At 35.6% G+C, this 142,129-nt stretch overlaps 12 protein-coding genes, 2 long non-coding RNA genes and 1 other non-coding gene across 17 annotated transcripts; 3 read left to right on the top strand and 12 right to left on the bottom strand.

Moving 5' to 3' along the window:
- Positions 1-4,674: 4,674 nt before the first annotated feature.
- LOC116139938 (indole-3-acetic acid-amido synthetase GH3.6) lies at positions 4,675-6,990 on the bottom strand. The gene is made up of 3 exons (XM_031425582.1): positions 6,565-6,990; positions 5,554-6,482; positions 4,675-5,463 (listed from the first exon to the last, which is right to left on the bottom strand). Exons 1-3 carry the CDS (start codon positions 6,873-6,875, stop codon positions 4,838-4,840), a joined length of 1,866 nt encoding a protein of 621 aa, XP_031281442.1. The 5' UTR covers positions 6,876-6,990; the 3' UTR covers positions 4,675-4,837.
- An 11,798-nt stretch (positions 6,991-18,788) lies between these two features.
- Positions 18,789-24,492, bottom strand: LOC116139830 (WD repeat-containing protein 25). Its single transcript, XM_031425480.1, has 4 exons — positions 24,158-24,492; positions 22,465-22,629; positions 21,118-21,602; positions 18,789-19,273 (listed from the first exon to the last, which is right to left on the bottom strand). Exons 1-4 carry the CDS (start codon positions 24,465-24,467, stop codon positions 18,902-18,904), a joined length of 1,332 nt encoding a protein of 443 aa, XP_031281340.1. The 5' UTR covers positions 24,468-24,492; the 3' UTR covers positions 18,789-18,901.
- A 346-nt stretch (positions 24,493-24,838) lies between these two features.
- LOC116139947 lies at positions 24,839-30,692 on the bottom strand. Its single transcript, XR_004129532.1, has 3 exons — positions 30,587-30,692; positions 28,265-28,951; positions 24,839-25,365 (listed from the first exon to the last, which is right to left on the bottom strand). It is a non-coding gene; the product is annotated as an uncharacterized LOC116139947 (long non-coding RNA).
- Positions 30,693-30,945: 253 nt separating this feature from the next.
- On the top strand, positions 30,946-32,823 carry LOC116139950 (multiple organellar RNA editing factor 9, chloroplastic-like). The gene is made up of 5 exons (XM_031425595.1): positions 30,946-31,345; positions 31,897-31,994; positions 32,121-32,186; positions 32,307-32,483; positions 32,572-32,823. The coding sequence occupies exons 1-4, from the start codon at positions 31,014-31,016 to the stop codon at positions 32,480-32,482; spliced, it is 672 nt and encodes a 223-aa protein (XP_031281455.1). The 5' UTR covers positions 30,946-31,013; the 3' UTR covers position 32,483; positions 32,572-32,823.
- Positions 32,824-59,575: 26,752 nt separating this feature from the next.
- LOC116139940 (growth-regulating factor 1-like) lies at positions 59,576-63,729 on the top strand. Its single transcript, XM_031425584.1, has 4 exons — positions 59,576-60,248; positions 61,004-61,231; positions 61,721-62,090; positions 62,580-63,729. Exons 1-4 carry the CDS (start codon positions 59,861-59,863, stop codon positions 63,388-63,390), a joined length of 1,797 nt encoding a protein of 598 aa, XP_031281444.1. The 5' UTR covers positions 59,576-59,860; the 3' UTR covers positions 63,391-63,729.
- A 5,966-nt stretch (positions 63,730-69,695) lies between these two features.
- Positions 69,696-71,124, bottom strand: LOC116139916. The gene is made up of 2 exons (XR_004129530.1): positions 70,951-71,124; positions 69,696-69,915 (listed from the first exon to the last, which is right to left on the bottom strand). It is a non-coding gene; the product is annotated as an uncharacterized LOC116139916 (long non-coding RNA).
- Positions 70,783-70,874, bottom strand: LOC116139980. Its single transcript, XR_004129537.1, has one exon. It is a non-coding gene; the product is annotated as a small nucleolar RNA snoR8a (small nucleolar RNA).
- An 8,003-nt stretch (positions 71,125-79,127) lies between the features above and the next one.
- LOC116139891 (pre-mRNA-processing protein 40A) lies at positions 79,128-90,949 on the top strand. Its single transcript, XM_031425523.1, has 27 exons — positions 79,128-79,292; positions 79,905-79,970; positions 80,521-80,859; positions 80,938-81,114; positions 81,466-81,539; positions 81,627-81,696; positions 83,453-83,505; positions 83,644-83,701; positions 83,793-84,160; positions 84,259-84,331; positions 84,524-84,622; positions 84,753-84,821; positions 84,907-84,984; positions 85,194-85,280; positions 85,375-85,409; positions 85,495-85,600; positions 85,760-85,840; positions 85,943-86,089; positions 86,165-86,281; positions 86,442-86,540; positions 87,665-87,712; positions 87,785-87,877; positions 88,942-89,049; positions 89,382-89,446; positions 89,578-89,680; positions 90,198-90,503; positions 90,577-90,949. The coding sequence occupies exons 2-27, from the start codon at positions 79,938-79,940 to the stop codon at positions 90,709-90,711; spliced, it is 3,021 nt and encodes a 1,006-aa protein (XP_031281383.1). The 5' UTR covers positions 79,128-79,292; positions 79,905-79,937; the 3' UTR covers positions 90,712-90,949.
- Positions 90,950-91,884: 935 nt separating this feature from the next.
- LOC116139923 lies at positions 91,885-93,524 on the bottom strand. Its single transcript, XM_031425565.1, has 3 exons — positions 92,804-93,524; positions 92,574-92,679; positions 91,885-92,499 (listed from the first exon to the last, which is right to left on the bottom strand). Exons 1-3 carry the CDS (start codon positions 93,311-93,313, stop codon positions 91,946-91,948), a joined length of 1,170 nt encoding a protein of 389 aa, XP_031281425.1. The 5' UTR covers positions 93,314-93,524; the 3' UTR covers positions 91,885-91,945.
- A 392-nt stretch (positions 93,525-93,916) lies between these two features.
- LOC116139917 lies at positions 93,917-95,670 on the bottom strand. The gene is made up of 3 exons (XM_031425558.1): positions 94,836-95,670; positions 94,606-94,711; positions 93,917-94,531 (listed from the first exon to the last, which is right to left on the bottom strand). Exons 1-3 carry the CDS (start codon positions 95,343-95,345, stop codon positions 93,978-93,980), a joined length of 1,170 nt encoding a protein of 389 aa, XP_031281418.1. The 5' UTR covers positions 95,346-95,670; the 3' UTR covers positions 93,917-93,977.
- A 1,589-nt stretch (positions 95,671-97,259) lies between these two features.
- Positions 97,260-103,432, bottom strand: LOC116139882 (kinesin-like protein KIN-7N). Its single transcript, XM_031425516.1, has 18 exons — positions 103,288-103,432; positions 103,118-103,207; positions 102,567-102,685; positions 102,347-102,460; positions 102,185-102,266; positions 102,012-102,079; positions 101,841-101,918; positions 101,555-101,697; positions 101,378-101,480; positions 101,155-101,235; positions 100,641-100,709; positions 100,507-100,566; positions 100,258-100,407; positions 99,695-99,982; positions 99,193-99,279; positions 98,710-98,868; positions 98,353-98,622; positions 97,260-97,958 (listed from the first exon to the last, which is right to left on the bottom strand). The coding sequence occupies exons 1-18, from the start codon at positions 103,430-103,432 to the stop codon at positions 97,542-97,544; spliced, it is 2,523 nt and encodes an 840-aa protein (XP_031281376.1). The 3' UTR covers positions 97,260-97,541.
- LOC116139880 (kinesin-like protein KIN-7N) lies at positions 97,260-113,402 on the bottom strand. 3 transcript variants are annotated; one of them, XM_031425511.1, is made up of 20 exons: positions 113,244-113,402; positions 113,074-113,163; positions 112,523-112,641; positions 112,303-112,416; positions 112,141-112,222; positions 111,968-112,035; positions 111,797-111,874; positions 111,511-111,653; positions 111,334-111,436; positions 111,111-111,191; positions 110,597-110,665; positions 110,463-110,522; positions 110,214-110,363; positions 110,069-110,071; positions 109,651-109,938; positions 109,149-109,235; positions 108,666-108,824; positions 108,309-108,578; positions 107,441-107,914; positions 97,260-97,484 (listed from the first exon to the last, which is right to left on the bottom strand). In XM_031425511.1, exons 1-19 carry the CDS (start codon positions 113,386-113,388, stop codon positions 107,498-107,500), a joined length of 2,526 nt encoding a protein of 841 aa, XP_031281371.1. In that variant the 5' UTR covers positions 113,389-113,402; the 3' UTR covers positions 97,260-97,484; positions 107,441-107,497. The 3 variants fall into 3 exon arrangements, with proteins under 3 accessions (XP_031281371.1, XP_031281373.1, XP_031281374.1); XM_031425513.1 differs by lacking the exon at positions 110,069-110,071; XM_031425514.1 differs by lacking the exon at positions 110,069-110,071 and having other exon boundaries at positions 109,651-109,932.
- Positions 113,403-116,529: 3,127 nt separating this feature from the next.
- On the bottom strand, positions 116,530-117,487 carry LOC116139881 (basic leucine zipper 4). The gene has a single exon (XM_031425515.1). The coding sequence runs from the start codon at positions 117,420-117,422 to the stop codon at positions 116,997-116,999; it is 426 nt and encodes a 141-aa protein (XP_031281375.1). The 5' UTR covers positions 117,423-117,487; the 3' UTR covers positions 116,530-116,996.
- Positions 117,488-119,366: 1,879 nt separating this feature from the next.
- Positions 119,367-124,843, bottom strand: LOC116139966 (uncharacterized protein KIAA0930 homolog). Its single transcript, XM_031425610.1, has 12 exons — positions 124,580-124,843; positions 124,113-124,302; positions 123,959-124,033; positions 123,632-123,738; positions 122,801-122,861; positions 122,166-122,225; positions 122,010-122,084; positions 121,296-121,448; positions 121,148-121,202; positions 120,577-120,699; positions 119,985-120,211; positions 119,367-119,754 (listed from the first exon to the last, which is right to left on the bottom strand). The coding sequence occupies exons 1-12, from the start codon at positions 124,609-124,611 to the stop codon at positions 119,731-119,733; spliced, it is 1,182 nt and encodes a 393-aa protein (XP_031281470.1). The 5' UTR covers positions 124,612-124,843; the 3' UTR covers positions 119,367-119,730.
- An 8,960-nt stretch (positions 124,844-133,803) lies between these two features.
- Positions 133,804-135,036, bottom strand: LOC116139837. Its single transcript, XM_031425484.1, has 3 exons — positions 134,878-135,036; positions 134,083-134,580; positions 133,804-133,923 (listed from the first exon to the last, which is right to left on the bottom strand). The coding sequence occupies exons 1-3, from the start codon at positions 135,034-135,036 to the stop codon at positions 133,804-133,806; spliced, it is 777 nt and encodes a 258-aa protein (XP_031281344.1).
- Positions 135,037-142,129: the final 7,093 nt, after the last annotated feature.

The raw sequence follows: 142,129 nt of genomic DNA, 5'->3' as shown, positions 1-142,129 counted from the left end.
TAAATATTAATTTAGGTTTGGTTGAATTCTAGTTACAAAAAGCACTCTCACTTAGAAAGAGTTTCTAAACCCAAAAAAAAAAAAAAAAAAAAAAAAAAAGGTTTCCAAACAGGGATTTAGATGGTGCGGTCGGGTCGGGTATGATTCAGCAAAAGTTGGATCCTACGAAGTAGACAGCCTCACGTTGATCGCTGTGCTCTGATTGGTCTAACTCAAAGAGGACCCACACATAAGAGAAGAGATAGGGACTTTGTTAAACACTTACGTATGGTCAACGCTTATTGTACGCCACGTGGCGTGAATCTGGACATGGTCCCCCTCCCCCACTGGAGAAGCCCCCATCCGAATATAATTTTTTCCCGGATTCTACGCTTCTGGGGAACCTTGATTTGCATGGGGGATGGGGTGTGGACCCCAAAGACACACGGATCGTTAGATACGTGGATTTGTCTCTTTCTCCTACAACTAATCCTCGCCCATTTTTTCATTATTTGCAAAATTATTATTACTATCGTTGATTTTTAATGTCTAAGAGCATCCTCCCCTAAACTTTTTATCGTAAAAAATTAAACCATAAAAAAAGTGTTTAATTCTTTATATAGATTAAAGAGTAAATTTGACTCTCTATATTATAGAATAGATAATCAAGTTTTCTTATCTATCATAATTTTAATAAATAAACTATAAATTTTTATACATTTTATTTATTAATTTTCTCTCCTATTAAGTTTATTTCTTGAAAATAAAAAAGACCGTCATTAAATTTCTAAGAGTCTATTAAATTTAAATAAAAAATTTATTTTTTATATTTAAAAATTCATAAAAATACACTTTATTTATATGAAAAACTCTCTCTACAATAAATAGCACCATTCGAGATCCTCTAGTTATTGCTAGATCTCCCGTTATTGCTCATTAATTAGTATTATGTATAAAATTAGTTAACTTAGGATGTATTGAAGCTGTACAAAATTGGATATTTTGACGTAAAACCCACTAAAATACAAAAAGTTAGACAAATTATCACTAATTGTATAGTGATGTTACATCATGAAATTATTTGGTAATAACATTACACCTTACATTTATTTATTATTTTTTTTTTTTATTATCACATAGATGTTCAAATCACATTGTGTGTACCTCAACTAATCTTCTAAGATCTTGAAATTACCAACTGGATAAAAGTTTCAGTAGACACCCCTATTAGTGGTGTGGTATATACATTACATTTTTTTTTTTTAGTCATAAGAGATGTTTGGATCAGCTGACATACACTTCAATTAATTCTTTAGGGTCTTAAAGCTGTCAAACTAGGTAAGAATCATAATGGACACCCGTATTAGTGGTATGGTATATACATTACACTTTTTGAGACTCTAGAACTGCCAACTGGGTAAAAGTTTCAGTGACCATCCCTATCAAGGCCTTGGGAGACTCAACTTAAAAGCTCATGAAACTTTTTTTTTTTTTTTACTCTTTTACCATTATATCATCTAATGGTGGTTATATACATTACACTTTATGTGATCATAAAGAGTTATTATAATGAGCTTTTATTTTTTTTCTATTATAATTATCTAATGAAATAAAAATGTTAAATTAGTGTAAGAGGTCTCAAATTTAAATGTCAAATGGGATTGATTAGCTGGATTCAATATGTTTGTAAGTTTGAATTTTAGTTGTATCAAATTGCACTAGGCAAGAAAAAATTAAATATTTATTGAGTTGAATCACTATTATTTACTTTATTCATTTTCTTAAGAAGAGACTTAGATTTTGGCTACCATGAAAGCGAGGTGTATAATAGTTAAATTTATCTCTTATTAGTTTACCCCATTTAATGTAGAGTGGAAGAATATTAAAGAACCCCCTCCATTTACACTAGTTTAGAGTTCAAATTTATAGTATGTTGAAGTTTGAATGGAATTAGTAAAAGAAAGGTCATAGGTAATATGTAACATCTTTAAAATATAGTTTAATCTTTCTTATGAACAAAAGGGCCCACAATGGCTGATTTTGTATGTTTAAATATGAATTATTTTTTTGATGTCAAAAGTTGATTTATATAAAATTAAAACAAACCCACATATTAAATTAATTATACTTGAGAGGTATGGATAATTTTTTAAAAATGAATGATTATGTTTCCAAGTTTCCTAACAGAGTAAGTATAGTTGTTGCTATTTGTTTGGCACTTAATGGATCTAAGATCACTCCAACTCCAATTTAAGTAGCATAATTATTTATAGCAGAGAAAACCACTTTTCCCACCCACGGTTTGCCTGAATGACACTTTCCTGCCCAAAGATTTGCAAAATCCATTTACTACCCCAATTTATATTTCGACCAACTGTTGTGGTCGATTCTATGCATTGTTACGACCCCAACACTACCACTTTCTCTTCTCGATTATCACTCATCAAAACCTTCAAACGTGTTCGTTGACCTTGCCAATCACGGAAAATCGAGCAATTTGTGAAACACATAGTCGCCCCTCATAAGTAAATTCGCACTCTCGACCATTAAAATCCAACCTGTCACAACCAAAAGACTACGACATCCCCTCTTCCAAAAGCCCCAATGTCTTGATCAATTTTGCTCTCCGTTCATGCCGAATCAGAAAGTATATTTTGGGTAATAACAAAATAAAATTATGGTAGTAAATTGGTATTTTGAGCTTTTTGGGTGGGACAGTGGTATAAGGCAAACCTTGGGTGGGAAAAGGTGTTTACTCTTATAGCGACTACCCATTCCATTTCTTTCATGTCCAAGTAGTAGCTTTCAGATGGCGTTAGCCATTTTTACATTATGATTGCAAGGAGCACACTGATTGAGATGATGCATAAAGCAAAGTTTTTCATAAAAGTGATGAATAGATTAAGTGGTGACAAATTAAAGTTGATAGTTGAATGGATAAGTGATATTGAGAATCACATGATATTGGTTGGGAGAAATATCGAATTGGAATCCACCTTCTAATATATGTTTCTCATCATTTGATACAACAACAAAGAATTTTTAAGTCAAATACTTTATCTTTTCTTATGGTACAAGCTAAAATTCAATTTAGATTTTGGGGCAACCATAATGATGTGTACCCATCATTTCTAACCACTAAATTTTTAGTGCTTTTTATTTCTCAATCGAAATTAATATATTATATATATATATATATAATTAATCCCAAGGGATTAGCTCGCCGATCAAAAAAGTTGCTTAATTCTTTGATTCTTGTGTTTGAATCTTGAGGTCACCTATTATACTATTGTGGTTACTTGGTCCTTTGGACTTGTAGGGTATTCATGGATCTCAAGATTAATTGAAATATGTGTAATTGACCCAAACCCTCGGTATGAAAGGAAAAAAAAAATGTTGATCTATTTTTTCAAACAAAGTAGCTCAAAACATAGTTTTTTGCTCGCTTATTGCAATTAACACTATTATAAGTAAATTAAAGTGCTTTGGAGACTAAAGCACTTCCCACTGGTATTTAAGTGTTCCTAAAGTATAAATCACATATTAATGTAGTTTAAATTTATAAAACTAATTGAATATGAAAAGCAATTTGTAAGAAGCAGAAATGAAGTGAGAAGCGAGTTAATGTAGAAAAAAATGGGCAAAAATGATGGAAGTAGACAAACTGCAAAAGAAACTGAAGCACTACGAAACAAAAAACAAAAAGAGAGACCTTATCTCCACCCCCCATCGGTTGTTTTTTTTTTGAAAATAAAATGAAGAAACTGAAAAACGTCTCTGGAAAATTGCCTCCTTTTTTCTGGGGTGTGTCTGAGAGTGCCATAATTGTTTTGACTGACCTCCCTGAAAAAACTGTTTTCTAAAAAAAGTGTTTTGTTTGTTTTCAGAGACAGGGGCAAAGAGAGGGAACATTTCTGATTCTTCCTTATCTGTCCTGCTACTCCACAACAAATTGTTTTGGCCTTTGAACAGTTTTTGTCTTCTGGGTTTTTAATTCGTGCAGAATTCCCGCTATTTTTATGGCTGCAACGCAGATTGGGTCCAACTGACACATACACTGACAATATTAACAATGGATTGTATTTGCTTTTTTGTCTTTGCATCATACGTTACAAACCCAACACCATTTTCATCATCTTCATTCTTCAAACAAGTAATAATATACAATAATCAACCATCTTGCTTATGCTTTCTGCAATATCTATGTGTAACTCCTGTTGCATAAGGAAAAAAAGATATATTTTATCTCCATGCATTTCTTATAAGCCCAACCAAAGGGTCTTTCTTTTATTAATTAGCTGGTTTTCTGTGAAGTTTGTTGCTCAAATGAGACCCATAAGAGTGAGATATATTGGTTACTTCAGACTTTCTTGAGGGTTACTCTGAATTATATTAATTTGTATATTAGAAGAGTTAACTGTTTTAACTTATAGAAAAGAAAAATTTGGTATGCTTTTTTGAGAAAAAATAGAAAAAGATAAAGATAGGATTTGATAAGTGGTGGCTTTCTTTTTGCCGTTTTGGTATAGTCATGATTCATGAAACGATATAAGTGGGCAGGATTCCTGCTGGAATTAAGATCAAATTCCATTGAAAGTGATGATTATGGCATAGAAAAAAGAAGAGACTAATAAAAGAGCCCAATCAATTAGAAGTGGAAATTTAAAAGCTTTCCTTGAAACAGGAACTGTTTTTGTACAAGACTATAGTCCCTATGCATCATAAACAACAGTTAAAAAAAAGAAAAAAGAAAAACATTAAAGACATGGGGTTAACCTAAAAAGGATGCTTAACATTTTCCTAAGATGATCACGAAAACAGTTCTTGTGAACCTCCATGAAAAGCTAATACTAAAGATTCAAAGAGTAGTCTTGCCATTGATTTCTTCAATTCTTGTAGCTGCTCTGTTGTTCCATTGCTTGAGACCAGGAACCCACTTGGGACATTTGGGACTGAAGTAGCTTGAAACAACCCTTGAGTTCAAAAGCTCAACAATGGGTGCAAATTTCACACACCTTGGGGTCTTGTACTGGTTTATTGATGCACCTAAACTAATGGCATAGTCCATGAGCTTATCAAAAGTCCCTAGCTCAACAATCTTTATCTCAAGAGGTCCAATTGACTTATCTGACACACGGCCTTGGCGGTATACACTGTTGAGTGACTCTTCAATTGTTAAGCAACAATCCTCAAAGACTGAGGGAGGAATTGGGGTTGTCCCATTGAGGGTAATTTCCCAATATAACACATAATGACCAGGGATTGTTGTGGTATCTGCATAGCTTGTGTACTCAGCAAGAGTTGCATCAAAGGGCATCAAATGGTTCACTGCATTCTTGACAGCGTTTTGCAGCTCAACCTCATCAGTTTTATCTGAATCAATGCTCAGCACCACATTTTTCCTGCATATGAAGTTGAATTGTGGTGCGTTGTTCTTAAATCCAGCCACTCTCAGCACATCACCAACTCTATAGCGATAAAGTCCTGAAAAAAGTGAAATTAAACAATTGAGTATAAGCATGTAACATTAGTAACAATAAGTTGCAAAATATATTATGAAACAATTTAAGTTACCTGCATAAGTGGTGACTACAAGCTCGTATTCTTGGCCAAGCTTGACATCAACAAGCTCCACCAAGTCTTTTTGCTCCTTCTCATTGAGTGATTTGGGCATGGAAATAGAGTTAGTGACACCATTGTTTCTATGAACCGGCAAGAACTCAAAATAGGCCATTGTTGGTATAAGGGTGTAGGAAACTTCACTTGGTTTACAAAGAGGGTTAAGGTTGAGACCAAAATAGCACTCGGAGGAGGCATACATGGTGCAAACAAGAGGGAGACCATTGCTATAGTAATCAAGAGTTGGGATGTACTGTGACATGGTCCCAGTCACAATAACATCCACATACTTAGTGTTGGGCCATAACCTTGTTATGATCCCTTGCCAGGAAACCTTACTGCACTCATTTTCAATAAAATCAGCAAGTTTTGGGTCTGGTTTAAGGATCTTCGTGACTGCTTCACGGACAGATGGGTCAGTGATCTGGGGGTCAATGGTGCCAGTTCTAATATCATTAGCCAAAAGAGGCCAATGTTTTTCAAGAAATCTGATCGCCCTAATGAACCCAGAGGCAAAAACAGCACCAACTCTAAGGACTTCTTTGTTCTGGCAAAGGCCACAAAGCAGTTGAGAGTACATACTTTGGTAGGAATCTGGGCACAAAATGGTTTCATTTGGGCTAGTGTAGTTTGTCGAAGGGTCAAAAGGCCTGTTTATGAAATGAGAGCTTTTGTAGTAGCTCGTTAAAACTGGGCGAGCCACAAGGCCACCGGGAGTCTTGGCCTCAGATTTTATAAACAAAAAGTACATTCCTTTGCCTTCGTCTAAACCAGGAACATACTGGCTCATTACAGGCATCAATAAGCTATAAAGTAGAGACCTCCTCTCTAGCTCTTCTTCAATTGTTGGCATCAACTTTCTCTCCCCTCCTGATGTCCCAGAGCTACAAAAAGAACCCATCAAACCAAAACTCCCAAAAAGGAGAAAAATTTGAAGTTAAAAGATGTAAAAGCTCAGTGATTTACCTTGTCAAAAACTCAGAAATGGGCTTAGAACAGAGAATTGGAGAGGTATCTCCATTGGCAATACGATTGATATCATTCTGGATATCTTCATAAGTGATGACTGGCATGACTTTCTTAAAAGTGTCTCTATCAGTGTGACCATTAAGGCCATGTCTATGCAAATACTCAACATGGGCATTGCGAAAGAGGATCTCTCCAAGAACCTTCTTCTGAACCTCATCAGCGTTTGTTGTAACATTTTCAATGAACTCAAGGCTCTTCTTGTTCTTCTCTACAAGATTGTAATCTGAGTTCTTTGGTGCCTCAGGCATGGTGTGTTCAGACCAAAGAAAGAGATTGTTTAGAGAAGAAAACTGGAGAAATGTGTGTGGTTTTAACACTTGAGAAAGAGGATTGATTGATTGATTGTTTTGATTTTGGCTTTGGTCTTGGTGTGAGGTAAAATGAAAGAGAATTGGCCTGCTATATATAGAGGGAAAATTGAAGGTGGCTATTACAGCTCTAGAGGACATTTTTGTACTTTCCTTATTACCATTTCTTTCTTTTTTATTTTTCTTTTGGAACACCTCTTTAGCATGAAAATTTCAAGCTTTTATTCTCAAATATCTTGTTCACTGAAAAAGCCCCCCCGCCCCCAAAAAAAATAATAATTTATATTTACTTTTTTTTAAAATATATTATTTTTAATCAATTGTTAAAAGGCATTAAAAAATTTGTTATTGTGAGATTATCTAGACATTTGTGACCGGCAGTCCACGGTAGACCCGCAGTAATTTCACCGATTGCAAGGGTGCTTGTACTGCGGGTGTTTCACAAAAAAACGGCGTTAAAATTTACGATATTGTTAAAGTCAATATCTCACGAAAGTGTACGGTAAATAATTGGAGAGGAGAGGAGACGATTTCTTGTTGAAGTATCCAAGTGGGACCAGCCAGCTGGCTGCCAAACTTGATAGGTTGACACGTGTACAAATGGGAGTTTAGTGCCTTCACGTAGTTATTTTCGTATAGCTCCACAAATTCGTGCCTTTCCTCGCCAAAAACTCGGCCGTGTCCATAGTTCCATACCTTAGATATTTTATCAAAGCGCTCCCTTCGCCATTCCTCATCAATTTTAATTTATTAGGGTTTGAACATAAAATATTTATGCTTTCAATTTACAGTATTTCCAATTCATTAATTTTTTTTTTTAAAATTTTATACATATTTCGTATATGTACATTGTGGGTATATATATATATATATATATAAAAGAAAATGAAGGTTAAAAGCGATGGAGGAAAAAAAAATTGAAGTGGGTGAGGTATTTTGGTAGATGTGTGAACAAAGAAAGAGTGAAGGGTTGAATAATGGGGATATGGTTAACCTAACAATGGCTGCAAAGGGAAGAATGAATAGACCCATAACTAAAATGGCACTAATGTTTGTTAGGAACTTTCTTACGTATAAAGAAGGTATTATTTGGGAAAGGAAATTCATGCAAGTCATATGAATGAGGAATGATAATAATAAATAAATAAATCTATATATATTGAATTAAAGCTACTACTCAAAAGAAGTAGTGGGGTTTCAATGAGGAGCAGACATCAAAGACTTTCACATACATTGTGTATTTGGTATGACTATTTTCAAAAGCTTGTGTCTGTGGCATTTGAAGAATCAGCACAAAGTATAGTTGATGAATTTGTTAAACTTAAACATCATGTTTTGGTTTTTACCCAAAGCAACAGTGAAGTTTTCACACATGGATGTGGCCATGTCTTTCTCTTTTCCTCTCCCTTTTTTCTTGTCAGCAGTGTATAGTTTGATCAGTCTTAGTCGTATTCGGGTATATTGCAACTATTTATGTTAGGGTTTATATCATTGACATTCATTTCCTTCACCTTTTGTATTGAAAAATACATGGATTGGGACTTTTCATATCGGAAATTATTATTCCTCATTGATGATAACGTTTTTTATTTTGTAACGCAATAAATGAACTCATTTATGAACTACATTAGTTTCATTTTAGGTCTTAGGATAAAGAAGAGAATAGTTTACGGTATAAGGAAAGCATTTTTTGAAACTATTTTATAGGGATTTTAGAGATGATTTGAAAACATTCATGAAATGAGTAGATCGAACATTGTAAAACTCAAAGTAGTGTGAGAGAATCATTCAATCCCTATTAAAAAACCCAAGTAAATTTACTAACATTATTCTTATTAATAACAAAATCTTCATTGACCTTTCATGAAAAGTAAGAACATATATGTTAGTTTCATACGTTTTTCCAAGAAATGGGTTTGATAATTATGTTGTAGCATATATTAAATAAAAAAAGACTCAAGAACATGCACCAAGATAAGTAGCTAGAAGAAGCCATATATGTACTTGCATTTGGTACCTAACACATCCTCAATTTTACTTTGTTTCTTGAGGTCAAAACCCGATTTCTATGCAATACACGCAATGCCCAAAATGTCAAAACGCATGTCGTATTCTACTTAACTTATTTTACATCTCCATTGATTAATTAAGATAGATTAATATTTGTTAATGAGACCTAATCATCATAATTAATTGAACTTGTCAACATGTTAATGGATAATTTTCTTTGTCACATTAAAGAGAAATTTAAAAAGGTAAAAAAACAAAAGGCAATGCCATTTATCAATTATCATATGAATCCACTTTAGAACTCTTTATCTTTAGGCTTTTGCTTCTAGTAAAACATGATGATGAATCATGTCTCTCCATTTTTTAAATCATACTATGCAAAATCTATTTTAGAGTTCGATCCACATTTTAATCTTGAGGGATTCTTTAAAAATTTACTTTTGGGTATTTATTCATCCAAAGTGTTTAATTAAATACATTTTTCCAAATCTAAAAAGCACTTGAAAAAACATCTTGGATCATATATAGCATTACAAATTTCAAGTGATTTTTGGTGGCAAGAAAAGTTTTGCATAACTATCACTAGACGATCGAACGGCCAACTAAAACTCTTGGATATATTGTTTAAGAAGTCTTAAGTTTGATTTACCTCGATTATTAATAGAGATAGCCACTGAAAATTTATTCGATTGTTAACTTTAGGACCTCGAAGGCCGAACACCCTCGATCATAAAACAAAAAAGAAAAAAAAAAAACTTTGCACATTTGACTAATAACTGAAAAGCACTTCTGATAAACACTAGAATTAGAAAAGGGGAGAAGAACAAAATTAGTTAAAAGATCACATAAATAAATAAATAATAAAGTCAAAGAGTCGACGATCCCAGAAGCAAGAAATCGCCACGTCAACGAAAAAATCACCGAAAGTTCACACCATATCCCTATCCTCCCAAAGAAAATTGCATTACCTTCCCCTCCCTCCCTTCAACCCAGAATTCAAGAGAAGTTGTTGGGTAAAGTCGTCTCAATCTTACATCACTGCCACGTCATCACATTGCCCTCCACCAAGGATGTCTCCACTTTTGCCACGTGTACCCGCCCCGCCCCTGTCGCCACTTGTTCGCCTTCTTTTTGCCACATAGACCCCACCCAAAGATAACACTCACGTGTCTCTTACCCACCCGCCTCTTAACCCGGTCAAACCCATCCCACCGAAGTATTGTCATCCGACGGCTAGGAACCCTACAACTCCCCCGTTTTTTTTTTTATGTTTAAATCGGACTAGTGGGACCTACTTGCTTGGTGCAGAGTAGGGATTGAGAGCGGGCGGGTGCACCGAGGCAGGTAGGACTGCACCCAAGTGGGGCGCATAGTGCTTGGCGTAGTGAGGGTTTTTGGAGAATGTTATGTTAATGGAGACAGAGACAGTAATGCAAATCTTTGACCGTTGACTTTTTATTCTTTGATATTAATTTAATTTAATTTAATTTTTTTTTAAGTTTTAACATCTCGAGAAATATGGTAAGAAAATGGGAATGTATAAATTAAAATAAAACTAAAAATCCTTGCTTTTGTATATTGTCTCCCATCATTCTAGCTTTCTTACTGTTGCTCCTGAGCTGTTGGATTAATTAGATTAAAAAAATGGGTTAATGGGTAGTGATGTTGTATTTTTAATTATTTTTTTGGGATATTTAAAATAAATATTATGTACTTTCAATACTGGATCAAGACATAGACGTAGCTTAATAAGAAATGTTAGTCCAGGGTGTAAAGAGTCAAAATTGAGAATTTTCTATGTTTTCTTTGATCACAATCATAACCTTTCCAACAAGTTTGGTGCCTCGAGGAATTATATTGCTAGTAGAGACCATACAAAACCCTAAATCTGCCTCAATTCATTATAAAAATATGCATAATATAACTGGCAAATTAAGGAAGGGATTAAAGCCAAGAATGTTTAGTCTACCCATAACATATAACACTATACATATGTATGTGTATATATATATATATAAAGAGTAAACGACTTTTTTTTCATCAAAATAATGGTTTAATGACATTTTCTACCTAGACTTTGAAATACCACTTTATTACTCAAATTTATATTCCATTTTCAATTCCGACATCATTGTGACCCCACACTACCAACATTCGATTATCACTCACCAAAACCCTCAAACCCTACTCTCGTCGACCTCGCTAATGGCCTGCAATCGAGCAATTAGGGTTTGCACAATTACTCCTCCCAAATCAAATTCCTATTAATCCCAATCACCAAAAGAATCATCGGCTTCCCTTCTTCAAAAACTCTAACAGCTTGGACTGAGTTTGCTCTTTGTTTACCGCTGGAATATAAATTTGGGTAATAAAGTGATATTTTAAATGTCTGTGGGGGATAAAATGTCATTAAGCCATTATTTGGGTGGGAAAAAGTCGTTAACTCAAAAATAAAATCATCAATTTGATACTTGATATTGTGAGATAATTAAGGATGCTTTTGAATTAGGTAATTAAATAATATATTAAAGTTAGGTCAATGTACCTATATAAGTTGGCCTGTGGGAGATATAAAATTGTTATAGAGTTGTTAATACAAGAGCAAAATGATGAATGTAGGGTCATTAAGAACCCTTTCATGCATACAATTATCAACGTAAGGCATAATATTACACAAACACAGCCACGTGAAATATATATTACAAATTTCTAATTTAATTTATATATTAAAAGCTATTAGAGAATTTTGAGAGTTCACATTGGTGTTTGGATTTTGATCAATCATAGTATCACAACGTGTAGGGTAACAATTTAATGTTCAGAGTGATAATCCAAGATCTTCTTCCCACGAGCAGCTCATAGTTTATGCCCTAATTACAGCCCACAGCATCTTAATTATATTTATACTTTAATTAAACTCGATTTCTGTGTGTTATCATCCTTCTAACACATAATTAACTTAATAATCCTTTATACTATAATGTGGTCCCAAATCTGGTTTATTTTTTATTTTTTTTGTTTTTTCATTTGGTTATATATATATATATGTCATGGGAGATAATGCCACTGAAGAAATTTTTATATAAAGGTAATATCAGTCTGCATCGTTAAGGCAGGATCCTGCATGTCATAAGGTGAACATTTGGATGAGTTAATTAATTATAACTAAGCATGATTTTAATATAAAGTACGTGGACATAACTCCATGTTAATTGCCTGTAAATCACATGCAAAACTGATCTTTATACTCTAGGTTAAAGGTGAAGTTGCCTTTATTAAATTTGACACTTCAAAAGGGCTTTGGAGGTTGTGTTAATACTGTAAGTTGTTGAATTTTTCTCATCTTTTCATATAATTAGAATGATATTACCCACAGAACATTAAAAATAAAATAAAATAATAATAATAGAAATAAAAGCTCATCTTGCAATTCATGTAATGATGAACTCAACTCAAGTAAGTAGTGAAATAAGGAGAAATTTTATGGTGCATTAGATGTACCATAAGAATCATCAAATGATACTACATCAGAATGCTGACGAGCATTTTTCCACACCCGAATTTCTCGGTGAAGAAGACGAAGAACCTTTAGCTTTTTATCAAATTGGCAATATCGTCATCCAGCCTTGGTGCCCTACCTTGTTGAATTATTGTGATGGAGGGGGGAGTGGCCTTTTTATCTTGTTCATCAGGTGAAAAAGAAAGGGAAAATATATATATATATAGCGTCAAGTCACAAAATCATGAAACGATTGAAACATGTGCTGAAAGTAGAGAGAAATGTGGCAATTTTTCATGGAGTCTTAAGATGTTTCATCGCAAACTCCTTATAATTATCTTTATGTCTCTCAAATTCTATCTTTTACATCCATCAATGACCCCATCTCACTTTGTGATCGAGCCTGAAACCACTAACGGTGGGCCATTCATCCATTTGTTGAAGTTGAGAGACGACTTATTTTCATGTAGTAATTTCAAGTGGGTAACAAATTAAAAAAGTAATAGTAAGATAGATCTTCGAATATACTCATTGAATGACTTGAAGACTCATTTGGATGCTCGGTTTCTTGCTTTAAACATGTTTTTCATGAAATTTTACAAGAAAAAATTCATCTTGCCGACACAGAAATGGCCGACATGGATAGCATTATGCACTATCATAAACTGGTAGAAAGATAGATTTGAAATGACATGGTAACACAACGCAAAATGTTGGTACTTTGGGATGTACCATATTCCGGACATGTCCTTACAATATTCTCAAATGTAGAGAAAGTTAAATGAATTAAGGTTAAGTTTGATGCCCATGTGTTCTCCATTTTCATGCTCTTTAACTCTAAATATAGATAAGATAACCCTTTCTAAGCTAAAACTACAAAAAGGTTTAAAAATAATTTCTCTCCAACAAAACTATCAATAACCCACTACCGCAAAAGCTACACATGTTTTACTTCTCTTTTTACTCAAAAGCTCAATCAAATATATCATGCACCCTCATGGATCCAAGTCTCCATCCATTAATGTGACACTTTATTTATTATTATAACTTTATTATTGTTTATTTCTTTCACTTTCAGTGAAAGTGAGTTTTACCCAATCGAGGAATTGGTGTGTTTGTTGTTAACTCTTATTCATTTCATTTCACCTGAATGTTTTAATATATATATATATATATATGCGTGCTTTATTAATACTTGTTCATCATGGAGCTCTCTGCTACAGCTTATCCACTTACTGTGCCTCCATTCTTGTCGGTAAAGTGACCCAAAATTTATGCAAAACTGTTCCTCTCTNAAATCATCAATTTGATACTTGATATTGTGAGATAATTAAGGATGCTTTTGAATTAGGTAATTAAATAATATATTAAAGTTAGGTCAATGTACCTATATAAGTTGGCCTTTGGGAGATATAAAATTGTTATAGAGTTGTTAATACAAGAGCAAAATGATGAATGTAGGGTCATTAAGAACCCTTTCATGCATACAATTATCAACGTAAGGCATAATATTACACAAACACAGCCACGTGAAATATATATTACAAATTTCTAATTTAATTTATATATTACAAGCTATTAGAGAATTTTGAGAGTTCACATTGGTGTTTGGATTTTGATCAATCATAGTATCACAACGTGTAGGGTAACAATTTAGAGTAATACTAGCCTTACAAAGAGCTATACAAACAGTCAAATCCAGTCCTTGAAAGAAGAGAAAAAGTGAGAGAGAAAGAGGCAATCATGAATTTCAAGGGCTGAATTTGATTCTTTGTATGCCTCTTTGTAAGACTAGTATTACTCAACAATTTAATGTTCAGAGTGATAATCCAAGATCTTCTTCCCACGAGCAGCTCATAGTTTATGCCCTAATTCCAGCCCACAGCATCTTAATTATATTTATACTTTAATTAAACTCGATTTCTGTGTGTTATCATCCTTCTAACACATAATTAACTTAATAATCCTTTATACTATAATGTGGTCCCAAATCTGGTTTATTTTTTATTTATTTTTTTGTTTTTTCATTTGGTTTTATATATCTATATATATATATATATATATATATATATATGTCATGGGAGATAATGGCATTGAAGAAATTTTTATATAAAGGAAATATCAGTCCGCATCGTTAAGGCAGGATCCTGCATGTCATAAGGTGAACATTTGGATGAGTTAATTAATTATAATTAATTAAGCATGATTTTAATATAAAGTACGTGGACATAGCTCCATGTTAGTTGCCTGTAAATCACATGCAAAACTGATCTTTATACTCTAGGTTAAAGGTGAAGTTGCCTTTATTAAATTTGACACTTCAAAAGGGCTTTGGAGGTTGTGTTAATACTGTAAGTTGTTGAATTTTTCTCATCTTTTCATATAATTAGAATGATATTACCCACAGAACATTAAAAAAAAAATAAAATAATAATAATAATAGAAATAAAAGCTCATCTTGCAATTCATGTAATGATGAACTCAACTCAAGAAGTAGTGAAACAAGGAGAAATTTTATGGTGCATTAGATGTACCATAAGAATCATCAAATGATATTACATCAGAATGCTGACAAGCATTTTTCCACACCCGAATTTCTCGGTGAAGAAGACGAAGAACCTTTAGCTTTTTATCAAATTGGCAATTTCGTCATCCAGCCTTAGTGCCCTACCTTGTTGAATTATTGTGATGGAGGGGGGAGTGGCCTTTTTATCTTGTTCATCAGGTGAAAGAGAAAGGGAAAAAAATAAAAAAAATTATATATATATATATAGAGTCAAGTCACAAAATCATGAAACGATTGAAACATGTGCTGAAAGTAGAGAGAAATGTGGCAATTTTTCATGGAGTCTTAAGATGTTTCATCGCAAACTCCTTATAATTATCTTTATGTCTCTCAAATTCTATCTTTTACATCCATCAATGACCCCATCTCACTTTGTGATCGAGCCTCAAACCACTAACGGTGGGCCATTCATCCTTTTGTTGAAGTTGAGAGACGACTTATTTTCATATAGTAATTTCAAGTGGGTAACAAATTAAAAAAGTAATAGTAAGATAGGTCTTCGAATATGCTCATTGAATGACTTGAAGACTCATTTGGATGCTCAGTTTCTTGCTTTTAACATGTTTTTCATGAAATTTTACAAGAAAAAATTCATCTTGCCGACACAGAAATGGCCGACATGGATAGCATTATGCACTATCATAAACTGGTAGAAAGATAGATTTGAAATGACATGGTAACACAACACAAAATGTTGGTACTTTGGGATGTACCATATTCCGGACATGTCCTTACAATATTCTCAAATGTAGAGAAAGTTAAATGAATTCAGGTTAAGTTTGATGCCCATGTGTTCTCCATTTTCATGCTCTTTAACTCTAAATATAGATAAGATAACCCCTTCTAAGCTAAAACTACAAAAAGGTTTAAAAATAATTTCTCTCCAACAAAACTATCAATAACCCACTACCGCAAAAGCTACACATGTTTTACTTCTCTTTTTACTCAAAAGCTCAATCAAATATATCATGCACCCTCATGGATCCAAGTCTCCATCCATTAATGTGACACTTTATTTATTATTATAACTTTATTATTGTTTATTTCTTTCACTTTCAGTGAAAGTGAGTTTTACCCAATCGAGGAATTGGTGTGTTTGTTGTTAACTCTTATTCATTTCATTTCACCTGAATGTTTTAATATATATATATATATATATGCGTGCTTTATTAATACTTGTTCATCATGGAGCTCTCTGCTACAGCTTATCCACTTACTGTGCCTCCATTCTTGTCGGTAAAGTGACCCAAAATTTATGCAAAACTGTTCCTCTCTCGACAGTAAGTCAATTTCAATACTCATCCAAGAATTTAGAATCATTGTTGTCTATCTCCAAGCGTCTTACAATTTTGTATATTAAAAACTAAATGAGATTGCGAATAATATAACAAAAAGAGAAGAGGGTATATATTTTTGTTTAGAAAAAACAAGAATTATTGAGATATTCATGGAACATAAAATGGTAAAGCTAACAGGAGAATGGCAAAGTGTGGTTGACTAGAAGTTGAATGTGCCATGCATCACAGAATTAATATATATATATATATATATATATATATATAAGTTTACTATGATGGAGAAGACTGTGTTTTGTGTTGAATTGAAGAAAGAAAAGTAATCAAAAAGCTGAAATCAAATCTTTCTTTTAAATTAAAAGCAAACAACATGACATACAGAATCTAAAGAGCTAGAGCTAGCTGGACTCAGCTTCTTCTGGTGTCCATTGAAAACTTGGTGGTGAGAACTGGTGACAAAGATATTAAAAAATAATAATATAGCTTTTTACAAAATCATTACCATGAGAAATTCTAGTTAAGTGTGAGGCTTAGATTATAATCATGATATAAAAATAATATATAAATATATATAAAGTATGGTAGCACTGATGAATGACTACATGGCCTAATAAGGCATATTTCCCAAATTGGGAAAAAATGGACATTTTTTTTTTTTATAAAAAAATTTGAAGCATTTGAAGAAGAAAATAAATAAAAAAAAGCAAATGGGTGAACTGGGTATGCCCACAAATCACATGGTAATAGCAATAAAATGAGTTTGTCGGCTCACTTTTTAGGGCTGAGATTGGAATAGTAAGTGATATGTTACACCTTTGTGTGTTGATGCAGAAACATTTTGATTATGCTCTACCATGTAGGAGAGGATAAACATTAATCCTTCTAAAGAAAAAAGAATGAATGAATGCTTAGCAAAAGAAGATGAAGATGTAGATGGCTTTTAAAAGTAGCAGTAGTAGTAGTAGCAGCTAGCAGTGTTTTTATGATTCCAAAGCAACAATTCTCCATCGTTAAGCATTGGTTTAAGATTCCTCTTTTTGATTAATTGTTGGTTTTTGGTTTGCTAATCAAAAAAGCAAACTGTGATTTAGACTCCTTGAGTTTATGTCCAATCCAAGTGATCAATATGCTTAGGTAAAACCTTTCAGCCCATCTTTTCATGTCCCCAGTTACGGTAGCCAGTGGGTCCTTAATGGTGCCAACACTCTCTTACACCACAAATACCCAAGAAAAAAATATTTTTATCTCTGGTTTAGATTATCATTGCACTCATTTGTTGTACTAGTAGTAGTAGCAGCTAAAGTCTTTTAGTTGTAGGGGCACATTAAATTTATTTACTTTGCCATTCTTTTTTGAACTAAATGGGATGACAATACAAACAACATAGATTTTAGAATTTAGTGTGAGATTCAGACCTAGTAAAGTGGGGAACATATTCATATGGAAATTGAAAACAAAACTAAATATGTATAATTTGGAGATAGATTACATAAATGTGTTCCTCACTTATTTATTATCCAATATAAACATTTTTCAATTAGGCTTTGTGGACCATTCATGTTTTCAACATTTGCTGCTTTGTCTAGATAGTGCTATGGAAAATTGAGATATAAGCATATTGCTTTCTTAAAATTTGTATTTTCTGGGTATTTGTTTATGAGGTTTGTGTTAAAATAAGGGGTTTTGGAAGAAGTGTTGGCCCTGTTTGTAAACGCTACTAGAAAGAGAGGTGGTGTGTCATGTCTGCCTAAAAATTGACCCCCATGAAGAATGGAAAAAGAAAATTGCATAATTATGTTTTGTTTTAAGTACGAATTTGGGATTGGCCCCCCCCTCTCTTCCTCTCTTCTGTAATGAAAAGGAAGTGGTGGATGAACATAAAACACAGCTTTTGAGTATGCCCCCACATCACCTTCTCTCTTTAAATGAATTATACCTGTTTTGTTTTTGTTTTTGTTGTATGATGGTAGGTATGGGTTAGGGGTATCTAGACATCCACGTTTCACATCTTCAACACATTTTCTATTCATTTTTCTTCAACATACTCAAAAATATTCCCCCGAATCCTCAATTCATTGGCACTTCAAGATTCAATATGTTATTAATCCGACAAAGAGATCAGTAAGGTTATGGTTCAGAGTTGTTATTTCAAAAGGGTATTAATCAAAATGCCATCAGCTTGAGCAGATGAACTTTAAAATAGAATAGTGACAGCATTATTGCCCATAATTGACTATGTCACACTTAAACTGGTTCACATTTGCCGTGATGTCCACCTCTTGATTGACATTTTCCTCTATAATTATGAGGTATAAGAACATTGTATCGGAACAAACTGAAGACTTCTGGAATCTGTACTGATGTATGATAGGCTGTGTTTCAACAAAAGAAGCAAAAAAAGAGCTCAGTTTCATTTGCATATTTACATTACAAACATTTGACGGATACAAGCATTAGAACAATCAATATATATATATATATATATATATATCACAGTACAGTGAAGTTGCAAGAGTCACTGTCGCATGGTTGCCAAAGGAAGTTACCAAAAGGTCCAGAAACAAAATTTGTTGCATTAGATGTTGGATAAGCTGTCTCATTCAAATACTGAAATATCTCCATGCCAATTGCACGAAGCAATTATGTCAGGCAGGATGGGATGGATAGCAACGTCTATGCAAGACTGCTCATACGCCTTGATTTTTCTATCAAGCTTTGTGGATCTACAGTTATATATGTAAATAGAACCATCTGAGGAGCCTGACACAAGCTTCTCTCCATCCAAGCTGAAATTGCACTTGATTGGGAACCCAGATACCACATGGTTTTCATATCTCCGGTACTTGTCAAGCCTGAAAGGAGGACTTGAAGAAAAAATTGCTATATAATTTCCGTTTGACTGTGCAACAAAATAGGGATCAAACGGGTGGTGCCTAATACAGGGACACGTATAGGCTTCCACATAAACCTGATACAGAAGGAAGAAAACATTACAAACAGAAAAGGAACTGAACCAAAGAAATTGTTGGTAGTCAGTCTTGTTAACAATCAGTCTAAAATGGTAATTCACATTTGATATAACATCACCCCACCAGAATGCATTTTTAATCAGCAATATGGAAAACTAACACATTGTGCTAGGATCTACTTAATCCAAAACCACATTCTAAAAGTAGACAGCTTTAAGACAAGCATGGTAGCACTAACAAACAATAGAATTGTCAAGGGATATAAATTTTGACATGATGGAATACTAGTCATTCAGTCTTCTGTTTTCAACACCATACTTGAAAAGCCAAAAGTTGCGTAATTACACACGATAATGCCAAATTCAAAGGCTTCTTTATGGGAGAATCAGAACATTTCCCGAGTCATGTAATCAATTATTAATTAACGTTAAGTGGACAGAAACTTTAGGAAAAGATGGACATGGGTGAGGTGATGCTCTAAAAAAAATTCCATTATTGGATTGCCAACTTGGACAGTCAAGTTGGTACTTCCCCATAAAAACGATGGTGCATGTATCAGAACTCACAAGAGCAATGATTTTGAGGTTGTGACAAGGTGCTTCCCAGCAGTGACTTTACTGTCAGGATAGATTAAGCATACATATAGAAATTATATATCTTGTAAATTTATTTGAAAAAGATTTTCTAATTTCTCATATAGCCAATTAGTGGAGAAGCATCTAGGTGCACTATCAGCACTGCGTTTTCTTTTGGCAAAAAAAAAAAAAAAAAAAAGAGAAAAAGAAAAAAAAAGGCTACTTGATGTAAATATGTAATTTCAGAAACCAGTAATTGTGCTGCAAGACCTAATCTTCATTCCTTATTTGTCTTAATAATTTCATTTCAACTCTCTACACACATGTTTCCGCATTTACTAACATATTCTCTGTATGTAAATCAGAACTTCAATCCTAACAATTACAATAAGCAAAGTTACATATATCTGGTCCATCCAAAATATAATTATTGTTTGATATGGGATCATAATCAATCCATTCAAATGGAAGTATCCAATTAAAATCCAGTAACTAATTAGAGCAATTATTATGTAGTCTGACTAGTTAAGAGGCCAGATCTGTACAAAGGGAAGTGATTCTTTGAGTTTGTATCCTTGACAATAAGCAGAACATGATTTCCAATTTACAATTTGATCCAATAACCATCCACATCTGAAACTAATGCAAAAACCTGAGCAGAGTAAAGATCACAATTAAAGAGAACAATGAATTTCTCAGAGAATCTTTAGTCTAGGAATCTGGAATCTGTGGAAGAGTGATCTGGCTTCAGATTGTAGGATAAATCCACAGGATACCTAACATCTAAATAAGAAGTACTCTATTCCCTCCCATCTCTAAAGGCTATCAACATTCAAACATTAGTAAAAACCATGTGAAAAGGAAACCAATTGTGTTTTGCGTAGCTAAAGAATTACTCTTGTCTATTTGTCTAGGAGAATGTTAAAGTAAGGTGGAATCAACTTTAATAACCAGATGTGAACAAAAGGAGTCTTGCTACAGGCCAGAGATACAAAGAGGACACCATAGTGATTGCATGGGAATTCTGTACTCTGGAAGAGCTACTAAACATATTCTGTATCCCAATTCTTTGCTTATGCTAGCTCATTAGTGTATTGTTCTTCACACTTAAGCAGAAACTTTATAAATGTAAAATGATTTTAGAAAGCATAAAAGAATCCTTCATCCAGACTAAGGGAGATGACCCCCACATGAAGAGGGCATATCCAGGGACATAATTAACATGGAACTCTAAAGAAAAATAGAATTTATTCAGAGGAGTCTATTACCTGATTAGACAATGGAACCTCTCGCGAGATATCCCAAACAATAACAGAATTCTCACTCATATTGACTCCCGATACATCACTGGAAGAGATAAATTGCTTCCCATTGATGGTAAATTCAACATCAAGAATTGGACCCAAACCTCGAATGTATTCATGTACCACCTTGCCCCTTCTAATATCCCACAATCTGATAGAGCCCTTTGATCCCCCAGAAAGGAAGAGGTTGGGGTTGTCGGGATGGAACTTTATAACTCTAATAACTTGTTCTTCCTTGAAGTTCTGTGTCTCTATCCCCTTTTCAACATCAATTAACCTCAATGAGCTATCATAGCCACAAGAAAGCACAAAAAGTCCCTGTGGAGACCACTTTACATCATTCACTGCTGCATTATGGAAGCTAAAAGCACGTGCTAACTTCTGATGTCTGCTCCACACATTCCATATGCAGATTGAGTGATCCATCCCAGCAGAAGCAAGAAGATGAGCTGCAGACTAACTCTANATCACTGGAAGAGATAAATTGCTTCCCATTGATGGTAAATTCAACATCAAGAATTGGACCCAAACCTCGAATGTATTCATGTACCACCTTGCCCCTTCTAATATCCCACAATCTGATAGAGCCCTTTGATCCCCCAGAAAGGAAGAGGTTGGGGTTGTCGGGATGGAACTTTATAACTCTAATAACTTGTTCCTCCTTGAAGTTCTGTGTCTCTATCCCCTTTTCAACATCAATTAACCTCAATGAGCTATCATAGCCACAAGAAAGCACAAAAAGTCCCTGTGGAGACCACTTTACATCATTCACTGCTGCATTATGGAAGCTAAAAGCACGTGCTAACTTCTGATGTCTGCTCCACACATTCCATATGCAGATTGAGTGATCCATCCCAGCAGAAGCAAGAAGATGAGCTGCAGACTAACTTTAATGAACAGATCAATAAGGCCAGAAATATAATGAATAAGCATAATATATTTTGACTTAAAACTTCAACTTAAATAATTAGAAATTTTGTCCTTGAAACACTGAAATGAAGGATCACTGAAAGAACATATTAGGACCCATTGTTGCCTTGAGTTATGGAGTTAAAGGCAATTAAATGATAAAAAAAAAAAAAATAGCTTAACACTTCAACTTAAATAATTAGAAATTATGTCCTTGAAGCACTAAAATGAAGGATCACTGAAGGAACATATTAGGACCCATTGTTGCCTTCAGTTATGGAGTCACAAGGCAATTAAATGATAAAAAAAAAAAAAAAAAAAATTAATAACAACTGAAATAAATGGAGAAATGCTGCAGGAGGAGATATTATTTAAACTATTTTTCCAATAGCAAGAGCATACGATGAGTTGGTGACCATTGTATTGTATTCACAGCTTTTGTATGACAACAAAGAGCTGCAAACAGCCTTCCAGATAATCTGCTTTGTTGTACACGGCGCTTTGGTCGATACCTCAATGATGACAGAATATCATGTGGTATATCTGATTCTGAAATGCTTCCCAGGACTGCAAACAAGATGAACTATAGAAGTGAAGAAACAAATCTCTATCAGGCAAATAAGAGTCAATCTAAACATAATTGAATATTGTATCAGTGAGGACAAGTTCTACATAAGCAATGATCTCATGCATATCCCACCAAAGTAGGGTGCTACAAGAGATAATCCAAATGCAGTCCTAACTTCATTAGGCATATGTGGGCTTTGCAGCCTCAAATTTTTATCATTCCACCAACCATTGGATCCAAATAGTTCGAATATGCATTTAATTGCACCAAACATTGGATCTACTTCACATATGTATTTAATGAGAAAATATTTAGTAATACTGTCTTTTTTTATGTGAACCTAATATTGTGAACCTAATATTCTTTTAAATCAAGATACATGTCTATTTTGGCAACAATGCCAATTAGCTTCAAATAAGTCTGACTCTAACTCCATTTCCTTTACCTCTACTGCAGTTGAATAGATGATAGATCTACTAAATAATTTGACCATCTCAAGCAATTATAGTGAAAGTAATCCAGCTCTAATTCATTACACCTACAGTAAACCACAAACTGCAGCAGCTTGTTCATCATATTTCCTAACCTAGAAAACTGTTGCATACAATCGTAAGAGATGTGGAATTGATATAGGAATTATATCTGTCGTGGTTTTAAACAACCCTTAGTGTCAAAACACAAAAGTACGTGTCAAATTATTCATGATAGCGTAGAACATAGAACACTAATCTCTAAGCATACAAAACTTCTTATGCAAAACTTTTAAACGAATCTCTGATGCAGCTAAATGTTTGACAATCTTCCTCTCCGCCTTCTTTCATCCTACGATGCATTTGTGTTACCAAAATTACATACATAGAGACATGAGATCATCCATTCATCCATCCATTTTAATTGTTCAAGTAAATACCAACATATAATATAAAAAATGAATCCCAAGTCAAAAATGCTTTAAACTCTTTCAAATAGATGAGTGTACAAAAAAACGCTTTTAAATTCAAAATCCCTCCTACATCTATTTTGTAATGTTTGATTGCAACAGGAAAATGCACATTAAAAAGGCAAATTATGGGCAATACTATACAAAGCAGTACTTGGTCAAAATTCGGAAAAAAAAAAAAAAAAAAATCAAAGAAACATGAGCTATGCTACACCTACAAACTAATTTATACATACTCAAACTACTTGCATAAACTAATTCACATACATTGATGCAGTTGCAGCTGTAATGCATATGATTATACCACATCAGTTTGTACTAAATTAGTTTTTTCTTTTTTCTTGGGAAGTTTGTATGTGTGGTAACACTCCAAAAACTTAATAAATACCTTCTCAAGAACAGTTCAAAAAGCCCTACCACCCAAAACTAAAAATAAAAATCCACAGAAACACTTCCAAACCCTACTGTAGAAACATGATTTCAACATTCACCACAGATATTGCATTCACAGTAAAGCTACTCTAATAGTACATCATTCATTAACCAAAAACTGGAGAATAATAATAAGAACATAATAAAGCTAATACCTGGTTTAGTGACAGTTGGGTTCTGGCTCGGGCCGGGTTCAGGAACTGTCGGGACAATGGAACCGGAAAGCGCTCGCTCTCTCTTTGATATGTATCTGCCAGCAACCGGAGTTTCGTTGTGAAGACTTGAGTAGAGTTGGTTCGGGAGAGGCACGGAACGAGGCTCTGTCAGGGGATACGAGAATTCGGGTCTGGGTCTGGGTCTTTTTGACGGAGGAAAAAGGGGATTTCTGGATATGGGTTTTGATTTGGGTTCGGATTCGGGTTCGTCGTCTGAATTGGTCGAGTATGCGTTGCAGAGAAGATCCATTGCGCGAAGTCTGAAAAAGAGTTTTACTTTGGCTGCATAAATATAATGTAGCGGAATTTGAGTTGTTTTTTGTAAATAATAAATATTGAAATTTTTTCATTTTATTATATAATTTAAAAAATAAAATTGGAATTTCTTTATTAAAAAGGAACAATTAGAAAGTATTTTACGATTTAATAAATAAATCTTGAAAACGGAGAAAAAATAATAATAATAATAATCAAATGCCTTTCTCCATTGGTAGAAATTTGTTTCTCAAAATAGAGTGCTTATGAACCAAACGTATACCAATTACATGGCCCAAGTAACTCGTAATCGAAACTGAAGGCCTCTACAAAACCTTCTAATACTAAGAAGCATGATTTCTTACAGAATTTAACCCAGATTTTGTGGAAACAAACCAAGTAAACTACACTAGATATATACATCCTGAACGTGTCAGGCTACTATGAATTAAATCTATAACCCAAACTCAAACTGTAACATTCTCCAAAATCTTTCCTGTCAAGCTGAGAGATGCAACAGGGACGATTTGTCCTTTACAACAATGAATTTCTATTTCTATAGCTAGCCAATGATTTCAAGGACATTTTCAAGTGAAAGGAATAAAATTATCAGAAGTGTGCTTGGTGGTGTAAACATTGTGTCCTAGTTACCGGGTTTAAACAAAGCTCAGTTTCCTATACCTATATAGTTTGCTAGAGTGGATATTTCCATTGCGAAAATAATGTCTCTTTCAATTCCGAAGATAGGAGTTCCATGGTGCACAGCGCAGTTGATAGGTCGATAACTCAGTCAAAGCTATAATGGTTCATTCCTGGGATCAGTACTATCGTAACATACATGAAATAAATTTTGCAGAACAATGTCGATATGTATCTGGAACTCCAAGGTCATCCTGAGACAGCCATCAGTTGTTATCATAAATAAACTCTATAAATCAAATTCAAAAAGGTTATAAGATTAAAATAGGGAGACATTCAAGCGGTGAAATGTAAAGATAAATCTACCGGAATCTTAAAAGTAACCAGTATATTATATGTATAAAAATACATTAATTCAAGGTTGTTGAGCATATTTCCAAAAATTAGTCCGCTAAGGCTATTTACACACCCTCATTTGAGCTCAGACAAGCAGCGACAAATGCTGTAGACAACAGGATTGACCAATTCATCCAGCAACTATAAAGTCGAGCATTTGCATGATCAGACAGATGCATTATCATTATGAACCTTTCAGTTCCATCTTCTAATCCACACCCTTCAAATTCTTGTACAGTGTCAGTCAGGTAGAGCATGCTTCGATTGCAATGGCTGACGAGCTTGAAGCTCTAAGCCCTCAAACCAGTCTCTGAGGCTCAACTAATCACCTAACATGTTTAACTATTGAAAACAAAGTCGAGGATTTTGACATTAAGCCCAATCCCAATTAGAAAAGCATTCAAGCCCCAAATTTAGCAGCCAAATGTCAACTTTTTATACCACTTTATCTCTCTATGCATACCGAAGTGGGGAATTGTCTATGAAAATACTAAAAAATAAAAATAACTACCTCAGAAATATAATATGCTTAACTATAAATTTTAGACATAATGTAGAAGACACCAAAGCAATGAGAGCGAAAAGAAGAAAACATCCGGGATAAGAACATCCTTGTTGTATGTTATCCTAGCTCTTCAAGCACAGTGAAATACTCAACCATATCTAAACACTAGGGGTTAGGTTGAATCATTAAGACCCTTGGTTCAAACCAAAAGGTTAGCGATTCAAATCGTGGAGGCCCACCCACTTGGGATATTATAATTCTATAAGTTCTTGACTGCCATGTCATAGAGTCCGACAGCAGTCCACAATTTCAAACTCGGTTAACTCAATAAGATAGGTAAGGGATTTCTTTTTGTATCAGAAAAAGAAAAATATGGTACCATATCTAATATTCGTGTCATTTCCTAGCATCTAAGCTTTAAAGCAGGTGGTTTCACAAGACATTGGTCATTTTTTGGCAAATAATCAAAGATTTATTTCAATTTGCTAAAACGAGCAATACGACAAATGCGAATTAAATGCATTAAAAGCAGCATTGATACCATCTCTATTTGTATAAATAACAAAGGATCCAAGAGAACCCCACCACTCTCAAATCTCAATCTTCAGTTGTATTTTCTTTAGCTTCTCTTCTTCTTTTCAACTTTTAACAATCAGGTTTTTCCTCTCCTTGAATCACATAATCCCACAAGTCATATCCCTCATCAACGTGGAGCTAATTTTATCATTTTCATCGTGCAGCAGACATTAGAAGCAGAGGTAAGTATGCATTACACTATCTCATGCCTTTTTGTTCTTCAGTTAAAAGAATCTGTATGTCACTCAAATAACTTTCTACTGTTGATCACTAACTATGAAATTAAAATTCAGGGAAAATTTGGAAAAAGAAAATTCGAGACTATTTGAATCTTGCTTTTTAAAGTAAAATATTAAAGATTACTAACTTCTTTCTATCCTATAAAAATTGATGGTTAAGGCTTTGTAAATATTGTAAATTAATTTCATGCATATTTAGAACTAGGTATTCATTGTGTTCAATTTTAAACTAAAAGCAAACCAGTTTTCCCCCAAAGCAACCCATAGATCATCAAGACAAGACCAAATAAACCCATTTAATGCTCCATTTGGTTTGGGTATTCATAAGGAATATTATCAGGGACCCCCTGAGAAAACTAAAGTGTCACACATGAGAAAATTTGTCAAAATAAGTAAAATCTTTTTTAAGTTAGAATCATCAAATAATTAAACCTTCACAACTTAAGACAACACAAATCTAAATACCATACAACTAGATCGCTTTCAAAGAAAGAGATGTATTGTTGGCCTTCTAGTTCAATTTAAAGGACATCTTAACATAGACCCGTCCACATTGTTTCAGTTTTAATAGGACCAATTCCCCCATAGGGTCAGGTTAGGTCTCTTCCTAGAACAGACCAACCTTATGTAACTGACAACAAACTTTATTTGTTCTTTTCTGTTTGCTAAGAAATCAAAAAATTACTAAGAAGAGGAATTTTAATGTTCTTGGATCTTTGCTTAAAACAGCTTTTATTAAAAAAGCACCCTGTTATACAAAGCAATGATCAATCTTCTGATGGACCCTTAGTGTTTCAACGATACAAAAGAAAGGGGTAAAAAGGGGAATTACTAAGAGTAACAGGTGGCAGAGTTGGTTAAGAAGAATCTGAGTGTGTCAAGAATAAAATGAGGGACGTGAGTGTGTAGAGGGTATTCTGGATTTTGGGTGTGTATTGTCTGAAGGTGCTGGCCCTCGAAGACCAGCTGTTCTTCTTGCCTTTGAGTCTACTGTGATTTGCTTATTTTGCTTATTGAACTACTGTTACATTGAACATCAATATTATCTATAATTTTCATCGAGTTATTCCATCTTTTATTCTTGTTTATTGCTTGGTTGTTGGTTTAATGGCTTATTGTGCGTGTTGAGTTGCTGTGTGTGAGTGAAGGAGGTGAGCTTGGGTTAATTTCAAAAGGCAGTATCCATCACCTTCAAAGTATCAACAGTTTTTTCTGTTTGCAAAGACATCAAAAATTACTTGGTACTCATAGGATCTACATCAAATATTCAAAATTAGCATTTTCTTTTTGGCAGCTTTCAATCTTAGTCAACAATCAACCTTCAAAGTATCAAGAGTATGGAAAGCAACAGCAGAAGCTATGACAAGGACAAAAATTTAGTGAAACGAAGAACAAAACAGCACAAATCTTACACCATCGATTACATGAATTACATACCTGAAGCAATTTTATTCCACATCCTTTCGTTCCTTCCACACAGAGAGTTGATTGTAATGAGTCTCTTATCAAAACGATGGAAAGGCATTGTTGCAAGTTTCTTTTCGGTGATTCCACAAAACCTGAATTTCAATGAAGTAGAGATGACAAGGAGTATCCTCAGAAAAGATATACAACTTCTGCAGCTTCCACTAACTGGCAATTTTGCAAGTACCCGTAATTATCTGCAATCCCTATATCAATTGATACATGCTGCACGAGAGAAATCCATACAGTTTGTGGATCAATCCTTTCTGCTCCATTCTGGTTGCACTATCAATAACTTACTGTTATCATTCCAATTTGAAGCACATGAGGTATTTGGATACACTAGGAAGATCAATAGCTGGGTTAAATTTGCTTTTGAAAATGAAATCAGAGAGCTTTTTTTGGACTTCTCTGCTGGACAATTTTATGAAGCCACTGACCTTACTGAATTATATGAATTACCTCATGGCAGTTTTGCACCCAAAGTATTGGAAACTTTAATCCTGAACTTTTGCAATTTTAGATCATCTAGCTTTCAAGTTTTTGAATCTCTTCAGAGGCTATCTCTAGTACAGGTAGAAATCTTTGACTCCTCACTAGCTGAGCTAGCATCCAAAAGCCCTCTTCTACAAGATGTGAACCTGGAAAACTGCATCATTCCTGAAAATTTTTTGGTGAGTGATGAAGACATAACGATCAAAAAACTGTCAGTGGTCAACTGTGAAACACATGTGTGGCCAACATACTCTATAGATCTATCAACTCCATGCCTGCTGATGCTGACAATACTTGGAAGTTACCTCATGACAACCCATGTTCGGAATGCGACTCAACTTCTAGATGTATTTGTTGGCATCTCTGAGGTACATGCAGATCATGTACAAGGAGAAGCTCTAGGCTCACTTATGACTGGTTCAATGCATTGCCAATCTCTAATGCTAACAACTTGGAGCATTCAGGTACCAAAGTTTTCATTTGATCTATTATCACTTAATTTAAGTTCATTGCTGCCTTAAACTTCTGATTTTGTTTCCATTGAAGGTTCTACCTACAAGGAACAATTCGCTAGAACGATTGCCGAATGCCTTTAATAATCTTAAGCACTTATGTTTGGCCGTGGGCCTAGCAAAACAAGAATTTCCTGGCATATCTTGCTTGTTAAGGAGTTCCCCAAATTTAGAGACTCTAACCCTGCATATGCATGAACCTGAAATTGTCGATTGGGTGGGCATTCCTAAGTTCTGCACTGGATTATGTAATGTTGTAATAAAATGCCAGTAACTTTTTAACATCTTTATCTTATTGGTCCATTGACAGGAAGAGTTGCAGGAGGATGTTCTAGACATTTTTGACTTTGAAGAGCAGACCTATTGGGAGACACAGAATTGGATATTCAATTGTCTGCATAATTCTCTTAAAGAAGTCGTGATACATGGGTTTCTTGGAAGTATCAATGAGATGCGACTTCTTCAGTTTTTACTGGAAAAAGCTAGAGTTCTTGAAAGGATTAGTATAATCTCTAATTTAGCAAAACTGATCCTAGCAGGCGACCCACAACAACAAATAGAACACATGCAGTTTCAGTGCCAAATGTTCCAGATGTTGCTAAACTTCCCAAAAGCATCTACACAAGCTCGTATAACCCTTTACAGAAGCTAATTGAGGATATAATGTTTTTTTTTTTTTTTAAATTTCTGTTCAGTGTTGCTTTGTTGAATGCAATATACTATAAGGCTTTATTATCTAGGTGTAGAATATGGTGCTGGTGCCCTTCTTCTGGAGAGTGAAAATCTTCATGGAAAGCACCTAACGCTATGGTTCCGAATTGAACTTTTCAGTTTTCATAGTAAGAATTTTCTGTTACATCAATGGAAGTTTGTTTGAGGTCATTTAGCCTATTCTAGTTTAAATTTATCCAGAATCTAACAAAATGACCACAAGACAAAGATGCTAAGATTCATCATTCAATAGTAAGTTTTACAAGGCTTCAAATTGTCTTATTTTATAATCTGCCAACAAGTTAGTATCTTAAATTCCAGATAAAGCTCAACCAGCTCAAAGGCCATGAATTAAGTCTAAATCAAAAAGATTACACCCAACACATAAATCAAAATCCAAATAAACTCATAAACACTTCAAAATACACCATCTTCAATCCCATCAACATCACACAAAGCTCAAAACACAGAAAACAGAAGAACCCAGAGAAGAGATATAAAGTGAAGCACTTGAATAATTAGCAAACAGTAATGGTTATAGAACAATTTTAATGCTAATAAAATCTGTTTCTTTTACCTGTTGACTGTGAATGATCATCTTTCCATCCCGAAATTGACCAGGACATTTTTGTATTGTTGCAGAAGCTGGCGAACAAAGCGCCCATAAATTTCTGACCAAAAAAAAAAAAAAAAAAAAAAATCTGAAAAATATCAAAATTTAATCATAAATTAAAATAATATAGATCGTATTCGTATCTTTCATGTTGCAAATAAACCTGTAATATAAAATGATCACTTATTAAAAAAATTTACTGAAAACTTTTCCTTACTTAAACCTTTATTTAGAATTTACTATTTAATATTTAAACCGGAGGCCCGAAGCCCAGCCCAAATTAATCCCAAAACAATGAAAATATCGGCTCCTTAATACAAAAATCTCATCTTACCCTCTCATCATCTCTTCACAAAAACTCTCGCTGTCTCTCCGTTTCTCTCAATCAACGATGGCGACTTTGTACACCCCATCTCCTCTCACGCTAAAATCTCTCCTTTCACCTCGCCCTCAAGTCACGCTCGGACTCCGACCCAACTCACTGAGTCTCAACCTCCCAACTCGCTTTCGCTCTCGCTCAATTTTGACCGTCAAAGCTGGACCAACAGACAGCGACTACTCCTCAAAGAGAAGCAGCAGCAATGAACCAAGGGAGACGATAATGTTACCGGGATGTGACTACAACCACTGGCTCATTGTTATGGAGTTCCCCAAAGACCCAGCTCCCACTAGAGAGCAAATGATTGAGACTTATCTCAACACTCTTGCTACTGTTCTTGGCAGGTGATTGTTTGTTGTTTTGATAGATTATGAGAAAGGGTTTCATGGGTATTTTGTTTTGTGTGAAAATTTTCCTTGGTTCTGCTTTCAGTGTGTTTACTACGTAGTTTTTTGTGTTGTGACTTTTACTTGTTTGTTGGGATGAGAAAGTGTTTGTTTGTTGAGGAAGTAGTTCTTAGATTTTGTATCTTTTTGTTAAAAAGTGGTTCTTGCAAAGAGAGACTTTCAAACTTCAGTGAAAGTTCTTATTTTTATTTTGTTTATTGTGTGTGTAAGTGTGTTACCGGAGATATTATTCAAATTGTTTAAACCTTGTTTTAACTAGAAATTAATAATTCAACTCTCATTATTGTTTCCAATTTAGCTTAGTAACTGGCAGTAAACCATATGATGAATGAACATAAGTATAGATGGCATATTGTGATGCATATTTGAAGTAGTGAGCATCGCAAGAATCTCTTTTAAGTTATTAGGCCCAAGTCTTGGGTAATTTTCCTCATTAATCTTCAATAATGGAGAAAGCTCATATTAATTTTATTTTATTGTGGCTACAGCATGGAAGAAGCAAAGAAGAATATGTATGCTTTCAGCACCACCACTTACACTGGATTCCAGTGCACTGTATCCGAAGAAACCTCCGAAAAATTCAAGGGTATGCAGATAACTGACATTTGATTGTTTAAGCTATTTTACTTATTTATTGATTTGTGAGTGTCTAACATGTATTGTTCATTGTAGTATTGATTTGTGAGTGTCTAACATGTATTGTTCATTGTAGGACTGCCGGGTGTGCTCTGGGTGTTGCCGGACTCTTACATAGATGTCAAAAATAAAGATTATGGAGGTTAGTTTCTCCACTTCACTGTTCATTTGAATAAATAGTTTGTAGCGTCAGAATAACCAAACCGCGGCAGTAGTCTAATGGTCATATAATGTCCTTTCATATTATCTTGTCTATTTGTAGGTGATAAATATGTAAATGGGGAGATAATTCCATGCACGTATCCTACTTATCAACCAAAGCAACGAAAGGAATCGAAATATGTTAGCAAAAGATATGAGAGACGACGAGATGGCCCTCCACCTGAACAAAGAAGACCCAGACAAGCAGCAGCTCAGTCAGAATCAACTTCTGGATGAGGTACCTAAATTTCCATTATACTTTGGTTACTGAATTGTGGTTTCATAAATTTGGTTTGTATAATATTTATTCTATCATTTTTTGACAGTTTGCGACTACAAAGGCAAATTGAACTATGCTGCTATGGATATCAGTTGTATAATGAAGACCCTTGTTATATGGGGTACTCATCTGTTTTAATTTTTTCCCTGCTAGGGTGAAAGTTTCTCTTAGCTAGAGTTTTGGAGAAAACTATTGTGCTACATGGGCTTTTTTAGTTTATTATTATGTGAGTTAAATGTCTAGTGGTACTTTTGTATCAGATTTTGTCACTTAGTTTTAATCTATATGGTTATTCTTAGATGGAATTTGGATGATGTTTGATTTGGTTATTAAAATTTTTCTTTTTTTCTTGATCTTTGTGCCTTTGGAAAGAAGAATGACAAGGGAACTGTGTAATGACATCAATTGATTAACAGGGTAAGATAATTTGAAATCTCCGAAAAGATATATCATAAACAATAATATTGTCCTTATAAAGATTTTCATACAAAGTGGGTGGCAAAAAATGAATAAAAAAGTAAAATAAAAGGTCATATTCATTATATTCACTTTTTTTATTTATTTTTTGTCACACTACTTTGTATGAAGATTTTTATAAGATTTTTTTTTGTAAATGTAACATACTCTATGATGAAATTCTTCTCAAGCCTATGAAATTATGAAACAACTTGTTTTGCTGGAGAGACAACATGAATAAGCATATGAATCTTGGTTATACGAAGTAGGGTTGTATCAGAACCTGGACATGGGAGCTGACTTCTGATTTCATTTGTGAATTAATTGATTAGCTTTCTTGGCATAATGAAAGCAGAAAATGGAATTATAAAGATGGAACTTTTTGTATATGATGTTTTAGAGATCATAGGTTTTTGATTCTGATAACAGATGGAGCATGCTTGAACCCTCCATGTAATGACACCTTATTGTACTAGTATAACAATTCAAGATCTTCCTTTCTTCTGGCATCCTTCCACAAATAAGTGGGAGAGAGGGGTTAAACATATACATTCTGCTGACCTGCATATATAAAATCATGTTTTGCTTCCAAATTTATGTGTTTATCTGTATACATTTCTGCCCCTCATATTGTCCAGACTCCTAATTCACATATTGCTAATGAGTGACTTAAAACATGTCACAATGGCATCAAACCTCTGAATTCTGACATAGCCCACTCTACCTGAAATCTTGTTGAGGACTTTAAGGAACAAAACCCTAACAAAATGATGCCATTGCTACCTCAAAGCTAATGGTCATGAAATTCAAGTTCCTCGCACCTCACCGCCCTATTTATAGTATTTGCTTTTGATACTCAAAAATAATAATTGAAGTCCCCTTTTGTGCTACAATGATTTTGCAATTGGCAAACTGATGTTGGATTTATGCATCTTTGAAGTACTTATGCCATTTCTTTAAGATTTGGACGGGATCTGCACACTGTCCATGAAATCCTAATTTGTTTATTGTCAAGAGCCAATGATTAAATCTAGGGCAAGAAGTTTCAAATGTTCATCAAATCCTGAAACTGAAAGAAGCATGTTCATCAAATACTGAAACTAAAAACTAAATATGGCTGGCCAGAAAGATACACATGCCTCCATGCAAGATCGAACTACAGACCTTCAATTTACTACTTTACATGACTCACGCTCTACCACTGAGCTATAAAGGCATGCACATTGCATTTCTTTGCAAGTTGAAAAATTACTGTTTCAACTAGGTGTGTGTTGTATGTGATTTTTCCACCAAGCTCGGAGTATCACTAGGTTATAGCCCAATCCAAAACCAGCTCAACTCTACTGATTGTTCAACTCAGCATATGCTCGTTGAGTTATAGCTCGACCTAGCATAAGCTAGTTGCGACCAATCCTTACAGTCGTTCAACCAATTCACGGATAAGTTTAGATTCCGGATATCTCATGAAGGATCAGATCGACAACAATCTTTGTGCAATCACAGCACCCAATCGCGAGAATATCGGAGTTGCGTTTCGAACTTAATTGTAATCCCATTATTTTTGCTCTTTCCTTTGTACAAACTCTGTATATAAACCCCCTTCAACGATAAGAAAGGGGTTAGAAAACATTTCTAGGATTGTCATTGTAAGCTCTCACAACAAATGTAAAAACAGTGGACGTAGCTCAAGTGTTCATCTTGTCGAACCACTTTAAAAATCTCTTTGCCATTTACTTTACTGCATTTTATTATTTACTCACAGCTGGTTACCTGTAATCACGCACACATCAGTTCCGATCTCGTCAAGGTCGATTGGATCACTCTAGTTGGTGCAAAATCTTGTATCAACATTTTGGCGCTAGAAGGAGGGGCTTGAACCTCCGCCAAAATCTCATAAATTTCGACAAATAACCTCAGTGATTTAATCAGTCTAGGCCCACAGTGGTACGTACAAGATCGAAAACCACCACCAAAAACCACAACAATGTGGAGATAACCCACTAGGAGGTACAACCATTGTTTTAAAAACCGGACCGGAGGGCAACCCATTTTGATCGCTGGGTCACAGTTCAACCGGTCCAACCGGTTAGATCGTCGGTTGAACTGATGGTTTGATAGGTTTAAAATCTAACAAAAACACCCCTGATAAATACCATCAGACCCTATAGGTTTGAAATCTAGCAAACACAACCCTGGCCAAATGCAAATCGACGATTGATTGGGAGAGCAGCGGCGACACACCAGGATGGGTAGATCGGATGATGGGGAGGGCAAATCAACAGTTAGTAAGTAGAGGCATCGCCAGAAAATGGTAGATCGGTGGTGGAAGTCAATGGTCACGGTGGCTTTTATTAGTGAGATGACTGGATCTTTGTGAACGACGGCAAAGGAGCTTGGGAGAAGGTAGATCGATGGCTGAGGAAGTCTGTCGATGCCGGGACATGGAAGAAAAATCACACGGCGAAGGTGGACGACGAAACATCACGCCGTAGCTAGAGATGAAGCATGACAGTGCCGGAGAAAGTCAGAACTCAGAGGGTGGTTTCTGACAGTAAGGGAAGGTGAAAGGTCGCAGGAAAAGGGGAGGTCATTTCCAATTTGCATTTGGTCAAAGGGTGTGTTTGCTAGATTTGAAACCTTCAGGGACTGATTCATATAAATCAGGGGTGTGTTTGTTATATTTTAAACTTGAAACAGTTAAAAAGAGTGACTCGACTCGGAGAAGGCCCTGGGTCCCGGTCCAACCGATTGGACGAACCGGTTCGGTCTAGTTTTTAAAACAGTGGGTACAACAGGACGTCGTTAGGCGTCGACCACTAGTGTCACCTACTCAACAGATCGCGAATAACCAGGAAGCAATGACGTCAAACCCCGAGAACGGCCAACTGGTGGAAATGATCAGGAAATGACCAAAACAATGGTTGCACATGCGGTGCAACAGAATGTGGCTGAGCTAAGAAATCAGTAACCAACCACACAAAACCTTGACCAGCCACGCTTCACCGATATCACCCTGACAGGTCGAAATTCGGCAGGTGACCAGTTTGGCTCATCGGTACCAAGAGGCGACCGACACCCCCGACATCACAAAGTACATTCCGCTCACGAGCATGAGTCCCACGGGTAAACTAACCCCGGGAGGTGACCAGGAAAACAACCAATGGGGGAGAACGAAGGTAATGGTCGCCCACGAGACGCTCAACCTACTTAGCGATATTCCTAGCGTCAGCGTGCCGGTCTTAACCCACACCCAAGAAAAGCTCGATCCTCTCAAGCTCGCGAGATAAGTCATGTGCGTCAATCTAGCAATGATCGATGTTCTGGTTATAACCGACGTCATGAGCAACGCACTGATGAGCATGATAACACCTATCAACCTAGCCATCATGACTCAACTTCGCGCATTAATGTGCATAATGGAGGGGGCTCACAAGCAACATATTTATGAACTTACTTGCTTGAGGTAAGGCTGAACAGAGCCAGCCAAGGCAATCACAACGAAGACTTAGATCGGGTGTAGAAAATGCTCGATGACCTAAGAGCCCGCCAGAACAATATGGCGGAAGAAATAGTGAGCTCTCCCTTCACAAAGGAAGTTCGACAGGCCCTGCTCCCACAACGGTTCAAGGCGCCAGAAAGTAAGTTCGACGAGAAATGAGATCCTACAGACCACCTCGACACTTTCAATGACTTGATGGAGCTGCACCAAGTCTGTGACTTGGGAAAGTGTCATTGCTTCGCGGTCACATTGGTAGGGGATGCCAAGAGGTGGTACAAGAGACTCAAGGCAAATGTCAACAGTTTTTAGTAATAATTCTCCTCACTGTACTTGCAGCAATTCTAAGCGAGGAGACAGTTCGCAATGCCGCTCAGCTACTTGAGCAATATTCGTCAGGAAAAAGATAAAACACTGACCTCTTATTTAAGGAGGTTTTAGAACGAGCAAGCAAAGGTCACGGAAGCGCTCGAAAAGTCAATCCGAACTTTGCTAATTGTAGACATCAGGCTTCTTCAAGGTTGGGAGCTGGCACATCTTTTGGAGCCTCGCCCGAAGGAAGATCAGCAACAATGGGGGGAAGTGTAGCCAAGGGAGCCGGATCCTCGACCTCTTTCTTGAGCCCAGTCTCTTGCTCGCCTTCCTTGACTTTTTCTTGGCCCTCACCATCAGGCTCGGAATCATCAGAATACACATAGGCCATTTCCTAAGCCCGATTGGTGATGACTTCATTCAGTCCCTAGATTTGAAGCCTAAGCCACTCAGTCTCAGCCTCGGCATTTCGTCAACCTTCTGCTTCTTGGGCAAGGTCGAGCGAGGCTTGTTTGAACATTGCCTCCTAATTTAAGACAATTTTTTGAATCGAGGAGAGCTTAGAGTTTAGCTTATTATTGGCACGCCGCTGCTATGCCAAACTCTTCTCAGACTCGGTCGCCTTGGCTTCAGCCTTTGCCTGCGCGGCCTCGTTCGCCTTAATTTTGTCAAGGAACAAAGGTTGTCATCTCTTCCCTAAGCCGCTCAAGCTCGGCCTGTTTCGCTTCTTTCTCCTTCTCCGCAACCTAGACCATAGCCAAGGCATCCTCCTTCACCATTTCTACTAGATGCAATCCTACCTTTACCGCATAACTACACACCAAAGCCAGCATCTAGGTGGGAGATGAATCCCTAACACCCACGAAAGTTCACGGGGTGACGCCATCTTTGGCCGCTGCAGCCCCGATGCTAATATGATCAGGGAGTTGATCGATTAATACATCGAACGCTACTCGAGCCGCCTCATCCATCTTTTTTCCTTTTTGCCAAGACGAGCTGGATTTACTTTCCAAGGTAGCGGCAACTTCGCTCGTGGGAACAGACTTCTTCTTGGTCAAGTCCCCGGACACAAACTTCTTTGGGCCGCCAGCCTGCTTGACGACCTCCTTACCTGAGCCGACCTACTGCTCGGCCATCTTTTGCTTCCCCAAGCCCCCTTAAGGCTTGGTCGATTTCTTCTTGCCCAAGCCATCATATTGCTCTGGTGCTTTCTGTTTCCTTGAGCCTCTAGTTGGCTTGGATGCTTTCTTTGCCAGCCCCTTTTAAGGCTTAGGGTACCTTTCCCATCAACTGCCTTTGAGGCAGTCGCGGGCTTCTTCGCACTTGAGCCTTCCCCAAGTTCGCCCTCACTTCTCTTCGCGCCAACAACATCAGTAGGTAGCTTCATCGCCGGAACTACTGGTGGTTTCTTGGTAGCCTCAGAAGTTGCTGCCTTTTTCTTAAGACCCTTTAGTTTCTCGGCCCACATTTTTGCAAAAAGAGAAGCAAGCTACACAAAAGGAAGAAGCGCGAGCAAGTGACCACTTTACCTTTCTTGAGAATGGTAAAGAATTTGACGTTATCCTCGCAAAAGTTGTATGCCCTCAAGCGAGGAAGCGAGAAAATCTCGTTAACATTGCGCTCTCTGTCGGAAAGGTCGTTGAAGATTTGAAGCCTCTGTAAGCTTACACCAGGGAGAAAATTCTGTTCGACGTTAATTGTAGAGCAAAGAAGTTCAATTATTTCAACCATCGAGCTTAAAAACAATCTTTGCACACACTGTGGGTTGAAGTCTTACTAGCTTCCAAAGTAAAAACGTCGGTCTCCCCGACCTCATAAAAGAAAAACTGAGAGTCCTAATGTAGGACCTGCTTTGGAACGTTGACCATGCCATTGAAATGTACCTTACTCACCTTGGAGAGTTAATACGTCTGGTCTTGACCTTTCTTTAATCTATACAAATGGACGAGCTTCTCAACAGATTGCTTGCCCAGCTCGACAATCATGTACGCTATGTACAAACCTATGATTATGACATATGAGTTTGCAGACAGTTGAGAGGAACGATGTCGAATCGCCTCAAAATGTTGTTGATGAAATGGTGAGGGGGAATAGACACCCCACATCTCAAAAGGCTCTTAGAGATCGCCACCCATCCTGTGGGGGGATTCTTCTGGGAAAAGTTTCCCAAAACCCTTAAGTTGAGTTGAGGCGCATAAGTCTCTTTTATGCGCGTAAGATATTCGATGTCAATCGAGGATTACGGTTCCCTTTGCAGCCTATGAATTGGAGACCTCCTTGACTGAGCCAACTCTACAAAAGCATAATCGGACGAGCCCGTCGCATCAAGATCCAAGTTTCATGTGACGACCTCCTCAAAGACCTCAAGGATTATGTCCCCGAGGACAGTCGAGACCGCAAGGGAATCGAACATGCAATCAATTGTGTGGCTGCTAGATGAAGACATGACTATAACTCGTATCTAGGCACCTCAAACAGAAGCAAACTTGTGTCAGAGCTCAAAAAACTTGGCGACCTATCCACACTTCGCTTTTAGTTTAAACACCCGAGATAGCTCACGCCAGACAACAGATGCACGCGACCTACTAAAGATTCTGACGGCTGTCATGATAAACCCTCCTTAAACCCAGGACCGCCTAAGACACACTTAAAAACCCTAATAAAGCTCTCAAAAGACTCAATGTGGCCACGACAATGGCCACCCTCAGCCACAAAAATCAAGAAAACAATTAAAGGAAGGGAAAAGAAACCTTATTGGAACAAGAGAATAGGATGAACTTGCTGAAAAAAGCACTATGAAGACGAAAAAGCAGCGACGAAATGAGCAAGAATGTCGGAGAGTTTTTGCAAGATGAGTAAGCTTTCTGACAAGTTCGCCTGCTTTTATAGTGGTTTGCATGGGAGACGAAAGGGCGGGGCTCGATCGTAGCTGTCAATCTACAGTGAATCTTGACCTTCCATTCGTTGAGCAATCTCAGCCCTTGGACGTGGCCACGTGTCAACCATCTACGAGGGGTGATGAATCGTCAAACTGCCATAATCATAATTGTCGCCGCACGTCGCCTCAATTCCACACATGGACAACTATAGTTGCCCACGCGCGACAAAAAGTAACTGTCAAAGGCTGCTACATTTAATGCGACATGACCGCGCAGAATTTACACAACTATCCTTTCTTTTCAAATTCCGAGTTTGTCAAGAGTGTCGCAGAAGAGAAAAGGTCCAAGTGTGGAGTACATCAACTGGGCATGAGTCCGACTCTCGAAGCTCGACTGAATCTTCACCCAATGCCCTACCAATAATGTCGAGCTTGATATCAAATCGAGCAATAGTCTTTGAAGCTCAAAACGAGCATCGAACACTAGGGGATAGATGTTGTGTGTGATTTTTCCACCAAGCTCGGAGTATTACGAGGTTATAGCCCAATCCAGAACCAGCTCGACTCCACCAATTGTCCGACCCAACATAAGCTTGTTGAGTTATAGCTCGACCTAGCACAAGCTAGTCGTGACCAATCCTTGCAGTCGTTCAACCAATTCATAGATAAGTTCAAATCCCAAATATCTCGTGAAAGATCAGATCGATAACAATTTTTGCGCAATCACAACGCCCAATTGTGAGAATATCAGAGTTGCATTTCAAACTTAATTGTAATCCCGTTATTTTCGCTCTTTCTTTTGTACAAACTCTGTATATAAACCCCCTCTAACGATTAGAAAGGAGTTAGAAAACATTTCTTGGATTGTTATTGTAAGCTCTCATAGCAAATGTAAAAACAGTCGATGTCGGCTTAGAGTTCATCTCGCCGAACCACTTTAAAAATCTCTTTGCCATTTACTTTACTGCATTTTATTATTTACTCACTGTTGGTTACCCGTAATCACGCGCACATCAGTTCCGATCTCATCAAAGCCGATTAGATCACTCTAGTTGGTGCAAAATCTTATATCAACAGTATGAATAAGAACTTTAATAGTGAATTGTTTGTAACAGTGTCAAGCTATCAAAAATTCATCAATTGGGTTGCCAATGTCACGAGTCTAGAGTTTCAACACGAGGAAATGGTCATGCGACACCCCCAACATCACACTTGAGAGGAAGTAAGTCTATATGTACACTCTTCGTCGACTTAAGGTCTATTAGTTTCGTCCTATCATGGACTCATCAGGGAAGCGGCTCTAGCTCCCAACCAGTTATCGTAGACTTGAAGAACAATTCTTAACGGCTCCTGCACTCCCTTTTCATGGAGCACCTCCTTTCTAAAGGCTTTTATGAAGCATTGCTAATGTACTGGAAGGAAACACACCTGACGTCTCAATTGTCATACCCAATGTGAATGCTTCACGAAACCTTTCAACCTATGCTCTCCACACTTGTTACTCTTATCACGACATTGCGGAATAAGTTCGTGACACCGTACTACTAATCTATAAAAAGATGACAATGTATGGGACAAAAGAAATTGGATTATCAAAATAGTCAATGAGAAATATAACTAGCTGAGAAAAGTCTGCTTCTTTTGTTTTGAGAACCACCTCTGCAACTCCCTGTATAAACAACTGTATGCCATTATAATTCAGAATTCAACACTTTTTCCTTCTTGGAACTCTTCACTCTTGATGCCTCTTCCTGTTGATCACCTTCACACTATAATCCAACTCCTGATTAAACAATAAATAAAATATATCTAGGGTTGTTTCTTTCTCTGTTTGCTGCAATTTCAGCTGAATGCAGACACACCAGAGTCAACCTAAAATTTGAACCAAATTCAGTATTATTCCACTTTGTTTATTTTTGGTATCAAAAACAAGAAACAAAAAGATCAATATTCTTTCTTTCTTTTGACAACCAATGAGCTACAAACACCAAGCTTCCTTTAAACCTTTTTCATTTTACTATAAGCTAAAGAATCTCTGCTTTGAAAATTTGCAACTTCTTCACACCATTACCAGCAGCAAACTTATTATAAAGTCTCTGAACCTTAAAATCTGTGACAGCTTTTTCTTTCTAAAAATCACTTGAATCTTCTTCCAACTCTTCCTTTTCCTCCTATTAAACCACCAATAAGGTTCTGCTTTGATGTTCAACTATAATTAACAAAGCCAAAGGGCCCAATAAATTGACCAAAGTTAACCATTTTCTAATCCAAACTATTCAACCTAACCGCACTTCCCACCAAAATTAATATTAAGAACAAGAAGAAGAAGCTTCATCAATCAAACAACAAATAAGAAAACGCCGTGTTATGTAAAGATTTTCTGATTAATAAAAGAAATAATAATTTATTTCAATATATTAGCAGTGGTTTTACTGTCTGGAATTGAGAAATTTTAGGGTTAAAAAGATTCGAATCTAAAAGCCAGCAAACAAACAAGTAAATATAAGGAACAGGAATTGATGACCATTAACTATATCTTATTGTTTTGACGCGGAAGGAAGAAATATGAGTATGTGGGCCTCATTTATTTTACCTAAACCTAGCTTTTGCTTTATGTCAAAATGAAAATTTGCTCATGTTTAATGCTTCTAACTTTAATTCTACATGTGGATTGAGTATATTCCAAGAATTAACCCACAAAGGAGTAATCTAGGAATTTTTTGTCCTTAATCATAGATAATTACGGAGTAAGTGATATATTCTCACCTGATATTTAACGAAATCACAAATTGATATCTTTAATTGCATTTATTTCAGATTTTTATCTTTAAACTAACACCGTTAATGATTGTTAAAGATGCTAGAAACGGTGAATTGTCTCAACAAGTGAATGTATGAGTTTTATAGAGAAGATTGTGAAGAGTCTAACGATGGATTCAGAAGTGATTTTGAACTTCAAAATTAATTAGAAAAAGCTAAAAATCACTTGCTTAGATATTATTAATCGTGAACTAATCTTTGCTAGCATAGTCATTCTTCTGCCTAAAAATACGTCAACACGCTAAAAAATTTAAAATCCGTTAAAAAAAAAAAACGATAAATCTAGAATTAATGCAACAAACCTGATAGAAATATGTCGTTTGCTCGTAATAAGAGGTTAAATTATGATTAATATCTATTCTGATCCTCGTGTTTTAGGGATCCTTTTTTTCAGATCCGCCATCGACCGCCTCGCCTTTCAGCCCTTTCTTAAATCTTAATATTATTATTAAATTCAATTAATAATTTGTATTAGCATTGAAGTCAGAAAGTCTGACAAATTAACAATTTGTTTCTTTATAAATAATTAAAAAAAAGATGTATTAACATGGGGATTTGTTGAAAAAAATATTGAGGGCGCTTTTTCTTTTGTTTTGATAGCAGCAGGCATGGGCCTCATGATAGGAGGAGGTCACGCAGTAGGCACGCGTGAGGGACCTGAGAAACCCACACGTGGCCCGAGTCTAACACAAACCAGGTAAACACTCACTATCTGGCCCACTTGTTTTAAATCACTTAGCCAGGTGGTGACCTACTTATGTCCCCACCCGGTGAGATACTCATTATCTCTACTCAACTTTGTCCAATCACTGTCACTCTATGACCCTGCACTGGCATTTTAGTAAAATTTTACAATCATTTTCTACCCTTTTTTTGGTAACACAAATTAACATTTTTTACCATATAAAAAATTTATATTTTACGGATAAATTTTGTTGATTTTTCGTGATTGTGGGTCTCCAAACATGAGATAAATGTCTAAAATGTGTTAAAATATTTGTTACAATATCAATCCGTTTTTATTTGTACCAATTGTTTGACTATACTGTTATTATATAATCATTGTTAGATTGAAATATTTAATTTTTTTTTTAAAAAACATTATGTTTACAGTATAATTTTACAACATTCTCTTACAACATTTGAAGATTTTGACTAAACATGAATGATCGTATATAACCGTTTCTCGGAGACGAATAATCGTTCATTCATAAAGAACGATTATTCCATTAATAAGGAACAATCATTCCTAATAGTTCATTATGAATAAACAACTATTTCTCATAAAAGAATGATTGTTTTTTCATAAGAAACAATTATTTCTTATAGAGGAACGATTGTTTCTTTATAAAGAACAATTATTCTTTATGAAAAAACGGTCTTTTATCTCCAAAAAACGATCGTTTGTATCTAATCAAAATTATTTAATGTCTTAAGTGTGATGAGAGTTAATGTGATAATTCTTAACTTAGTTACCATATTGAGATTGAAAGAGGAAGTTATGAGATTATGTCATAAATATTATTTTTTTTTTAAAAAAAAAAATCAACAACAACAGTAAGATTACTGTGACGATAATAACGAGCTAAGCTTCAACAGTACGAGTACTGTAACTGACACGATACCCTTTTACCTCGTGCAAATGTTTGCAGAGAATCTAAAGCCTTATATATATAAAATAAAATAGAATCCACCTGAAGGAATTACCTTTATTAACCCTTCTGCTTCAGTTTCAGATTTCTGGGCTTCCGCCTTTTTGACTGCAGACACATCCGTTACTTGCTCTATGTTTGCAGTTAATAAACCAACCGAAGACTCTTTTTATTGACCATAATACCCTTTAATGTTTTTACTTTAGGTTAAAGAATATTATTATCTATTTTGCTTTAGCTTATAAGTTATGATAAGCATCTTTGATTGCATTAAGTGTTATGATTAAAATAAAAATCTCAAAGAATATTGATGTGGACTCATTGACGTATAAGCATGCAATTTGTTGAGGCTGAGGCCCCACCTTTTGAGAAGAATTATTAATAGTTTGCTTTGAGACAAGGAAAAAGCAAAAAATTCCTCTTAGATATTTCATATTTTCAACATTTTATTATTCTTAAACAAATTCATCATTTGGGTTATTTTTATCTCATGATAATTATATTTTAAAAATAGTTCTAGATAAATATGTATATATAGGTCAAACCTTGCGTAGATTCTTTAAATTTAAAATAAGTTAAGATAAACATGTATCTAACCCAGCCTAACAACATTATTATAGAGCTTAAAACACAATCAATAAAAAATAAAGCTTAAGCAAGAGATCTAATCACTTTGAACCATTCATTTATACATATAAATTAAGGGTCATTTAGGTGATACATTCCAAAACATTAATTGTTTTATCAAGCTAAAACCCTAAACAAAACCTTTTAATTTCTGGGCCCGCATTCACCAACACCCAGTAGGGGTAAAATAGTAAATCCATATCTCATGCATCTCTTCTTCTAACTCCTAATACTTCTCTCTTAAACAGTCTCTTCACTTTCCTTCAAAACTTGACTCCTTAAACTCTCTCCAAAAAAGAGAAAAGAAAAGAGGAAAAAAAAAAAAAAAAAAATGGCAATCTTTACTTTTAACACCAGAAATATAAGCTTTTTATTTCTTGTTTCTTGATTTTTCTCTTTTTCCCAGTTCTTTGCTTCTCTTCTTCAATCCACGATCTTCTAGTCAAGAGGGTTGCCTCCTGGCCTTCTTCCGAAGGAAGTGAAGTCTTATTCACTTTCTGAAAATGGGATGCTTGAGGTTGTTCTTGAAGGCATGCTTAGCCAAATATGAGAACAGGTTTTCTTCGACAGTGTTGTTAAGCTAATCTCAGCTATGGCAGTCTCAACGGAGTCGTGGGTTTGTCTCAAGAAGAACTCTTCCTTTGGCTTCCAGTTAAAGATATCCTCGTTGATGATCCAACTTCTGGCCTTATTTTGTTCGATATCGTTGTGGCTCACAAGAACCTCTTTGTCTCTCTTTGAAGATCCCCCGATTGTAAACCTGAGGTAATTAAGTTTCAGTTTTAAACTCTTTTGGTTTGAATAATAACAGTTACTTAATTAAGTTTTTAATGCATTTGTATCAAGTTTTGATTGATTGTTTTCAGAAACTGTTTACACAGACTCCATTTCCTCTTTCTCTTCTCTTTCTCTGTCTGTTTCTGTCACCATCTTTTTGTTTGTTGTCTGTAAACTTCCAATCACAAGAGTAAAAAAAATTAAAAATAAACATAAATAATCAAGGAACTTTCCTGTTGTGGCAGAAGGTACAACCACAACAAGCGCCTCCTTGGATATTGAAATTAGAAAAAAAAAAAAAAAAAAAAAAAAAAAAAAAAAAAAAAAAAAAAAAAAACTAATTATTTGTAGTTTAGTTAATTTTCTTTGATTTTTTTATTTTAAGAGAGTAATATTCATGTGGGTTCTGTTTGTGCAGGTGTGTTGAAGAATCATGTGAGGAAGGAGAAAGGAGGAGTTGAGGCTCTGAGATAGAAAGAAAAGAAGAGCAGAGAAGAGATGCCAAACAAACAAACAAACAAATTCTGTCAACTTTGTCTTTTTGTTCTTCTTGTAATAATTGTTAATCAAAAGTTTCAAGTTTCTAATTATAGTTTTATAAGGAATAGGTTTTTTTTTTAGTTAATTTAGATTAATATAGGGGTTTTTGGGTTTGGGTTTTGGCTTTAGGGTTTGGTAGGACCTGTAATTAAAGATGTGAAATCTGGAACCATATTCTCTAATCAAATTTAGAACTTCTAATCTTCTAATTTTTCTCAATCCCTTCTTCTTTATCTCTTAAAAGATAAAAAAAAAAAGATAACATTACACCAAAGCAATGAATCCATTCTTTCCCTTAATCTCTATATTATTCTATAATATTTTAAATTAAGTAGATATTTTTGGATATGGCTTTATCCCATTTAAATCGAATTAGATTTCAAATAATTTGAATGAGATCATTTGGAAGGAAAAAGCCTGAGTTCACGGGCGAAAATTATGGACACTTTATTATGGGATTCTTGGAATTATTTTAGTCTACCTTGGCTATATAATCTTTGAGATTTCATTTCATTTCACTATTACAATGGCCTTTATTGTACGCGGGAAAAGTGGGCCATTGTTGTTAATGATTGGACCCACACGGGCCTAAGGGTGCATCGTATTGGCTCATTTTTTTGCATTTGTCATTGGCTTTATTGTGCCTTGGCTCTATCAGAAGAAATAAAAATATTTGAATTCCTATTTTCTATCTCTGTTTACCCTGAATTTTTTTTTTTTAGATTGAGAGTAATCAGATTAGTTGATACGCATATTAACCCTTAAACAATGTTTGAGTAATTTAGGGTACAATTTAAGATAAATTATAATTAAAAAAACAGAAAAACACTTTATTTTGGTCGGTGATGAAAGTCAATTCATTGACCTTAGTCCTTACTTGAGGCAAAATTACTTAAATATTTTACATGAAGCTAACGTTACCGATACTATAACCAGACTCGAGAATTAATCATTGGAAAAATCCCAATTGATGAGGAATTGGGTTGATGAAGTTGATTAAGATTGAACTAGAATTACTCTTTGTGTAAATTGGACTTGCCAATTGAAGGATATCCCATGTTGATTTTGAGTTTTACTTTTCGATGCAGAAGAAAGGGTTTGGAGTGTGTGGGTTAAGTTGGTTTGTCGTTTCATCTTTATTGGGTTGTGAAAGGTGTCATACTCTAATGTCATCTTCTAATAATTGTGTAGTCAAGTTGGAGCACAAGAGATATTAAAGCAAATAAAGATGGGTCATTTTCTTTAGCAATTTGGGTTGAATTAAGGTAGTAAAAGTCACCGATATCTCCCATTTTCACATACTATAACCAGTTAATTTTTGTATGATTGTCATTATTATTAACTATGGGTAGAACAACATTTTTTCCCACTCAAGGTTTGGCGAAATCGACACCTCCCAACCCGCCAAGTTTCAAAACAACACTTTCTCATTTACTGTTCATTAACTTTAATTGAAGAGGGACGAAATAATAAATTCAAAAAATAGTAATCAACCATTTGCTTGCAAGAGGTGTTGTTGTCAAGCACTTTTGACACTATTCTAGCACCTCACTGTAGCTCTCACCTTCCCCCATCTTTCCTACCATTGCATCTCTCTGCGCTGTTGTGTGCCCAGTGAACCCGCTATTCGTGTTCTTGACCCGATCTGTACTGTGCCTGCTTTTGTTGTTGTCCTTGCTCGATGGCATGCCTCTCGCATCAACGTGCACTCTATCCTCGACCAAGCATATTGTTTGTGTGCGCATTGGTGGTTGTCGTTAATTGCCCTAGTTTGCGCATCTAATCGTGCAATCACGCTGATCTGCCTTAGTCACCTCATGATCACCAACTTGCACACGACTATACTGGAGAAGGTTGGGTGCGATTCCAATTGATTCGCACTCGACCAGGTGAGAATCGGCTGAAATTGATGGGTGCGATTCTGGTGAAGGAGAAAGAAGAAAAGAGAAGATGAAGAGAGAAAGGTATTTACATATTTGTACTGTTTATATCATGTCAAAGAATGAATTTTTTTAACCGAACATAAAGGTGGGCGGGAACATGTTATTCTCCCATAACTATTACATTAGTCAAATCGATCCACACATCATTTGTTGGGCACATGAAAGTATTTTATCAAACACTTGAAAGTATTTTAGTATTTAAAATCATTTTAATATTTTACGCTTGAAGAAGATTGTTACCAATCCAGAAATAATAGTTATCTGGTTGATTATGGATAATATGGGTGCCCGTTAATAAGATTATTACGTAAGGTTAAGAAGTTAAATCAAAACATTTAATTTATTTACTAGTAGATAAGATTCAGTAAATTTAAATAAATTAAAACGTTATGTTTATTATCGTAAGTTCTTAACTTATACTTTACCGTTATTAATTCCCGCCAAAATTTGTCGATCCCTTCAGCTTCTGCTCCTCTACTTAACGCTCTTCTGTACACCTCTCCATCTGGCCTTTTCTAAAAATCATCAGCAATTGTCAATTGGAACCATTGATCTCATTCATGAATTTCCAGCCGTCGGATGACCATAATTTGACTTCAAAGAAAAAATTCTAGGCGTATTAACAGGGTCCCACAAGATTGAGGAGATCGGCGTCACCTTGAAACGCTTGAAACTCACGTAGGCCCCGTCGTTCTTTCCTCGCACATGTTCGATGCCCACGTGGCGACCTGTCTTAATTGCCACGAACACAGTACTAAATACCGACTCTCCAGCTCCTTTCACGCAAAATTATCCTCTACATCACCAGTGGAAAGCTGTTGGGAAAATCCTAATATCGAAGGTGTCTGAGAGCCATCGAGGTTAAGACCATTTTGTGTATAAATACGTGGTAATAAATCATTGGTTGTACAAAAAACATGTAAAAGAATTAATCTTTGGTCGAAGATCTGACCTTTTCTGGCCAGATCGACGTATGATCGATCAAATCCAGCTAATCGTGTATCATTATGGTGACTTTTGGCCATCCTCCGACAGTGGTGGTCGATTACCGACATTTAATGTGTGGGTGAAAATGTTTTTGTTAATTATCAATATTTTATTGTAAATGGTGTTTAACTAAATTAACAAATATAATGAGTATTTTTTTTATTAATTTTCAAATCTTATCTAATAGTAACAACTCAACTCAACTTTTTCAAAAATACTACTCAAAATAATAAAGCAAACACAACCTATAAGTTTTCCTTTGGTTCAACTTTCTTAAGTAGTGTACCAGTGTTCAGGAAAATAGAATTTATGAAAATTATTTTTTTATTAAATAAATATTGTTTAGTTTAAAAATCACTTCGTAAACCAATTAAAATAGAAACAATTTGAAGGAACGTCAAAATATCGGGCTATATTAAAATTATACTAAAGATCACGGGAGTCCGGAGAATTAGAACATTAAATATTATTTTTTCAACATAATACTACATTTATAAATCCTTTTCACTAACTTTTTTTCATTGTCAACTCATAATTAGTTAGCTTGTAGTAAATTCCGCCTGACAAAATACAAACTAACCAATTACAATCTACACGGATGTGCGTTTATAATGGAAAGTTGTGAGCTGTTTGTAGGGGCAAATGATTAAAAGACCATATTAGCCTTGAATTTAATTAAAATGCCATGTAGTTTTTTAGTTTTTACTAAATGACCTTATTTTTTATTAAGACAAACTAATAACAATTAAACACTAATCATGGTTTAATTAGGATTAATGAAGTATTATGTACTCTTTTAAAAATTATAATATGTCCTCAAAGACCTGAAATTCTTGCAAACAAACCCAAACATAACATCTTCTTCTTCTTCCTCTTGCCATTAACGCATCCCTCCCCTGGTTGCTGTTTTTTCTAAGCTTCGTCTACATCTTCTTCTTCCTCCTTCCTGTACATCTTTTTCTTCCCGCCATTAACACTATCTTCTTCTTCCGCCATTAACATCTTGTCTGCCACAGATCCTCCTCCTCCTGACATTTTGTCCAGGTATGTGTATCTCCCTTTTCCATTTTATATTTTGATTTACAAAGATTTAATGATGGATTGAATTTGGGTTATGATTTTGACTTAGTTGTTTAGGTTGTTGGGTTGTGTTTGATGTAATGCAAGTTGAAAGCAGTGAAATTTGTTGAATATTTTCTTGCATTGTGGGTAGCTGGGGGTGGTAGCACCGATTGTAGGTGGAGATAATTGATGAAATAATTAGAAGAGGTGATTTGAGTTGCTCACATAGTGATATCGTTGTGAAATCTGTTCTAAGCAGAGTTCTTGAACATTATAAGGTACCTCTTGCTATATTAAAGTCGGATGAAGGTGTGAAGTTATATATGATTGATGTGGGCGATAATGGTTTGAGGCTGATTTTAAGGGTTTCTTTTATACATAAATCGTTGGAAGTTGGTTCAGAGGAAGGGGATAACGAGGAAGTTGGTGGAGAGAATGCTGGTTTTAATTTGAACTATGAGGGCATTGATTTCTTAGTTGAAAAATCAAGAGTAGGCGGTGATTTGGGGGGTGAGAAGGACACTGTAGAAGAGGTTGGTCATGTGCGGCATAATGAAAATGCTGAGGAAGAGGACCCTGTACATGTTCCTGCAGATGTAGAGATTCCTTTAAATACAGATTATGTAGAAGGTGTTGTTTATGAGGAAGAGAACACTATGGTCCTCTATGCAGGTTTAGAGGTGGTAATTGCAAGTAGTAGTGAATCAGCTCATGTTTTTACTGATGGATCGGACTTGCGCATAGGGTATTTATTTGACAGCAAAGAGGAAGTGGTGAGGAAGCTAAAACTTGTTGCCGTGAGAGGTAATTTTGAGTTCATCACCAAAAAGTCTAATTCATTGGTAGTGACGGTTGCATGCCGTGATCGAAAGTGCAAGTAACAGGTTTATCGTAGAAGGTTGGCGGAGTCCGAAACATTTATTGTTAGCACATATACCTATGAGCACACATGTGGTTTGGGACATATTTAAGGTGAGCATCGACAAGCCTCCGCTGATGTTATTAGATAATTTTTCAAAAGTCGGTTTGTTGAAGGGAACGGTCCATTTCCTAAGGACATCCAGAGACTTGTGCGCACAGAGTTGGGATGCGTTGTTAGTTACTGGAAATGCTGGAAAGGGAGACAACATGCAGAAGATTTTGTGAGGGGCACATCACAACACGGGTACTCAGTATTAGAAGTGTACTGTTATATGTTTGAGTTGACAAACCAAGGTAGCAAGATGACTTTGAAGTGGGACAAGAATATGAGGTTTAAATATTATTTTGTTGCATGGTGCTACTATAAGGGGTTTTGTAAACATGAGAAAGGTGTTGGCTATTGATGGTTACTTTTTGACGAGAAAGTATGGTGGTACATTGTTGGTGGCCATTGCACAGGACAACAAGAATCACACATATCCCGTTACATGGTGTGTGGTTGACTTTGAGATCGACAAGTCGTGGACTTGGTTTTTTCAGTAATTACGTATGATAGTGTCTGACAATGACAAGTTGTGCATAATATCTGATAAGCACAACTCTATAATTGGGAATTGCCACTATTTACCCTCAAGAACATTACAGATTCTGTATGAGGCACCTTGGTGAGAACATAAAACAAAAATTTAAGTGTGCTGGCCTCCTTCAAACATACTACATGGCAGTAAAAGCTTATCAAGTTGATGAGTTTGAGGAGCATTTCCGGAAAATCCGAATCAAGGATGATAAAATTGCTTAGTATCTTGAGCATGATGTTGGTTTTGAGCGATAGAGTAGAGCTTACTTTCCTGGAAGAAGCTTTGATGTCATGACCATGAATATAGCCGAGTTCATAAATTTAAAGTTGTTAATAGAAAGAGAGTTTCCAATAGTTGCCCTTTTTGATGCAATCCAGAGGACATTGTCACGGTGGTTCCATGAGTATTGTACGGAGTTAGATAATTTTATCACAACCCTTGTTCCGTTAGCTGAAAAATTATTGCGAAAACGTATGGAATTGTCAAATGCACTATTTGCCTATCCTCTTAATGCTCAAGAGTTCACCGTGCACTGCTATGGTTCGGATGCCCTAGTTAAACTTCTTAGCAAAACTTGCAGCTGTAAAGTGCTTGACATTCAATGTTTACCTTGTTCTCATGTACTAGCAGCACTGAAACACCAACGGAAGTTGGATTGGTTTAGGAATTTACATGAAACTTTGCTCCCCTCTCTATATGGAAAATCACTACATGTTGGCTTATTTGGAAACGATATATCCATTTCCTCCAAAAGAGCAGTGGGTGGTGCCGCCAGATTTGGTTTACATTATCATCTATCCGCCATTCAATAAGATAGAAAAAGGGGAGAAAAAGAGTTAAGCGTATTCCATCAGCCTGTGAGGTTCCCCGGAGGATGAATAAGTGCTCAATTTGCAAGCAACCTGGCCACAAGAGAAGCAGTTGTCAAAATCGATCACATGCAGATCCAAAACATTAGGTTTGAATTGATCAGTAGCAAGAATGCAAGCAATCTGCAGATAAGATCAGATCATTTAAGCGACATAAGATCGCTTAAGCAATCGACTGTTATCTGCAGATCTGAACAGCAGATCCTTTAAGCGATCATTGGTCACTTAAGCGACCTACGATCACTTAAACGATTGGCTACTCAGATCAGATTTGGTGACCACTAGATTGCTTAAGCGATGTAAGGTCACTTAAGCGATCTTTTCTTATATGCAGATCTGACAAGCAGATGGCTTAAGCGACCGAAGATCGCTTAAGCGATCTAATAAATTTATTATGTTTCTCTTTTGTGGTGCGTTAAACTGATTTTAGGTCCCTGTATTTCCAGCTATGTCATCAAGAAGAAGGATGAAATTGAGAGAGTTGCCAAGGCCAATCGTTAAAGAGTTGTTATTTTCAATTTTTTATGTTTTAAATTTAATTGTTACCTTAAATAAATCATCCTTTATAACGTATTAAATCAAATTAATTATTTTTCATTTTCATCCATTTTAAAAAGAGTTTAAGTAAGTAAAATTTCGCATATTATCTCTGTATGACATTGATTGTTGCCCAAAGAAGTAAGACAAACAACATAAATATTATCAAAATAATTGTCATATCAAGTCAATCAATCAATCAATTTACTGAATTAGTCACAATTGTGGCATGTTAGTAGACACATATCTCATTTCATAAATATGGATAATTATAATTGAATATAGAGCTCACCTATAATAAGAAATATAATTTCTCACTCAAACGTGCACAATATCAGAAGATCGACGAGATAAGAAGCAAAATGGCCTTGGTCACTTAAGCAATCATGAATAGCTTAAACGACCAAGGCCAAAAGTGAAGAACCGCTTAAGTGATATTGATTTTGCCTTGGACATGATTGTTTAAGCGACAAAGGGTAAAAGTGAAGAATCGCTTGAGCAATCGTGTACCTGGAGTGACTTGATTCTACCTTGGACATAATCACTTAAGTGATCATAGGTCACTTAAGTGACCAACAGTAAAAGTGAAACATTGCTTAAGTGATCTTGATCATCGTTTGTACATGATCGTTTAAGCAACTAAGACTGAATATACTGGATCGCTTAAGAGAGACTTAAAATCACTTAAGCAATCTAGTACAGTCGGATGACCTTTATTCTGCCTTTGACGAGATCACGTAAGTGATTTATTATCGCTTAAGCAACCAAAGCTAAATAGACAGGATCGCTTAAGCGAAACCCTATATCGCTTAAGCGATTAAGGGAAATTTATTTTGGTACTTTAAAAACATTAAAATTTCTATTATATAGAATCATTCTATACTTTAATATTTCGTTTCCATGTTTATGTACAGACGTAAAAAAATTAGTTTAATTAAAATATAATTTTGTAAAAAAATCGATTAAGTGATATAAATAATCAAATCAATTGACACAAGACAGATCACGGTCCACTGAACTAATCGTACAGTCAAAATTGAAGCTTATTTCAATCTAATCATTCTTAAATACATCATCCATATTTATGAAATTGAGGTACGTTTTTACTAATATGTCACGCTAGTGCGCTATGACATTCATCCATATATCATACGGTTGTAACTAGACCTGGCAAAACGGGTATGGACCCGCGGGTCGGTCCGTACCCGGGTAAAAAATATAGGGTATGGGTTCAATAAATTAAACCAATTTTTATATGACCCGTACTCGTACCCGGTCCAATAAATTACGGGTCATACGGGTGAACCCGTGGGCACCCGCGGGCACCCGTATAAGCCAAGGCTTCTATTATGTTCATTTCAATGTCTGAACTGAATGAATCCCTAAAAGTTTTTAATTTTTTATNTAAAACTATATTTGTTTTTATTTAATTTTAATTAATTAGAAGAATAGAGGTAATGATTTGTTTATGAAATTAAAGGTATTTTATAATTTGAAGGTAAAAATTTGGAAATTCAATGATGGTGACAAGTTGAGAAGACAGGTGGAAGGGAATATCATAATATAGATCTTGAAAATTGAAGGGTTTGACTTTGTGGTTATGTAAATGTGCGTGTGCATTAGCACAAAGCTAGGTACATAGGTTTAATAGGTAGTAGAAGAGCCATTAATTAATAATTGAAGCTTGAAAAGGATGCTTTTACAAACCCATCCTTCAACTAAACCTACATTCGTCTATTTGATTCTTTCCTTTCCGTTTCTATCTTAATCACCCTTTTATTTTATCTCTTCGCCTAAACTTTCAAGTTTCATCTATAACCATTTTGTTTCGTACTCCATACGGGAACCAGAATGACAATGGGCATTGAAGAATGATGCGTTAAATTTATACTCAGTATGCAGTACGTACATACATAAATAGTTTAAACAGACCCAAATCAGAGCATATTCTCACGTAAATTCAGATTAGCCTGTCCATATCTGATTCCATACCAATAACTCGCCCGTAGTTTTTTTTTTTTTAATAATCAAGGTGTTGCGCATACACCTCAATTAATCATTTAGAATCTTAAAATTATCGGTTAAGTAAGAATTTTAGTGGTCATTAGGGATAGGTCAGGGTCAGGGACCCCATTCTCCGTCCTCATTACCCACTCCCATGACCATCCCTGTGGACGAAGATTTTTCTTATGACTGTCCCCGGCCCGTGGGGATGAAATCACTCCCGTCCTGACCTGACTTGATGAACGGGGCTTCACGAGAAATTTCCTCTCGCGGGGATTTTTGCCTTGTGTAGATCAAAACTTTTCACATGTTCTCACAACAATGATATTAAATTATTATAATCGTGAAAAACTAACACGTTAGTAGGTACTATATTTAACTGCTTAATTTTAGTAGTTAATTCATTGATAAATGCTAAATTTAAGGTAAGAAAATATAAAATCAACAATTTCTTGTAAAATTTAAAGAGCAATACATAACTACCACCATAAACTAATTTAATTGTTACTAAGTTAGAGACACATTTTCTATATAGTATCAAATAGACAAATTTAGATTTCACATTCTAATACTTTATGTTGCTAAGACATTATAATGTTCCATTGAAATAGTCTCATCTACTAAAATTCATAAAATAAATACTTGAAAGAAAATTTCGCTGAATATGGTGAATAATAATGGGTGCGTTTGGTGTAGTATTTTGGATAGGATTTTGAGGATAGTATTGGATTGTTGGATAAGGGAGTATTACGAGGTAAATTTGAAAAATTTTTGAAAAAGCCCTTAGGTTTACTAATTTAATTAAAGACCCTACTATATAAAATGACAAAAACACCCCCACCATCTACAGTGTCAGATTCCGACCGCCACCGCTGGAATCTGGCCGAAAAATTTCATTACGGCACAGACCGATCGGATCTATGCCGTACTGCATCATTATGGCCTTTTCCGGCCAGATCCACCACGGATCTGGCCGAAAAGGCCAGATCTACGGCCTGTTATGGCCGTCGACGGCCGGAAAGGCCAAAACGACGGAAGATGGGCCATTTCTTTGGTCGTCGCTGACGGCCAGATCTAGTCTTTTCCGACCAGATCGGTGTAATTCCGACCATTGTACAGATTCCGGATATCACCGGCGGTGGTTGCCGGAATCTGACAAGTTGGGTTGATGGAGGGGTTTTTGTTAATTTAAAAAAAAAAAATTCAGGGGGCATTTAGTGAAATTAATAACCTTATGGGGTTTAAAAGTAATTAAAAAAATAGAGTAATATTTCTAGAATTGTGTGTCAAACATTATTTGGAGAATAGGATTGGGAATATGGATAAAAATAGGGAGCCAAACGCACCCAATCATTTCTTGGCAAAAATTGAAACATGCTCATGGATTTCAAAACAATAAAATATAAACATATTTGAGGCTGCAACATAAACCTCATAATTTATTGGTTAGGTAAATTATAATAATCAAATCAAAATTTTGTATGGGTCATGTATTATTATTTTATGAAATTCACAAAGTAATAATACATATATTTAATTATTAGACTCCCTCGTTTAAATTATTTTTCTATAAATTTAATACAAACATTAGAAAGTATTATAAAAGTAAATATTATAAATTTTGATACATTACTTCAAACCGTGATTTAAACTATAATTTTATGTACAATCTCGCAAAGGGAACAAAAAAAAAAAAAAACATAAAATTTTCAAAAAAGCAGGGCGGGGCTTCATGGGGACGGGGCGGGGCAGGGCAGGTTGGGCTGGGGATTGCACTATCCCCTCCCCCTGCCTGTCCCCGAGTGCGGGGATTTTTCTGAGGACCATCCCTGGCCCTATCTCCAAATTTTTCGGGGATTTCCCACCCCATTCGGGCCAGATCCCTGCAGGGCCGGGGCAAACACCCATCTCTAATGATCACTCATATTAGTAATTACTAGGGCTTGAACTTAGATTCTTTTTTGCTCTTTCACTCTCAAAATAACTCAAACTTAGAAAATCATGTTAGATCCTCTTTTTTAGAGACTATAATAAACTTTAATTTTGCTCTCTCATTATAAAGGATACTCGAATTTAAGAGATTATATTAAATATTTCTTTACTCTTTTATCATAAAACCGCTTAATTCACTGTAGTTTTTGTCATGTAAAATTGAATAAACACAGCAATCTTTGACATGGCCCATTCACATTATTAGATACAGTGCCTACAGTTATGCTGTATAAGTAGTTAATAAAAATTCAAAATATAAATATGTATGGATTAGAGGAAGATTGTATTGGAGTTGGGAAGCAAGCAGCAATTACAAAGGAGGGAAGAGAACAACAATGGTGGGCATAACATAATAATGGAAAACGCGTAAAAACACAAAGGCAATGAGAAAGAAGAGGAAGATTTATATAGACGTCTTTTCAAGTAAAGAGTTATTGCATTATGTTTTTGTCCAACTTTAGTGGAGCATCAAGTAGGATCTGCCTTTGTAATAGTGTTAAGATATATAGGATCATAGTTTCTAGCTGTATCCTGTTCCCGTTGTACACACAAACTCCATTAATGTCGATCTTGTTAGTTAGACAATAAAAAATATTATTATTATTTTTATTTATTTTTTCTATATATTTTTGCCTTTTTTAGATATGGCTTTAAGGGTGAATCTTGTTGGGACTTCTCAATAAATAGAAATTAAACGATGTCCCTGGCAAGTTTTGTTCATGGGACCTATGAATCAATGCTATTTTGACATCTTTTAATGATTCATCATTCATGCATATATGTTTTTCTTTTGCAAACAACACCTTCACTTCTATTTCTATATTTTCAACATTCAATTTCATTTTCTGTGGTGCAACCAAAATTAATGTCAATACATTTAATATATATATATATATTTTTTTAATAAAGATTAAAAATATTTAAAAGAGGATGAAAGGAGAATTGGTAGATAAGTAATTTGGCAAATTGCACATGAGGTGCCATGTGATTAATTTAGAATTCCATCATAGCATATAGATATAGTAGCAACAAAAAAAATATATATATAAAAATGAACCACTTTTAAAAGGGTATTAAGAAAGGCTGTCTGCATTAATAAATTATGACACCAATTTCATTTTCTTTGACCATGTAATTATAAATTTAGATCAACATGTGCATATAATTTAACATTAATTAATCTATAAATAAATCACTTATGCATATATGCTTGGAGTCAGAGTGGACCTCCAATATTCCTAGAGATTTGAAATGATATTATGAGTTCCCTTCCACGACCCAGTGAAGGTAAAAGCTGTTTGTGTAACTTTTGTACATTTGGGTGAATTTGAACATAGATCAGAACACCAGGCAGAGTACCTCTAATTTCAACGCAAGAGGGTGAGTACATTAATGAAGGTACTAAAGTGGGGATGAGTATATTATTGGATGATTTTTAGAATGGAATTTTGAAAAAAAATAAAATTAAGTATTATTAATATTTGGTAAGATGAATAAAATAAAATAAGTTTTTGAGAATATTAAAATAAATATATTTTTGAGTTTTTTAGGATATAATAGTATAGTAGGATAGGGATATAATTTGTTGTGTTCGGATAAAATTATTGATATTGAAGAGTAAACGACTTTTTCCCATCAAGGACACTTTCTCATCCAAAGTTAATATTATGTAATCATCTAAAGCTGGTTCTAACTGATTTAGATGATAAATATTCTTTGTATCACTATTATTTGAATCTCTAATCTCCTATTTATAAAATTTATCTTATTTCAATACTTAATTTTCTGTCGATCACTAGCCATCATAAAATTAGAGTTTCATATTTTTAGTTGATTTTGATGACGAATATTTAATTAGTCATCATTATTCAATTCACCATTTTCTATTTTATAAAAATCCTCTTCTCATAGGTCTTAATAACTCAGTTCGACTAAAAAATAAAATGTATTTTAAATATTAACTAAATATAAGCGTTAGATGATAAAATAGTATTTTGAAACTGTCATTAAGGCAAACCTGGGTGGGAAAAAGTCGGTTACTCGATATTAAATCGCCTGGAAACAGTAAAGAGAGAGAGAGAGGGAGAGAGTAAAGATTAGATAAGATAGGACAAATGGGGTTTAGAATTTGTAGTGGCGACTGTCACGTGGCAACGCATCTTTGTACACGACTTCATGCAGCCCACGACTGATTTGGCCTTATAACTTTAAGATGAGAGAAGTAAATATTATTAACTAGCGGAAATATGAAACCGCCAGCGAACTTTTCTAGGCAACTAAAACTAACCATAAGCTATAAACCAAAACCCAAAACTCCATTCCAACGTTACAAATTATAACTCAAGTCTCAAGTTGCTGAACACGAAACTCAATTGACAGACATACCCACCTTCAGTCTTGGACATTATCTCATTGTCAGGGTGTTTTTTGTAAAATATGCTTTACTTCAACGTGAGAAGAAGTGAGAACTCTCACTAGTTGATGTAGAGCCTAATACTATACATATAATGGCCTGGCTTGGTTAGGGAGATCTTGGGAAAGAAATTAAATGGATTTTATTTAATAAGATATTATATTTTTATATATGGTATGTCTGAGATTATATAAATAGTATTTAGTACTACAAACTTCATCCAGTCAGTTTCCATCCCACCTCGCCTCTCGCTCTTTGCAATTATTTTATATTTTCTCAAACCATATACTACACTCTTAAAACAAAACCAGTCTGGTTTTCAGTTTCTGCTTAGCTTACTCTTAAAACATACTTACTTTAAAATGTCTCTTGCTTTGCCCCATCAAGCTTCTGTGTCTTTTTTTCCGAGTGAAATAATGCTCTCACTAAGTTTGGTGTAGAGATTCTTTTGGGTTTGGTGTAGTTTTTTATATGGATTTTGGGATGGTTGGGTTTGACGGGTTGATGGGTTCAGACACAACAAGTGGTTTTACTTCTCTTGTTTCAGATCCTGTAAACAAACACAAGTGGTATGGATCTACTGGGTTCCTCAAGCAAGAGAGATCTGGTACTGAAGATGAGTGGAGGAGTTCAAAAGTGGCAAAAAGTGATGATTTTTCAGTCTCCAAGGAAATGGTGCTTCAGCAGAGAAATAACTCTTTACTGAGATCTAATACCACTCTCTTTGATGGTCAACAACAACAACAGATGCTCAGTTTCTCTTCTCCCAAATCAGATTCTCTTTCACTAGATAGAACCTCTGAAAATGCTACATTGCCTTACTATCAACTTGCATCGTCTGCTTATAGTAGAAACACAGGTACTTATTTTATGTAATAAGCAGCGTGATGGGCAACATTGTTAATTTCAAGAAATCAAAGTGTTCAAAATATATTTTTTTTAAATCTCCTGTGGGAGAGCAAATGGTTTTTTGGGTTTAAGTTTAAATATTGCATGGAAGCATTGATTTTTGGCTATGGTTCACTGTAACCGGTTTGTGGGAAGATTAGATGCATGTTTTGTTTAGCTGAAAGCTGTATTATTCGTCTGATTCTTTGGTACTGATGGAGGGTCTTTTCAAGGCTTTTGGATTTTACGTCTTGTCAAGAAAAAGTGCAAATTTCTTCTTTCCTGGAAATCTTTGTCTTCCTGTTTCCGGGAGATTAGTTTTAATAACAAATCAAACATCTTTACCTAGTGTAAAGAAAAGAAGAAAAAAAGAAAGTAGTGCAAACAGGAAGAGCATGCAAGAACACTAATCGGCCCAATCTTTGATTGATATTCTTCTGTTTTTCTTTCCCTTTTTTCTCTTTGTTATTTCATGCTGTATCAAAGAGGAAAATTAGTGACTGTTGTAGCGTCCTTAAATGTTGCAGACAAGTTTTGATCTTTTAAGTTATTTGCCAGGCATCTTTCTGTACTTTTTTTTTTTTTGTTTTTCTTATTTTTCTGAGAAAAATGAAAACCCTTAAATATTCCCTTTTTGCTATGAAATGCCATGCCTGGAAAATTTTAGGCTTTTAAGCTACATATTCTTTCCATTTTTGACGTTATTTTGGGGATTTTTGTTTTCAGGTTACAATTGCGGAAGCTTCAACGTTGCAAATATACATGGGGTTTTAGCGGGTGCCAGAGGACCATTCACTCCATCACAGTGGATGGAACTAGAACACCAGGCCTTGATCTACAAATACATTACTGCAAATGTGCCAATACCCTCTAATCTTCTCTTCCCCATCCGAAAAGCTCTTGATTCTGCTGGCTTTTCTAGCCTTTCAGCTGGTTTTCTCCGATCCAATACATGTAAGTTTTCCTTCGTTCCTTAGAGATATAAGAAAGGCAATCCTCCCGACATTGTCTGTGAAACATTTACATGTGTATCTTTCAGAATGTTCATTATTGCTTCTTTACTCTGTTGATAGTTTCTGTTTTGGGTCTGAGTTCTAATCCTGAGATTTTTAGTTGTGATAAGCGACAAAGAAATATGTTTTTTTATTTGCACTAAGTACTTTTTTTCTAAAATGTACTGTGCTCGAGTTAGTCATCCCGTAAGCATTCCTAGATAATACTACAATAATTATTAGCAGTTCCAGTGCAGGCTTCATTATTTTAACCCCCCTTTTTTTTATAAACTCACGAATTACTCTCTCATCAAGGTGATAATTTGTAATAAAAGCAAATTACTCCATATTGATAACAGAGAGCAAATTTAGATCTTTCGAAATTAAAGAATTTGTGTCAAGACTTATTCTCTTTTTTAATTATGTTCTCTATATCTTGCAACATCTACAGTGGCATGGGGTACATTCCATTTGGGGTTCTCCAACAACACCGATCCTGAACCTGGAAGGTGTCGTAGAACTGATGGGAAGAAATGGCGGTGCTCGAGAGATGCAGTTGCTGATCAGAAGTATTGCGAGCGGCACATGAATAGGGGCCGCCATCGTTCAAGAAAGCCTGTGGAAGGCCAGTCAGGCCATTCCGCTGCTGCCACTACCACCTCCAACTCTTCTAAGTTGATTCCCATCACCACTTCCGTGGTGATGGGCTCCACTGGCGGTGACGGTGCATCCAGCAGCCTTGCCATTGAACACCAACAACAGCTCAAAACCTTGCAGCCTGGTGGTTCTTCTAATCTTTCTGCAGCGGCACCCATGAATAGGTAAAATTAAGTTAACTTTTGGTTTCTATCTGTTATTCTGGTTAATTGAAAAGCATATGACATTTAGATAGTTGTGATATGATATGCTTTACATGCACCCATAATTTAGTACCTTACTTGCTAAATGTTCCTTATCCTTTTGGCATTTATTCTTTCTGGATTTTATTCTTGATATTCACAATATTGTTATGGTAGTGTGGTACCATTAGCAAAATATATTTTTTTCGCTGCTTTTCTTTCTACTAGAATCTGTTAGCTTATCTTTGTAGCGGTGAAAGTGACTGATCTAATCAGATGAATTTCTTCTTCTAGAAGATTACTTAGTATATATTTATCAAAACTTCTAAAACTTATATTTTACCTCAGGCTTATGGTGACTGACTATATGTTTCTAATTGAATTTCATATTAAGAAGTGGTTTTTATCATGCCCATTTATTCAGATTTTTAGAAATTGACTGATTTCTTTTCATGGTTTGCCATTGCGCAGGGTTTATCTGAATAAAGATACTGTGGACGAGAGGAAACAAGATACGCCAGGGCTGTCAATGCTATCTCCTACCATTGACTTGAAATTTAAAGAAAACTCTTTCCTTATGTCAAAACAGCAAATCCCTTTTGAAGAATCTTCACGATCTGAGTTTGGATTTGTTTCCTCTGACTCACTACTAAACCCTTCACATAGAAGTCCATTGATGACTTGCAGAAACTTTGGTTCTTCTCAGGACCTGACTGACCAAGAAACTGAAACCCAGCATTCCCTTCGCCAATTTATGGATGAATGGCCTAAAAATCAGTCCAATCGATCTGCCATATCCTGGCCTGAAATTGATATGCAGTCAGATAGAACCCAACTCTCCATTTCTATCCCTGTGGCTTCGTCAGACTTCATGTCTTCCACTTCCTCTCCCAACAATGATAAAGTCACACTCTCACCACTCAGGTTGTCGCGTGAGTTTGATCCAATACAGATGGGATTGGGAGTGGGCAGTGTCCTCAATGAACCAAGCCAAAGGCAAGCCAATTGGATTCCAATCACTTGGGAATCTTCCATGGGTGGTCCTCTTGGTGAGGTTTTGCACAATACAAATAACAATAACACCACAATCAACTGTAAGAACCCAGCTGCACTAAACCTCATGAGTGAGGACTGGGATAATAGTCCTCGTCTATCTCCAACTGGAGTTTTACAGAAGACTGCATTCGGTTCACTTTCTAATAGCAGTGCGGGAAGCAGCCCAAGAGCAGAGAACAACAAGACTCGTGAAGGTGCCAGCTTGTGCAACGACCTCCTTGGCTAAACTCTTGTGAATTCTTCCTCATTGCTGGCCTGCAATGACTTAACCAATCAAGATGATGGAAGAAGAAGAATTAATTGTCATTTTGCTGACAAATCTTGAACAATTAGTTTTGGAGGGTTTTCAATTAGTTTGTTAAGTTTATTTAGTTCTGTAATCTGTATCGTTTGTCTTGGTTTGCTTAGTAAAAGTAGAGACTTTTGACTAATCATATGATTGACTAGGCAAAGCAAAAACCAGTTTGGACTCACAAATCACAATATGGAATTGATTGTGAGAACAATCTAAAATTTTGATTTCGACTTCATGTGCACATGTTTGGTGAGATATGTTGTTTGAAAATCGAAGGAAAGTATTTTAATAGCTGAGCAACCTTTGTAGATGGTGGGAAAAGTCGGCTTTGGCAGGTGCGTCATAAAGTAGAGGTGGCAAAAACACAGTTCTACCATCTTACCAAATTGGCAAAAACACAGTTCTGCCATCTTACCAACTTTCAAGCCTGAACCTTAACCCGTGTCCTTGATATAGAACATATTGAAAAAGAAATGAAGGGAAGAACTCAGGGTGTCTGTTCTTTCCTCTTCATTAACCGTGCATCTGCCTCTTTTCCCTTGCAAACGCAAATAAAATTTGTTCTTTCCAAATTTGGTTTTAGACTTTTGCTCTCCTTACAAATTAGAGTTAAATGACTTATTCCTTTTTAAGTATGATATAATAATAAAAATCTTTTGTTTTTGAAACAATATAGGGATATGATAGGGTAGAAATAAAGAAACAAACATAGCCATACATTTTCTTTTTAATAAAATTTAAAATTTACACTGTCATTGTTGAAGTCGTCGACTACTTCAGCACTATTGGGTTACATAGATGCATTCGGGGGTCGTGGGGATAGCACCGTCGGGCTCGTAGGCAGTTTGAGCCTTTTCCATGTATAACCGCTTGTAATACCCAAGATGTCAAATGTATGTCCCTAACTCAAAATAGTCTTTTAGATAATAATTTTATGTTAAAAAACATAAAATCTAACTAAGGGCAAAATAGTCGATTCATTTGGAACGGTATGAATCAATTATCCATAGAAAGACATTAGGGGCAAAATAGTCATTTTGCCTATGGATAAGCATTGAAAAAAGTCAAGGATGAGTAGACTTAATTGCATTTAATGACATTAATTAAGTAATAATTATGTTTAGTGCGAAATAACCAAAACGCCCTTATATGAAGAATTAAGGACTTATGAGTTATACAATTAAAATAATTGAGCCAATAGTATAATTTTGGAAAATAAATGAAATATTTTCCTATAAATGAGATGAAATTCGTTCAAGCCAATGGAGAGAGCATTTCTTCAATTTTCTCTCAAATCTTCCATGAAACAAGTTTTCTTTCTCTAAGTTTTAAAGGAGTTTTGCATAATTTTTCAAGGAGAACAAGATAGGAGCCTTGGATCTTCAAGTTGAAGAGTTTAAGGTAAAGATTAAAAACCCTAGTTTTGATGTGGTTTGAAGATTTGAAGTAGATGTTGAGGTATAATGTTATATATGTAGGATTCAGGTGTAAAAGAAGACAAAGGCAAATGATTTGTTGGAGCCTTGGAGGAATTCTTTAAAAATGTAAGGAAGAACCTCCCATGACTTTAGGGATTATGCTAGGGTTTGTAGATTTTTATGAAACCTTAAATTAAGGAGGTGTTTGTCTGAGCTTATGAAAATTAGCTTATAAATAACAATTGCTTATAAGCTAAAATTAACTTATAAGCATTTGAAATTTTAAGCAATTACGTGTTTGGTAAAATGTGGCTTATAAGTACATTTTATTATAAAATTACTAAAAAAGATACTATATTAAACAATGGCATACTATAGAATTTTAAAATTAAACAAGGATAATGTGGTAATATACTTGGTCAAACTAGCTTATAAGCAAAAAAAAAAAAAAAAAAGTACCTCCCCCCCAACTTATTTTTTTTGGCTTATAAGCTCAACTTATAAGCTCAAAAAAATTATAACAAACAGGTCAGCTTAATTTTAGAGCTTATAAGCAAGTTTGACTAGCTTATAAACTTAAACAAACACCCCCTAAAGCTTTAAGGCATAGAATTAGTTGATGGCAGGTGTAGTTAAACTCATTTATTCTACTTATTGCCTTGAATTCATTATACATGAAGTTATTGCTATTTATGTTTTATGAGTTGTTATCTTTGATTGAAGAAAATGAAGTGTGGATGTTGATTGTGAAAAAACTTGTAGTATTGGAGGTCACATGGTGTTGAATGGTTGCTATTAAAAGTGTTGAGGTGTTGTTTGCATTAGCTTACAATGTTATAACAATAATGGATGATTATGAGAATGAGATTTTAAACTTCCTTTAAGATGTTAAAGACTATTAAGGTTTATTTGATCCATAAGTTGACTTATTGGTTAATTGTCAATATGAATTGATGTGGCATTGTTAATATGAAAAAATTCGGATTTGGTAAGCTTAGGAGTTATGTTAAACATGCTTCAATATTTCGACTATAACTTGAGTTATAAAAATCGAAATGAGATGATTCTTGAAGCATTAGAACTTTAAGACATAGACCTATAACTTTGATGCTTGTGCCAAGAGTCAATTCGTTTGAGAAATTGATGGAAAATGGCATGAAGTATAAACTTATGGTTATTAAAGTTTAAGATTTAACATGATCAATTCTTATGATTATGACTTGATTATTAATGTATTATTATAATTTTGCCATGTACTAATGTTTACCCATTAGTTAGATGATCTTTGAAAAATATACATGGTCATGATGTCAATGCATGATTAATGTTATGAAATGGCATGAAGATGCAATGTAATATATGTTTTAAGATGATATATGTGAGCAAGAGGTAATGTAAATGGATTGATAATCTATAGATGAATTAAAAGTATTAAGCTCACCAAAATATGTATTTACATGCCATAAGATGGTAGAGATGCATATAGACATGATAGAGATGCATATAGACATGATGGGAAACGCGTAAGCATATCCTCGTATACCGGTTGAGGAAAGATGAATATATGCTTTAGATGTTAAATAACGCGTAAGCACACCTCCCGATGATATAAGCTCTAGATTAATTTGAGGTTAGATGATATGAAGTGCTTAAGATGCTAAGAAAAGTCCGATCGGCTACACGTTAAATGCTTCGTATGCATTTAGTTGCACTACATGAGTTATGATGTTATTTACATCATGAGATGATTTATACTCATGTTAGATGATATTTAGATGTTATATCATGACATGTAATGTGTGTGTACTATGTTTACATACTTATTTGTACGTGTATGCATTGATGTTTATATAGCCATGGGATAAAATGATGAAAGACATATGAACTAGAAAGGAAAAAAAAGGGGGAAGTATCCCTAGATGTAAAAAATAAGTGTTGTGTTAACAAATATGTTTAAATGAGGGTCAAATAGCACATTTAGAATCCAATAGATCATTCCTTACTGAGCGATTAGCGCTCACCCTTTCATTGTTGATTGTTTTGCAGGTAGACCAAAAGCAAAGGATGCTAGAGACAACGGGGCTTCATGTGAGGGAAGATGATTTATTGTCATCTTGATATTTTTATTTTGATGTAAATAATGTAAATGATAAATGTTTGTGAAACACCTTTGGAAGCTTCCACCCTATAAATATATTTTGATTGTGTAATGTCCGAGTAAATTCTTAAAGTTTTTGAAATTATAAGTTTGGATCCTGCGTGACATCTTATATGCATGTTTTGGATATTATTATTATTATCCTTACCTAGTTTTTTTTTTTCTAAATACAATTCGTTCTCCAGACATGTATCCTCGGGATTCTCATGGAGGGATATTCAGAGGATACCTGACTTAAGGGAGGTTTTACACCGCTGTAGGATTTCTTTAAGTTATTAATTCTTTATTGGGTTAGGATTGGGAATAAAAATCCTGGTAAAACTAGGTTTTGTCACTTAAACCTAGTATATAAACATACTTTTTTATTTTTTATTTTTTATTTTTTATGAGTGTGATAGCAATTATATGACAATTCATTCATTGTAAACGAGAGAGGTGAGAAAGTATTGCAATAATATTGACTCGGCTGGACGTGGCCCATGTTGGGTGAATTAGGGTAAATCACGCATGTTATTTTCTCTGTGTTTATTATATGTGATTTGCTTTATTGTTATTTTGTTCTCGCTGCTATCTCTATTTCGTTCAATCATGAGTTAATAATATTATTAAATTGCTCTCATATTGTTTATTTTAACCCCTAAAATTTAACAGTAGAGAGATTTCTATTATTTCCAAAAGGAATTTTGTTAGAGATTTTTGTTGTTATATCCTACTTGGCGGATTAATGTCATTAATTCACAAAATAAACTTGATGGGTTGCTTAGTATGTATTAATTTTCAACGGCATCATAGGAGGTCATTGCAAACAATGTTGCAACATTAGTAGCAGAAATTTGTGTTTATGCTCACAGTTGTGGGTCGGGATAGACTATTTAAACATATCGCTTAAGAGATAAATTTATAGATAAGCCTATATCGCTTAAACGATAAATTTACATTGCTTAAGAGATGATCATTTAGTAAAAAAATTCAAACTTTATAACTTTTAAATTCATCCCAAACTTGAAATGGTATTTTGATAAAATTTCTGGTTGTTGTTTGTGGGCCTAAAGCAAGGAACCTTTTAGTTAAATTGTTAATATAATAGTTCTACATCTATATGTTTGCAAGAAGGCGGCAATACAAGGGCCTGAGTTTTCACCATTTACCCAGCCTCATTCCAGTGACCCAGTCCCAACACAGTTCTTTCCAAACATTATTGATCATAAAGCCCGGACAACTGGAAATAGTTTTTTGGACATTTTAAGATGAGTGCAAACATACGGCTTGTACCTATAAGCCATGGACTGGAATGGATAGTTAATTACATTGCTTAAACCACTTCACTTACATTAAAGAAAAATAATTTTCAATTGAGTAGGAAACTGGATTAGTATTTAGTTCTTCAATCAAGGTCAATTGGATTGAAAACTCGCAAGTGTCTGCATTATGCCATTTTTATTAATTGATGAAATTTCTCAGGCTTATCCTTCATGGGCCAGCCCACAAAGTGAAAAATCACATACGCAGCTTTCTTATAATATAAGAAGCACATGGAAACACTTATGTCACTGCCAAATAAATTTTTATAATAAACCGTATAAACTTCTTATTTATAGAGTTTATAGAAATATTAAGCACGCTGCTCAATCGTAAATCACATTTCCGAAGCACAAAATTTACAGGCCCCTTTATTCACTATTATTATCCTATTCTATTCAACTATTCTATCTTAAAAACCTAAAAATATAGGATACGTTTGATTTATTATTTTGAATAGAATTTTGGAAATAATATTTGGTAGTTGGATAGAAGAATATTACGAGGTAGAATTTGAAAATTTATAAAAAAGCCTCTAGGTTTACTAATTTAATTAAATACCCTAATATATAAAATGACAAAAACACCCCCACCACCTACAGTGCCAGATTCCAGCCACCACCGCCAGAATCTGACCGAAAAATCGTGTTACGACACAGACCGATCGGATTTGTGTCATAACGCGTCGTTTTGGCCTTTTCCGACCAGATCCACTTTTCGGCCGTCGCGACCACAACAGGTCGTAGATCTAACATTTTTCGGTCAGATCCACCATAGATCTGACCGAAAAAGATCATATCTACGACCTGTTGTGACCGCGACGACCGAAAAAGGCCAAAACAACGACCAAAGATATGGCCGTCGTTTTCGATCAACGATGATCATTTCTTTGACCGTCGTTCACGACCAGATCTGACCTTTTCCGGCCAGATCCGTGGTATATCTAACTGAAAAAAGCCAGATCGGTGAACTTCCGACCATTTATAGTCGACAGGTAGGCCGTTGTACAGATTCCAGCTACCACCAATGGTGGTTACCGAAATATGGGTCGCGGGGTGTTTTTGATAATTTTTAAACTTTTTTTTCAAGGTGTATTTGATGAAATTAGTAACCTTATAAGATCTAAAAGTAATTAAAAAAAATAAGATAATATTTTTGGAATAATGTGCGAAACATTATTTAGAGAATATAATTGGGAATATAGATAAAAATAATAAGCCAAACATGCCCATATTTGTTTCAATATTCTCAAAATTAAATTATACTTTATTTAGCTCTCAAAACATTAATAATTACCTTTCTCGTAAAAATAACCCAATTTTATTTTTTCCAAAATACTATTATAAAAAATATCATAATAATGAATCACCCAAACCTTCTTTATCTATTGAAGGTATTAAGCATTGACATTGCTCAACCGTAAATCAGAATGCTCCAGCTACAGACACTCAAAATTTAGTACAGGCCTTACAGAAAGTCAAAAAGCAAAAAGAGATCAACATCAGAGTACGCTGCTAAAATTTTAAACCAGAATTGAATTCCTGCTTCTCCAAGCCATTACAGCAGTAGATGCCTCTAGCCCTGCATGAAACATTAGCTTCACAATCTCTATTGTTCAACACCAATGCATTCAAATTAGCTTATTAACATCAACGGTAATACAGGTTAAAAGGATCTAGTACTAATCTCAATGTGTCTCTAAATATTAGAAATAAATATCAAAATCTTTCATCCAAACTATTGCAGCTGCATAAATCAAAAAGGTTTTTAAAAGTAATATGGAGGTGTGCGTAACCCAAACCCATAGAGTCATTCACTCTGTCAAGTTAGGGCTTTAAACACCACCTATATCATTTTATGGAGTTGGCTAGGCACCAGAGCAATTGTAAGTAAAATGCGTGGTGAATTTGAGAGTCAACTCCTCCATTCTTATGATGGTAATGCGAATCAACACAGCAAACTTCTATTCTTAAGAGCTTCGTTACAAATCTTAATAGAAAGAAAGAAAAATATATTCCATCAAACCAAATACATGCGAACTGAAACTAATGACCTCCAAAAACGGAACTTGTTCAAGCAATCATAACCAAAGAAAGTGTCAAGAAAACTAATTTATTTCCCTAAAATTGCAAACCATACAGTCACACAGGGAAATTATCCATCAAAATCTTTTACAAGGAATCGATAGTTTACACAAAAAAATGCTGCCAAAATTGGTTGAAGATATCCGCATCAATCAAAAGGTATCGGAGTAAACGTAATATGATATCAGCCTTTAAGAACTAAATTTCAAATTTTACAGTGCGAAGCAACTGTTCATGCCATTCTTTATGAAATTTTAATCATAAAGCCTAACATTACAGATCAAACACCAATAGATAAGATGCAAATGAATACAAGAGATTAAAGCATGATTAAGCAAATAAAAAGAAATTAAAGGAAGAGGATGGCGCTCATATTCTATGGGTGTAAACGAGTCTTTCATGCCATTGCCATAGCATATTCAGTACGAGGAATTTTTTTTTAATCATCGCAACCAGACCTCTCTTAAATATAAATCATTCAATTATTTATACACGCGAAAGGTATTGAGAAACAGAGAAAAATTGAAATGACCTTGATGTTTGATCCCTTTGTAAAGCGCCGCATATATTTTTTATAGTCGAAACCTCCTTCGAGCTCGCCTATTATATAGAGATTGCGACCTTATCAAACTTGTATTGCCCAAAACCCTAACCTAACCGTAGTTGCATCATTTGAAGTGCCCAAGGCCTAATAATAATCAACACGATGTCGTATAGGCCACCACTGACTCCACACTGTCTTTTGCAAACGGCATCTTTTTGTTTTATTTTTTTATCGTCGTTTTCAAAGCCATGCGGCCCAGCCCACCGCCCATTCCAAAAAAATACAACCCAAGATGACTGTCGTTTAACCAAACGACGCTGATGATGAAGTCTAAGTAGTCAACAACTTGATTGATCATTCGGTCGTCATCAAATAGAATATAATTTTTTTTATTAACTAGTTGATTATAAGGCTACTTAAAATTGTGATTATTTCAAAACTTTGAATTCAGTTAAAGTATTTTATTTATATAATATGTACTTACACATTAAAAATGATGAAAAAGAAATGAAATCAAGTGATGAGGTCTCCTTAAACAATGGAGCTTAAATGTCAATAAATAGAAGATGTAAATACTTAACTAATAAAGGTTTTATAGACATGACTGTCTAATTAGTTATACCAACCAAATTTTCATCTTTTTCCACAAATAATTTGAGAATATAAGCATGGAAGGCCAATACTTGCACGGCGTTTACTAAATGTTGATTTGACCAATTCTTATGTCTATGTGGCTCTACTTCTAACTTCCCAGTAAAACTATGCCACATATTGTTCCGCAAAAGACAGAGAGAGATGGCTGTTCGACGTGCCACCACCGTTTACCGACCCCCTTTTTCAACAACGTGCAAATACTCTAGTGAAGGCATGAAATTAACTAGCACTATGATTAGATATGTGCATTACTTACATTGGAAATTCTATTCGTGGTGAATTATTGCTATATATTAGAGTAAACGGCCTTTTCCCACTCAAGGTTTGTCTTAATGACATTTTTTCACCCAAAAAGTTTCAAAATACAACTTTTTCATCAAAAGTTAATATTTCATTACTATCTAAAACCAATTCTAACAGTAAAAATTATATTTATCATCACCATTTGAGCATCTGATTTTCTCTCTATAAAATTTATTTCACTCCGACATCTGATTTATCGTTGATTGTTGGCCATCACAAAACTAGAGTTGCCTGGTCTTGGTGATTTTTTACTGATTCTGACAGAAAATAGTCAATCGGTCATTACCATTCAATCCACCCGCCTCTACTATACAAAAACCCTCTTACCCTGACTCTTGGTAACTTGTTGAACATCATCTAAGAAAGTGACGTGTATACAAAACATAAACGTTAGGTGAAAAAGTGGTATTTTAAAATTTTTTTAAGTGGAAAAGTGTTATTAAGACAAACCTTGGGTGGGTAAAAGTTGTTTACTCCTGTACATTACCATCTAATGTTTTCCGAATTGGGAGAATATCTCTGACTGAACCCAGTAAACATGGCCATTATTACTTTATAGCCAGGGGGCATGCCACCCGCTTGACTTCAATGTGAAACATTAGCAAATTATAGGATTATTTATCAATAACAAAACCCGGTGTTCGTTACTCTCCAGTCTCCACTCATCGATGGGGTTAGGTTTTGATTCCATGTGTTATATTAGATCAAGACACCATATGATAGTTTGGTCACACTAGACATACCAACTTAAGTTAAGGGAAGGACTTTTTTAAACTTCCAAAGCTTACGTTACTTGCTTCTTTCTCATTTAATTAATGGGGACATATAATATTCTAAACATGTACTTGAAAACGAGGGAGAAAGGTTAAGGTGGTGAAGTCGATCAGGGAATTGAATGTAATATCGAACACCATGCACTTATTCAAAAGTAGTTTAATTGCACATGACTTCTAAAATTTAAATGGATGGGATCTTCTTATCTAATCGGGGTTGCTGTTTTAATTTAAAAGTAAAAGAAAATGATAAATTAATTATTATATGATTTCATTTAAATGCTTTATATATATTTTTTATGTATTTAACATTTGCAGACAATTCAATTAACATACGCATTTAAGTAGTATAAGCAATTGTATTTAAAACTGAATATTTGTTTGTTTTTTAGTTTTTATCGTAACATTCAAATTTGTCATTATTCCTGTAGGCAAATATAGAATGAGGCGGCAAGAATATAGATAATACATATTTTATTAGGTCAGTCAATAATTCTGAATTTGTCACTTTCACTTGCACTCTTTTTCTAACTTCTCAACTTCAATGACTTGGTCTTTTCTCTCCCCCTTTCACTGTCTATACTTTGAATTCTGTTTAAAAGCTAAAACCAACGGCCAACCAAGCTCCCCCTTGTACACGTTATATATGCGCGTTGTCCTTAAAAGATTATGCGATTATACTTATAAGATAAAAATATTCTCCTCTATATAAATCCTAACACACCTCCTCAATCCTGTAGTTCCATCATCAAAACATGAACCGAATGAATAAGGTTCACTCACAAGGGAGAAGTGTGCCCTTCTCTTGGGAGAACGAGCCTGGAGTCTCCAAAGTGATCACAAATGAAGAGCAGCAGTGGCGAAGCCTTTCTTTAAGGCTACCACCACCTCCCTGTCCCAAGGACAGCGCCCGGTTTACAGTTCATGATATACAAATCCCTCTTCCTCCATGTGCGTTTCAGCCTCCTTCAAGAAGTTCTTCTAAAAAAGGTCTTGATCAAGACCCCTTTTTTGTAGCTTTTAAGGAGTGCACCAAGACCAGTAATACTACTACTACAAAATCCAAGTTATTGCCTAAACTTATTAGTTCAAATCGTAAGAGGGGTATATTTAATTTCTTTTGCACGCGTTCCTGTAGTGTTGTAGATGATAACTTAATGAAGATTTCTCAGCTTCCTTGTAAGAAAGATGAAGACTGGTGATTTCAAAATTATGGTCTGTATAATGGACTGTGATTGTTTTTGTACATGTTTTGGTGGTGTACTTATGGTGATTGCTTTCATTTATTTTTTATTTGCGATTTAATTATATAAATCAGAGCGAATTCAATGTTTGATGTGCCATAAATTTACGTTGCTCTAAATAAATTATAACAGTTTTATACATATATAAAAAAATAGTTACTCATTCATGATTTTATATCTTATAAAGATTTTTATACAAAGTAATATAACCGAAAATATTACTCTATTAAATCTTTATAAATTTTATTTATATGTATAAATTTCCTATTAAATATACATTCGGTTAGGGGGAATATATGTGTTAAACATTGTTATACTTACAACTGAGTCGTATAAGAGTCATATAAATGGACAAAAAAACAAATGACATAATAATTATTTTACATAAATTTTTTATAATTTTTATTGTTTGTATGACTTAATTATACAATTATAAATAAAACATAATTTATATGCGTTTGTGCATTAATATGCTCCTTTTAGAGAACCCATTGCCCAGCTGGGCTGTCTACCTTCACTCGAAATTTCCACCCTACAACAGATGTAGAAATAAATACTAGATTGTAACTAACAATTGCTAACATTGATTAAAAATAAATTTCGTCACCTTTTTATCCGAAAAATTATTTTGTACCATTAATTTTATGTATATCACTTTAATTAAAATTATTATTGATATTATTTTAATTCTAATTTACAATAACTTCATGCAGCATTAATACATTACTATTCTTGAATTTGAAATCGGTAATCATACTATCGCTTAATAATTTTTTTTATTTGATGGTATTTTTATTACTAGGGTATGTTTCTTCATGTTCTCATTTTCGAATTTTGATTTTTTGATTTTTTGGTCTTGAAACGCATTTACCTAATTATTTGATTATCTAAGGTAAAAACATAGATGATTATATTTACAACAAAGCTACGGACACCGAAAATTTTGCATCGAAAATGTGTACTGACTTACGTGTACCTCTGACTCATACCACGCCTGATTTTTCTATAACAACAAAGCTACGGACAACGAATATTTTGCACTGAAAATGTGTACCGGCCTACATGTACCCAAGCGCCTGATTTTTCTATCATTTTTTTTTTCTAGTGAACTGCCGTCCATCAAATATGGACGGCCGTTCACTCACATGGACTCCCGTCTATATTTGATGGACGGGGGTCTATTTACTACGGACGGGTGTCCCCATTTAAAGGACGTCTGTCCATAAGTAAAATAAAATAAATTTTTTTATAAAAATTAGGGATGGTCGTTCATCCGTTATGGACGGCCATCCCTTCATTTTGGACGGCTGCCCACAAATAAGGGATGCATGTCCGTAACCAAAATATGAAAATTAAAAAAAAAAAAAAATTTGGGGATGGCTGTCCATAAATTTTGGATGGCCGTCCCTTACGTTTCAGAGGATGAACTTCAGATTCTCAAGAAGAAAAATGGTCGGGTTTGTGTTAGCACATCCTGAAAGGAAACTACGTCTGCACACAACACACACGCCCAACTTCTTGGGGTTGAACTCTGAGATGGGAGTTTGGAAAGAATCAAATTAGGATTCCAGAGCACATTTAAATGATTCCTTAAAAAAAATGGAGTTAGAGAAGAAGAAGATGGTGGTGAGTTTGACCCTGCTGCGCCTCCTCCTTTCAAATTATCTGATATTAGAGCCGACTGTTCCTAAGCATTGTTGGGTTAAGAATCCATGGAGATCAATGAGCAATGTTGTGAGAGATGTTGCTGTGGTTTTTGGCTTGGCGAAGAAGAAGAAGAAGAGCGAAGAAGAAGGTGTTTTTTTTTTTTTTAAAGTATGGACGGGCGTCCAAAATTTATGGACGGCCGTCTCCAATTGGTTAAGGATGGGTGTCCCTTATTTACGGGCACCCGTCCAAAATGAAAGGACAACCGTCCATAACGGATGAACGACCGTCCCTAATTTTTATAAAAAAAAAATTATTCAATTTTACTTATGGACAGACGTCCTTTAAATGGGGACGCCCGTTCGTAGTAAATGGACCCCCGTCCATCAAATATGAACGGGAGTCCATGTGAGTGAACGACCGTCCATATTTGATGGATGGCCGTTCACTAGAAAAAAAAATGATAGAAAAATCAGGCGCCTGGGTACACGTAGGCTGGTACACATTTTCGGTGCAAAATATTATGTGTCCGTAGCTTTGTTGTTTCTATAATTATTTTTCTAGTGAACGGCCGTCCATCAAATATGGACGACCGTTCACTCATACGGGAGTCCATTTACTACGGACGGGCGTCCCCATTTAAAGGAAGCCCATCCATAAATAAAATGGAATATTTTTTTTTTTTTTAAATTAAGGACAACCGTTCATAAATTTTGGACGACCGTCCCTTACGTTTGGACGCCCGTCCCTTATGTTTGGATGGAATGGACGCCCGTCCATACTTTAAAAAAAAAAAAAAAAAAAAAGAAGAAGCTATTAATGGATCAAAGAAGAAGAAGCTTACTTTGTCCAGCTTCTCAAAAGAATCTGCACGTCGTGGAACCCATCCCCTGATCGCCTCTCTAGCCACTGTGGCTAACCAGCCCGGCCACCCTGCTGCCACTTGCTCACCTTCTATAGCTTTGGGAATATTACCCATGTTGAGCAACAACATATTCCATTTTCTCTCTCTTCCGATCGAAATTCTCACCATGCAACTGAACAGACCCATTCACCTGCTTATCAATCAACATTGTTCTCCCATCATTACTATCATATCGATCTTTCACCTGATATGCGTCCTCTCTCCTTCAGGAAGTTGCCCTTGAGCAGCCACCTAGGTTGCCAAAGATGCCACAGCTGTATCCGTCTTGGTAGACTGCTCGTTCTTTCTTGAAGATGAAGATGCAGTAGTGGCTACTGTAACGGCTGTTATGGCAGTAGCCACTGAAACAGCAGTGTGGAGCTGCGCATTCTGGGCTCTGCAGCCACTGAAACAGCAGCGCGTTTCATGAGAAGAAGAAAGAAGAAACAGCTCTGAGTTTCAGGAGAAGAAGAAAGAAGAAACAGCAGCGCGTTTCAGGAGAAGAAGAAAGAAGAAACAACAGTGCGTTTCAGGAGAAGAAGAAAGAAGAAACAGCAGCGTGTTTCAGGAGAAGAAGAAAGAAGTTTCATTGCCCAACTGGGCTGTCTACCTTCACACGAAATTTCCACCTTAGAATAGATGTAGAAATAAATGCTAGATTGTAACTAATAATTGCTAACATCGATTAAAAATAAATTTCGTTACCTTTTTGTGTGAAAAATTATTTTGTACCATTAATTTTATGTATATCACTTTAATTACAATTATTATTGATACTATTTTAATTCTAATTTACAATAACTTCATGCAACATTAATACATTACTATTCTTGAATTTGAAATCGGTAATCATACTATCGCTTAATAATTTTTTTTGTTTGATGGTATTTTTATTATTAGGGTATGTTTCTTCATGTTCTCATTTTCAAATTTATTTATTTATTTAATTTTTTTTTTTTTTTGGGTCTTCAAACGCATTTACCTAATTATTTGATTTTCTAAGGTAAAAACATAGATGATTATACTTATAACTAAAAAGCATTTTGTATATTTTATTTCTCTAATTTTGTTATGGTTAGAAAAGTAGGGCTGACGCCAAACCTTGTCAACATGGGCGGTCAAAGTTTAGGTAGGTTTTTCAGCCGTTCAGACGCAGCCACGTTGCATGCTGACGTGAGCGGCATGCTCCTGCAAGTGTAGTGGATATGCGCCAGAGTGGCAAAAGGCTGGAAACGTTCCACATGTCCAATCCCTGCACAAGTCGAGGAAATCACTCGAGTGTGTGAACAACGGGACACAAAGCAGGATTTGTACGGCAATCTGACCCACTCACAGATTCAGTAATCATTATCTCAATTCATCCCACTATAAATAGAGGGCTCCTCTTTCGTTTGTGGGATTAATTACTTTTTCTTTGAAATGGCATACATTCTCTCTCTCTTTCGTGTATTCACTTGTATTCTCTAATCTATAAATCAACTCGTTGACCTGATCTCATATATTAATACAATACCAGTGGACGTAGGATTTGTTTATTTAAGCATCCGAACCACTTTAAACATTGTTATTCATCTCTTATTCAACCCAATATCCCCATATAAACGTGTGTCTTCTGAGTTAGCTCAACATTTTCCAAGTGTGATTAGTTGGTGTCAAAATTAAGCATCAACAAATTTAAACCTAAAATATTAAAATATTGTTAGAAAAATATTTAAAACTACATAATAGAAATACAAAATTAATAAATAACATAACCTTATAATAGTCTCCAAATCTCATTACAGACCAAATAAATAGAAAAATAATGTCGGGTGCGTTTGGTTTATTATTTTAGATAGGATTTTGAGAATAATATTGGGTAGTTAGATAGGGGAGTACTACGAGGTAAAATTTAAAAATTTATAAAAAAACCCCCTAGGTTTGCTAATTTGATAAACACCCCAATATATTAAAATATTGTAAAATGACAAAAATACCCCTATCACCCGCAGTGCCAGATTCCGGCCACCACCACCGGAATCTGGTCGGAAAATTTTTTAAGGACACATACCGGTTGGATCTTGTGGGTATTCGATCGATATAGCCTTTTCCAGTCAGATCCACCACGGATCTAGTCAGAAAAGGCCAGATCTAAGGCCGGATGTGGCCATCGACGGTCGAAAAATTCCATCTAAATCTGACATTTTCTGGCCAGATCCACTGTGAATCTGGCCGAAAAAGGCCAGATCAGTGAATTACCGGCCATTTCTGGTGGTGGTGTGACTATTGTGAGAGATTCCGACTACCACCGACGCTGGTTGCTGGAATCTGGTAAGTATTGGTGGGTGAGGATGTTTTTGTTAATTTTTAAACTTTTTTTTGGGGGTATTTAATAAAATTAATAAACTTAAGAGGTCTAAAAGTAATTTAAAAAATGGACTAATATTTCTGGAATAATTTGCCAAATAATATTTGAAGAATAGGATTGAGAATATGGATAAAAATAATAAGCCAAACGCACCCGTGGACTTTTCGGTCCGATCAGTTTAAATTCAAGCCCGATCTGCATGTCGGATCAAGCCGGTTAATAATAACGAAATTTTAACATCCGAATAGGGCTATAATTGGAAAAGCGAAATAGTAAACAAGAGCGATAAAATTTTGCCTTGCCATTTTCAATCAAAATTTCATGTTTCCGTTTGTTCTTTCTTAAACCCTAACACCTGACCAGAGTTACCAAAATACGGTGACAGATCTCAGCTTCAACGACTGCATAATATTTATCACAATCCATAGTTCTTCGTATTTGCAAACTCCCTACTATCTGTAAGTGTTGGTTATTTTTTTCTTTTATTTTTCCTTAGTAAAAGAATGATGTTTTTTTCCTGCAATTTACTTGAACACTGCTTGGTTTGCTGGGAGAAGATAAATGTGTAAATGTTTATAATTGAATAATAGGTTGCTTGAAATCTTAAAATTTTCAGGACTTGTGAACAATTTAACGTAGTATAAGATAATTTGATGTCTTGATTAGAAGTATGGTAACCAGGTAATGCAATATAGTGGTACTATGTGTACGTTTTTATTTTTTGAGTGGAATATTAGTGTCTGATATGTTATCGTTTATCTAGTATGTAATTTAGGCAGAAGAACCGTGAAAAAGTTTTGACTGTCTAAGAATTCTTTTGACATGGCTGCCTACCTTTGTTTAAATGTTAATATCATGCTTTTTGCACATTGGCATTTGTTAACCGATTAGATTTAATGGAGATTTTTATTGTTAAGAGACCGCGGTGAATCATTTAATATGATAACTTGAATAATTGGGAACTTTTACACTGCCTTTTTTGCCTTTAGCTTGTGGCTCTATAATGGAGCACTGTTTTGCGGAGATTTCTTGATAAGAGCATTTTGATGATAGCTATTTGATATCTGCAGCTCCACGAGGAGGCTTGCCTATGTGCTGGAGGAATGGCCAATAATCCTCAATCCTCTGGAGCACAGGTATTTCTGAACTCTGAAGAAGTTTCAGCTTAAGAAGAGCTTATTTAAGTTTATGTGTGCATATTGCCACTTGGTCAATGTAATAATGACTAATTTAGGTCTGGCCATTGTTCCACATAATACGTCAAAACTTGTTCAGTCTTGATTAGTTTTGGGCTTCTTAATGCGTTTATTCTAAATTGATTCAGTTATCATGCATCTCTCAGATGATCAATGCTGACTAGTTTTTTAATATGCTTGAAACCTTTGCTTAGATAAAGGTGAATGTTAGCATGCGGTTTTAATTTGATTCGTATTTTTGGTCAGTTCTAATCTGATTTCTAGAGACGAGTGTGATTGCCTTTTCTTGTTATACCCTATATTAAATCTTTCTACACACACATAAAGCTGATGATTTCTCTAGCTCTGTGTGTGTGCATGCCTGTGTCGCTGTTTCTGTGGATTCTTCTACCTCCTGCAGTTGGATAGTGTTGGTTGATACTTATCCATGCAAGTAATTCTCTTGCCTCTTCATGTTTATGATAAGTGCTTTATGTGCCTTCTGCTATAGTTTCGACCAGTGCTTCCAACACAGCAAGGGCAATCATTTATTCCAGCAGCTTCACAACAGTTTCGGCCTGTTGGACAAGGTATTTCCTCTTCAAATGTTGGGATGCCGACAATACCAAATCATCAGGTGCAGTTTTCACAACCAATGCAGCAGTTTCCTCCAAGGCCGAATCAGCCTGTTCATGCCGTGCCTTCATCACAAGCTATACAAGGACCATATGTCCAAACTAATAGGCCTCTGACAGCCGGCTCACCTCAGTCACAGCACCCAGCCCCAACAATGAATAATCAGATGCCTGGCTTAGGTGTCCCTGGAATGTCTCTCTCTTCATCTTACACTGTAAGAGCTCACTGTCCAAGCAGTTCGTTTTTCTGGAGTACCTTTTGCATTTCTTTTGATGTTTTTGCATTGTTTCAGTTTGTGCCATCTTCTTATGGCCAGCCGCAGAATAATGTAAGTGGATCATCCCAGTTCCAACCAATGCCTCAAATGCATGCACCTGTAGCTGGTCAATCGTGGGTGTCCTCTGCAAATCACAGTGCACCAGTACAACAGACTGGTCAACTACCATCAGCTTTTTCTTCCACAGATACAGTTAGTACACTAAGTTATTAAAATGTCTGTAATTTGGAAAGAATTGTTGCACAACATGATTTTAGGGGTAGATAACCTCCAAGCGGGTTCATGATGTCTTAGTAATATATGTAAATTCAGTCGTATTTTTGGTGTAGATGATCCAACTGGGGTACTGGTGATATTTTATAAACTTATGTTAGATTCAGTCATAATATCAAAAACTTGAGAAATTATTTTTGATAATTACTGAAATATAGTTGTAAGTCGTTTATATTTTCTTTTTTCTTGGGCAATATGCTTGTCATTCTATTTTTATTTTCCCTGTGGAATTTGTATATGGTTTAATTGTACGCTTTTATTGAATATCAGGTAACATATGTTACTAGTATTAATCAGGCTTCATCGTGTGATTGGCAAGAGCATACAGCGAGTGATGGGAGAAGGTAAATTTTTGCTGTATATTCTAGTAATACACACATTGTCTATTCTTTTCTTTGCTTTCTTACTATGTGATGCCAATATTTTTCCAGATATTATTATAATAAGAGGACTAAACAATCTAGCTGGGAGAAGCCTTTGGAATTGATGACACCAATTGAGGTGAGTTGTAGTTGTCTGTTTTAAATTTTTGTAACTCATTTAAGTCAGCTTCTGTGACCAGTCAATCATGCCTTTCATATGCTTAGTATTTTACATCCTGGTATTTGTGCAAACCGTGTACCCTTAAGTGGATGTTGACAATTGAAGTGATGGTTGAATTGAGCAAAGTTGTTTTATTCGAATTTTTCATTTTCTTTGCATGTCTTTCCACTGGTTTGTAGAAGTCATGGCAAGTCTGGAGAAATTTAACAACTGCTCTATATGCTCATTATGAAGGCGGGCTTTCACTTTCTCAAGGCAGGCAACATTCTGCTATTTACATCTTTTTTACAATTTAGGAAAAAAATTATTTGGAATTGGTGTTTGGATGTGCTTAATGGATGTTGAGTAGTAATGCTTGCTTTTATCTGCTTCATTACTTGTGAAGTTTTGGGAGGAGGATACAATTTTTCACCTCCATCATGGAAGCTGTGTGCTTCTATGAGGATTTTCTTCATACACATATTATTGTTATCTTTCTTTTGTTGTTTATTTGATAGTCGCTTTGTGCTTGAATTGTGTACCCGATAAATGTGGTCATTCCATGATGCCTTTAGAGATCAACATGAAGAAATAACTATTTTGTCTGTCATTCTTTTGGTGGTATTTGAACAATTGTGTTTATCCATTCATATCTGGTATCTTTGTGTTTCAATTTTTACCCATTACATTGTGTTTTTTGCCTTTTGTTTGTTTATAATATGTTTGATGTCAGTGTTTGTAAAGAGTTCCCCAAGTATACAATATGCTACTGATTTAAGGTATGAATGCTAAGTCAAGGTTGCTTGTCATTTCAAGTGTTGTTTAAGCAAACTATGAACTCCATTCCTGTTTCTATCTTTTTGATTGTCTATTTTTTAGAACAATTTTTCAGTATTCTCTGCCATAATTTTACTGTGCTCTGAAATTTGATGCTGGTCTTTAATTCATTCATTGATTGTATCATCCAATTCTTTGGTTTTTTGTGGATATATAAAGTTCAAAATCTAAGGGATATAGGAAGAATATAATTTTTGGAGAACAGAGGTTGATGTTACTTACTTGATGATGCTGCCACACGTTACTTAAAAGTATGATAGGGTTCTCTACATTATCCAAGGGAAATTGGATGTACTCTTGTTTACATGAGAACATTGCTATATGTTTCAACATGTAATGCAGTTTTATAATTTTATGAAGAAGATTGCCTCAAGGGAGATCGTTTGCGTTTTCTGGGATTGTGTAGCTACATGCTTTATGTGTAGTAGATCAAGGGCCTAGGGCTCTAGAGATCAGATATTGGATAATTATTTTGTTATCTTCTACTAGTTTTGATCGTGTTTCTGCTATTACCAATTGCTCTGCTTGTTTTGACATGAACTGTAGAGTTATCCTGTTGGAAGTTTATTTTCCTGAATTAAGTTAAAGATTTGAGGTTGCCAAACTAATTGACAGAAATCATGAGTATTTGCATACAATTTGAAATTGGTAATAGGATCATTTGCTGTCAGTGGACATTGGCATTAGTGTTAAAATCACTGTGTTGTAACAGATATTGCTTATCCTTTCCTTCTCTTCCGAATTTCTAAACTCTTTTAATGGACCTTCTTGTGTACTTATGTTTCCTTCCTGACAGTGTACTGCTTATTGTTGGGACATGATATTTATTTATTATTCATTTTAGTTTATTCTCATATTACCTTCATATTTTCACTTGATAATTATGTTATTATAACAGAGGGCGGACGCTTCAACTGTTTGGAAGGAATTCACAACTCAAGAAGGGAAAAAGTGCGTTTAAACTTTAAACACTATTCTCTGTTTAATATCTTTTCCATTTATTTTGCTTAGTGAGGTGTATTCTTGGATCTTCTTATGATAAGATCTTTTGTCCATGATCTGTACATAATTTCTGAATTTGTTTTGCAGGTATTATTACAACAAAGTTACAAAGCAGTCTAAGTGGTCAATACCAGAGGAACTGAAGGTTTTTATTTATTTTTGGTGGTATTTTACACATTATTTCTTTGCCCTTGCCCTTTTGCATGTCTGATCTCTTTTAAAATGTTTGCTTCCAGCTAGCCAGGGAACAGGCCCAAGCGGCAGCGACCCAGGTAACCCAGTCAGAATTGGGGGTGAATTCTAATGGTTCTGCTGCTGTTGGTGTCTCATCAGCTGAAACACCTAATGCAGCTATTTCAGTCAGCTCAAGTACTTCTTCGACTTTATCTGCTGTGGCTTCTAGCCCAGTCCCAGTTACTCCTGTTGTTGCTGTGACTAATCCTCCCCCTGTGATAGTTTCTGGATCTTCAAACATTCCTGTTGCACAGTCTGCTGGAGCAATTGCCACTGTTGTTCAAACTTCAATGATGACTCCATTAAATGTTGTTGGCTCAGGAAGTACTAATGTGCCTCCTGGTTCAGTCAGTGCCAACACAAGTGTAATGTATGCCATTTTACTTCTGTAATTTCTAATGATTTCATATGGTACACAAATATAATCACGAATGGGATGCTATCTTATGCGTTCTCAATAAATTACAGTGGTGGTTTTGGAAATGTCAATTCCCAAGATGCTGTAAATTCTGCAGATGGAGCTTCTATGCAGGATATTGAGGTTTGAGTCATTTTTTATTTGAAGCTGTTGAATTTGTGCATGTTGTTTGAATAGCATATTGCAGACAAAAACATATCAATTTTTGAGTACTTTGCATCTAACAAATAAAATGAGCTTACATTTTATGCACTGCAGATTATTAAGCAAAACAAGTTTTCTTTAGTTGACTTATCTGTGAAGTGCTATTGGCAGGAAGCGAAAAAAGGAATGGCGGTTGCTGGAAAAATCAATGTGACTCCTGTGGAGGAGAAAACACCTGATGATGAACCTTTAGTTTTTGCCAATAAGCTGGTACTGTAAATACCAAGAAACATGTTTGTTATCAAACATTTTTTTCAAGAATTGGCAGACTCGGATATTCTGATTGTCAGCATTGGTTCCTTTCTTATTTAGTTAGTTTTTAATTATTTTCTTTGTGTAGGAGGCAAAAAATGCTTTCAAGGGTCTTCTTGAATCTGCAAATGTGCACTCTGATTGGACTTGGGAACAGGTTATTTAGCTATATCCTTTTCCTATTCCTTCTATGTTTTGTCTCTTGAAAAATACCTTTTTATTGATATAGAAACTTTGTATAGGCAATGAGAGAGATAATTAATGACAAAAGATATGGAGCTCTGAAAACACTTGGTGAGCGTAAGCAAGCATTTAATGAGGTAAACTTTGCTTGAAAATTTACTGCAACAGCTTGCAAGGAGTTCTTCTGTTCCTCTTTTTGGTATAAATAGACAGGTTATATTAAGTTCAAATCAAGAGTTGAATGACCAATGTCTACCTGCTTTTTAAGAGTTAATTTTATGTATCAACAAAATTAACTATTTTTATTCTGATACAAAATTGCTTACATTTTATTTATGTTTTTCAGTACTTGGGTCAAAGGAAAAAGCTGGAGGCTGAGGAGAGGCGAATAAGGCAGAAAAAGGCTAAAGAAGAATTCACAAAGATGCTTGAAGTATGTTGTGTACAGCTCAGACTGACCTTATTTCTCTTCCCTAAATAATTTTTTGATTGATATGATGCTCTTTTTGGTGGCTTGATCTCTGCAGGAGTCCAAGGAACTCACATCTTCTACAAAATGGAGGTTCAAATCTTCCCTTCGCTATCGGAACTTCAATTTTTCGTGTGGTCTTTATATGCTAAGTAGTACCAACTTTTTGCCTCTGCAGCAAGGCTGTAACTATGTTTGAGAATGATGAACGGTTCAAGGCCGTTGAACGAGTTAGAGACCGGGAGGATCTTTTCGACAACTACATGGTGGAACTTGAGAGGAAGGTATGAGTTATCTGCTACTATACATTTTTTTTTTCATAAGTAAAAATGCATGTGGGGATGGGGTCCTTAGTGTAGTTATCTGAATGGGTAGCTGAGATTGGTAATTTGTATGTTACTTAGAATGCTTATCTTTACAGTTTGGCATTGATAATTATCCAGGAGAAGGAAAAGGCTGCGGAGGATCAGAGACGGAACATAGCAGAGTATCGGAAATTTCTTGAATCCTGTGATTTTATTAAGGTACATTTATGAAAATGAGGATTATAATCTGGTTCGTTTGTAGAATTTTTTTGCCATGATTGACATTTTTGAATACCATCATGATTTGTTTTTCATTTGCAGGTGAACAGCCAGTGGCGAAAAGTTCAAGACCGCTTAGAAGATGATGAGAGATGCTCACGTCTTGAAAAACTTGATCGCTTGCTGATTTTCCAGGATTACATTCGTGATTTGGAGAAGGAAGAAGAGGAACAAAAGAAGATACAGAAGGTAGTGTTCATCCAGAATGATGATTTTAATTCTCATCTAGCATATGTCCTTATCTTTTTCTGTGAAAACTATAAGGAACAATTGAGGCGGACTGAGCGGAAAAACCGTGATGCATATCGGAATATGATGGAAGAACATGTTGCTGAAGGCATTCTTACAGCCAAAACTCACTGGCGTGATTATTGTTTAAAGGTGGGCTTATTCTGTTTTGTCCAGGACAAGCTCATTGAGAGCTGCTTAATAGATCAGTTGAGTGGCAAGGAACTGCAGGACCTGCCAAAAATATAGAGGAATAATACAAAGAATTTTAGGAGTATTTTGTTTTGTTTTGTAATTTATATTTTTATTGTAGGTTAAAGATTTTCCCCAATATCATGCTGTTGCATCAAATACCTCTGGCTCGACCCCTAAAGATCTGTTTGAGGATGTTGTCGAAGAATTAGAGAAGCAGGTAACCTTTTTGATATGTATACAGTGTTTGATAAAGTAACATTTTAACTCTTCTCGCTCCCATGGAAGGCAAACTTCTCTATCAAAACAATTTCTTATAATCTTCTAATGACTCTGATGGTTAAAGGATAGGTATATGTTCAAGGTTTTTGGGTCTTTGCACCCCCTCATTTTTTTTTTTTGTTTAGAAATGCTGGGAATCAATTCCCTAACCATGTGCTTTGACTGGTTGACTTAAATAGCTTTTGGTTCCTTTTAAGTTCCTCAGTGCCTTTTTTGGAGGGTAAAAGGTGATGAGGTGGGGTTGCATTAAGTTCTAGGTCTAATCTTGTAAGTCATGGACTTGTTAAATTCAGCTTGAATTATAAGATTCAAGGATTTGTAAGTGAATGTTTTTGAAACCAGACTACCAAGCAGCCATGTATAGCATACTGGTTTCTCGAGCCATCACTGGGTCTATAACATTTCTAGTCAGATAAAGTTTCTTTTAGTTTCCTTGAAATTTGGTGCTTACAAGAAGTTGTGGAATTGTTATGTTGCACCAGCTTAAACCAGTGCTGTTTTATCTTTCTAGCTTAGAAGCATTTTGTTTTGCTAAATAGCTGACTGATAAAGCCAAATTAGCATACAAATGAACTGGACTTGTGGGGGCTTAACCTCTAATTTTCTGTCCTTATTCAAAGAATTCATTAAAGTCGTGGTTTAAGTTGTATGCTTTTTTTTTTTTTCCTCTCTCTTCCTTATGGTCTTAAACCCATTTATCTAGTTTCCTTGACCAGGATGATCTCCGAAGTGTTTACTGTTTTGCTCATATCATATTCTCAAATACTAATAATTCTGTATGTTGCATATGCACATTAATTTTTGGCTTTCAAAACATTGTTCGCTCTTTAAAAGAAAAAATAAATTGTATGCATTCTTGTGTGGTTCACAATTTTTATCACAGTACTAAAATGTAGGATCTCCTTGATTAATGTTCCCAGCAACTCTACTGATGTTACTTGTATTGAATTACTAATTTACAGTCTGTTTTAATTTGTGCATTATTGTTTCACATGGAGTTATGTGAATCTGTAAGTTTTCAGTTTGGGTTTTGTCTGATTTCTTCGATTTTCATATTGACAGTATCATGAAGACAAAGCTCATATAAAAGATGCAATGAAGTCAGGGAAGGTAAGGGCTATTAATTTTGTGCTTTGTTGTCTTCTTACAATTCAACCTTAATGTCAATCATGCTTTTCTTAGGTTACCATTGCCACAACATGGACATTTGAAGACTTTGAGGCTGCTGTTTCAGAAGGTTTGGGTGCTTCACAGATATCAGATATCAACTTTAAGGTATTTCTTTCCATTGTGGTTGTGTTATATTCTAGTGCTTTCCATCTTCTGATTTATTATAATTGTTATTTGAAATATAGCCTCTTAAAAACTTGAGATCTGGGTTGGTTGGTGGGTTGTCTTATGAAATGAATATTTGTTTGCTTAAAATGAGATCTGAGCATGAACAGTGTATAAGAAGTCATTTAGTGTTCCTTTTTTATTACATAACCAGGAGACTGTGATGCCTGAGTCTTAGTTAATTAGGATGGAGTGTTGAAATATTGTTTGTTGTTCCTATTACCATAGTGGAATGGTGTTTAGATGACAATCTTTGTCTGGAAACGTAATGAAAATTGAACTGGATACTATCATATTAAGCAATATGGACAAAACTTTAGTTGTGTTATATACAAATATAATTTTTCGCTATTTTTCTTGTAAAAATCTGAAATAATATGGCCCTTATATATTTTGATGATTTAAACTGGTTGAGAAAAGAGATAAGGTGAGGCAATAATGACATGCATGGTATGGTCCATTCAGTCCAGTTGGTTGAGAGCAAGGTAATGCCATTGTTTTGAAAGGTTTTTGAGGATCGCCTGAATTCACAGCTCAGAGAACTCCCAATGATTTAGTAGATGTATGCCTCTTAAAACTTGGCCTGACATGTTCAACCATACCTGATGAGGATGCTGTACTTCACTTGGTCATGACATGCAACATCAATTAGTCTCATTTTATTCCTTTACCACTGCACCATTTGTTCAAACACTTGAAGTTTACTCTTCATTGGATTAATTTTTATGTTGTCAAAATGCTTCACATGGGTACTCTAATGCCTTTGTATTTGCTAGTTAGTCTTGCTGAATTAGTGACTTCTTTTAGCATGATTAAATTAAGAAGGTTGATGATTTTCCAATAAGATTCACCAAAACAGCATTGCTATGGTATTATTTAAAGTTTACCTGCTATTTATGCACATGCAACTCTTATGGTTTTGTTGGTTTCATATTTGATTATCCTCTATTTGTCCTTTTATAGTATCCTAAGTTGAAAATTGATGATATTCTTCTTTGTTAAAGCTTGTATATGAGGAGTTACTTGACAGAGCAAAGGAGAAGGAAGAAAAAGAGGCTAAAAAGCGCCAGCGACTTGCCGATGACTTTACTAAACTATTGTATACTTACAAGGTATGGCAAAACTGCTTTCTAATATAAGAGCACCTTATATTAGAAGAATACTTAACTCAAGTTGATTCCCAAATTTTTTATCCCAAGTGATGTATTAAATGTTTGGCACTCCCCAAAGTTTAAAGTTTCTTATAAAAGAAAAAAAGAAACCTAATTTGGCACTGTCATAAGACATGCAGCATCATCATATCATCTACATGGCAGTTCTAAATCATTTTGCTTATCAATTGGGGTGGAAAATTCAAGATTCAACAGAATAGTTTCCAATTTAGCAACACTTGGACTTGGCCAGTCCTACCATGCTAATTTTTTCTTTCTGTGCTGCCTTCTAGGAAATAACGTCGTCTTCTAATTGGGAGGAATTCAAACAACTTTTTGAAGACAGTGAAGAGTACAAGTATTGCATTTTCTTATACGATGGTTTTTACATGCTGAATTTTGAGATTCAATTAATTTTATGTGAAGTATCTCTTTTTTTTTTGGTGTGTTTGCGTATGTTAATGTTTTTTTACGCACCTGCTTCTTTAGATCAATTGGTGAAGAAAGCTTTAGGAGACAGATCTTTGAGGAATACATTTCTCACTTGCTGGAAAAGGCTAAAGAAAAGGAGCGCAGGCGTGAGGAAGAAAAGGTACCAGAATTTTTGTTAAATGTCTTTAAGTAGTTGGTTGAATGCTTTCTGTTCATTTGATGTGGCTATTATATTCTTTTGTATTAATGATTAATCTATTGGTGATGTTGTAATGACATCCGATTCTTATTTAAAAAAAAAAAAAAAAAATGGGGTGTCTGATTCATGGTGGATGACCTGCCAGTTGAATGACTTTGACTGATCTTCTTTGCAAATTAATGAATGGCCTCGATTTTAAAGGATTTGTCATATTAAGTGGGGTCTAAGAATCTCAATCCCCCTGTTGCAGATTTTATTGCTGGATGGGTTTGCATGAGAGTTTGGAAAGATTACTGTATTCAATCATGTGTTTCTTGTTGTTTTATTGTTTACATTAGTAGACTTTGGTATCTTCTTTGGGTTGTATGCTCACAATGTTACTTTTGCTCTCCCCTCTTTGCTTTTTGGTATTCTTTTTGGTGAATCAAAAGAACTGAAAGTTCTGTAATCCTAAAAATAATTACTTTTCTATATGCAGGCTAAAAAGGAGAAAGAGAGAGAGGAGAAAGAGAAACGAAAGGAGAAAGAGAGAAAAGAGAAGGATAGAGAACGTGATAGAGAAAAGGGGAAGGAACGAACAAACAAAGATGAAACAGATAGTGAAAACGTAGATCCAACTGATGGTCACGGCTACAAAGAGGAGAAGAAAAAGGAAAAAGACAAAGATAGAAAACATCGTAAACGCCATCAAAGTGCTACTGATGATGTGAGCTCAGATAGGGATGAAAGAGAAGATTCTAAGAAGTCTCGCAGACATGGTAGTGACCGTAAAAAATCTAGAAAGGTATATATGTTTGCTTACGGTAATATGGCTAACTTGTGCTGAAACATATTAATTTTCTTCTGAAACTTGGCAGCATGCATATACACCTGAGTCAGACAGTGAAAGCCGGCATAAAAGACACAAAAGAGACCATCGGGATGGTTCCCGTAGAAATAGTGGTTATGAGGAGCTTGAAGATGGGGAGCTTGGTGAGGACAGTGAAATCTAGTTCGCTGTTTCCCCATTCACCTAAAACGCTAACTACTATGCATCAGCAAGATATATGCATTTCACAGTGATATTTCTGGATATAGTTCTCAACCTTTCTTTGATGCTTTGAATTCCATAATTCCATCTGACAATTTAACCATGTATAAGTTTTGGTTATATTTTTGTCTTAGAGAAATGCTTCATTAATAGGATGTACAAAATATTGCTTTATTGTTTTTGTGTTAGAAACATTGTTCAAGTGCAAAAATCAAAATAGTTCACAATATAATTGTTGTTTTGCTCAGAATAATCCCATGAAAGGTGCATTATGGGCCTGTTGAGAAGGGATGTCGGAATTGAGCTGAATTTTGTTCGCTTTTAAAGGGAATAGATGGAAAGTAATTGTTTTATTGTAGTTTCGAAACCCATTTGTTTCTGTTGTTATAATTTTAAGAAGCAGCTTTAATTTCAACTCTGAAGAAAATATTGGAGGTTACCAGTCGCTATGGGTTATACTTATGTTGGCAATGATAGATCATGTTCTTTTAAGTGAATTAGTGGGTAACAAACTTGCCTTTTAAGCCAACGGCATGATAAAAGAAAAATTAATCAGACATAGAATAGAAACTGGGATATAGAGCTAAAAAGGTGTTATCAGTGTGGGCATTAGTTTTCAAAGCAACGTTGGTCCCAAGGTCATGTGCTTGGGGCACATATGCCACTTTCGCTCTAAATGAAAGAATACCCCCCAACCCAAACCAAATGTCGACTTATTTTTAAGCAAGTTTTATTTTTGGTGGTTTAAACATCAACATCTATCCATCAATCATGTCAAAAATAAAAGTTGTAATTGTAATCTGCCTAAGTCAACTGTGATCAATCAGAAGGTGCCATGTGAAGTATGCGGGTTCCATACCGCAACTCTTGTGACCGTCGTTGGCATTTTGACGCCACCCATTCAACATATTTAGAAACTATTCCTGTTCTCATTTCAACTGTTGTATCTTTCAAAGTTATTCTTTTAACAATACCTCATAATGTAGTCAAGGGGAATAAGAATTATCAATATGAGATCAATATTTATGCTATTGTCTGTAATTTAAGATTTTTGACTTTTTTGCAGTATCCTGGTAAGCCATTGAAATACTTAAAAAGAAAATACCATATTCATATTGAAATTGTTAATGCCAAAAAATTAGTGGACTGGAAAAGAGCATATGAAATTAATAAGAACAGCGAGCGAATGGGCAAGTTTAAATTTTTGAAAAATAAAGCATTTCTGTAACAATTTGATCTTTGATCTCTTCTAGTATGGCATCTCCAATCTCCAACGCAATGTCCCTCTGCTGTGCCTCAAAATCATTCCATTCTTTTATTGAATCCTGGATATCTGCATTCAATAGTTGTGTTATGTTGAATCCATCAACTGATTGTTTTCCCCATGCCTTAATTTTCTCACATACGAGATTTCCAAGCAATTCAGACCCCAGAAATTCTTTCTTATTTTGCTGCCTTCTCTCTTTTCCATGGCTCTCTAAAACTTCTCTCACGCAATCAAATAGAAGCTGCTCTGTTTGTTGTACAACCTTTTTGGATTTGAAGAATTGTGAGGTGGATTTAGAGTGGACAGGTTCTTGTGTTTCTGTTGCACCTGCACAACTTGGCTTTTCAATGGCTGAGTGAAAAAGTATGCTCCAGAAAGAAGTTGATAGTATGGAGTCCTCTGTTATTTTCTTACTGAGTGTGATACAACTTCTTGATGGATTCTCTTCTTGAGTGTTGCCTGAACCCTGTCTTGCTGTTTTATCTTCAAAAAAACAAAGTAAATATAAGAACATAAAAAATGAAGATCATAAGTTGAGAAAAATTGGTAACACTTACCTGGTGAAGAACCTCTATGAGAAGTTATTTCTTCAAGCACAGATACAGGGCTTATCTGTTTACTGTCTTCTACGCATCTCCATTGAAGCTTTCCTTCTGCAGCAGCCTGTTAGCTTTGTCAGTAATTTAAGTGATTTGATTGTTTCTAACAACTTTCGAACAGGGTTTTAACAAAATTAAGTTTTATAAAAAATGATCCAGGAAGACCACAATAAACATAGTTTTTCTACCTCTTTATCTCCTGGACTCCAGAGTTTAAAAGACTGAGAAGTATTTTCAATGAATGATACATCATTCTTTTGCACTGAAGTTGATGTTTCTTCTACTTCGCTATCCGAGCACGAATTGAAAACCGTTGTGCTACTGGCTGTGGAAAATCCATCTGGTTCTGCAACTTCTTGGCTATTCCTGGCCATCTCAGTTACACTAAATTGACCATTTCTGTTATCATTATTCTTAATCCTGAGGCTGTCTTTAATGGATGTAAACTTCTTATATGCAGCTCTCAATACCTTGGAAAATTGTGGAGTAACCTTTTTGCTTTTATTTGGACTAGTATTACCGGAACCCTTCAAAGACTTGCTTGAATTACCCTGGCTGAATCTGGTACTACTTTCTGAATTCAAGTTCTTCTTCTGATACCCTCTTTCTGATAGGTAAATCTCTAGTATGAAAGGTTCTTGTTGCTCTTGAAGGAATTGTCCGAGTTGCTTAACTACTTTAGGTTTTGTGTTGGCCATTAGAGCAGTGCTGTGTTGAAACTGAATATGAAGTTGCGGGGTGCAAATTAGCTGTTTGAACGGTTAGAACACAGAGAGAAACAAAAAAAAAAAAAAAAAAAAAAAAGATGAGGTGGTGCTGTTGCAGGTGTAATAAATGTTATAGACAAAGCATATCTGTCAGTTTGGGACTGAAGTAGAACAGAAACAGAAGGAAGACTGGGAATTTAAGGCTTTCAGATAGTGGAAAGAGAGAGTCCAAACAGTTACTGCGTAAGAATTAGCTTTAANCCTAAGTCAACTGTGATCAATCAGAAGGTGCCATGTGAAGTATGCGGGTTCCATACCGCAACTCTTGTGACCGTCGTTGGCATTTTGACGCCACCCATTCAACATATTTAGAAACTATTCCTGTTCTCATTTCAACTGTTGTATCTTTCAAAGTTATTCTTTTAACAATACCCTCGTAATGTAGTCAAGGGGAATAAGAATTATCAATATGAGATAAATATTTATGCTATTGTCTTTAATTTAAGATTTTTGACTTTTGTGCAGTATCCTGGCAAGCCATTGAAATACTTAAAAAGAAAATACCATATTCATATTGAAATTGTTAATGCCAAAAAATTAGTGGACTGGAAAAGAGCATATGAAATTAATAAGAACAGCGAGCGAATGGGCAAGTTTAAATTTTTGAAAAATAAAGCATTTCTGTAACAATTTGATCTTTGATCTCTTCTAGTATGGCATCTCCAATCTCCAACGCAATGTCCCTCTGCTGTGCCTCAAAATCATTCCATTCTTTTATTGAATCCTGGATATCTGCATTCAATAGTTGTGTTATGTTGAATCCATCAACTGATTGTTTTCCCCATGCCTTAATTTTCTCACATACGAGATTTCCAAGCAATTCAGACCCCAGAAATTCTTTCTTATTTTGCTGCCTTCTCTCTTTTCCATGGCTCTCTAAAACTTCTCTCACGCAATCAAATAGAAGCTGCTCTGTTTGTTGTACAACCTTTTTGGATTTGAAGAATTGTGAGGTGGATTTAGAGTGGACAGGTTCTTGTGTTTCTGTTGCACCTGCACAACTTGGCTTTTCAATGGCTGAGTGAAAAAGTATGCTCCAGAAAGAAGTTGATAGTATGGAGTCCTCTGTTATTTTCTTACTGAGTGTGATACAACTTCTTGATGGATTCTCTTCTTGAGTGTTGCCTGAACCCTGTCTTGCTGTTTTATCTTCAAAAAAACAAAGTAAATATAAGAACATAAAAAATGAAGATCATAAGTTGAGAAAAATTGGTAACACTTACCTGGTGAAGAACCTCTATGAGAAGTTATTTCTTCAAGCACAGATACAGGGCTTATCTGTTTACTGTCTTCTACGCATCTCCATTGAAGCTTTCCTTCTGCAGCAGCCTGTTAGCTTTGTCAGTAATTTAAGTGATTTGATTGTTTCTAACAACTTTCGAACAGGGTTTTAACAAAATTAAGTTTTATAAAAAATGATCCAGGAAGACCACAATAAACATAGTTTTTCTACCTCTTTATCTCCTGGACTCCAGAGTTTAAAAGACTGAGAAGTATTTTCAATGAATGATACATCATTCTTTTGCACTGAAGTTGATGTTTCTTCTACTTCGCTATCCGAGCACGAATTGAAAACCGTTGTGCTACTGGCTGTGGAAAATCCATCTGGTTCTGCAACTTCTTGGCTATTCCTGGCCATCTCAGTTACACTAAATTGACCATTTCTGTTATCATTATTCTTAATCCTGAGGCTGTCTTTAATGGATGTAAACTTCTTATATGCAGCTCTCAATACCTTGGAAAATTGTGGAGTAACCTTTTTGCTTTTATTTGGACTAGTATTACCGGAACCCTTCAAAGACTTGCTTGAATTACCCTGGCTGAATCTGGTACTACTTTCTGAATTCAAGTTCTTCTTCTGATACCCTCTTTCTGATAGGTAAATCTCTAGTATGAAAGGTTCTTGTTGCTCTTGAAGGAATTGTCCGAGTTGCTTAACTACTTTAGGTTTTGTGTTGGCCATTAGAGCAGTGCTGTGTTGAAACTGAATATGAAGTTGCGGGGTGCAAATTAGCTGTTTGAACGGTTAGAACACAGAGAGAAACAAAAAAAAAAAAAAAAAAAAAAAAGATGAGGTGGTGCTGTTGCAGGTGTAATAAATGTTATAGACAAAGCATATCTGTCAGTTTGGGACTGAAGTAGAACAGAAACAGAAGGAAGACTGGGAATTTAAGGCTTTCAGAGAGTGGAAAGAGAGAGTCCAAACAGTTACTGCGTAAGAATTAGCTTTAAAAATTGGACCTATTCTTGAGCTCCAAATATTGCATGGACTTGATGGTTAGCTCATATTGGCGCCTTTCTAATTCAGTGTTCATGTTTATATCAATGCTCGTCTTTATTTGCATCTGCACTCTCATTTACATTAAGTTTTCATTTAATTTGTTACATACTGTGATGGTCCCAAAGAAATTGTCTTTTGTACAGTTTGTCCCTAGCTAGTCAATATTCCTGAAGGGTACATAAGAAATTGATCAGTGTTATTATTTGTCTTCCATTGATTGGTTAAACAAAAGCTATTGAATAGAGTCACTTTCTAGTAATTTGTCTGAACAAGCTCACGAGACTATAGCATTAGAACAGAAATATAGCTTTAATTTGCTTGTTTTATGCACAAAAGAGAAAATGGAAAAGAAGAAAAGTTGTTTCCTTTTGTTGTTTTACGGAACTTTTCAAAGTTGCTACGCCATTGGAATGAAATCAAGTAGGTGGGTTCCTTTAAAAGCAATAATTTGTGAAGTGGGTTAAAACTCTAAGCAAGTATAATATTTGGAAGTGGGTAAACTAATTGCACGTAAAATCACCATCTGCATCTGGTGGGATTGTTAGATTAGACCTACAGCATCGAGACAAAGTGTGCTGGTCATTAATTGTGAGAGAATGAATGGTAATTAAGGTCTGCATGGCTTGAAATATTATCCCATCATCTGCCAATCAGATTTTTTTTATTTTTTATTTTAAATTACTTCCTCTTGATGATAATGGTGGGGCAGTTTGTGATTAAGGTTTTTCACATTTTTAAATTTTGTGTCGACACTCGACAGAATACTCTCGTCCATTAGAGTGGCGGGCAAGGGGGCCCCAATAATACTTAATAATTATTATTTTGCTTAGTGGTAGCACCACAATAATAGTTACTCCTGAAATATCAGACCATTACTAACTAATTCGTTCACAAAAATAGTAAAGAATAATATATAGCACAAAACTACAAATTATGATAGTATTTATTTCCATTAGAAGCACATAACGTGTAGATTTGGATCTTTAATTATTGAAAAGTTCGTTGTGATCCTTGGAAGCAAAGGAAGAATATTGAACAATTTGAATTATAATGGGCCTTAAGAACCATTTTTTATATGATACAACCACCCTATCATTTTATCATGCGACAGTCAATAATCATGGATGTATAATTGGGTCAAAGTCATCATCCATGATTAAACATAATCTTGGCGATTGAAAACGTGAAAATGTGGTATACCTAACTGGGATACTGATACGCCACTGAATATTAATTGTGATTTGTGAGAGATTAGATTTTAGCATCTTCATATATGTGGATAGGATGTGGATGTGATAAAGGCCTCATCTAAAACACAATCAAACCACTGCCTCAAATTATTAAAAATTATTTTTCACTTTCTTTGGATAAAATACCTGTACTGCTTTTTTTAAGATGTGATTATCATTAGCATGATATAATGCCTATCATGACATGACTGACTCCCACTCATTGAAAGCCTTAGCATTTGCACCAAAAATGATACCCGATTTCTCAATTCTCTCAGGATAAGAGAGCTAAACCTGTAGCAATACTTTCAGGTTTCAAAGAGCACTCCTTCAGTATTTTTAGTCAAATGCAAAGGCCCAAAAGAAATCAAAACAATTAATAAGAAACAAAGTTAAAAAGAAAAAGTCACAAGTAGGATTCTTACAAGTGAATCAAAAACTTAAATTTGTCTCAGCAATGAAGGCAATCAATTACCGGGTACTGGTACCTAATTATATGCAGAAGTCAAATAGTTAAGGATATCCCAATAATAGTTATTAAGTGCCTAACACATCTCTGTAACTGCATAAATAAGCTTCAATATCTTGTTATTTAAATACATAACATACAGAATAGGCAAAGTAACACAATGGAACCTTTGCTTTTTCTTTAACACCCTAGAGATTTGGGTACTGAAACTGGATTCTGGGCTCTCAATTTTTCAATATTAAATTTCAGTTCATTGTGGAAAGAAACAAATGATTTCTGACGACATCCAAAAGCAGCACTGAATTGTTTAATCTCTTCTTCAAGATCTTTCCTTCTCTGTACTTGAGAGTTCAAATCCTTCAAAACATTTTCCCTTTGGTCAGTGACCAGCGCAAGTTTTTGAGATGATTCAGCTACATCTTTAAGCAAAGAATCCCGTTCTTCTTTCACTACTTGAAACTCTCTTTCCAAGCTACAATATCTTTCTTTAGTAGCCTCCAAAAGTTCATTACTGAGATCCAACTCTCTCTTGATATTGTCAATATCATTACTCAATGTCTCCTTCCAACCTGAAGCTTCTCCTTCCAGAGTGCAGCCCTTAATCACATATAAAACTAATTCTTAATACAAAATGGAAAGCAGCCTACAATTTTTAATTTCAAGCTAAAGTAGTTCCTATTCTGTCTGCTATCATTGTGAAAGTTACCAGCACATATGCATAAGTATTTGAAGTCTTCTAAATTTTCAAGGGCCACTAAGGTCACAGAAAATTCAAATTTTTTTCTACTCTTACTCTCATGTTATGTCATAATTAAGTCAGAAAAAATAGATCAACAACATATCTTCCACAAAAATATAGACCAACTATATGACAGAAAAGACTTTAAGAGTTCTAAAATCTTGGAAAAGGTAACAAATATCCAAACATCAGGATACAGAATAAAATCATTATTACTATCTGATATCTTAATAATTTTGACGAGTCAGCTACCTTATGATTGCAGCTACAATGAAGATCCTTCTCTTGTTTATTGTCCATGGCTGGTGTTTCTGACAGCACAACTGCTGTAACTGTGCTTTTCAACCTCTCAAAAAGCACCTTGCAATTTTCTTGGACTAAAGAATCCTTCTCTTGGAAGGATTTGTTAGCATCCATTGCCATTGAGAAATGGGTTTCCAGAGTTGAAAAAAGGCTTGACCAAATCTCACAGGTGTTAGAAAGCACTTTGGCAGTTGAAGATTTCCCATCAGATGCAAAACTCTATTTGAGATGCATTAAAAAGTAAATATCACTTGAATATCTGAAGATAAAATTTGAAAAGAGACATTCATAATTCAAAGGTTTTACCTGCATTGTGGACAGGACATCTTTGTAAAAGTCTTTGCAACTTGCCACAGATTCACACAGCCTTCGAGGGATTTCTTGAACTTGTAGTGCTTCTTGTCTAAGTTCTGATATCTCTCCAGTTAATTGGTCATTCAATTGTACCTGTTCTGTGTATCTTTGCTGCAAACATATGCACCCAAACATTAGCTACAAAGCATGGAAGTATCGATCAGAAAAAAATTAAAAGTTATAAGCAGCAGAAATGATGTCAAATCACTTTCCATGCATGGTAGATTATGCATGCAAAGAATCATGATTCGGTACAATGAAATTGTGGAACTAATAAGCAATATTCTTAACCACGGATAGATGTAAAAGATCTGGAGGGAAACAACAAAATATAGGTTTCCATTTAATTCTTCAAAAGAAAAAAAAAAATTATGTTATAATAGTTAACCTCTATCAAATTCCTTTTTCAGATAAAAAAAAAAAAATTAGGCCAACCTGAAAGTCATTCTTCTCCTCAGTGACAAGTTCTAATTGTCTTTTGAGCTTTCGCACCTCTTGCTCGTAACTCTCATTTGAGCAACCCTGAAAAAAATGTTAGTGTCCAGTTGAAGTAATATATTAAATTATAAACAGGCTAAAATTATTAATCCGCATAAAGATGTACAACAATTATCGTTATCTATCATTGAATAACATTAACCTAGGAGTTTAAAGAATTAAAAGAGGTATTCAAAATACGCGACAGTTAGTAGCATGAAGCAAGCAATTCTGTATGATAGTCTCTAGAAACGAGAAGATAGTTAATTGTTTTAGAAGTGTGACAAACAATGAGGCCAATCATGTGTTTTCCAATCCAGCATCGAGGCTTAGAAAAATGGAAAAGCAAACATCACAGATAAACAAACAGTCTGAACAATAGTGTATTATTGTTAAAAGCAATATTGATAGGACAATAAGAACAATACGATCTTTAATAACTTTAGAAATATCCACTCACAGGAGTTGCATCATCTGAGGGAAAGGATTGGACTTTTCTTGCAGGTGTAATCAGCAATGAATCCAGATCAGTCATGTGACCTTTGTTCATTTTCAACCATGTGTCTTCGTCAGCCACACTGCTAAAAGAATCTGGAAGAGGGCTATAATCAGGTAGACTTGAATAATTTGATCGCTTGGCGACAAACACATTGGGAGCAGCCTTAAAAGAAGGAGTTCTAAAAACATCTCCCTGGCATAAACTATCATGGCAATTTTCCTCAGGGCTTTGTCTTCTACAATCCTGCTCCTACCAGTAAATATTGAATTATTAGAACCTTGATAACGTAGAAATATTGGAGAAATTCCAAAGCAAATACATAAAACATGGAGAACAATCCAAGCAAGGACTAGATATGTAAATTTTGACTAATGCTTACAGACTACTCTCCGGAAGTGCAAGCAGGTACAGGTAGTAGTCATTTTAGAGAACCACAAAACAATCAGACAAGGATAAAATTGTAATCAGATAACCACACAAAAAATATAATGGAATTTCTAGGCACAGCTTTTCCATTAGTATACCTGCGATGAGCTCCTACTATCTGAGGAAGTGACGAGATTACTGAGACTGTGAATTCTCATCTGTTGCTCCATGATGTGCTGCTCACGCTCTTTGTGTGATCTCCTCTCCTCTTCTAATTCCAATTCAAGCTTCTCACGCTCTAGTTCATACTGTAAATGCAACATGACAGATGTAGTTTATGTAATATGTAATTCGTGCTTCAAGGTCGAAAGAAAGTCCTCGCTTGGTGTCTTAAAAGGAGAATTTACCTTAAGCATGTCATTCCTCAATTTCAAAATCTCTTGCTCTAACACCTCAGCACGAGATCCCTAAATATTACTTAGACCAAGTTAGTTTGTTTTTAACTCTCATCTGCACAAAACGGATTCTATATGATCATCACCTGAAGTTTGCTACGTAATTCCTCTATTTCTAACTTCTGTCGCTTGAGTAAAGCCGCATCTGTCAGAACCTGTAACAAATTTATCCATGGTTAAACTTCCTTTCAAAGTCCAGAGGATGAAATACTGTAATAAAGCTGAAAAGAAACCCAATAAGTGAATTAAAAATAACCCCGTAAGACTGTACAGCTGAACACAGTATTTTCAGTGGTTAAGCGGTTTTGCATCAAGTCTATCAAAATTCTACATCGTCCAGTCAGAAATAGAAACAGAGACGGACGCATATTAGTCCAGTGTGTTTGTTTAACCTGTACTTAAATGTTCCATAGAATTATTTTTATGGGTTGATAACAAAAGTAGACAATGAGATAAAGCTTTGTCATGTCAAGTGTAAGGCCTCAAATTATCTTGAAGTCCTACTTCATGTCAAAGAATCCATAAATAGTATACCTAAACTCTCACTCCTTTCGAATTGACAAGGAAATTGAAAACAACTATACAAGATAATGAATGAACCTCATTCACTTGAGCACAGTTGGTAATGCGTTTGGCTCTGCTAGCAAACTGGAGAGTTCCCTTTGTTTCCTCAATATGAACCTGAATGTATCATAATGTACCACATTAAACTTATATGTTAAACATAAAATGCCCACTCTTTTCTCACCCCTTGGTCCTTGCCTCAGAATAAAAAGGTAGTGAAATAAGATAACACAAAATCCATAATATAAATTAATGGTACCTCTTCTGGTGCTATGGTGCAAATAATTGAAGTTTTGGCATTACCACCCAAAGCAGGTTGAAGTATTCTAGTTAACTTACTATCTCGATAAGGAATATGACCCCTGCATTAGTAAAATTCTAAAATTAATATTTTTGTTTAGCATTTGAGATGATTTACAGCAAGAAAATCAAATACCTCTGCTTTGCTCCGTCACTCAGTTTGTTAATCACATTACCAAGAGCCATTAAGCTCTTGTTGATGTGCTTTCCTTCCTTTAAACGTACTCCATCAGCTCCGGTTTTAGCAATCCGCTCTGACCCAGCTAAATCCACCAAATTCTAGATGCAAAGACAAAAAAAGATTTGTGCGATAAAATATTCAGTGATTTGTATACGATCTAATATAAAAGGCACCTATACAGCTGATCATATACTTTTTTTCTTTAATAAATAGACACAATGTTGGGGAATGAAAAACAAACCAGGACTGAGACACGAACGGCATCAGTGCTTGAGTCATTGCTAGAAGAATTGGTTTCCTTCCCCTTGCTTTCAATAACCTGGTATATGAACGAAACAATGAAGAATTACAAATATTTGTGTGAAATAACAATGCACAAGCCTTTACTTCAAATAATGCATCAGGAGCCTACCATTCTGAATATCGTGTGAGATCTACTACTTCGAACATTCATGTTGGTCTCACCAAAGTGCCTATTAACTGAAAAAAAACAATATTCCAAAAGGAGAGGAGCATGGTTTTATTCATATTCAACTAAAAGAAGAGACAAGAAGCACAAAGCTATTATTCATGTATTCTTTCAACCTTCTCCTGACTCAATAAACTTAAGCACTTGCTCAGCGTTATTGACGATTTCCTCCCTGAGGCCTGAAACAAATATCCCACGCTAGAAAACAAGAAAAATCAGTTAGTTTTCTTCTAAAGAAACTATAGAGAAAATTGTCAGAGTTTTGATAGTATTAAAACCTCCAAACTCTCGTGTATTTGCAATTTCTGATTCTCTACGGCAAAAAGATCATTAATTTCTTCATTGTAAATCTCCATGTAGGAAACTCGAATGAGAAATTCCCTATCTGAAATCTGAGAATATGAAATAAAAAAATGTAATTAAGTCATTTTTGTTCCTACTAGTGTTGTAAGTACATATTATACATCAAATTTCATAACATCGATAGCTGGTGCTTACCATTTGTATTTTCTCAAAAATATCTTTAACCGCCAAGGGAATGATTCCCGGGTTAGTGGGGGAGCCATTCATGGTGAATGTCTTGCCACTGCTGGTCTGCCCATATGCAAATACAGTTCCTGCAGACATCGAAAATAGTAGGCTTCAAAATCAATCCTTAGTAACCAATTGATTTTAGGTTTATAATGGATCTTGGAGAGTGTCGAATCAAGAAAACTAGAACCCAGAAACCGAGAGATTTCATGGAGTGTCCAAACTCTTAAGCTATTCTATTTGATAGCGGCCTAAAATTAATATTTAAGTCCAATAACCCAAATTAAACAGTCACGTGATTCAAGATATGATTAAAAGAAACAACAGAGTTTGTCAGTTCCCCTTTCCTCTTGTAACCAAGAATTCATATAATCTTATAAAGCGCATTATTAGAAACTTATTTAGGTCATTTGGTGACTGAAGAAGGATCTAGTAATTCAAAGTTCTCCAAAATCAGTCTGAATCGTAAATAAAAAGCCAAAACAAAAAAAACTCATGATAAAAACAAATAAAAGTACCGTTGAAACCCTGGACAGCAGCGTGAATGATGTCCTTGGTAAGTAGGTCATAAACTCTAGCATTTGAGCAAGTTTCATCAAACACATGATCTGAACAGAAGGTATAACGAATTAAAACTGATATCAGAGAAAATGAGTGAGCAGAATGGAGAAATTCAGGTAACTGTTACCAAAAGTGTAAGAGATGCCGGATATAGGGGTTCCATGTTGCCTGTGAAGAGAGACGCGATTGTCTTCGACCTTCCAGAAGGTTCCATTGAAGGTTCCTTCGGAGACGGGTGGTCTCACTCTCACTGCCACACATATCTTCTCCATTTCTGTTTTCCTCTTGCGTCTCACACGCAGTGATTTTCAAATCCAGATCGGGCGGGCTTTCTATTGATATTCAGCAATTTTGATTTCAAAAATTTTATTAGACGGAAAAACCCTTGATAGCGTATTTTATGACCCACTAGTATATTTACATATTTGGGCCGTGGTATTTGTGGATGTTATTTGGATCCATAAACAATAAAGAGTCAGATCTCATGCCGGTGTATAAAAACTCACCCAATTGAATCTTTATATGATTTAAATTCTATATTATAAAGAGTTTATCCATTGAAATAAGAGTTCAATAGACTCTTTATTTTTTAAATATAAATTAAAAAGTGAGTTTGACTCTTCACATTATAGATAGTCAAGTTTCACTCAATATTTTAATTTTAAATAACAAATTGAAAGTTTCTATGCATTTTATTTATAATTTATCTCTCCTATTAAGTTTCTTTCTTAAAAAAACATATTCTCTCTCTTAAAATTTAAAGAGTCTATTGGATTTGAATAAAAATTTTGTTCTTTATATTTAAAAATCAATGAAAATGCTATTTATTTATATGAAAGATGCTCTTTATGTTCTAAGAGCATCTCTAAAAAATTCTTTATATGATTTAAACTCTTTATTATATAAACTCTATCCATAAAAACAAGTATCCAACAGATTATTCATTCTTTAAATATAAATTAAAGAGTGAGTTTGACTCTCTATATTAACTCTCTATCCTAATTTTAATTAATAAACTATAAGTTTTTATGTATTTTATTTATTAATTCTCTCTCCTATTAAGTTTTTTTTCTTAAAAATAAAAAGTATATTCATTAAATTTGAAGAACCCATTAGATTTGAATAAAAATTTTGTTCTTTGTATTTAAAAATTAATAAAAATATTTTTTATTTATATGAAAGATACTCTTTAAAAGATATTGTAAGAGGTACAATCGTATTGTAAATATTATCGTCCGTCTCAATTGCTTTGTAAATTAGTCCATTTCAATGTCCTGCAAAGAGATTAAAGCTCTTTTTGTTTCCTTTCCTCCCTTTTATTTTGTGGGTAACCTTCTCAATTGCTTTTGTAAATTAGTCCATTTCAATGTCGAGATTAAAGCTCTTTGTTTTTTCCTTTCTTCCCTTTTATTTTGTGGGTAACTTATGAGAACTTGCGAGGGAAGAATTCGTACATCATGTTCATGCACGGGACGGGATCCAAGTATCCAACCATGGAATAACATTTATGTAAGTGATTTCTGTGGGGTAGAGAATGCTAAGAAAATTAATGGTGTATAATTAATAACACTAAGACAAATGTCAAAAGATATTTGGGTATTTATCTATCCTTTTTCTTTAGTGGTTGAATAATCAAATCCCTTTTCTTTTCCTTTTCTCTAAAATGATACTTGGTTGATTTGATGGGGGCTACATATCTCATTATCCGAATCCATTCCTTGCATTTGGAGAACTGGAGGCTTGAAACAAATTATGAGGCCCCATCCCTTTGGGAATAAATTCCATGCATGAACTTCAGATTTAAAATAAGCGTTTATTAAATAAATCAATTTTTCCATACACTATCATGGGAATTTTCCTCGGGCTTTGTCTTCTACAATCCTGCTCCTACCAGTAAATATTGAATTATAGAACCTTGATAACCTAGAAATATGGAGAAATTCCAAAGCAAATACATAAAACATGGAGAACAATCCAAGCGGACAGATGTTAATTTTGACTATATCTCACAGACTACTCTCCGGAAGTGCAAGCAGGTACAGGTAGTATTCATTTTAGAGACCCACAAAACAATCAGACAAGATAAATTGTAATCAGATAACCACACAAAAATATAATGGAATTTCTAGGCACAGCTTTTCCATTAGTATACCTGCGATAGCTCCTACATCTGAGGAAGTGACGAGATTACTGACTTTGATTCTCATCTGTTGCTCCATGATGTGCTGCTCCCGCCTTTTGTGGATCTCCTCCCTCTTCAATTCCAATTCAAGCTTCTCACGCTCTAGTTCATACTGAAATGCAACATGACAGATGAGTTTATGTAATATGTAATTCGTGCTCAAGGTCGAAAGAAGTCCTCGCTTGGTGTCTTAAAAGGAGAATTTACTTAAGCATGTCATTCCTCAATTTCAAAATCTCTTGCTCTAACACCTCAGCACGAGATCCCTAAATATTACTTAGACCAATTTAGTTTGTTTTTAACTCTCCTGCGCAAAACGGATCTATATGATCATCACCTGAAGTTTGCTACGTAATTCCTCTATTTCTAACTTCTGTCGCTGAGTAAAGCCGCATCTGTCAGAACCTGTACAATTTATCCATGGTTAAACTTCCTTCAAAGTCCAGAGGATGAAATACTGTAATAAAGCTGAAAAGAAACCCAATAAGTGAATTAAAAATAACCCCGTAAGACTGTACAGCTGAACACAGTATTTTCAGTGGTTAGGGTTTTGCATCAAGTCTATCAAAATTCTACATCGTCCATCAGAAATAAAACGAGACGGCATTTCGTCCAGTGTGTTTGTTTAACCTGTACTTAAATGTTCCATAGAATTATTTTTATGTTTTGATAACAAAAGTAGACAATGAGATGTAGCTTTTTCATCGTCAAAGAATCCATAAATAGTATACCTAAACTCTCACTCTTTCGAATTGACAAGGAAATTGAAAACAACTATACAAGATAATGAATGAACCTCATTCACTTGAGCACAGTTGGTAATGCGTTTGGCTCTGCTAGCAAACTGGGGTTCCCTTGTTTCCTCAATATGAACCTGAATGTATCAAATGTACCACATTAAACTATATGTAAACATAAATGCCCACTTTTTCTCACCCCTGGTCCTTGCCTCAGAATAAAAGGTAGTGAATAAGATAACACAAAATCCATAATATAAATTAATGGTACCTCTTCTGTGTCTATGGTGCAAATAATTGAAGTTTTGGCATTACCACCCAACAGGTGAAGTATTCTAGTTAACTTACTATCTCGAAAGGAATATGACCCCTGCATTAGTAAAATTCTAAAATTAATATTTTTGTTAGCATTTGAGATGATTTACAGCAAGAAAATCAATACCTCTGCTTTGCCCGTCACCAGTTTGTAATCACATTACAAAGAGCCATAAGCCTTGGATGTGCTTTCCTTCCTTTAAACGTACTCCATCAGCTCCGGTTTTAGCAATCCTCTCGGACCCAGCTAAATCCACCAAATTCTAGATGCAAAGACAAAAAAAGATTTGTGCGATAAAATATTCAGTGATTTGTATACGATCTAATATAAAAGGCACCTATACAGCTGTCTATACTTTTTTTCTTTAATAAATAGACACATGTTGGGGAATGAAAAACAAACCAGGACTGAGACACGAACGGCATCAGTGCTTGAGTCATTGCTAAGAATTGGTTTCCTTCCCTTGCTTTCAATAACCTGGTATATGACGAAAACATGAAGAATTACAAATATTTGTGTGAAAACAATGCCAAGCCTTTACTTCAAATAATGCATCAGGAGCCTACCATTCTGAATATCGTGTGAGAATCTACTACTTCGAACATTCATGTTGGTTCTCACCAAAGTGCCTATTAACTGAAAAACAACAATTTCCAAAGAGAGGAGCATGGTTTTATTCATATTCAACTAAAGAAGAGACAGAAGCACAAAGCTATATTCATGTATTCTTTCAACCTTCTCCTGACTCAATAAACTTAAGCACTTGCTCACGTTATTGACGATTTCCTCCTGAGGCCTGAAACAAATATCCCCGTAGAAAACAAAAAAATCAGTTGTTTTCTTCTAAAGAAACTATAGAGAAATTGTCAGAGTTTTGATAGTATTAAAACCTCCAAACTCCGTGTGTATTGCAATTTCTGATTCTCTACGGCAAAAAGATCATTAATTTCTTCATTGTAAATCTCCATGTAGGAAACCGAATGAGAAATTCCCTATCTGAAATCTGAGAATATGAAATAAAAAATGTAATTAAGTCATTTGTTATTTAAATACATAACATACAGAATAGGCAAAGTAACACAATGGAACCTTTGCTTTTTCTTTAACACCCTAGAGATTTGGGTACTGAAACTGGATTCTGGGCTCTCAATTTTTCAATATTAAATTTCAGTTCATTGTGGAAAGAAACAAATGATTTCTGACGACATCCAAAAGCAGCACTGAATTGTTTAATCTCTTCTTCAAGATCTTTCCTTCTCTGTACTTGAGAGTTCAAATCCTTCAAAACATTTTCCCTTTGGTCAGTGACCAGCGCAAGTTTTTGAGATGATTCAGCTACATCTTTAAGCAAAGAATCCCGTTCTTCTTTCACTACTTGAAACTCTCTTTCCAAGCTACAATATCTTTCTTTAGTAGCCTCCAAAAGTTCATTACTGAGATCCAACTCTCTCTTGATATTGTCAATATCATTACTCAATGTCTCCTTCCAACCTGAAGCTTCTCCTTCCAGAGTGCAGCCCTTAATCACATATAAAACTAATTCTTAATACAAAATGGAAAGCAGCCTACAATTTTTAATTTCAAGCTAAAGTAGTTCCTATTCTGTCTGCTATCATTGTGAAAGTTACCAGCACATATGCATAAGTATTTGAAGTCTTCTAAATTTTCAAGGGCCACTAAGGTCACAGAAAATTCAAATTTTTTTCTACTCTTACTCTCATGTTATGTCATAATTAAGTCAGAAAAAATAGATCAACAACATATCTTCCACAAAAATATAGACCAACTATATGACAGAAAAGACTTTAAGAGTTCTAAAATCTTGGAAAAGGTAACAAATATCCAAACATCAGGATACAGAATAAAATCATTATTACTATCTGATATCTTAATAATTTTGACGAGTCAGCTACCTTATGATTGCAGCTACAATGAAGATCCTTCTCTTGTTTATTGTCCATGGCTGGTGTTTCTGACAGCACAACTGCTGTAACTGTGCTTTTCAACCTCTCAAAAAGCACCTTGCAATTTTCTTGGACTAAAGAATCCTTCTCTTGGAAGGATTTGTTAGCATCCATTGCCATTGAGAAATGGGTTTCCAGAGTTGAAAAAAGGCTTGACCAAATCTCACAGGTGTTAGAAAGCACTTTGGCAGTTGAAGATTTCCCATCAGATGCAAAACTCTATTTGAGATGCATTAAAAAGTAAATATCACTTGAATATCTGAAGATAAAATTTGAAAAGAGACATTCATAATTCAAAGGTTTTACCTGCATTGTGGACAGGACATCTTTGTAAAAGTCTTTGCAACTTGCCACAGATTCACACAGCCTTCGAGGGATTTCTTGAACTTGTAGTGCTTCTTGTCTAAGTTCTGATATCTCTCCAGTTAATTGGTCATTCAATTGTACCTGTTCTGTGTATCTTTGCTGCAAACATATGCACCCAAACATTAGCTACAAAGCATGGAAGTATCGATCAGAAAAAAATTAAAAGTTATAAGCAGCAGAAATGATGTCAAATCACTTTCCATGCATGGTAGATTATGCATGCAAAGAATCATGATTCGGTACAATGAAATTGTGGAACTAATAAGCAATATTCTTAACCACGGATAGATGTAAAAGATCTGGAGGGAAACAACAAAATATAGGTTTCCATTTAATTCTTCAAAAGAAAAAAAAAAATTATGTTATAATAGTTAACCTCTATCAAATTCCTTTTTCAGATAAAAAAAAAAAAATTAGGCCAACCTGAAAGTCATTCTTCTCCTCAGTGACAAGTTCTAATTGTCTTTTGAGCTTTCGCACCTCTTGCTCGTAACTCTCATTTGAGCAACCCTGAAAAAAATGTTAGTGTCCAGTTGAAGTAATATATTAAATTATAAACAGGCTAAAATTATTAATCCGCATAAAGATGTACAACAATTATCGTTATCTATCATTGAATAACATTAACCTAGGAGTTTAAAGAATTAAAAGAGGTATTCAAAATACGCGACAGTTAGTAGCATGAAGCAAGCAATTCTGTATGATAGTCTCTAGAAACGAGAAGATAGTTAATTGTTTTAGAAGTGTGACAAACAATGAGGCCAATCATGTGTTTTCCAATCCAGCATCGAGGCTTAGAAAAATGGAAAAGCAAACATCACAGATAAACAAACAGTCTGAACAATAGTGTATTATTGTTAAAAGCAATATTGATAGGACAATAAGAACAATACGATCTTTAATAACTTTAGAAATATCCACTCACAGGAGTTGCATCATCTGAGGGAAAGGATTGGACTTTTCTTGCAGGTGTAATCAGCAATGAATCCAGATCAGTCATGTGACCTTTGTTCATTTTCAACCATGTGTCTTCGTCAGCCACACTGCTAAAAGAATCTGGAAGAGGGCTATAATCAGGTAGACTTGAATAATTTGATCGCTTGGCGACAAACACATTGGGAGCAGCCTTAAAAGAAGGAGTTCTAAAAACATCTCCCTGGCATAAACTATCATGGCAATTTTCCTCAGGGCTTTGTCTTCTACAATCCTGCTCCTACCAGTAAATATTGAATTATTAGAACCTTGATAACGTAGAAATATTGGAGAAATTCCAAAGCAAATACATAAAACATGGAGAACAATCCAAGCAAGGACTAGATATGTAAATTTTGACTAATGCTTACAGACTACTCTCCGGAAGTGCAAGCAGGTACAGGTAGTAGTCATTTTAGAGAACCACAAAACAATCAGACAAGGATAAAATTGTAATCAGATAACCACACAAAAAATATAATGGAATTTCTAGGCACAGCTTTTCCATTAGTATACCTGCGATGAGCTCCTACTATCTGAGGAAGTGACGAGATTACTGAGACTGTGAATTCTCATCTGTTGCTCCATGATGTGCTGCTCACGCTCTTTGTGTGATCTCCTCTCCTCTTCTAATTCCAATTCAAGCTTCTCACGCTCTAGTTCATACTGTAAATGCAACATGACAGATGTAGTTTATGTAATATGTAATTCGTGCTTCAAGGTCGAAAGAAAGTCCTCGCTTGGTGTCTTAAAAGGAGAATTTACCTTAAGCATGTCATTCCTCAATTTCAAAATCTCTTGCTCTAACACCTCAGCACGAGATCCCTAAATATTACTTAGACCAAGTTAGTTTGTTTTTAACTCTCATCTGCACAAAACGGATTCTATATGATCATCACCTGAAGTTTGCTACGTAATTCCTCTATTTCTAACTTCTGTCGCTTGAGTAAAGCCGCATCTGTCAGAACCTGTAACAAATTTATCCATGGTTAAACTTCCTTTCAAAGTCCAGAGGATGAAATACTGTAATAAAGCTGAAAAGAAACCCAATAAGTGAATTAAAAATAACCCCGTAAGACTGTACAGCTGAACACAGTATTTTCAGTGGTTAAGCGGTTTTGCATCAAGTCTATCAAAATTCTACATCGTCCAGTCAGAAATAGAAACAGAGACGGACGCATATTAGTCCAGTGTGTTTGTTTAACCTGTACTTAAATGTTCCATAGAATTATTTTTATGGGTTGATAACAAAAGTAGACAATGAGATAAAGCTTTGTCATGTCAAGTGTAAGGCCTCAAATTATCTTGAAGTCCTACTTCATGTCAAAGAATCCATAAATAGTATACCTAAACTCTCACTCCTTTCGAATTGACAAGGAAATTGAAAACAACTATACAAGATAATGAATGAACCTCATTCACTTGAGCACAGTTGGTAATGCGTTTGGCTCTGCTAGCAAACTGGAGAGTTCCCTTTGTTTCCTCAATATGAACCTGAATGTATCATAATGTACCACATTAAACTTATATGTTAAACATAAAATGCCCACTCTTTTCTCACCCCTTGGTCCTTGCCTCAGAATAAAAAGGTAGTGAAATAAGATAACACAAAATCCATAATATAAATTAATGGTACCTCTTCTGGTGCTATGGTGCAAATAATTGAAGTTTTGGCATTACCACCCAAAGCAGGTTGAAGTATTCTAGTTAACTTACTATCTCGATAAGGAATATGACCCCTGCATTAGTAAAATTCTAAAATTAATATTTTTGTTTAGCATTTGAGATGATTTACAGCAAGAAAATCAAATACCTCTGCTTTGCTCCGTCACTCAGTTTGTTAATCACATTACCAAGAGCCATTAAGCTCTTGTTGATGTGCTTTCCTTCCTTTAAACGTACTCCATCAGCTCCGGTTTTAGCAATCCGCTCTGACCCAGCTAAATCCACCAAATTCTAGATGCAAAGACAAAAAAAGATTTGTGCGATAAAATATTCAGTGATTTGTATACGATCTAATATAAAAGGCACCTATACAGCTGATCATATACTTTTTTTCTTTAATAAATAGACACAATGTTGGGGAATGAAAAACAAACCAGGACTGAGACACGAACGGCATCAGTGCTTGAGTCATTGCTAGAAGAATTGGTTTCCTTCCCCTTGCTTTCAATAACCTGGTATATGAACGAAACAATGAAGAATTACAAATATTTGTGTGAAATAACAATGCACAAGCCTTTACTTCAAATAATGCATCAGGAGCCTACCATTCTGAATATCGTGTGAGATCTACTACTTCGAACATTCATGTTGGTCTCACCAAAGTGCCTATTAACTGAAAAAAAACAATATTCCAAAAGGAGAGGAGCATGGTTTTATTCATATTCAACTAAAAGAAGAGACAAGAAGCACAAAGCTATTATTCATGTATTCTTTCAACCTTCTCCTGACTCAATAAACTTAAGCACTTGCTCAGCGTTATTGACGATTTCCTCCCTGAGGCCTGAAACAAATATCCCACGCTAGAAAACAAGAAAAATCAGTTAGTTTTCTTCTAAAGAAACTATAGAGAAAATTGTCAGAGTTTTGATAGTATTAAAACCTCCAAACTCTCGTGTATTTGCAATTTCTGATTCTCTACGGCAAAAAGATCATTAATTTCTTCATTGTAAATCTCCATGTAGGAAACTCGAATGAGAAATTCCCTATCTGAAATCTGAGAATATGAAATAAAAAAATGTAATTAAGTCATTTTTGTTCCTACTAGTGTTGTAAGTACATATTATACATCAAATTTCATAACATCGATAGCTGGTGCTTACCATTTGTATTTTCTCAAAAATATCTTTAACCGCCAAGGGAATGATTCCCGGGTTAGTGGGGGAGCCATTCATGGTGAATGTCTTGCCACTGCTGGTCTGCCCATATGCAAATACAGTTCCTGCAGACATCGAAAATAGTAGGCTTCAAAATCAATCCTTAGTAACCAATTGATTTTAGGTTTATAATGGATCTTGGAGAGTGTCGAATCAAGAAAACTAGAACCCAGAAACCGAGAGATTTCATGGAGTGTCCAAACTCTTAAGCTATTCTATTTGATAGCGGCCTAAAATTAATATTTAAGTCCAATAACCCAAATTAAACAGTCACGTGATTCAAGATATGATTAAAAGAAACAACAGAGTTTATCAGTTCCCCTTTCCTCTTGTAACCAAGAATTCATATAATCTTATAAAGCGCATTATTAGAAACTTATTTAGGTCATTTGGTGACTGAAGAAGGATCTAGTAATTCAAAGTTCTCCAAAATCAGTCTGAATCGTAAATAAAAAGCCAAAACAAAAAAAACTCATGATAAAAACAAATAAAAGTACCGTTGAAACCCTGGACAGCAGCGTGAATGATGTCCTTGGTAAGTAGGTCATAAACTCTAGCATTTGAGCAAGTTTCATCGAACACATGATCTGAACAGAAGGTATAACGAATTAAAACTGATATCAGAGAAAATGAGTGAGCAGAATGGAGAAATTCAGGTAAATGTTACCAAAAGCGTAAGAGATGCCGGATATAGGGGTTCCATGTTGCCTGTGAAGAGAGACGCGATTGTCTTCGACCTTCCAGAAGGTTCCATTGAAGGTTTTTTCGGAGACGGGTGGTCTCACTCTCACTGCCACACATATCTTCTCCATTTCTGTTTTCCTCTTGTGTCTCACACGCAGTGATTTTCAAATCCAGATCGGGCGGGCTTTCTATTGATATTCAGCAATTTTGATTTCAAAATTTTTATTAGACGGAAAAACCCTTGATAGCGTATTTTATGACCCACTGGTACATTTGCATGTTTGGGCCGTGGTATTTGTGGATATTATTTGGGTCCATAAACAATAAAGAGTAAGATCTGGTATCGATATATAAGGGCATCTCCAAATGTGACAATTATATTGATATATAAGAGTATTTTCAAATGACTTTTTATACAATTGAAACTCTTTATTATAAAGAGTTTATCTATAAAAATAAGAGTCTAACAGACTCTTTATTATTTAAATATAAATTAAAAAATGAGTTTGACTCTTCGTATTATAGATAGTCAAATTTTACTCTCTATTTTAATTTTAAATAATAAATTATAAGTTTTTATTTATTTTATTTATGATTTATCTCTCCTATTATTAAGTTTCTTTTTTGAAAAAACATATTCTCTCTCCTAAAATTTAAAGAGTCTATTGGATTTGAATAAAATTTTTATTTTTTATATTTAAAAATCAATGAAGATGCTCTTTATTTATATGAAAGATGTTAATAAAGAGCACCATTGGAGATGCTCTAAGAGTATCTCTAAAGGACTATTTATATGATTTAAACTTTTTATTATAAAGAGTCTATTCATAAAAACAAGTGTCCAATAGACTCTTCATTCTTTAAATATAAATTAAGAGTGAGTTTGACTCTCTACATCTAAAGAGTCAAATTTTACTCTTTATCATAATTTTAATTAATAAACTACAGGTTTTTATGTATTTTATTTATTAATTCTCTCTCATATTCAGTTTTTTTTCTTGAAAATAAAGAGTATTTTCATTAAATTTTAAAAATTCATTGGATTTGAATAAAAATTTTGTATTTTATATTTAAAAATTAATGAAGATAATTTTTTATTTATATGAAAATTACTTTTTAAAATATAAAAATTAACGAAGTTATTCTTTATTTATATAAAAAATACGGTATATTCATATTGTAAATATTGTCGTCCGTCTCAATTACTTTTGTAAATTAGTCCATTTCAATGTCCTGCAAAGAGATTAAAGCTCTTTTTGTTTCCTTTCTTCCCTTTTATTTTGTGGGTAACTTATGAGAACTTGCGAGGGAAGAATTCGTACATCATGTTCATGCACGGGATGGGATCCAAGTATCCAACCATGGAAAAACATTTATGTAAGTGATTTCTGTGGGGTAGAGAATGCTAAGAAAATTGATGGTGTATAATTAATAACGCTAAGACAAATGTCAAAAGATATTTGGGTGTCTATCTATCCTTTTTCTTTAGTGGTTGAATAATCAAATCCCTTTTCTTTTCCTTTTCTCTAAAATGATACTTGGTTGATTTGATGGGGGCTACATATCTCATTATCCGAATCCATTCCTTGCATTTGGAGAACTGGAGGCTTGAAACAAATTATGAGGCCCCATCCCTTTGGGAATAAATTCCATGCATGAACTTCAGATTTAAAATAAGCGTTTATTAAATAAATCAATTTTTCAAAACATATATATATATATATATATAATTTTGTCATGCCATGATTGACCAGTACACAGTGTCTCATTGAAAGAAATGATAAAGGAAGACTACCACGCCCCTTTATTTCAATATTATATATTTCTATCCTATTTTACTATTATATCTTAAAAAAAACTCACGTTTCCTGCTTTTTGACCTGCATATAAATTATAGGCTCCGTTTTTTCCACCCATATTTCCAATCTTATTCCTAAAATATATTCGTTCCTTGAAACTTCCAAATTCTGAAAGTTGCACACACTACTTTGAAGGTTTCTGCATTCCTTTTCTTGTTTTAAACTTCTTCAACTAGAACAATCCGCACGGCAATCATTCACTTTAAAATAAAGCTATAACAGTACAGGTGTGTGGCTTGAAATCAATACAGTCTGCAACTGAGTCAACAGAGTTGTCACAACCCAGTAGAGATGATTCAACCTCTAATCAAAAGGGAATCTTGAATCTTCCACTTGTTCTACTTCTAGGGATAGTAAGGATTTTCAAATCTGATGCCAAACTTTTTCACCCTTTTCAGCCTTATGATAAGGTTGAACTGTTCAAGATTCAGCAGTTAATTGCTATCATTCACAACATCCAAAGATGCACGTGTAAAATAGATTAACTTTAAAGATTCCTACTGCCACAATGCCAACAGCATTCAAATTAATTTCAGATCTGCCATAAACTGATCAATACTATAACACATTTCTTTTATATGCCAATTTGTCAAATCAATAATAGAAAAGTTTAATTTAATGTGCGTAGATATATATATATAACGGGGTACGGTACAGAAGCCAATTTAATTGCCATTTACGGTGACAACCTAAAACTTGTAGTTGCCGCTGGTTATTCTGGCATGTTTATCGAAACTTCCGTTTTCTTGATGTTGTGATGGTATCTAGCAGTTCTTTCTGACACGGCATGTAAAATCTTCAAATTTGTTGTTCTAATTAAACATAAGTGTAATATATATTTGCATGCCTGAAAATCAATTTAGAATAATGGAAGAATTGCATCTACAGCCAGTGGTGGAGTTGCACTATGTGACTGAACATAATTAACACATTGAAACTTGAACCCATGTGCTGACTTGTATTTATCTTAGACGGGTAATTAATTAGATGCCTTAACAGCCATTAATTTTCTATAAGTAAATTAATTTCCTAATACGTACACAGTACACTTTAGTGCTTCACTGTGAGCTCGATCAGCGAGTTAGAATGGAATGCAGATCTCTGCAGAAATAGAATATATATATCCATTTTACACCGTCTGAAATATAATTTCAACTTTAAATATTATTTAATCACATGTCACATGAATCTTAATATGATTTCTGGGGCCAAAACTTGAAAAATATAGCAACGTAGAAGACCCCACCTGCTTTGGAGTTTTTGTGTTGATTATAAGTGTCTGTCGTTATTTCTTTGGACAGAAAAAAAGATGTTTAACAGTAGTCTCTTGACTCTTGAAAGTTGAAATTAAGTCCATATCACTATAGCTCTAGCTAGATGAATAGTAAGTAATTATCTAAAAGGAAATAATTAAGAACGATAAACATCGCATTCATGGTTGGTACTGGAAAGATAATTATAATTACTTAAATTAATTTACATGGGATCATCAAATTTGAGCGGCTGCTGCCCAAACTATAATTAATGTGAATATGATAATCACTATCATGAACTCCCTATATGCACTAACCTCGTTAATTCTCTCTAGCAATACACGTAATTAAAAGCAGCTGCTTAAAAAACAAGAAAAAAGTCTCGACGAAGACCAAAAAGCAGACCACTAAATCTTTACGCGGTATAAAAAACGTGGGGTGTGTTGAAACTGCCACCACATTTCTCTTTCAAAAAAACCAATTTTAGCTTTTAATGCACCCAAAAGACTGTTTTGGTCCAACATGCATGCATACAGAGAGGGAGAGCTCCTTTTTTTTCTCTTTAGTTTATTAGAGCTAGCTTTATTCAGCATAGTAGTAATTGGGGAGTAAATTAAGAAATGATTATTGGGACTGCATGGCAGCTGAAATTTGGTTTAACTCGAATAATCTTCCCCACAGAGCTACGAACTCGGATGTTAACCGCTCATTCTCTCTCAATACTACGTGACTCTTGTTCAAAACCCAGCTTAATCGGTTCTTCAGCTCTTGGTTCTCTACTTTCAACTGGTTCAACTCCTCCGTCAGGTTCTCTAAATGTCTTTTCTTTCGCCAGCGTGACCGCCTGGCTGACTCCCGGTTTGATATCATGCGCCTTTGCTTTTTCTCATCCATTGAGTAAACCGCCCGGTTTGACCCCTCAGAACCGGAGTTTGGGCTAACCGATTCTTCTGATGGTAAGAGAGACAATAGTTCTTCAATCTCATCAGCTGTGAACCCGGCCTCAAGAACCGGTAATTGGAAGGGAACACCTACGTCAGAATGAAACATTGATAAATAACAAAAGAGCTAGCAGCTTAACCAAGAAAAAAAAAAAAAAAAAAAAAGGAAAGAAAGAAGACCGGTTTCTTAAATAATGAACCGGAGAGAGGAAGGGAGGAGAAAAGGGAATGTAGAAGTGTAAGGGATGAGCATTTATAGGAGAAAAAAGGGGTGCAATGGGTCCCTCATTGCAAAAGATTTTGGAAAAGTAAGGGCAAAATGGTCAATAAAAAAGTAAATAAATTTAAGGGTAAATAAAGTTGTTCTTTATAAGAATTTAATTATCTTTTTTTATGTTGTGAGTAAGATGGTGGAGTGTTTTTCTGGATCTGCTTTATAATCAGGTGGGGGCCTGCAATGGAGGAAAGTTTAGCTTAGCTTAGCTTAATGACGAAGAATCAAACAAAAAACACATAAAAGCAGAACTGATTGTAATGTTTATCACAAAGTCGTATGAGGTACGCAGGTGATAATTAAAGTTAGTGTAATTATATTTAAAATAAATAAATAAATAAATAATTCTGAGAGTGCAAATAAACTTAGTTTACGTGTACTTTGTCGGTGAACGGTTGACTCCAAAGAAAAAGACAGATGATTTGAATATAGAATGTGTTATTCCTTTCCCTTCCTAAATTAACACTTGAAAAGTAAATAATTAAGGCCAAAGGGTAAGTAATTATCTATAATCTATTGCATAGCTGTCCAACAGCATAATTAATCACTTACCCTCAAATCAATCTTATAAAATTTCATGAATGAAAGATTCTGTAGCAGTTTTTTGGGGCATGATTTGTTGTTAGTAAGTTATTGTTTATGAAGGAGTTGGTCGTTTTCTTAGTTGGAAGTTAGTTTTGGTTAAGGCATGTTAGGTGTCTAAAAACCTTAATTATAAAGGTATACATATATAGTGGAGGATAACATGCACACGTTCTACAGTTGATTCACGACAAAAACTAAAGTGAATCTCCTCCCCTAATTGCCTGCTTTCTATGTGTTTTCAACCCCAAGTTGGATTCATGTGCAACCCACTAAACTCAGACCAATTCAGGTAGCTAGATGCCTGCCTTTTGTATTTATATCAGCTAATGTTTCCTTATATACCTTAAGCAACTACTGAGTTTCTTTTGTTTTGCTTTTCCTCTGGCCAACCATTAATAAAGACATACCAATTACAAGGTATAACATTTCAACAAATTATTATTATTATGCTTTTCATTTTTCATATAATAACTTGATGGTGCAATTTTTTTGTTATGAGATGATAGTTTTGTCCGCGTGTCAGCTAGGGTTATTATTAGTCCAAAAGTCTTTACTGTTTCGTGATCGGATTGTAGTCGTAGTTATCCTGAAATTGTTCCAAAAGTAGCGAGTCCCACACAGCGCAGTAAATTTAGAAAGATCTGGAATCACGTACGTTGCAGTTTGCATTGTATCACGTGGTTTGGCTTTGTTACTTTGTGAATGCATCTTTTTCCAGAAGAAAACTTTTTGGTAAATTGGAGACATTTACCTTTTTCTATTTAAGGGTACAAGTACTGCCTAACCCCCAATAATGTTACACACGGAATTCCATCCAAAAGCCCTCACTCCCCAGAAACCTTTACTGGTAAGTTACCACTCCCTTTATTCAGATTTCAGATGACATGGGGAGAAAGTTTTCATGAATAATTTATTAAGACATTATTATAGTTTATCATTAGCAGATATATTATAGTAGGCTCATGGAAAGGTTTGATTTCTCCCCCACCAGCTCTTGCTTTTCCCTCACTTTGTTTATACGTCAGCCAACGAATGACATATATGTCATCACAAACATTGCATCGGCACCCAAAGAAACGATTAAACAAAGAATTTCTTGCAGCCAAATTGAACAAAGTTTCCAAAAATTGGGTAAACGATGGATTACTTTACTTTTAATCAGTCAAATTAATTAAATATTTCAAGGGAAATATATTATGAAAAGCTACAAATGCAGAGCCGAACTTTCATGCAAGAGGATATGTTAACTCATACCCGCACTGTAACAAATTGTAACTAATGCCAAGTGTTAATGAGAATCGACAACAGTTGGCACTACTACATCAGTTATTTACTCAAATTCATTAAACGTAATATACAACATAAATACCCAACAACAGCCCAAAGACATGCTTGACCAAACACCAAAACTAAGAGTGAATTTCCATATACAACTTAGGTTAAAAACTAATAAGCGGTAACTTTTAGTTTCTTTTCTTATAGAAGCATCTTCCAGGCTTTCCCTTGCTGGAGGAGAGTCCACCATTTTATGATTTCCAGTGATGGCTATTTACGACGATTACAACATCACAGGAGGATTTCCCTGAATTTGGTAATCAAGGTAAAGAAAGATTATTACTCTATTGGGCATGAATGAAATGTTAAAAGCAATTTCAAAAACGAAAAAGCAAGACTGGCTGCAAAAGCCACATGATTAGATGTTCGGTGTAGCAATTTTTGTGAATTAATAGGACCTTAAAATTAACACTACAAAACACCAAATCGAAACAGTTAACAATACATTAACTTGTAATTGTGAAAAGATGATCTTACCTTAAACAGAAGGTCATAAGCAATGTTTTCCCAGGGCAACGATATAGACATTAAGCAACATTTGAGGGGTATCATCTCATCATCTGAAGAAGTTGCAGAGGCAGCTGCAAAGGCATGCTTTGCTGCCACAGATGCAACAGATGCTGCTTTACGAACAATCGAGCCAATCCCAAATCCTCTCTTTGATACAACTGGTGAAAAGGGGCCTGAATCCTGCTGGCTTTGATCTGATGTAGTAGTATCTATAGTTAGCCTTTACCACAAGCTTTACATATACCATTCATCCATAACCAGCCAATGTCACATTTATTTTGCATAACAAATTCCTGAATCCTGGGCCTGTAACCAGGAGTCCAGTACCAACAAAATGGGAAAAAGGATGAAAGTTGGGTGGGTTGGGGGTTCAAGTAAAAGTTCTAAGAGAAGAAAAAAAATTCAGCAAATAATTCAACAAATAGAGTTTGTTTGTTCAGGCACTTGTACAAAATAGTTTGTTAATATTGTTGTTTAGACAGTCCACTTATATCATCACTTAAAAAAAAAGTTTGGTTGAATACCAATAAATTTAGAGGTAATGAATTGTTTCAGTTACCTGCTACACCAGAAACAGCAACTTCAACTTCCCCACGTCCTCCAGGGCCTTTCATGTACAGTCTGTCTGTTTTGCCTGGGGATTGACCAAGTGAAAGAAGGCTCCCAAATCGAGATTTTCCAGCTATGATAACACACAGTGAGAGAGAGGAGATGACAACTAATAAGGAAGTTACATTTACAAAATTCATTTGGCAAATGCGAACTCCCTAAATCTAAAAGCATAATTACTTGGATTTTCAGTTTGCTGCTTGTAAAATGGGCTACCAAATTTTAATTATAAAGCCAATTGAATTTATGAGAATATAAGGATTATCAATGTAGACTATATTTATAACCATATATTTGCTGCTCTTAGAACCAACAGATAGCATAGTTCAACATATGAGAAGAGCAAAAAGAAAATCAAATAAGCCAAGCAAAATATAGGGGTTACAAAGAAACTATTCTACACATCTTAAACCAGAGAGGAAAAAAATCCATTATGCTTGAAAAACTAACCATTAATATAGTTTCAACTCATAAAAACAACTGATAATAAGTCATTTTGAGTGAATTGTAGGAACAAGTACCATCATATGCATCTCGAACCATCTGATAGCTGACAAATCCTGAGAAAAGAGTAAGCTGCAATCACAACTACAGGCAAGTCAATTTGAATGTGTCGGGAGTATCCAAGTACCATTATACAAAATCTACAACTAAAAAACCTTGACACACCTTAGTATTCCCCATCTTTCCAGAGTTAGTATCAATTCTCAGAGGCGCATTATTACTGAAACTGCTATCAGGTGACTCTTTTTCAGTAGGAAATGCTGCTCCATCATGTGCATTCAGAAGCACACAGTAACAGTGGTCCGTATCTGACAAGACCTGCATAGATTAGCGGGGAAATTATTTCAGAAAAAGGACACAACAATCACGTTAACAATGCTATTTTACATTCGACTCTGTTAATTAATCTTACCAAAAGCATACAACAATGATAAAAAGAGAAAGTCAAGTACTTTAAAATATGGAAACAACTTCGAAACTGAATGGATTCAAGTCAAAAAGCATGTTTTCTATGTTGTAAGACCGGAAGTAATACAAATTTATATCTTGTTTTGTTTATCTATATCTTATATATAGCATCTCGGTTATATGCACATTGACAACTAGGTAGTGTAGTTTTTAGATTGACTATAGTTTTTTTCATTCTATTGCTCAACATAGCAGAAAGTAGCCTAGAACACATCTTACTACAAAATCTAGACCTTTTGGGCCAATATAATCAGAAAAACAAAAGCATACATTGAATTTAATTATTAGGTAGATATGAAATTTTTATAACTGAAACAACTTAAAGAATCAATTAATATGAAAACCATATGTAGAATAGCTTCAATAAAACAGGCACACCATATCCAACAACCTCTCCAGGAACCTGCTTACCACAGCATCGAAAGTGGAGTCAAAGTCATCTACTGCAAAACAGATATCTGGATACGCAGGTGTAGTCTCTACTTCCTGCATACATGTCAGATACAGTGTCAGAAATTCAAGATAAAGTTTAAAAGATCACATTTTAAAGAAAATAATGAAACTTGCCTTCTTTGAGTCCAAATGAAAATATACACGGCTTGGAGATGCATAAACAGTTTTTACAACCTGCAGATGGCACAGGCCATAACAGAAAATTAAGCTACAGGGCACAAAACATGGAAGCTTGCAAGAGAGAAGTTAGGCTAGCATGATCACTTTTTACACAAAATTTATATAGTATCGAATTTTCACCCTTCATACGTTTCAACATTTAATCAGTAGATAAGCACATCATACAAACTTTTAAGAGGATTATAAAATTCATGTCATGTGAGCCAACCCATCTCCAACCTCTTCAAGACCTTGTTCTGCCAGGAAGAGATCATTGGAAGGATCATGCACACAGAAATAAATGCCAGTAATGCTACTCTTCTTCCAGCAGAAACTGAATTGGCCCAGCTTAACATACTAGAGACAAAATACATGAGATTTTAAATTGAAAAACTATTTTTCAATCATTTCAAGTAATAACAGAAATAATGGTTGATAAAGATACATCTTCCACACAAACCAGTTCATCTTGGGGGTTAATGAGTATAAATTCCCCATTTCAAAACATTGATGAACAAGAAACGTAATGAATGAGTGAAGAAAATATATCCTCCATATTCTTTTACACATTATTTGTGCTAAATAGGCACCTTGTATATGGGAGACAGCGGTGCATTTTGCCCAGATTGATAGTTTTGAAGGACCCTATGACTGAAAGGGGAAAAAAAAAAAAAAAAAAAAAAAAAAGAACAAGAAATAATTCAAATTTTCTCAGATAATCATGATGAAGAAGAATAGCAAGTAAGAATCCTAAATCATAAGTTGTACAAACATGACTAGAAAACATTCTCTCTTCTTGGAGGAAAGAATTAAACAATAGCAGTTAATCAAATACTTATTAAACCTACATAACAAAAAATACACAGAAGGTTTTTAATAAACAGTAACACTAACTCATCAAAATTGGAAAGAAACTTGCAGATTGCAACACATTAAGAGCATGCCATGAACAAATTGCAACTTTAACAATTGGCAGTATCAATTGTCATTCATGGGCAATAGCATGAAAGTGATATTTAGTACAAGTTTCAAAGAACCAAAGATTGATCTCTTCCCAGGCCAAATGATTTGGAACCGAGATAAAATCAAAGCAACCAAAGTCATGACAACTAGACATCCCACAGAAGGCATAAAAGGGTCAACTAAATAAGATAATAATACAGTGGATCCCCAAAAAATATTCTCTCCTACTCTTTAATCACATTTATAACCAAATTAACACTTAGATGACAATCAGACATTTTGCAAACTTGAAACCTAATTCTCAAGATTAAATGCTGACAATTGATATACAACTGGACTGCTTACCAAAGAATTAAGGTGCAAACTGCAGAGACAAACGGATGTTAGAAGCAATAGATTGTTGATGAAACTTACAGGATGAAGACAGGATGCAACCAAAAAAGCAGAAAAGAAGTTACCTGCAAATTGCCACTGTTACTGAGAATGAAGTATGGGCAATCATGTTCAAATAAAATGAGCGCCTCCAATCAACCTCTATCGAGTTCTTGCCAAGCAAGTTATCCAGCTGTTTAAAAAATTAATAAATAACATTATTTATGTAAGGCCGTTGAATAATCAATATCGATGATAAGCAGAAGACACATGGTCTGAAAAGAAACTCATGGAGTCAAGTCTAAACTATAAGTATTGACTAATAAAACAAGAACACAAACCATGACCCATCACCATAGAGACAATTAAATACACGTAAATAAAAGTTATCTTGGTTTTTGAGCTTCTTATACCTTGGATGCCCACCTGCGTACAAAGTATGGAGGGACCTCTTCAGCATTATCGTTGAAACCATATCCATCCAAACTCTTTATCAGCATAATTTAACAAATATTAGTGATACGGTGTAAAAGCCACCACATGAGTTCATACAAATCAATGGCATACCCTTTTCCGGACGAAAAATAAGAGATCGTCATCCTGTCGTCCTCTCGATTCCTTACTACGAATAAAGTACAAATCAAAAACATCATGCCAAAATCCAGAATCCATTTCAAGGTCAGCGGAATCTTGCTCATCTACTATGGTTTTGCCGATGAAATTCGAATGCTTCTTCACCATACTCAATAATTCTTCCCTATCAATACAAAAATTAAACATTGCAATTCGTAAAAGAACCATTTCTTAACAACCAATACCAAAACAAAATTTCCACAAAATTTAAACATCAAGTAAACTTCACTAGCAATGATAATACAGTGAGTAGTTAGGTCGACTAAACTCAAGACCGAAACTAACAAGTTGTACCGAATGCAACATTGAATTAAATTTTGACGACACTAATAGAAAAAAGAATTACTTCTGAAATTGAAATAAATAAACCCTAATTAATGTGGGAGTGAAAATTTTCATACCTGGAAGGAGTTTCTTCTTGATCAGCAAGCATGTTTTGTTGACAGTTGATTTGATTCTTTGCGTGATTTAATGATAAACGTAGACTAGGGTTTTAGTTGTAAAACATTTTCCTCCGATGTTAAAAAACTGGCGCGAGAGTTGTGTGATCTGGTGCAGGGTAGCAGTAACTTCTCCTTTTTAATTGTCAACGCGTCTCAATTTAAAGAGACGTTCGTTTTGACTTTCTTGAAAATTGAAAATTATCGCCTGTGTCTTGGAGCATAAGGATGTAAAAAGCCTTAGCTTCTGATTGAGGACAGGTATCGACTTAAAGGAATTTATATGATTAGAGACGCACAAAAACATTTCTCCACCGTGGATGTGGGTCCATTTTGGTCGTGCGGTGGCAAACTGCCAGCTCAAGGGTCAGTGAAGTGACAACTGACAACTATTTTGTCGGTCACATCAGTTTGCCTTGCAATCGTTCGGCCCAATATTATAATAAAAGCCCAATAGATTTTGAGGACAGTCCCATGGGCAATTGGTCATAGACTCATAGAAACTGGGTAAAACTACAGGATAATTTGGTGTAGTTTCTCAAGACAGAAGTAGGATTCCCTGAAGCAAATATTCATGTAGTGAACGGCACTATGATTTGTTGAAATATAAAAACGCAATTGAAATAGTTCTTGTTTCTATAATAAAATAAGTTGATTTAGTTTTGCATGGCTGAAATTAGCTAGTTAGTATTTTCAATCAATAACCAGACAAATCAAAATATCAGTGTCACATTTATGATTTTTTTTTTCCACAGTAGAAATAAATATTGTTTATGGCCCAATATATTTTGAGGACAATCAATCATAACACAATAACACATCACATTTATATATAGGTCACTTCACAGAAACCGGGGAACTATCATCAATTACGAGGCAGAACATAAAGGTATGCTTTGCAGAAGTATACAAAACGATTGACCCTTGTATTGAATTATTTAATGCTAACTGGGTGCATATATTTACTGGTATGCCTAAAAAAATCAGTTTATTTCAGCTAACGTCGTTCAGAGTTCAGAAAGGTTTTGTATCGTCCAAGAGTTAGGCATGATAATAGGGCAGGGCAGAGACCTTATTTACCATACCCATCCCCATCCTCAAAATCATTCCCCATCCCACCCCATCCCCGTTACAAGGATGACAGGAATTCCCTTTTCCCGCCCCAAAGGGGAATGTTGGAGACCCATCCCCGCCCCGTTAATTTTATATAAACATAAATTAATTTGAGCATTACCAAACACAATAGTTAATTCTGGTCCACATAACAAACACTTAAATTAATCGTTTAAACATAATTAATTATACATAAATATGGGTCAGGGTTTATTCTTGTTCAATTATTTAGGGTGAGAGAAATTAGGAAAATATGGATTTATATAGGTAAGATAATTGTGTAATTAGGTAAAATATAGGGATGTTAGTGAAAAGTAAATATATATATATATAATTTTATATATTATATACGGGGCGGGTCGGGGGAAAGGCATCACCCACCCTCGCCCCATCCCCAAGGACGGGGATTAAAACAACCCCCACCCCCTCTATCCCCAAAAAAAACCGGGGCTTCCCCGCCCCAGGACGAGTCCCCGAAATCCCGGGGAACATTGCCATGCCTACCAGGAGTTGTCACATCATCAAAAGATAGAAAGAGTATAGTTATCATCAACTTGGAAGACGCAGGCTTTATCTGGGAGTGGATGAGAGTCACTCACCTGTTCGAGCCCTACGCGATTTGAGGATATCTCCTGTATAATCAGCTAATGGGAAGCGTGATAGGAATTGTACTACACCTGCCCACTTGCAGACTTGTAATCATTACTCTGAAACCTTCTACTATAAATAGAGGGCTCTCCCTCTCATTTTCGGGATTCTGATAAGAAACCCGTGTTCTGATTGTAACCTTTTATTCTCAGAACACAGATAACCGGCGAGAAAGAGACTGACTTAATATTCTCTCTGAATAATCAGTCACTTGTACCTCCGCTCGCTATTCGCTATACGCGACCTCCTAGAACCTCATATATATAAAAGAACAATGGATGTATGATTCGCTTTAAGTATCTGAACCACTTTAAAAATCATCTTCCATTTACTTCATTGCATTTTTCATTCACATGTAATTTCTAAATCAGCTTAGCACTTTACACGTGCGAATCGTTGATGTCAAAATCAAGCATCAATAGTTTGATACTAGAAGGAGGCCGTGATTTAGTATCCGCTCTTCATCAAGAATCTATGATCAATCAGCTCTACTTGCTAACAAATGGCTTGTGGTTTTAAAACCGAGCGAACTAGCCCCAACCTCGAGGAGATCCCTCGGTTGCAGGATGATACTTCTTCTGAAGTACCTCTTATTCCACAAAATATAGTGGCAGATTTTCTCTCGAGCTCACAACTCGATCCAATTGTGAGGAGTTACTTGGAGAGGTTCAACAATACTCTAGAAATGGTTAGCCAAAGGCTAAACCGTTTGGATCAGGTCATATTGGCCGATTCCGATAAGGCAATGTCGTCGCCAAAGACGTTTGTAGGTCGCACTAAAGCATGGAAACGGGCAAAAGCCTATGCCACGTGCACTACAACGCGTAAAAACAAGAGAAAACAGGTGGCAAATAATGGGCCAAAGGGCTCCAAGGGACCAGCGAATGCCGGTTGTGAAGCAGGAAGAATACCTGTGGCTTTACGACTTGGCAATATGTCGCATTATGAGCCATCCCACGCCACATCGTATGGGCACCACCATAAGAGTGCAAGACAGGGATATTCCTTTCATCGTTGGTGTGATGGTCCTGATCATCACCGCAAGGGAAATGCTGACCATACACGGGTTAGTTCTGACCACCGTGGAGGTCGGGATAGCTCCTCTGGCCATTAAATGCCTACACATGGCTCCAGCTAACCTGTGTCGAGGCATGCCGAAGGCTTTGGCCGAGTTGAGGAAAAGTCTGACCTGGTGTATTTCCTCAACCGCAATAGTGAGGGTTTAACCCACGTTGAGGAAAACAATCCCCAAATAGCTCTACTTCCTCAGATTGAGGAGTTACAACGAGATTTGGATCAGCTTAAAGCTTAGTAGAATGAGCGTGAGCGAGCCACTGAAGCGTCTCCCTTTTCTCCAGCAGTGTTAGCTGCTCCTCTCCTGTCAAGGTTTAGAATGCCCAATATGTGAGCATTCGATGAGAATTCTAATCTGCAAGATTACCTCTATGAGTTTAACGACCTCATAGAGCTTCATCAAGTTTCTAGCTTGGCCAAATGTCGCTGTTTGGCAGTGACTTTGACTACCTATGCCAAACGCTAGTTTAGATCGCTCCCGCCAGGATCCATCAACTTGTGGCAGCAGATGAGTTCGTTATTCTTGAGACACTTCCAGGCTAATAGGAAATTCTCAATGTCGTTGAGCTATCTAAGCAACATACGACATGAGAGAAATGAGTCCCTCCAGTCCTATATTGATAGGTTCTACAAGGAGCTACACAAGGTGGCTAATACACTCGAGGAGTCAGTTCAAACTCTGAATATTGCAAGGGTTCGTCTGCAAACCGACCTGTGGAAAAAACTGCAATCTGAGGACGACATTTCCCTCACCTGCTTCAACGATCTTACTGAGAAGTATCTCTGAATCGAGAATTCCATGGCTGCTCTAAATCGCCACTACTCTGGTCCTTCGATCAGTGCTCCTAGCCAGGGGGAAGAACCCCCGGAGAGGGGGGGGGGGGGGGGGGGGGGGGGGGGGGGGGGGGGGGGAAGAATAGTAGGAGAGTTGATTGCAGATGGGCCAATGACGATTAGCGAAAAGGAAAAAAGTAGCAGTTTAAGCCTAAGAAATCTTATGCCCAGGTTCCCCGTTGCGATCGCGACAAGAATCAGTATACTCCATTGAATGCATCGGTATCAGCTATTCTAGACAAGTCAGAAGCTAGTCTGCTCGGAGAGCCAGAATCCATGAATAATCCCCCTGCGGCAAGAAACAACAAGAAATATTGTCACTATCATTGGGATAACGGGCACCATATTGACGAGTGCTGGGCTCTTAAGCAGACAATTGAAGACCTCATTAAAAAATGACACTTCAAGGAGTATGTTGATGGCCCAACTCCCGTTCGGGAGAAGGATCAAGGAGACGAGGGAAAGAAGTGTCGTGGTCGCAAAGGTCTCCATCTTGTTGGAATCATATTTGGAGGACCACACCTCACGGGGAATTCTCGAGGTGTTCAAGAAAGGTATGCTCGGAAAGCTCATCATGACCCTGTGAGTGTGATGAGCACGACGCCGCAACCATGAGGATGCACTCGTTATCGTGCCTGAAATAAGTCGGTGCGAAGTCTACAAGATGTTGGTAGACAATGGCAGCATTGTGAATATCTTATTTTAGCAAGCTTTTGAGGAAATACAACTGGACGAGGCAGATCTAAAGTCTGCCTCTATCCCTCTCTATGCTTTTAGTAAGGACCATCTGATTCCCAAGGGAACGATTGCACTTCTTGTCACTCTGGGTAATACCCACAAGGTGACTAAAATGACGGAGTTTTGGTAATAGACTGTTCGTCTGCTTTCAATGGCATTTTGGGACAACCTCTACTACGGAACTTCAAAGCCGTCACCTCTATCTATCATCTGAAGATGAAGTTTCTTACTCCGACAGGGTGTGGAGAAGTCAAAGGATCCCATAGTGAATCCCGTGACTGCTATGTAAGGGTAGTACATATGGCATACAAAGGGAAATGGAGGCCAGTAGACATTCCCGAGCAGGCTATGACGATCACCAAGATGAACCACAATCGGGTCTAGTAGAAGACAATATAGATCCTCGTGTTCAAGAGTAGTATTCCTACAGTGGACATATTGAGACTCTATCTGAGGTATTGGTTGACCAAAATGAACCAACTCGGCTATTGAGGATCGAAAGCAATCTCAGCCCCTAACTCGCTGCCAACCTAACGAGCTTCTTCAGACAAAATATTGATGTTTTTGCATGGACTCATGCTGACATGGTTGGGATTAGCCCGGATGTAATGTGTCATGCACTGAACATCGACAGCGTGATCAAGCCGATTCGCCAGAAGAGAAGAGCCATGGACCTAGAGTGTTGCTCTGAAAGTTGAGGTGGACAAGCTCCTCTCAAATGAGTTCATTCGAGAGGCTCATTACCCGAGTTGGGTTACCAATTCTGTTTTGGTAAAGAAACCCAACAGCAAGTGGTGAACTTGCATCGATTTCTTTGATCTCAACAAAGCCTGTCCGAAGGACAATTTTCATCTGCCCAAAATCGATCAGCTCGTCGATGCCATCTTTGGGCATGAGCTATTAAGCTTCACGGATGCTTATTCGAGGTATAATCAGATCCTGATGTACACGCTTGACGAAGACAATACCTCGTTCATTACAAATTGAGGACTGTACCGTTATAAGGTCATGCCCTTTGGTTTGAAAAATGTTGGGGCAACCTACTAGCGTCTAGTTAACCGCATGTTTTCTGAGTAGATCGGGAAAACAATGGAAGTCTATGTTGATGACATGCTTGTCAAGTCGCGTGTCTCTTCAGATCATGTAGCCAATCTCGCAGTATGTTGATGTTCAACATACTTCGAAGATATAGAATGAAGCTTAATCCTCTTAAATGTTCATTTGGAGTATCCACGAGAAAATTCTTGGGGTATATGGTTAACCACCGGGGAATTGAAATTAACCCCAAAAAGATCTAAGCTCTCTTATATATGAAAAGTCCTGCCAATCGAAAGCAAGTTCAGAGCTTGAAAGGGAGAATAGTGGCTCTCAGTCGCTTCATATCAAGAGCAACGGATCGTTACTTGCCATTCTTCGATATACTTAAGGCTAACAAGAAGTTTGAATGGACTTTGGAATGTAAGCAAGCCTTCCAGAGTATAAAATAGCATCTTGGAAAGCCACATCTTCTGTCAAATCCTCTTCCCAAGGAAATCTTATTTCTTTACCTATCAATCTCTTAGTATGCGATTAGTACAGCTCTCGTTCGAGAAGAGGGTAAAGTTTAATGGACAGTGTATTATACAAGCAAGCGACTACCGGATGTCAAAATATGGTATCGAGAGATGAAACGATTGGCCTATGCCTTACTGATCGTTTCCAAGAAGCTGCAACCTTATTTTCATGAGTACACCGTCTATGTTTTGACAAACTATCCACTCAGACAAGTTCTTCAGAAGCCGAAGGCTTCGGGTAAGTTACTCAAGTGGGCTATGGAACTAAATCAATTTGATCTGTATTACAGACTGAAGACAACAATTAAAGGGCAGACTATTGCTAATTTTATTTTGGAGTTCTCTTATCAGGCAGATCGGGAACTTGAACAGCCAACCAACAGGGTTGTCCAAGAAACTGTTCAGAACTTATCAACCTGGAGCCTCTATGTTGATGGGTCTTCGAATAGAAGAAGAGTCGGAGCTAGTCTTCTACTCCTCAGTCCTGAAGGGACTCGCATCTTTAGGTTTGGGTTCAGAGCTATGAATAATGAGGCTGAATATGAAGCGCTGCTTGCTGGTTTGCGACTAGTAAGAGAAATGGGGTCGGATGCAATCGACATCAATAGCGACTCTCAACTGGTTGTCAATCAGATTTTGGGAGAATATCAAGCTAAAGAAGAAAACATGATCAGCTATCTGAAGAAAGCCAAGGTTATACTCGAGCCTTTCAAGCATTATACGATCAAGCAAATCACAAGAGACAGTAACTCTGTTGCTGGATTTTGATGCTCTGGACAGTATTCCAGTTCGTTACATTGAGGTTCCCAACATCAACACACCTGAGCAGACTGTAGCTACAATCGAATCTACTTCTTGGATGACCCTGATCATTTAGTATCTCCGAGATGGGACTTTGCCTAACAGTAAAACTAAGGTGAGACTCTCGCGAACTAGAGCTACTCGTTACACACTTATCGGGGATCAGTTGTATAAGCGAGGGTTTAGCATTCCCCTCCTCCAATGTGTAACCGATGATGAAGCAAACTACATCATGAGAGAGGTACATGAAGGGATATGAGGAAATTACACTGCTGCACGATCACTCGCCAATAAAATTGTCCGTTAGGGATATTATTGGCCCCTATTTCATTGGGATACTTTCAACTTCGTGAAGAATTGTGATAAGTGCTAGAGGTTTGCGAATATCCCGCGAGCCCCTTCCCACTAGCTAACGACAATGACCAGTCCTTGGCCATTCTCTATGTGGGGAATTGATCTTATCGGGCCCATGTCAACTAGTAAATGGGGCATCAAGTACGTAGTGGTCACAGTGCATTATTTCACTAAGTGGGTCGAAGTAGAGCATTTGGCCACGATCATTACAAAAAAGCTCAAAAACTTTGTCTTCAAGAATATAGTGTGCCGCTATGGGATTTTTCATACACTCATCTCTGATAATGAGAAACAGTTCGACAACGAGGAATTCAAGCAGTTTTTTCGACGAGCTGGGGATTCATAAGAAATTCGTCTCAGTAGCAAGACCGCAAGCCAATGGTCAGGTTGAAGCTGTCAACAAAACTATTAAGCACACATTGAAGGCCAAGCTTGGTGCAACTAAGGGCAATTGGGCTGATGATCTCCCAGAAGTTCTATGGGCATATAGAACAACTCCGAGAACCTCTGCTTCAGAAACACCCTTCTCGCTTGCATATGGCTGCGAGACAATGATTCCAGTGGAAGTAGGAATTGGTTCACTCCTGATGGATTTTTTCAATGAAACAGACAACAAGACACTCTTACGTGCAAGTCTGGACTTGGTTCAAGAACACTATGACAAGGCTTGGTTAAGGATAGATTTCTACCAGCAGTAAGCAAAAAGATTTTCTGACTCTAAAGTCAAGAGAAGAGATTTTTGCGTTGGCGACCTGGTTTTGAAAGACGTCTTTCTCGGCACAAGGGAACCAAGTGTGGGGGTATTGGGACCAAATTCGGAAGGTCCATATCGCATCACTAAGATAATACGATTTAGGGCGTATCACCTCAAAAGGCTTAATGGTTCTGAACTGCTGCGAGCTTAGAATGTTGAACATCTTCACCATTATTATCAGTGATTCCGAACTCGCTTATATTTTTGATCATTTTTACTTGTAAAGTTCTCGCTGTTGTAAATTTCATGAATAAGATTGTTCCAGTTCTCTTCAAAGAAACACTTGTGTCATAATCTTAAGTCTTTAATAATCTTGTTATTCGTCATTTTCTATGAGTTCGATGATCAGATATATTATATTTGTTTTGTGAAGTGCTTAAGTGTAAAAGTACTATCACAAGTAGTCAAAAAGTTCATTTATATATGTTCGATGAATATGTACAAAGGAGCAACCGAGAATTACAAAAAAAAAAAAAAAAAAAAAAAAAGGCCGTTCCCGGGACCCCTGGCTGCGACCCAAAATATTAAAATTCTCAATGCTTTATACCTATTTTTCAAACGCAAGTTATAATGGATAAAAACCAAATCATTCAACCGTTGATGCTCCAATCTATTCCTTCTTTTTGTATGGATACGTTCGAAAACACTCCAATTTCGCTCACATCCCAAAGAGGTTGAAGTTTGGCTCAGAATCTTAATTGCAAACTCTTGTAACTGTGGAGTACTATACCCATATGTCCTCCACCATTCATCTAATTAAAAGTTAAGAGTGTTCAGTGTTAACCATATGAAATAATCAAATAAACAAATTCATAACTTAGAAATTGGACTTAAAATTGAGAAATTTAATAAGTATCACATACCAGGTCGTGTGGTTCTGCAAGTTTGAAGGGCAAGCTCACGAGAAAAGCTTTTCTCGCGATCTCGATATATTTTACTTTCGTCCACTACCCTTGTGTTGTTCAACTTGAATGCATTTGCTTTATTGTCAACAACATCAAGGAAACCACGCATAACCTCTGGTTTCCTGCAGAAAGTTGCACGGTCATACTAAAAAGCCGGATTCAAATAATAAGCAACAGCATGAATATCGCGGCTCAAAAGCATATCCCACCGCTGCTTAATAATTTTGGTATAAGGCTTGTACAATGTCTTTCTCTTTCTAAAGAACTTCTTGATCACTTTTTTGGCTCTGTACATGCCATCATACACGTATCCTATTGCAGGTCTCTCATCTGAGTCTATAATTCGCAACAAACACATCAAAGGAGCCACAATTTTGGAAACGTAACCCATGTTAGCCCAAAATTCATTATCTAGAAAAACCTATCAGTCACCATAGCTTGCAAGTCATGTTTGTGCTCATGTAGACTTCTTAATGCAATGAAAGTAGTAGCAAATCGAGTTGCACCTGGTCGTATGATTTCTCTCCAACCCTGTTCAAGTGATACATACAATACATAATAGATGTTAGTAAATTATTACAAAATGTTTATTATGTAATAAATTGACAAAAACATGAGTTAAAGGTTTATAAGCTCTCTTTTCCTCAACCAAGCTATCAAAATTGTGTGACTATACACAAACTTTGTTACTTCAGAAGCACGTTTTGTAAGATGCACTATGTGGTCCAACTCAGATATATCTTTCAAAATTAAATTTAAGCAATGGGCTGCATAGGGTGACCAAGTAATATTCTCATACTTCTCAGACAACATTCTTCCAGCAACTTTATAATTTGCTCCATTATCTGTGACAACATGGATAATATTGTTTGGTCCAACCCATAAAGCCATTTCCTCAAACAACTTGAATAATGTAAAGGCATCCTTTACAACATCTGAAGCATCCACTGATTTTATAAAGCAAACACCTTTAGGACAGTACACAAGAAAATTAATCAATGATCTATGGCAAGTATCAGTCCAACCATCAGCCATTAATGTACATCCAACCTCTTGCCAAATCCTCTTATAATTGTCAACAATTAATTGGACTTCCTTCTTAGCATCTCTCAACAAATTCACACGCATAGCATCATAAGTAGGTTGTTTATACCCAGGGCCAATTGCAGCTACAACATCCAACATAGGCTGAAAATAAATTGAATTTAAAGCATTCATTGGGATGCAAGTATCATAAAAGAATTGTGCAACAGACATGTCTACTCTCCACTTTGCATCTTTTCCAGCCAAAACACTCCTAATTGAAGGTTGAGACCCAGAAGTAGTTTGTGGAGCAAAATAATTACTAACCCCTGTAGTTTTCTTTCTCTTACTGCTCGTAAATTATTTTTTACTGCCACTACTACCACCTTCATTCATGGTCATTTGTGATGGGAAAACCTCTTCATTTTCTTCATCTAACTAATCACCCTCAAATTCATGTACTGCAGCACCAAAAGGAGTTGCATGCTTCCAAAAATCTTCTTTTTCCTTACTCTTTACTCCTATTTCTTTTAGTGATTCATTCATATTGAATCTAACATCAAATGGAACCTTCGGACACTTTCCAATATCCCCTTTTACTCCTGCTAAGTGTTGCTTCATTATGAAAATATCACCACCTCTAGTAACCTTGCCACAATGAAGACAAGATAATATTTTCTTTCCATCTTTATCAACACTCTCAAGAACATGTCCCCATGCTATATCGATCTTTCCTCGAAAAGATTGCTAGCAAATGGACGTGGCTGATGAGTTATGTGTAGACGAAGATGATGACATTCTCTCCCCTAGCAAGTGGCAACCAACAATCAATTTGTTATAATTTATAAAATATAACTTTAAATCAATTTGTTTTCCAGTGAAGAACATTTCATGCTACTCAATGGAAGAACCAAACAAATTGATAAGTCAAAACCAAAAACCTGTGTTATTATCACAATTCACAACATGAATAAACTCCCCCTTTCAATTACTCTTTACTAGTTTACTGTAATGAACTAATAATAATGCTTCACGGTGCAAGCAAGTAAGCAACTTCCACAGATCACAGTTTCACCATCAATTTCTAATTTCCCAGGAGAAATTAACAGATCCATTGATTCACATTTCACAATTTCACATCACATTACAATAAGTCAATAATACAATATTATGAATCAATTCAAATTTCAAAACCAAAAACAAGGGGCGAATTTACATTTTACACAATCTACAAGTGTAAATTGTAAAACACGTAGGCTGGCCACATGAACAAAAAAAAAAAGAGAATCAACTCTCTAAAAAGTCTAAGGAAAATTACCAGGCACCGACATTATAAAACAAGCAAGCCACCTAGACAGACAACAAGAAATAATAAAATCTAAAGATTCTACACATCATAAATCCAAAAGCCAGCCACTAACATGGTTCATAAATCTGTAAGCCACTAACATGGTTCATAAATCTGTACATAAAGCATAGAAGACAGAGAAAGATAGGAATTTGTAGATTGTTACTTGGTCACGGCAAACGGCAGCTCGTAGATGGCGGCAGACGACAGCAGATGTGAAGGCTGAAATCTAAGTTGAAGTGACTAATCTGGCAGATCAGCAATGGCGATGGTGATGATTGAAGAGTTCACGTTGAAGACTGGAAGTTGAAGAATGAAGAGTTACAGGCAGTAGACCAGCCACGGCAAGGAAGAAGCATTGAAGTAAAGTAGAGCAGACTGAAGACTTGAAGACTAAAGAGTGAAGACGTGAGGTTGAATCGCTGAATCTTAGCGAAAAGCTTGAAGGAGATCTGACTTCTGAGATCGCGAATGGAGGACAGGAAGAGGAGGACTAGACTGGAGAGTGGAGATCGCAAATGGCAGTAGCAAACCAAGATGAAAAAGTGAAAAACTAAAGAAGGGGCAAGACGGCTCAGTAGCTTACAGTCACACTCACAACTCAAAAGCAAATTGAAAATGTGTTAAAAATTTTGAGGGTTTGGTTGTTTGACACTTTGACTTTGTGTGTGCGCGACTGTGGTTTTTAATTTTTTTTAATTTTTTTTTTATTTCATGTGATTAAACCGGATTGGGTGTGGACTGGAAATCTTTTTAATACCGGTTGGACTATCGGTTTGCTACAGTGAGACGGTCCAACCACGATTTGAAACAGTTTGACTGAAAATCTCGATTATTTGCTCTCTTCAAACCGAAAATGTAAGTGAACCCGGTTAGACCGCCCAGTCCAGGCCGGGTTTCAGAACATTGCCCACCATTACCATGAAAAACTGAGTTTTTTAACAGAAATGAAAAAGAGAAAAGGAGAAGAAATTTTCTTTACCTTTGGATTATTGGGAATGGATGTTCTGTCATAACGACGAGTGCACATCAACCGAGAAAAGGATGAACTGATTTCTTGAGTATGAAAAACATTGTTTTTCTCTTTGGAAATGCAAGTTCTGTGAAAAATGTGGAATGAGCTTAGGGTTTTATTAGGAAGAAGGCGACGTTTGGATTCCCTTGCAAGCAACGTTTAGGCGGGATGCATTTCTAGCCATTGGATGCGACCATGTGTCATCAATCCATGTGAAGAGTAATCTTCACACTTCATGGAGATTAATCGACGTTTCCCTCCATTGGAGCCGCTAAACATCAACGTGGTTATCTCCTCTACATTAAATGCGCCCTCATCCACATTTAATGCTTTAAAAGAGAATGTCGTTTTAGCATGACTTGCGTTTAATGTTCATGGCTGACAGTTATTATGCAAAGACACGTCTGTCAGATAAAGCTTATTTTATTGACCAGGACAATTGTTAAGCGCAACGGATAAAATCTGAAGAGATTGTTCGAAAAAACACTTTTCCTTATATATCAAACTTGGAGCGAAGTGATTTCTAGCTTTCGACAGCAAAATACTTTTAAGTACTTTCTGGTCGCGGATGACAAATAGAGTTCGAAACACATCGGTATAGCACTGGGTAAGATCCGACATAGGTTGCTGAACCTTTTGAGACAATCACCTCAGGTCGCCTGTGTAACTATCGAAGATCCATGTTGCAACCTCTATTCTGTTCGTTGGTCGAGTGAAGTCATCGACCTTATTTCATTTAGGCTGTTCTTAACTGATAGTTTGAGCAAGTGCTCTTCAAAACAAGTTAGGTCGCGACATAATCATGAAGTTCTCAAGATTCAATTTTTGAACCTTAAGAACTAGGGAGCTTCTATTATGCCTAAAAAATCAGGGCTGACGTGAGTTTACGTTAGCCAGCGCCAATCAGAGTTCATGAAGGCTTTGTGCCATCTAAGAGTTGCCACGTTGTCAAAAGAATGAAAGAGTATAGCTATCATCAACTTGGCAGACTCAGGCTTTATCTACGAGTGGATAGGAGTCGCCCACTTGTCCGAGCCCTACACGATTTGAGAATATCTCTTATGTAATCAACCAATGGGAAGCGCGGTAGGAATTATACTACACCTGCCCACTTGCAGACTTGTAATCATTACCTTGAAACCTTCTACTATAAATAGAAGGCCTCCTCTCTGATTTTCGAGATTCTGATAAGAAACTCGCATTCTGATTGTAACCTTTTATTCTTAGAACACAGATAACCTGCGAGAAAAAAACTGATTTGATATTCTCTCTGAATAATCAATCACTTGTACCTCCGCTCGCTATTCGCTATACGCGACCTCCTGTAACTTCATATATAAAAAAAAACAGTAGACGTAAGATTCGCTTTAAGCATCCGAACCACTTTAAAAACATCTTCCATTTACTTCATTGCATTTTTCATGCATGTGTAATTTCTAAGTTAGCTTAGCACTTTACACGTGTGAATCATTGGTGTCAAAATCAAGTATTAACATATACTAATTTATTCTTTTTGAACTATATGGTTCTCAAGATAGTGCCAGAATGTCATGCAGATGTGGTGCTACAACTTCTATTTTCCTTTTTATTTTTTCTTTCTTTATCTCTTCAGCTAAATGGCTTATAGCCATGTAGCTTATGCACTATTGATTTGTTTTTAATTTTGCGTTCAGATCTGCTAGTGTGGAAGCAGAAAAACTTATCATACATTGATATAAAGAATGCATTAATGAGTTGAAACACTTCATATAGATTTGCCGAAATAATGCATGCATGTAAAGGTAGCCAAAGTTCAAGTGAACAACAATGTTCCCTCTTTGATTTGTGTTTAAAGCGCCACATTACTTTCCCATAACCACCTACTTAATGCCCATTTTGTCTCGAAGGTAAAGTTTAGTGTTGTTCAATTATATACTGTTATGAAATAAACATAAATCTTTAATTCACACAAACAAAAAGATGCACAAAAGAATCAAGAAGCAAGAAAACAACACGAATTTTACCATGATTCACTTATCCAAGATTTGATACACTACAGTCATGTTGAGCTCCAGAATCAGAGAAGCTCGCTGCACTAATAAATTAAAATAAGAGTTTACAACCACAAATCTAAAGATCTATCACTCAAATACAACCAAATCCTACCCGTAACCCAACCTAGAGACTCTCTCCCTGGAATCCCTAAGATCTTGAGAGAAAAAACCCCTCTCACCGAATGACTAACTCACAAATCACTCAACCTCAACAGGTTACACAGATTCGATTGCAAAAGTAAACCCTAACACTGAATATTGCTTGAAGAACACGAAGAACACTCTACCCCTAATTTGCGATTTTTTGCTTCTTTAAATACGGTTGACCATATGTTGAATCTCAACAGTTGGATCTAAATTGGATCAAAGGTCAGGATTCACTCCTGCAACCCACTAAAATGACATCACACAACTTAAAGGCATAATGACACCGTTTCAAGCCTTCATTTTAACAATCTCCACCTTAAAGACTTGAAACAACCATCATACCAAAACTTAACTAGTGCAGCTCACTCATATCCAATTCCCTCATAGCTCTAATACTCCAGCCTAAGTTACGAACAACAAGTTGCTTGAACTTGGTTGCAGTAACTACCTTAGTACCAATATCCGTTGGGTTGTCTTCTATAACAATTTTCTTCAAGTTAATCACACCAGATGCCACCAGGTCCCTTAAAAAGTGAAACGTACATCCACATGCTTGGTTCTCTCCCGGTAGACTGAGTTTTTACTCAAATGAATTGCACTCTAACTGTTTGAGTAAATTGTCACCTTCCCATCTGTCAGACTTGCCTTTAACAGAATTCCTTTCAATCACAATGCCTCTTTAAACACATCCACAACAGCTATGTACTCAGCTTTAATCGATGAGAGAGCCACAGTAAGTTATAGCTGTGACTTCCAACTTATGCAGTTGCCTCCAAGAGTAAAGTAGTAGTAGGAGGTGGTTGATTTCCTTGTGTCTTTATCACCTGCAAAGTCAGAATTTACAAAACCAAACAGATCAAGTGAAACACTCATTTTACAGTATTCTAATCCAACACAAAGGGTACTGTTAATGTATTTTATCACTTATTTCAAAGCAGACCAATGTTTAAGCCCTGGATTAGACATAAATCTATTTAACATGGATATGACAAAGGATAAATCAGGCCTAATACTTATCATTGCATACATGACAGATCCTATCACATTTGAGTATGATACATACTTCATTTTGATCAATTCAGACTCAATCTTAGGGCATTGGGCTTTACTTAACATAAAATGGTTGGCTAGTGACATAGAGACCAATTTTGACCTTGACACCCCAAACTTAGTCACTAGTTTCTGCAAATATGAGTGCTGATGGATTTTTAGTGCACAATTTCTTCTATCTCTGTTTAAAATCTTCTTAGCATTCCCTAAATCCTTCATGCTAAATTCATAACTAAGTTTACCCTTTAGTTCAAGTATTTTAGACTTAGACTTACTTACTAATAACATATCATCAACATAAAGCAGTAAGTATATAGGTATGTTATCACTCAATGAGAAATAGAAATAGCTATCATATTTGCTTCTTGTAAATCCTATGCTCACAAAAACGAGTTAAATCTTTTGTACCATTGCCTAGGGGACTGTTTAAGGCCATACAATGATTTGTGTAATAGGCATACATGGCTAGGCACATTCATATTTACAAAACCAACAGGCTGGCTCATGAATATCTCTTCTTCTAAATTACCATGCAAGAAGGCTGTAGTTGCATCTAACTGCTCTAGTTCTAAGTTGTGGTGGGCAACAATAGAGAGTATCATTCTGATGGTTTTATACTTTATTACAGGGGAGAAGACTTCATTGAAGTCTATGCCCTTTCTTTGGGTGTACCCTTTGGCTACTAACCTAACTTTATACTTGGGGGGTCTTTGTATGAGATGCCATCTTTTATTTTATATAACCACTTACATTGTATTAATCTCTGATTTTCTGGTTTAGGAACAAGGGAGTAGGTCCCATTTACCTTTAGTGAGTGCATTTCCTCTTTCATTGCAGCCCACAATTTGCCTTTGTCCTTGGACTTTATTGTTTCTTCAAATGTTTTAGGTTCAGTTATTTGCACTTCAGTACCTGCAAGCAAAGTAGTGTAAATTAGATCAACATAAGAATATCTTGCTGGGGGTCTTACCTCTCTCTTGGTTCTGTCCCTTGCAAGTTTTTATTGTTGCATGTCATGTTAAGGTTCAGTCAACTCTCCTGTTTCATGTTCTTCTTCTTGGTCAAGACCATTTGGTCCTGTTTCAACCTTTGGTTCTTCTTCCGTTTCTGGCTGGGGTGGATCAAGTGGCTGTATTGTAGGCTCCACCTCAATTTGGGTAATTCCAATTGAGGTTATAGGTACTTCAAAAGTGTTAGGGGTCCCTACACCATTGTTAGTATTCTTGTATGGAAAAACTCCTTCATTGAACACAACATCCTTACTTACAATGAGCTTTACCCCTGGAGACTCTCTATCCCATAACCTATAGCCTTTTGTCCCCTCTTAGTACCCTACAAAAATACATTTAGTGGATCTAGGTTCTAGTTTTCCTCCCACTATGTGTACATAAGCTGCACACCCAAATATCTTTAAATGACTCAAATCAGGCCTCTTACCAGACCATTTTTCTTCTGGACAGTAAAGATCTATAGAAGTGGAAGGGCTCCTATCCACTAGATAGGTTGTTGTCGTAAGTGCCCCTCCCCCCCCCAAAAGTGTTTGACAAACTATAGGTAAATAATAGACACCTAACCTTCTCCAATAGGGTCTTCTTCATTCTCTCAGCAACCTTATTTTGCTGAGGGATTTTCCTAATAGTCTTATGCCTCAAGATACCATTTTCACTACAAAAACTATCAAATTCAGCATTGTAGAATTCTAAACCATTGTCGGTCTTTAGTGCCTTAACTCTATGTTCAACTTGATTCTCCGCTAACAATTTCCATTCTTTAAACTTAGCTAAGCCTTGGTCTTTGGATTTAAGGAGGTACACCCAAACATCTCTATTGTAGTCATCTACTATGGATAGGAAATAATTATTTCCTCCATGGGACCTAACTCTTTCAGGTCCCCACAAATCCGAGTGAAGGTACTCTAGACCTTTAGTGGCTAAGCGAGTTCCCTTTTTGAAACTCAGCTTATGTTGTTTTCCCAACACATAATTTTCACAGAATTCTAAAGTAGAAATTGTGTCCTTACCAAACATTCCTTGGTTATTGAGGATGTTCATCCTCTTTTGACTTATGTGGCCTATCCTGAGATGTCACTTTTTTGTCACAAAAAGGTTAGTAGAAACAAGT

The sequence above is a fragment of the Pistacia vera genome, unplaced genomic scaffold (assembly GCF_008641045.1).
Source record: "Pistacia vera cultivar Batoury unplaced genomic scaffold, PisVer_v2 Contig36, whole genome shotgun sequence".
NCBI lineage: Eukaryota > Viridiplantae > Streptophyta > Magnoliopsida > Sapindales > Anacardiaceae > Pistacia > Pistacia vera.
Note: the sequence above shows the minus strand (reverse complement) of the source record. Positions and strands in the feature narration are given on the sequence as shown.

Bases quoted from the DNA above. Each gene is read 5' to 3' on its own strand.
- LOC116139938 (XM_031425582.1), bottom strand. From the start codon at position 6,875: ATGCCTGAGGCACCAAAGAACTCAGATTACAATCTTGTAGAGAAGAAC. The intron at 6,483-6,564 runs GTAAATCACTGA...TTCTTTTTGTAG, and splicing joins ATTTCTGAGTTTTTGACAAG to CTCTGGGACATCAGGAGGGG. The intron at 5,464-5,553 runs GTAACTTAAATT...CACTTTTTTCAG, and splicing joins TGTAGTCACCACTTATGCAG to GACTTTATCGCTATAGAGTT.
- LOC116139830 (XM_031425480.1), bottom strand. From the start codon at position 24,467: ATGGATCTTCTCTGCAACGCATACTCGACCAATTCAGACGACGAACCC. The intron at 21,603-22,464 runs GTATGCTCTTGC...GTTAGTCTGCAG, and splicing joins ACAATGGTCACCAACTCATC to CTCATCTTCTTGCTTCTGCT. The intron at 19,274-21,117 runs GTAATAGACTCC...CTTCTGTATCAG, and splicing joins AGGTTCCATTGTCTAATCAG to GTTTATGTGGAAGCCTATAC.
- LOC116139950 (XM_031425595.1), top strand. From the start codon at position 31,014: ATGGCGACTTTGTACACCCCATCTCCTCTCACGCTAAAATCTCTCCTT. The intron at 31,346-31,896 runs GTGATTGTTTGT...TTGTGGCTACAG, and splicing joins CTTGCTACTGTTCTTGGCAG to CATGGAAGAAGCAAAGAAGA. The intron at 31,995-32,120 runs GTATGCAGATAA...TGTTCATTGTAG, and splicing joins AACCTCCGAAAAATTCAAGG to GACTGCCGGGTGTGCTCTGG.
- LOC116139940 (XM_031425584.1), top strand. From the start codon at position 59,861: ATGGATTTTGGGATGGTTGGGTTTGACGGGTTGATGGGTTCAGACACA. The intron at 61,232-61,720 runs GTAAGTTTTCCT...CAACATCTACAG, and splicing joins TTTTCTCCGATCCAATACAT to TGGCATGGGGTACATTCCAT. The intron at 62,091-62,579 runs GTAAAATTAAGT...GCCATTGCGCAG, and splicing joins GCAGCGGCACCCATGAATAG to GGTTTATCTGAATAAAGATA.
- LOC116139891 (XM_031425523.1), top strand. From the start codon at position 79,938: ATGGCCAATAATCCTCAATCCTCTGGAGCACAG. The intron at 85,410-85,494 runs GTTCAAATCTTC...TTGCCTCTGCAG, and splicing joins ACATCTTCTACAAAATGGAG to CAAGGCTGTAACTATGTTTG. The intron at 89,681-90,197 runs GTACCAGAATTT...TTCTATATGCAG, and splicing joins GCAGGCGTGAGGAAGAAAAG to GCTAAAAAGGAGAAAGAGAG.
- LOC116139923 (XM_031425565.1), bottom strand. From the start codon at position 93,313: ATGGCCAACACAAAACCTAAAGTAGTTAAGCAACTCGGACAATTCCTT. The intron at 92,680-92,803 runs GTAGAAAAACTA...CAAAGCTAACAG, and splicing joins GGAGTCCAGGAGATAAAGAG to GCTGCTGCAGAAGGAAAGCT. The intron at 92,500-92,573 runs GTAAGTGTTACC...GTTTTTTTGAAG, and splicing joins TCATAGAGGTTCTTCACCAG to ATAAAACAGCAAGACAGGGT.
- LOC116139917 (XM_031425558.1), bottom strand. From the start codon at position 95,345: ATGGCCAACACAAAACCTAAAGTAGTTAAGCAACTCGGACAATTCCTT. The intron at 94,712-94,835 runs GTAGAAAAACTA...CAAAGCTAACAG, and splicing joins GGAGTCCAGGAGATAAAGAG to GCTGCTGCAGAAGGAAAGCT. The intron at 94,532-94,605 runs GTAAGTGTTACC...GTTTTTTTGAAG, and splicing joins TCATAGAGGTTCTTCACCAG to ATAAAACAGCAAGACAGGGT.
- LOC116139882 (XM_031425516.1), bottom strand. From the start codon at position 103,432: ATGGAGAAGATATGTGTGGCAGTGAGAGTGAGACCACCCGTCTCCGAA. The intron at 103,208-103,287 runs GTAACAGTTACC...CCTTCTGTTCAG, and splicing joins CGGCATCTCTTACACTTTTG to ATCATGTGTTTGATGAAACT. The intron at 102,267-102,346 runs GTTTTAATACTA...CTTGTTTTCTAG, and splicing joins AAATACACGAGAGTTTGGAG to CGTGGGATATTTGTTTCAGG.
- LOC116139880 (XM_031425511.1), bottom strand. From the start codon at position 113,388: ATGGAGAAGATATGTGTGGCAGTGAGAGTGAGACCACCCGTCTCCGAA. The intron at 112,642-113,073 runs GTACTTTTATTT...CGATGTCTGCAG, and splicing joins TGCTGTCCAGGGTTTCAACG to GAACTGTATTTGCATATGGG. The intron at 111,437-111,510 runs GTATTTGATTTT...TTACTAATGCAG, and splicing joins AGTGACGGAGCAAAGCAGAG to GGGTCATATTCCTTATCGAG.
- LOC116139881 (XM_031425515.1), bottom strand. From the start codon at position 117,422: ATGTTTCATTCTGACGTAGGTGTTCCCTTCCAATTACCGGTTCTTGAG.
- LOC116139966 (XM_031425610.1), bottom strand. From the start codon at position 124,611: ATGCTTGCTGATCAAGAAGAAACTCCTTCCAG. The intron at 122,226-122,800 runs GTGCCTATTTAG...TGCCATCTGCAG, and splicing joins CGCTGTCTCCCATATACAAG to GTTGTAAAAACTGTTTATGC. The intron at 120,212-120,576 runs GTAACTGAAACA...CTACTACATCAG, and splicing joins TGCTGTTTCTGGTGTAGCAG to ATCAAAGCCAGCAGGATTCA.
- LOC116139837 (XM_031425484.1), bottom strand. From the start codon at position 135,036: ATGAAGCAACACTTAGCAGGAGTAAAAGGGGATATTGGAAAGTGTCCG. The intron at 134,581-134,877 runs GTACATGAATTT...ATTTATTTTCAG, and splicing joins CAACTCCTTTTGGTGCTGCA to CCTATGTTGGATGTTGTAGC. The intron at 133,924-134,082 runs GTAACAAAGTTT...TCACTTGAACAG, and splicing joins TTACAAAACGTGCTTCTGAA to GGTTGGAGAGAAATCATACG.